Raw genomic sequence first — 118,823 nt, 5'->3', positions numbered from 1 at the left:
TTGAAACAGTTTCAAACTTGAGTGCTTCAACACTTTATGACCGCTCTAAACAATGCGCAATGTGTGGGTTGTTGTCGTAGTTTGCATTGTTGCTGTTGAGTTGTTGTTGTTATTATTGCATTTTATATCATTATAGAGCAAGCCAGGAAGTAAGATAGGTCGTTCTGGCTCGGGAAACACTTTGAAATGTGGAGAAGTTGTGAACAAAAAGACAATTATCAGTAATATAAAAACAGTTAAATATTTCAAGGAATAGATAGCCCAGTGGGTAGAGCCGGCGGCCCGAATGCAGCGATTGTCCTCCGCGCAGCTGGTTCAAAGCCCGGAATGGATGTATTTTAATCATTGCTTTTCAACTTTAATAACTGATAAAAGGCCCTCACCGCCCAAAAACATGTCTAGCACTCTCTAGTCTCTTCTCAATAACCCAATACACACAATTATCAATCTTTAATTGCAAATAGAACATGATATTCAGTCTTAGTGTGTGTGTGCATCGAATATTTTTCAAGGCAAAGATACGTTAAACCCACTGCAGCCTTGCACTTCGCCAGGAGAGGTCGCTGTAACTGAAGCTTCGAGAAATGAACCTATTTCCGACACAATTGTCCAAGTGGTTCGACGCTTCATTCAAAGCTTCATTTTGCCATCACTACAGGACGGTCCTGTATATAGCCATTTCAGAGACCTTATATACAGGACCGTCCTGTATATAGCCATTTCAGAGACCTTATATACAGGACCGTCCTGTATATAGCCATTTCAGAGGGTTGTGTACAGGACGGTCCTGTATATAGTCATTTGGCGTTGTGTACAGGACGGTCCTGTATATAGCCATTTGGCGTTGTGGACAGGACGGTCCTGTATATAGCCACTCCCAGAGCCATATAATAGAAGAGTTATGACATCTCCGTTCACTCCAATGGACCACTTTTTTACAGCAATGGCGGATCGTGGAGCCTCTCAATCGTTCCCCGGAAGTTAGCGCCAAGGCTAGCAGAGCTGTGGAGTTGCAGCATAATAGACCGTTCGTGACGGACTTTTAAAGGTAAGAAGAAGTTTAAAGATTTATATTGCGGATATTATCAGTACATCTGATTCAATTGAACATGTGTATTAAAGGATGTCAGTGGATTATCCCTAAATTAGTAGATTTAGGGAACGTTTACAGATAACAGATCAAGCTAGGATACCGAAGCAAGTTAGCAACACACGTTGAACAGCCTTTTAATTGTAAATTCCGTTCTCTTAATGTCATTTCGTCCAACGTTGTTGAATTAGAGAAGAGGGGCTTCTAAACGGGATTGTATGCGGGGGTGGAGGGAGTTACATATTAGATAAATATAACTTTGGTGCGTGTAAGAGTGAGTGTTTTTAGCAGAGCCATATTGTGTCCTTGTGATTATGTTGATTATTACCTGTGTGTATAATGTTGCAGCTCAGCTGATTTTGGATTGATGGCAAAGGGAGAGGAACTTAAGTGAGAGTGAAAACACAAGGTAAGTTTAATACTACTGTTTTATATAAGTAAGCATACTAAACATGTATTATATCACTGTATTATATAAGTAATCTTGTTAGTAACCTACTGTATGGCAGGTGGAGGGGCAGTGATGTTACAGGTGGAGGAGCAAGACTGCAAACTCACAAGACAGAGAAATCAAAGTTTGTTCTCCAGAGAAGAGGTTGATTTCACTTCAATTTTTTCATATTTTCTAAAGATGTGGAAATGGCACAAAAAAAAACTTGAGAGCTGTAACCAAGACAACTGTAACAACATGAGTAGACAGCCACCAAGGTTTTTCAAGTCCCTCTCTTACTCCATTTTGCCAACCCAAACTTCCAGGTACATGACGGGGACACCTTGCTTGTTTTTGTTGTTTGCGCTCCTCTGGCAGGTGGAGGGCAGTGATCCCTTCCCTTCTTCCCTCAATCTTTGAGACTAATGTAAGTAGAAGACATGGCACTGTAAATGTTCGAACATTTAAAATATTATACCACTTAAAAATAAGAAATATTACTTTTGTTATACTTATTATACCTGTGTCACCTTTCACACTATCGCTGTGATCATGAGCTATGGGCTTTGTAGATACAGGTCCCGGGGTGAATCGTGGTGCAGGGGCCCTTCTCTTTTTGACCACAGGGCGATGCACGAAGATGGTGGGTATAGCCTCTGCTCTCAGCCTAGTCTTGCCCTTGTTAGTCTTGACAAACTGGTCTGCATCAAAATGTGCCTGCGGAGTGACTTGAGGTTACTTCACACACAGAACAACTCAGTTTTGTCTGCCCACATACATATTCCATAGTGGTTGAATACACAGTATTAGGAAACACTTTATACTTACTGGACATGTTATACTCATTATATACTGTATATACAATATGACCAAGAATGTGAGACAACTTTATAGAAATTCATATCACATATGTTACTGATGCCATTTCTCATACTTTGTTAAACTCACAAATAATAAAGTTCCATAACTTCAGTTGGGAACAAAGACCACACCTTATCTCCCCAAGGCAATTTCCCATCCAATAGGTGTGCTATATAGGTGTGTATAACCCTTTCTCCTGTCTGTTACTCCCTCTTTCAGCACAAGAACCAGAGGGGGATTCAATGGAGCCTGAATACCTGCACTGAGACCCTCACCCTGCACCCTGAGTCTCAACTCTGTGTTTTTCAAGCCTTTCCCTGTTTTTTGTATTAAACAAAACATTAAGCTTTCCCAATGGTGTGGTTTTCGTTTTGTGAAAAAGTGCAAATGCAGTGTTTGTATATAAATCACATATTTTTTTGCTGTTGGTCGTGAAATTGCTCCTACTTCCTCCGCTCTGTGTCAGTGGGGAAGCTGTACATTCGTACTCCTTTCTCTGAGCGATTGGAGCATCCCCAGGCAGCACAGCAAACCATGGTGGCGACTAGGAGGCAGCACAGCAAACCAGGACAACACGGAGGAAAAGGCACAGACAAACTGCATGATATGCTATTCAATGTTTATTGAATTCCATGTATTTGCAATGGATGTTCCTAAAACAACACATTTAACATCATTATCATGCTGCTGCTGCTAGTCCTTTGATAGTCACCTGTCGGTCTCCTGTCCTTTCTGAAAGCCATAAAGATGACATTAGTCATTTAGATAATTTGTGTCCTCAATTACCATGGTTACTGAAACTACCATGAATTTAAGAAAATGGTAGACATTAATCTAATCTGAATTTTAAAGCATTACTTTAGATCCCCTCCCTCTAAATATATCAATAAACATTAGAAAGTGATGCTCCTGACTACCATACAAGTTTAAGAAGATAATGTTGGTTTTAAAGAATTCAAAGCTATAAATAAACAGCAACAGGCTCTTTAACCACGGCACTGTTAGCCTAACATGTAAACTCCTTGTTCACACTAATCCTAATATTATCACTTAATATTAGCAAATTATATTTTATTTTTTAAAACATATTGATGTAAATACATACACATATCGATTTGTTGTATAAATATTGCAAATCAAAACCTTTATTCACTAATAATTACCAAAAATCGTAGTTCTATCTCCTGTTATCAATGCATTCACATTGCCCGCCATGAACTTCCGGGGAACGATCCTCTTCTACATGAACCACGTGACGATAACCGTTTTTGGACTTCCGTTGTCGTAACTCTTCTATTATATGGCTCTGGCCACTCTCTTCTAAAATAATATCCAGGGGATGCATGCATAGCTATCATTGGCTGAGATAAGTCCGGCCGTGCGTCACGCCTCCACCGTTCCCGGAAATGCATCCGCGGAGGAGCCGTGGAGGAACCATCAGTGTATCCTCGGTTAGAGCTCCTCCAAAGAGCCTCCTCGACGCTCGATGCTCGTATCGGTCCTCGGTGTGCATTTAGAGAAATGAGACGTCCTTCAAAATGGCGCGCTGAAATTCATTTCCGGGTCACTACCGGAGGACCGAGGAGTCGAGGAGGGGACATTTGAGTATTGAGAAGCCTCTATAGATGGGAAGATTTTTTTGTTATGAAGGGTTGTCCATTTTGTAGCATAATTATGACATGATTTATATTTATAATTTTTTCTTAAGTGCAATGTAAAGTGAGTGACAACAGCTCCTCAGTCTCAGGTATCCTACAGGGGGCGCACTGGCTCACCAATCTGCTCTGTGTGCTGAGGCTGCCTCATTTTCCTTGTACACATGTATCAACATTTACTGCCCTCCTGCTCATTGCTTTCACATTCATCACATCACATTCACATTCATCTCACATGCAGAACACACCCTTAGCACTTAAAGTGAAAAAGCCAGATTAGGAAGACGTGTTTCACTGTAGATGAGATTCACACATAATAACATTTTTAAAAAGTAATTTAGAAACCTTTTGGAAATGTAGGAAAATGTGCATAGACCTTTTTTTTCCTGATGAACACTACTCTCTTTATGTTAAATATGAAGCTACAGTCAGAAGTGAGCTCAGTTTAGGCATCTTTTATGCACAATAAAAAACACAATCTCCCCTAAAACCACAACCTGTCTATATCTTGAATATATGAACTTTCAGACAGCAGGCTAGCTTTATGTTTGGTTTACAACATTGTTTAAAGAACCAGAGGACGGTTAGCTTAGGTTAGACCAGAGCCCTATCATTTATACGGCGCTGGGTTAGACTAAGCTAACTTGTCTTTTTCTCTGCACTGTTTTACACTCATATTTTTAGGAGGATAAAAGATAATTATGTACATTTTAGGATGCTAATTTGTCATTTTCATGGACTAAGCTAGGCTATCTGTTTCCCCCTGCTTCTAACTAAGCTCTGTTGATTATGGCTTAGCATCTATTGTGTGGACATGGTTAAAAAGTAGCTCACTTATTCATAATTCTGTCCATGGTTACATTACGTGAATTCATGAGAAACAAATAAACGTTTTGTTTAAAACATCATGTTCTGATGACGTTAACACATGCAGCACTATTGTTTCTATGACTCCATTGGTTCCTGACTCAACAGGGAGGAAATTACTTCCTTAATGCTACAGGACATTGAATATTGAGAGCCATATTTAAAGCTTTTCTGAATGAGTTAACTGTCCGCTTGTGTTTTGTAACTTGTTCCTGTTTTTCTTTCAGATAAAAAACTCCAACATAGTTTTTAATTTGATTTCCGTGTATTGTCTAAAGGTAATAAGGGGAAATCATTTATTCTATAGATTTACCATTTTCCATATGGCCTACTGATGGTGAAAGGAGAGAAATACCCTTCCTGTTTCACATAACCAACTGTCTATTTCATAAATCCTATCACTACTGTTATAAGTAGGCCTACAGGATAACAACCTATGATAAAAACCCACTGGGTGTTTAGTATATTCTTGTTTTTCACTTTTAAACAGATTTTGGGACTCATTGGCTCAAGTCTGCTAAACAGAGACAGACCCATAACTTCACAGTAATTACTTGTTGTTTATTTGTACTTTTTTAAATGAACAAAGGATTCTGGCAGGTGGTTGGTGTTTAACCTAAATGCTTTCAGATTTGAAGAAGTGTTTTTCTAATCTTCTCCAACAGTAGATTCTCTGTTTTTAGATGGCAATAATCCATTACGTTAACCAAATGTATTTATTTCCTCTTCCAATCCATTGAAAAAAGATTCCAACAAATACACTATTTATTATTGTTTGAGTAAAGGTTGCCAATATAGTGTCCAGCTGATATGGATATGGTTTGGCTTTATTTTTTTATTTTTTTACCACCGACAAAGTAGGACAGTTGGAAACCAGAAACATGTTTAGGCCTGATTGATTGTGTGTCTTTTAAACGATTTGCTAATAATAAGAAAGACTATTTTGCCAGCTTTATTCTTTTAAGGTTCCCTGGGGAGTTCTTGACCTCTAGGAGTGCTATAGAGCTGATGTGATCCATACACAGTCCTCCTAAAGTACAAATGATTAGGATCGATAGGTGGCGCTAACACACGAATATATGCTGCAAGAAGAAGAAGAAGAAGACAGCAAGCTACGTAAATAATGTTTAAAGTGTTTTTTACAGTGAAGACAATTAATCCAACACGTGTGTAGACCTCAAGGATACACATGTAACGTGTTTAGTGAGTAACACTGAAAGTAAATTAACATTTTGGTTTGTTTACAAGCACATCAGAATACACTCTGACTCGGGTGTTTCAGGTTGCTGGCAGGTGCGTTTGGTGGCTCATGAATATGTTTACACTTCTGCCTAGTAACAGTGAACAGCCAGGTTAATGTACAGTGAGTCTACATTTTGGATTAACTGTTGACTTTAGGAACACAGATTTATGATAATATATTTTTAGGAAAATGTAAGTTCACTTAATTAAAAAAACATGTAGGATATGATTGAAAGATCCAGTAAGAAGAGAACCTTGAGTCTCAAATAAGCTGCATGATCTGTATTAAAATGTTCCTATCACAACATTTAAGTGAAATATTATATGTTCCTTTGTTTTACTCACACACATTTCTGAAAAACACAAGACCCTGATGAAAATAGTATTCATTTTTTTTGCATTTTATATTTAGCAGACTGGAGGTTCCCTATTATTCTGAGGTAATTGTTCTGCCTTTTGAGTAGACGTGTGCTAACTTCAGTTTGAGGACAAAACAGTTCAATACATTCACATTTCCTGAATACTGAAGGCTCAGTGCCACAAAGCTGCAGCCACACTCAGGCCCCCCTGAGAATCAGCTGTTTGTTTCAAGGTGTGGCACCCAGAGCATGTCCATTTACTCTTTTATTCTTATAGTGTAAAACAAACATACAGCAACATTAAACTAAACTTAATTTAAAAAACAGGGCCAGTTCTTCCTCTAATCTCTTAAGTAATTAATCACACTGACAAAATGATATCTTTGCTCCTCTTTGTCCTCTGAATTTTACACATGAGGTTGTGATGTTTTGATGGAAAATACCACTAAATGCCTGGAGTTTTCCGAGTTTAGGATTCAGTGACTGTACTCCTCTGCAGCAGAGAGAAACCAGCAATTCAAGATGAGGCGGCTTTGTTGACACTGTCACTAAACACCTGTTGTTCCATCAACAAGTTGTGCTGCAGCGGTTGCTTTTCACTTCAAATACGGATGAAAAAACACCAGCAGTTGAACAATTTTCTGAGGATTTGCTGATGTGGTTTGTGTCCTCAGTGGGTGGAGGGATATGTTGCTATCGTTCCGTGAATGCAGCCACTGAGAGTTGCCCAAGTTTCATCTTACAGCAACTCACCTGGGAGAAAAGAGCAGAAGTTGGTTATAAAGAAATACGTTCTTAATGGGGAGCATGATTTAAGAGCGTATTTAAGGGAGGGTTAGTGATAAACAAAGAGAGACTGAAGTTATCTGATATTAAAGTGGTACATTTAAAAAAGAAAAACGTTCAAATATACGAGAAAAAACTCTGTTTACTATTTTAAGTATAATCTCAGAGAACAAGTTGATTCTCATAAATGCACCACTTTGAATTCAGTAATCGTATTTTCTTCATAATGTTACCTCCCAATGGATCTTATGTGCTTTCATATAAAACCATCTGGAACACTTTTTTACATTTTTGCCCTGAGTTGGATAGAACAACCAACCCTACAACTCATACCCGACCTTCTATATAACCCCAACCTAAAGCCACACATTCACCTTAAACACAAGAACAGAGATTGTACAATTATTTCATCTGTGTTGTCATGATTGCCTTGCACAATGATTTTCAGAGAATAGGCCTTCTTCCCAACAGACATATTGACTCGTCAAAGTAGAATTGCACAACACCTTGTCAATTCATAAATGCAATAAGAAATCTGAGTCTGTTGTAGACAAAAGGTGCAGTCATGTCTAAAAATGGGTCGATTCTGCCAAAAGGTCCTCCACCTGTTTACTTCCTCACTCTGCTGACTTTGAGTTAATCTTAAATCTTTTAGAGTCACTGCTTTGTCGGACACAGTACATCTGTGTCCCTGGAGGTGAATGATTAATGATGACATTAAGGTTCAGGGTGTTTTATTCAACCTTGTGGAATCCCAAAGAGAGAACTGCTACTGAATCAGAACTTCATGTAAGAAAGTTATGGAAAATTATCAGGAGTTTGAACGAACAGTAAGCATCTTGTTGTTCTCCATTTCCCTGTTCCCTCCCAGGCGCCTCGTTGCTATGCTGGGATTCCCACTGATGCAATATCATCTCCGCTTGGCTCAACTCTCTGGGTACGTGTGCATTGTCTCATTTTTACCTGAGGTGTTTTTTTATCAAAATAAAACTGTCATGAAGTAACTACTTTTTACGTATTCCAGCTAACACAAATCATTTTTATGTGATTCCACAATTTACATTCTTTAACTTGCTCTAATATGTCTGAAAAAGCCATGTTTGAAGCCTAGCTTTATTTCAACTCCCAGCAGACTTACCCCACCTTTTGTGTTTCTGCTTAACACTTCAATGGCACGCCCATGCCCCGACTTGTAAACCCCCCACCCCTCCTCTATATCCTACCCTCATTGTAGTCAACCTGCTGTCGCTTTGGCCCAGAGTGCCTCTATTTTTGTGGATTTGTTAAGAAGGTGGTCATTAGACTTCGTATAGGAGAATATAGCCCCTATGTAGAGGGACTTACCACAGCAGATGGGTAAATTAGATGGGAAGCAGGTTAATTTAGACTTGATGACACCCGTCACATGTGTTCTTCTGAGATTACCGCTTTTAAACAGAAATATTCTGTAGGGATTTACACCATCTGTTGATATGTTTGTAAACCAAAATAAAATCAGATAATGTAATCAAGATTTCTTTCTTTATGGGACTTTTTTTTTTTTTTTTTTTTAAATACAACCAATTTTAAGGTATAGTAACACTTTAAAAAAGATTCCCCTGTCCTTTAATGGCCTTTCAGCTCAGAGTTGTTGCTCCTCCTCTGTGTCAGTTTCCCTGTACAAACTGTAGTAGTCAAAAGGTGTTGTCTTAGTTATATGTGCCAGTTTTGCATCTTGGTTTGATTTGAACAAAAGTCAGGAAGCGACCTGAGCTCGACACAGCAGCCTTGTCCTTGCAGCAGTTTCTGCATCCGCTCATTGAATACAAAGTTATTTGCATAGGGAAATAAAAGCACAGGAGTGCCATCCAACGTTGGGAGGATTCAGTTTCTAAGCTCTATTATTTGTGGATAAAATTGGTACGTTTAAGAGATTGATAAATAAAGGCCAAACTATTCAAGTGAATGGCAGTTAGTGTTTGTAGAATAACACCACGCTAATGCTAATACAAGCTAACACCTCATATGTTAAGCGGAGCAGCTAGAGCTCAGCTGGTGCACACATCTCTCCCGCCCATAGAGGCTAGCTGATTTGCCTCTGATGCAAATATCAACTGAAGACGAGCTGCAGGGATGACGCAGCTCAAACAGCAAAGAAAAAGAGAGAGCGATTTGACTTTCACTATCTGACAGGGATTTTCTGTACACCTGCTCAAACTTTACACCCATTGTGAAAGCCTGGTCTCATTATTACATGGTCATTTTTAACCATTATTAATTAAATGATCATGCCTTGATATATTCAAGGGATCTGTACACTTATTGAGTTTTTGTCAGTAAAAAGGTAATGTTTGGATCATTTACGCATTATTTTAAGGCAGTGTAACTACTTTTGTAACGATAAAATTGTTGGACTGGTTTATCTATTATCTGACAATTGTTCTACGCATTTTCTTCTTCTACTTCCTTGAGATTATGTCAGCCAAACAGTTTATCTGGTTCACCTGCTTGTCTGTGGTGAAATGTTTTTTACTTAAAGTTTATCTAAAAAGGCATGGACTCTTAAAAGGAACTAAATACTTTAAAGGTCCCATGTCATGCTTTTCCGGTTATTATCCGTCCCCTTGTGTGTTATGTAGCTTTTTCTGCATGTAAACGGTCTGCAGAGTCACAAACCCTCAAAGTACACCCTGCAGCGAGTAAAACTCTAACACAGAAAATACCTGTCTATGCTGCCCCAGAACGCCTCGTTGGAGAATTTTAGATTCTTCCGGGAACCAAGTGACGTAACGACGATCCAAATGGACCTATTGGTTCAAATGGACCAATCCGTGGAGCTCCTCACACAGCAGGATCCCTCGGCGTCACTATCAAACGCAGTGGGGGGACCTTTAGCATCGAGCATAGAGCTCCCTGAACGTTGGTAATAGACAGTTGGGATCGCGGAGAAACACTCACTCAGCCGTATCTTTTCTCAGCCGCGATATACCACGGAGTTTCGCCGCCACACTCAGCTTTATCTTTTCTCAGCCGCAGCTGCCGTGGATCTCCACTCACAGTTCGCCACACACTCACGTGTGTGCCCAGGCTGAGTTTCGCCGTGTCTCGCTGTCTTGCAGACCCCACGCAGCAACCAGGAAACTACACCAATAATACAGCTCACACTGTTGCAGGGGCGGTTCTAGGGGGGGGGGGCAGTGCCCCCCTAACACTGACCTCTGACCCCCCTAACAATGAAACATTTTTATTTATTTATTTTTTAAATGTATCTTTTCTGGTACTCGGTTTTCAAAAAACCGCAGGATTTTGTTGCTGTAATGTGAGATTGTGCAGACACCCTTATGTAAAGTAGAGATGTAACTCAGGAGCTCCAACAAGGCGTTTAGGACAGAGAGTGAATACACATACTTTACAGAGATGCTGTATGAGAAACTAATGTGAGTTTGGAACATTCCACAATGTAAATCTATTCTAGTATACCTCAACAATGGAATTATGATCAGTAGAAATGGCCATGTCATGGGACCTTTAAAAGAACACACGTTTTCTGCTGACAAAATAGATAAATAATACATCTTGTAACAGCTACAAAGATGAAGGGTTTACAGGTTTTATACTGTTTAACACATTAAGGAAATAATTTTAGACCCCTTGCTGTAAAAAACCCACTTGCAGAGCAACACCATGAATGCCTTTGCAGAAAGACATACCTGTCTATTTTATCCACATTTAACATGTCATCTTTTTTAGACAGCAGTCTCAGAGAAGGTTGGCAGGTGGTCAATGTTGTTAAACTGGTGCGACTAGGGTTAGGCAGCAGAGCTACTGTACTTGTTAAAGTTTTAAAAAAGATCATGGTTTGGTTTAATAGTATGTTTTTTTACATTACAAGGGTGGAGTCATAACATCACATTATCAGAAAAAAGTGCCTCAACTATTGGCTTTGGCCCCAGTGAAAAAGTTTGTTAAAAATCTAGGGCAACTTATATAGATACTTAAGGATACCTCGCGTCAATTATCAAGACTATAGTAACTGCCAAAGCGATGGTAGGCCTTGGAAATCAGACCAAGCTGTCACATTAGTTTGAATCATTGTGTGTCATAAATCTTTGTCATTCTGAACAGGAATAAAAACGTTGGCCAGTATACGTGGACTGATGTCACTTCGTACAAACTGTTTGGTTTCATCGGGGTTGCCAACAGGTTCTGTACGAGTAAATGGCTGTTTGTCAATTAATACTGTTTGGTAGTTGTGCTGTGTAACAGCTTTTAAAACCTGTCATTTTACCACCTTTATCTAGAGCAGTGCTTCTCAAACTTATTTCAGTAATGTACCCCCTTTGAAACATTTTCTCAGCCAAGTACCCCCTGACCGACCCCGAACATTTTTGAAAACTGTGTTTTTTCTATTTAACTTATTGTACTATAATTATTTTTGTAATCATGCATGGTGTTTCTTTTATTAACCTTTTTTTATCTCACGTACCCCCTGCAGTACCCCAACGTACCCCTAGGGGTCCGCGTACCCCCATTTGAGAATCACTGATCTAGAGCATGTAATTAAGACAGTTGCTTCTGCTCTTTTTGCGTAATTAGTCTTTTCAGTGTCTTTACTGGATACACAGACATAAAAGTGATATCTTCTTCCGCATGAGCAAAACAACAAACAAGGGTATTTCCCCAAAAGTGGAACTGTTCCTTTAAAGTTTGGGGCCTGTCCTAAGATCGGAAGTAAGCTTCTCACCCAGCAATACCGGAAACATTGTTAAGTACTAAGGGTGCTACACGCCTTTCATTTAAATAATATATTGTAGACATTATGTGATATATAGGCAAGTCTGTTTACTTGAATAAAGTAATACTCTAAGATGATAATAACAGTTTGAACCTTGTTCAGAGAAGTTACACACATGCACATGTGTACACACACCTTTCTTTGAAGTGTGTGTGTGTGTATGTTGGCGTGGTCTTTGTCTGCGGTCCCCCGACATGAATGGAGCCGGGCCTTGTGCTGTCGACAGCTGTCTCCTTTGAACGCCCAAAGACAAAAGGCCTTAAATCCAGAGACCTCCCTCTTTCATGTGTTCATCTGATACCGCTCTTCCTCACTTTACTGTCATCCATTCAGCTCCAGGCCCCAGGCCGCAGCTTGTTACTGCGTTCAACCTCTGCAGTCTATGGATTCATTCGCTGCCTCGTCTGAGAGAGAGAGAACAGCTTTCATTACCAACAAAGTGCAGCCTTGGAATAAGCAGTGCTTTAGTACCATCAGAATCTGTCTCAACTGCTGATTTAGGAGTTTATTTGGTACTGTTTTGGATAACAACATTTATTATTTAAGAAACAATTATAGTTATATCCACTATACATCCAAAATATCTCCTTTAGTTCTGATATGTCGGAGTTAGAGGTTGCATGTGAGCTTAAAACAGCTCTGCAGTGATAATAGATGGAAAATATGTCACATGCAGCCATTTTGGAGCATTTATTTACTGTTGTAGGGTATGTCAGTAAGTTATTGTAAGATTACATTTTGTAACTTAAGTTGTGCACTGTTTATTCAGCGATACAGCTTTATTGTTTTATTTGAAGCTGCACTTACCTAATAAATGCACATGTTTGCCCCCTGATCGATTTAAAATACAAATTTGAATATAATAAGAAATGGTAAATATATGTAGAATATAATGAACCGGTTAAGGCTTGTAGCCACGCATACAATAAAAAGCTCACTAAAACTGAGAAGTTTGCTGTACAGCATCCAACCAATAGATTATGGGGACCCAGAAAATGTTGTAAATCTCTGCCTCGGGTGGTGCTGAACTGTTCCAAAAGATACAATTACTTTGTTTTAAATTATTATAAGCCTAAATACAATTATACACTTGCAAAAGGACATCCTGATTTTTAGCATCCACTTATTCCTGATGGAGAGAAGAATCAGGCTGTAAATGCTTGGGTAATGTTTACCCAAGCATTTACAGCCTGTTGTCAGTTACAAAGTTGTACTTAAACTAATGTCCTCACGTTACTACTTCAAACCTCATACCCTCTAAGAAAGGAAAGCCATAGATGAAAGCTAAAAATAGTGTGTATTTCAAAGAAGACCGGGGAGTCTTGGTCCACGGTGCGTCAGACTGCCTCCCATTCACTGAGGGTAATTAGAAAGGGCAGGATCTGTGTGTGTCCTTGTGTGCATGTGTGTGTATGTGTGTGTGAGTGTGTGTTTAGCCTGCATGAGGAGGCTGAGGCCCAACACTGTACCAGGCAAAGGTTTCCACCGGCCCGTTCTTGCATAACTCACTGAGTGATAACAACGTTGAATTCCTCTTAACACACATCACAGCTGCCAACATCTTTGCTTTTGGTTTTTCCCTGCTTCAGATTGTAATACCCACTGCCCAGGGTGAGCTGGAGAGTGTAAGTTGAAGATCTCCCCTGCAGCCTGCTTTGTCTTGAAGAGATGGAAGAATTGTGTGATCTACTGGGGCAGAGGTCACGTTCATCAGGTAGGTCGGCCGGGGTCAACACTGAAGGTGTTCCCGCATCTATTGTCTGTTTATACAACAGGAAACAGACTGGGAATAGAGATGGGGGGTTTTACTTCAGAGTGATGCACAGGGCAGGGACTTCAATGGCTGGTATGAGCTATAGTTAAGGGTAGAGGTACATTATGTGAGTTATTTTTGATGCATTTAAGCAGTTTTTCTCCCTATGCAGTATTGGAATGCGTTTTGTGCTCTTTTCACTGCAGTCCACCTACATTGCATAGCAGCTGGATTTAATCATACGATCCCGTATTCACACAAAAAAACAATCTTAACATGCTTCAAGTATCAGTGTGTCACCAATCAGCGTTATTTTGTGTTTGTGAGGAGATACTGGCAGCTACGGTTGTTGGTGCATGCTACAACAAGGAGAGGACTGCTCACTAAAAACAACAATGGCGGCTGCTAAAGAGGTTACATGCTACAATAATATCAGTTTTTTAGAGACTCGCAAGTATTTTATTTTAAAATTTGTATTGAAAGGAAGCAAAGAAAGGCATTGAAGGCTTTTCTAAAGATATCATAGACAGTAAAATATATTGCATTAAAGTTTTGACACAGTTCGACTAACGTTAACGGGCAGTGTTGTCAGATCTCACGTGAGTGTCTTGCTGAGATGGACAATTCAAAGTGGTCTCGAACAAAGTTTTTTGTGCTTTGTCTTTTTGTGGTCTGTCAGAATGTTGGAAGATATGTGGCTTATGAATAATCGATCCAGTACTTGTTTGTTGACTATTGGGCTAATGAATCGACCACATTCTCAGTTCACGGTCTGTTTCCCATTAGAGTTTATGGACCTGCCTCTAGATTCTAAAGCGGCGCTGTGAAAATACAGAAACAGGAAATAGACTCTCGTCTTTGTTCTGGAGTTTTGCTACTTTTCTCAACGTGTTTGCTATTTTTCCCACTGGTTTTGGCAAGAGTTTGATTGACAGATGGTTTATCAAATCACCTGCCAAGTATTTTTTTAAAGTGCCTCCCTTTCTCAAACGTTTTCCAATGTTGGCTTCTCCGATGGTTCTGTGTAACAAACATCTGGGGCGTCAGGTTAGCAGTCTACCATGTTGACTCAAAACTTCTTTAACACCAACATCTTCCTGAAGGATCAGATTAGACATAAACACTGCTGTGTACAGAGCACTGGCAATAAAACATCAGCGTTATACTATCCAACAGCTCACCTTTACCTCACCCATCTCTGTTCAACAAGCAGCTGGTCTCCATGGCTCCTGCTCCCCCATAGGCTCTCGGGGGACCGTGTTGCACCTCGCTGCCTCTTTTTGATTGGCCAGAAGTACTAGATGAACCCACTGGCCGAGCGTCTGGAGACGGCATTGTTGACAGAGCGGCGCCCAAATCAAAAGGGTGTGTTTGGAGGGTTGTAAACCCCGGCTGAGGTCTGAGAGCTGAGCGTGTTAATGTGTAGCTCTCTGACGGCTCTGAGGGGCAGAGAGATCCAGCTAATGTTTAGGCCCGTGGACTTTGATTCTCATTTCTTCCTAATTCATACAACAGAATGAAAAGCGCCAATCATTGACCTGCATACAGATTCACATGAGTTCAGAGAGTCAGTCTGGGTCAATGCTTTTTTTCCAGACTGTGATGCATTTAGCAGCATGCACTTCCAACCTTACTTCCACTTACCCCTATGTTTAAGTTGAGTATTTTATTTGGCAAACTCTCACCATTTGAAGTATTTCTGCAAATTCTTCTTGCTCATTGAGCCTAATGTTCCTCAGCTTTATGGCGGCAAATTGCACAAAAGAGTCAAACCACTTCACTGGAAAATGAGTTTATTTCACTATAATATCTACTCAAAAACCTCATCATTTCCTGTTTGATCCTTAGCTTTATCCGCATGAGGAACAAAAGCTACAGATGTGACCGAAGTCATTAACTTTATCTGAATAGATAAGATACGCAGCACGTTCACAGAAAGCCAGACATGAGGCAGGAAACACTTTCCCTTTTAGAATGACTTGTCTTGGAAATCATTGTTTTTCATTACAGATGAGTTTCTGTTTTACCATAATAAGCTTTAATAATGAACTAACTCAATAAGAATCTTCCTGCTTGTTAAGATATTTTCTCAGCAGGTTGGAGATCTTCATTTCTCCCTGCACAGCTCGCTGCTGAGGTCAGATGTGTATGTTGGCCATGACCATTACCGTTACAGAAAACAATAAATCTCCCTGAGGTATAACTCCAATTTAATTGCAATCTTTTTGCATTGCTCAGCAGTAATTTACTGGCATCAGACATGAGTGATGAGAAACAATGCTTTCATGACGGTTATATGCTGGGATACATAAAACACTTACGACAGCAAGAAGGAGCTTGTTAAAAATGTGATGCATCTATAGTTTGTGTAGAGGCAGTTTATTCTTCTCTGAAAAGGATTACATGAAGGTAATTATTATTGCAGCAGTTATAACTCAATAATATACTTAAGGGGATCCAGTAGATTAAATATTGGTCAAGTCTACTCTGTTCAGCAAATAGAAACGTTGTGTTTAATGGTGAGTATTGAGCCTGTTGCAGCAGCTGCATCAGGGAGAGGAGACTTATGGCGCATTTCCACTACAGCGCAGAGCGCGGTTTAACCGTTTTTGGTTGCGTTTCTACTGGGCGTAGTTCAGTAGGGCCTGGCTCATTTCGTGGCATCTGCAGGCAGTGGCAAGTACTTCCGGCATCTGCCACAGAGGCCACTGCTCCGTGGCCTCTGTGGCAAGTACTTCCGGCATATGCCACAGATGCCACAACTTGCCGAGGCATCTGCCGCTGCTCAACGGGAGTTGCCACAAGATGCCAGAGTAAGAGAAGGTTTACTGTAGCTGCCACTCGCCTTCCGTGGCAAATGCTGCTATGTAAAATGTCGCTGTTAGGCATGACTTTATCGAACTGATCTGTACACAGGACTGATGTGCGATGACTATTTTTCAAAAAGATTATTCATTATCATTTCTATTTAATTTTACTTGGAGCATGGTTTGCTAAAATAAACAAACGTGCTATATTTATGATGAAATATTGGCGAGTGAGGGTTGCAACGCCCTTGGCAATTGTCACTTCTTGTTTCCACTGCTTGCTACGATAAACCAGGTGTATGACTAGTAAAGACAAATAATTAACAAATACATCTGTATTGACACAGCAACGTGTACACTGGTGTTATTAGACTTGGCTACAGACTTAGGACAGCTGTAACTGATTGCAGTTGCCACTGCTAGTGAGATGCTAAGGTTTACTTTATAAATTAGGCAAAGGACAGTTATATTTGCCCCATGCCTTCAACAGCAGCAGCAGCAGGCCATTCACTTTGATTTTATCCCGTTATGAAATGTCATCATTTCGACAATAAAGAAATGCTACATAAACGTTATCTTGCACGTTTTATCGAACCATCTCCGTTTCTAACTTTCAATATATTTAAAAAGAGATCTCTCTCTCATCTGCTTGCGGGGGCGGGGCCTCACAGAATTGCTGCTGCGCTGTGCACACAGTTCCTTCGGTAATGAATATTAGGATACATTTTGTGAGGAAACTTTTCCACCAATAATTACAATAAGTATTCCACTTTAGGTTTACGAAAGTAACTGTAATCAGATTAGTTGTTTTTCAAATGTAACGCGAGCTGAATACAGTTAGGCTACTTGATTTTTGTAATCCGATTACGTTACGCCGTTACATGTATTCAGTTACAACCCAACCCTGTGTACAGATCATCAGTCCTGTGTAGTGTGTACAAATCAGTTCGATAAAGTCATGCCTAAACAGCAACATTTTACACGATACATACGGGTTTAAATAGCAGCATTTGCCACGGAAGGCAAGTGGCAGCTACCTTCTCTAACGGCCCGTCCACACTACAGCTTCAAAAAAAGAGCTTGGAGCTGGGCTTGTCTGAAGCTCGACCAACAACCAATCACATGAATCTCCCGCCCCTGACACACAAGCAGCGGTTTGATTGGCTAGAGCTTGTACTGGCATATGATTGGATTGGCTGACTCTTCCACCGAAAGCTTCAGAAGCTTCAAAAGTTGAACATTGCTCAACTTTTGCAGCCTGAAACGCCAGGAAAGCTTTGCTCTGCTTCCCACAATGCAGTTCGGCGAAAAGTGACGTCACCCCATTCAAAGTGAATGGGCAGACGCGTTGGAAACCGTTTTTGAAGCTGTCGAAGCTGTAGTGTGGACGGGCCGTTACTCTGGCATCTTGTGGCAACTCCCGTTGAGCAGCGGCAGATGCCTCGGCAAGTTGTGGCATATGCCGGAAGTACTTGCCACTGCCTGCAGATGCCACGAAATGCGCTTGCTGTCTCTCGCGTAGTTCCGGCTAGCGGATACTTTTTCACAGTTTTTCTGGCTCTCCAAAATCAAGGTTCTTTCCGGGCCAACAACCGGGCTGAGCATGCTAAACTAGTGAGAGAATCGCAACTACAACAAAATGAACATATTTTACCGTGATTTAATTGTAATACACGTTTCAAAATGATGCGACAAACCTTTTAAAATGCGTGTTTTCTGAATGGAGATCGGCTAAGCTAACGCAGTATATGCTCCGACCGTCCACACTCACAACAACGGCCTATACAGACATAAATAAACCAGCGACTGTATTCGCCATTGACACAGACAGTCTGTGGTTTGTACTTGTTTTACTTTTGTCTAGTTTCTGAACAGATGGGAGCTGTGAGCTCTGAGGGCTAACGGCGGTTCGCATTGAAGATGACATCACGGCTCCGCCTACACTGCGTTACTATAGTTACTACCCCAGTTCCTAAACTGTAATGGAAACGCAGCATAAAGTGAGCCTGGCCTAGCAAGGCTTAAACTATACGGTACTAAGCTGAGCGAGGCCCTGCAGTCGAAAAGTGCCAATAGAGTTGTGTGCTGGTTTTGTGAGGAGGTTGTTTTGGATAATGCATGTTCTACTATGAAGGACAAACTTTTTCTTCCAATGGGTTTTTTGGGAGATGCTCCTTTGGAAAATTCACAAATGTGCCTCCTAAGGGGAGACACAACAACTAAAAAGGCGTGTCACGGCAGACGGTGCGGGTCACACCAACCTGACTACGGCGCCGCGAATGCCCGACGGCCTCTGACTCCCAAAATCGGGTTGGTGTGTCAGGGCCTTAAAACACTGTCTAGCACTGTTCAATTTCAACAGTTTGGACTCTTTGACTTCTATTACATGTCTTAGAATTGGAGGATGAAACCCTCTTTAATAAATAACATCATTTTGAACTTGTTCTATACAATGGTCACATTTCTGATCCGGGAGAATAGACACATGTTTATTTTTGATAAACAATTCTGAAAAAAAGGTATGCAAAATATAATAGATTTGATTTAAGTAAGCAGCAACTGGGGAAGTTTATCTGGATATTTATTAGTTTAGTAATTTGTTCCCTAGTTACCTGATGTGTCTCTCCTCAATGTTTTTCCTTGTTTGTGAAAGGGAAAGGGATGTTTGTTTTTATAGACAAAAGCTCAGTTGTATATTAGTTCTGACATGATGTTTTTTTCAGTTAAGCGAATTTAGCAGGAATAGTAAGGAGAGTTGTGGGAAATGTTTCATAGTAATCACACTGAGGTGTTGCTCTATATTTGACAATGGTGTAAAGATTTAAGCTACTCAAGCATGTTTTTTAATGTTCACCTGACTTCCGGCTTTCTTCAGCCACCATAAGATATCTGATGTACTCTTTGATTTAGTCTTTGTCATGGCCTCAAACACAGGAGGTGGGGGGGTGGAGGAGGGCTGCGTTTCCTCCTTGGTAACTGCTCCCAGTGGGCCGTTTCCTCGCCTACCTTCACCTGAACCCCCCCTCCCAGAGACCCTCCTCATCACAAACAGGTCTTGCATCATTAGCAGGAGCTGCTGTTCCCCTGCAGCCGGACCCCCATGATACACTCTGTGGGAGGGATCATCCTTACCCAGCTCACAGGCTGTACACGTGAAGACAGCTTTACAGAAATAATTATATTTTTATGAAATGAGCTTAAACTTTCCCTCATGTTCAGTATTTAACTTTAAATAACTGTAATGCTGATAATGACTTCCTTTTCTGGGGGAAATCCGTGCAGCAGTTGTCTTCCTAGAGATCACCTTAAATAAAAAATATTTCCAAACTGTTGTACGACCCTTTCAGAAAGCCAATATAAATCATGTGATGCACTATTGCATGTTCTGTTATGGTATTTGCTCTTAAAGTTTGTCAAGCCCACCTTGTTCACTTCTCATGACTTTAAGTGATGTTTTTAGCCATTTATTTTGTGTATGCACTATGCAGTGTATAAAAGACATACATATACTGATGTTAAATGGAGACAATACAGGTTAACCATATCACTGTGAATCGTTCCCTGTTGATTACTAAAGGCAAATATGTATTGGAAAAGCTTTCTCAAAGCGTTTGAATATGCATATGAGGGATTATCTTGTAGAATATGTGCTTCTTTACATATATTTCCCAAACAGAAAACTAAAAAGGGAGGATGAGGCCAGGTGCAATATTCTTTCCCATTCTGTCCACTAGTCTAAAGGAGGACGTAAGCAAAATAGGCCAACTCTGAAATGTGACCAGTGGATCTTAAAACTGATGTTCTTGCCAGTGATGGTAACCGTAGGGCACAGTTAAAAAGTAGTGAAATAAAGCTATGTCAACGTAAAAGATTTGTCACTGGGAACACGTCTGCTGGTTTGACCAGTTTACCCAAAAAATACCTTGCTTTATTAGACTACTTTTAGAGGTCAAGATTAAAATAATCACATATAGAAAAAAGACATTCAAGAAGTCTGAAAAGGGGGAGCGATGTCTTTAAAGGTAGCACATGTTCATGGCCTAGGAACTGTTCAAACCAACACTTAAAGCTACAACTTCTTTCATACAGTCAGACCGCTCTACTTGCCAGCAGTATCAATATTGAGACTAGGGGAGGACACTACTTTGAGACTTTATTGACATTTTTGAATTCCTAGTTATCTTCCTGTCAGTTGTGCAACAGTCCTCTACAAGAACAATATGATGTCTGCTCTCTAGTTTCCTCCTAAGGAAAATCCATTTTTCAGTCTTTTACCTATTTGTCTAGTTGTCAGAGTTGTTGAAATGAAATGAAATTGATGTCAGTGCAGACAAGATCTCCAAAGAAAGACTTTCTCGGGACTCGTGAGTTGCTACTTGCAAAGAGCTTCTGTAACTGTCAGCCAAGCTACTTGTAGTGCATACAAACATATTTCAACGTTTACAATTGCAATTTTTTATAAGAAAAAAGTCTGCAAAAAGCAGTATCAAAAAGGATGCAAACAACAAAAATAAGTGTCTTCAGCGTTTTTTAATTGTGTATTTGCAGGGTCTGGTTTAAGCAGCACTTTTAGTGAACCCTGCACATGTTTCCTCAAGTGGGTGAAGGTTTTGTTAAATGCTGCACATGTGTTGTAAAGTTGGTGAATGTGTTCCTTCATCTGCACATTTGTGTTTTTGTATTTGCATCATCTTGGAAACTGCAGTGCGTTTCTCCTAATGGAAATGTGTTGGGCCGTTGAAGAGCGTTTGCACCTGGCTGTTGGCCACCAACGTTTTGGCGTAAAAACAGTATACTGGATGGACCTGGACAAGAAATGAACTCTTCCCAATGGAAATGTATGTGAACCCTATTACTAATAATGTAATACTGTAAATTAATTGACAACTCACTATTGACCCAAACAATTATCTGCTTTCTGTGCGACAGAGGATGACGCTTCCCTCCGTGCCTAATCTCAATAGGCCTGTGTAATGGGCCTATTGAGGACCTTCTGTTAATGCCATTCAAAATGTTTTACGCTTGGATGAATTCAGCATACGCATATACCTCATCCTCTGAAAATCATTGTCACTCCCTGCATGCTAATGCCTCAGCAAACACATTACACAGTGAGCTAATTACATGAGACCAAACAGAAAGTCTTTTTGGAAGAACCGCGCAGGTGTGTTTGGAGATGCTACGCTATCATGGCACCTCATAATGCCCTCAAACTGAACACACACAAACCCTTTAAAGCTTCTGACAATGCCACATTTTGTCCTTAGGCAGGCAGGGATGACATGCTATTTAAAGTAGGGCACAATGAGAGGTGACCTTGAGGTCAGTATTTACACTCATTTCCTAAACAAACTGCAACGTCTCCTCTGTGAATGACTGAAACTTGACCTGACAGCAACTCTGCAGCTGTGTTTGACAGGCAACAAGTCAAACTCTGGAGTGTGTGTGTGTGTGTGTGTGTGTGTGTGTGTGTGTGTGTGTGTGTGTGTGTGTGTGTGTGTGTGTGTGTGTGTGTGTGTGTGTGTGTGTGTGTGTGTGTGTGTGTGTGTGTGTGTGTGTGTGTGTGTGTGTGTGTGTGTGTGTGTGTTGTGTGTGTGTGTGTGTGTGTGTGTGTGTGTGTGTGTGTGTGTGTGTGTGTGTGTGTGTGTGTTTAAATTCAGACAGTCAGGAGTATATTCAGAGAAATTGAACGGAACAACACAAATCTGTTTTTCCTCATTTATGCTACATATCAGTGACAAATGAAACAAAAAGGGTTTGAGGTGTTACTCCTTGTTTTCATGGCCGTCATTTGTATAGTTTGAATATAGTTTAATGTGTTCATGTCTAAAAATGCTTTTCTGGGTTTTACTGTTGCATTTTCATTATATGTATTGTTTTATTAGTCTAACATTATTGTATTGTTTACATTTGTTCTGTTGTATTATCAGCTTATCAGTTCTGTAAAGCACTTTATAAGGCTCTAAGCTATATTAAAGGTGCAATTTGATTGATTGATTCATTGTCATAGATTCTTAATAGTGTGTTAATCTATACTGGAGAGGGATGAACAGCATTACCTGATAAGAGGTTCTCCATCCCGTTGTCTTCCATAATGTTGGTGCTGTCTGACACGTTGCTCATATTCTCCCAGAGGTGTTCAGCTGGATTGAGATCTAGTGACTGTGAAGGCCACTCATTAAAGCTTTTTAGTTATTAGTACATTTCTAAAATGTCTGGCAAAATACAATAACTTGGTGTCTTCTGATCCGATCAATAGGCTGAGATGATGACAGACTGTGACATGTAATAAGAGTCCTGTGTTTGGATATTACACACTCCTGGCACCTTTCTGTCATTTATCTTTTAATATAAACAACTGAGAAAGCAACAAATCTGTTTAGATAAGCCTATGCTGAATCAGCTCTTGTTCATGATCTAAATCCACCCTCTCGATGCGAAGAAACCATTAGTTGGCAAAAAACATTCTTGAATTCACATATTTATAAGTTCTTTTTAATTTAAATGTTATATTATCTTAGCAAAATATGAAAAAAACAAGCTAATTGACATCAAGAAGTTATAATAAAGCAAAAACAACAGCAATATAAGAGTAGAAGCTCAGTTAAACAGTGAAGTAAACTGGATAGTGAACCGTCCAAGTTTAAGCACCTTGCTAGATGTAGCTCCAAATTAAGAATGTAAACCAACATAACCAACATACATACAACATACACAAGTTGGACGGTACTGTACCAAATCTGAACAGATATGGACTGTACTTTCAGAAAATGAAGCTTAAATGGATGTTTTTCCTTTTAAAGAGATACATTGAAATGCATCATCAAAGTGATGCAACAATCGGATAGGACAGTGTGTGGAGGTCTTGGTCGTATTTTGCAAAGGCTAAATAGATGCTTATGTATTTCAAACAATATGATAAATACATTTAACATGTCATCATTAAAAAACATGTAGGTTTTGTTCATGTATGGATTCTGTGTATAAGCCGTTTGTTTCTAAAGCAGCAGAGAAGCCAAACAGGTGTGTTGTGGAATAAGATGCAGTAATAATTGGTGTGCCTCAATCTGTCTCTCTATGGCAACTGCCCCATTGGAGATTATGGGATACGACCGCGCCATCCTCACCCACCATCCCGCCCTAAATCCTCCGGGGCCAATTACCCTCCGCTGGTGTCAGGCCGCAAGTCAGAGCACGGCTGAGGCTGCTAGACCGCCTGATACCCCCTCAGGGATCCTCCGGCTTTGTGAGAAATAAATCAGGATTGTTTCTCCTTACAACCATGATGAAAGTCCAAAATACAACTTGAAATATTAAAATGTAGAAAAACTCACCTTAAAGAATAATGTATGCTATATTTATTTTTAATTTAAGGTGGCAGTAGGGCTTTTTAGCTAAGGCAGACATGCAGCTAATTGGCGAGAGACTTGGTTGAAATGATGGTTGAGTGCTGATCAGTGTAATGAGGGGCCTTTAAACATCACACCTGGGCTAAATCCTCCAATTTCCTGTAAGACAATGTGAATCTCTGTAATTATCCTATAGTCACCTGAGCCAGGGAGACAGGTGGATAAAACAACAGAAAAGACTGAACGGACAGATGCTGCATATAGAGTGATCAGGGTCTGGAGGGTTCATTTAAAAATGTGTTACGTTAGAATGACTCGATACCTGTAAATCTGAGTTTCAAAATATAAAAGTAATGCAACCTGATTAACTTCCGTTACTTTTGAATGACCTCAATGTCAAACAATGCAAATAAATACAAGAGAAAATAAACAGTTTTATTTAAGACAACAGAACAATATGACCTTAGAAAAAAAAGCGTGTCCTCTGCTTTTATTTACAGGAAAACCTGCCTTTCATTAAGCATATTCACCACCAGTAAAACACACGACTAGAAAACACTGTTTAAAAAGCAGAAATACAATCTGAGCTGACAGAAAATGCTCCATTTTAGTTTAATACATACAGTTAAGCTCAAACACAGTATTTTAAGAACTCATAGTTTCACCTATACTGACTTAAGAAAATGAACACATGAACCAAAGAAAGTGAAAACCATAAAGCAGATTCAGGCAGTAGGTACTGTAGGTGTAGAGATCCACACTTATTGTATCAGCCTTTCAGAACAGTAAAGCGTACACAAAATGAAGAAAGTCGTTTCCTTTACCAACAGACAGTTGTCGTTGTTTAGTAACCTTGTAATAATCACACGTTTTTCGAAATGTGACAATAATCTGATTATGTCTTTTTTTTTATGTAACTGTAAGGAAAGTTACCTTTTATTTGTATGCTGCTTACGTTATCTTGTTACCTGTATCCGTAACTACCCAAGCCTGTGTAAAACACACAGGATAACTTATAGCAATATTGGACTTGTGTACAGCACAAGGTGACAGGACATGCACATAGTACCATGATTAAAAATGTGCCTGTTTTTCTCCTCATCCTCGCTGTCGTCTGCTCACAGATCTGCCGGCTTCGACTCCACATCGCTGTATTAATAAAATAGTAAACTCCTGTGGAGTCCTTATAGTCTTTCTTACAGTAGGACAGTGTGCTGCGTGTGATGTCTTTATTACTTTATTTTTGCATAAGGGTCAGTTCTGGACCGGTTCACACTGGAATCTGATATTATTATGATATTCGCCACTTTTAGGAGAAATATGTAAACAGCCGTCACAAACATGCAGTTTAAACGTAGCCCATCAGCCCAGCTACACCTTGCAAGCCTTGCAATATTTAAATATTCAAATATATAAGCAGGTTGAATTTCATATAAGCTCATTATGGAGTATGCAGTGCTTTAGCCTATTTCACACAAACAAACTACTACATTACTTCTAACAACACATTACACCAGGGTTGCCAACTTTGGGCACCTGGCTATAGTGAGATTTTGATATCATGGGTTTAATTACACATATGCGCACTAAATGACTGCTATCGTGTCAGTAGCGGGACCTTTGCATATATAGGATATATTATACAATATATACAAATACACGCCGGTTCATCTTGTTTTTGACGTGAGAATAGTTTGGGCAGCGTGAGATTGAGAGTGAATCACACGTGACACACACGCCAGATGTGTGAGAGTTGGCAACCCTGCATTACACACTGTTTTACATATTTAAACGTGTCCTACTTTTCCTGTGGCACCTGGTCTAGTTTTTAAACGGGCAACAACCGGGCTGAATATGCTAAACTAGTGACGTAAACACTCTCGACTGCTGCATGGTCAGAGAGAATCGCTGGCAAGGAGGCTACTACAACAGAATGAACATATTTTACCGTGATTTAATTGTAATACACGTTTCAAAATGATGCCGAAGTAACAACATACTGATACCGGTCTGCAGACAGACGGCAGGCGAAAGACCTTTTAAAATGCGTGTTTTCTGAATGGAGATCGGATGGATCAGGCTAAGCTAACGTTGTATATGCTCCGACCGTCCACACTCACAACAACGGCCTACAAACATAAATAAACCAGCGACTGTAATCGCCATGACACAGGCAGTCTGTGGTTTGTACTTGTTTAACTTTTGTCTAGTTTCTGAACAGATATGAGGAGCTCTGAGTGCTAAAAGCTAACGGCTGATGTTTTGGTTTTGTGGTTCGCATTGAAGATGACGTCACGGCAGTTTTACGCAGCGTCGCTCCGTCCGCCGATCGACACTGTGTTACTATAGTTACTACGCCAGTTCCTAAACTGTAATGGAAACACATCTTAAAGTCAGCCTGGCCTACCAATGCCTAACCATACCGTACTAAGCAGTGCTAGGTCCTGCAGTGGAAAAGCGCCATTAGTTTCCTCTAAAAGGAAACACGTCTAGGTCTATTTAATGAAGAATCTCTCCACCACTCCTCCAACTATAAAAGCAGCTTTACAATACCACTGCTCATTTGTAAATACACTAATGTAAAATTAATGCTTTATCACGTTACAATTTATTTATAGTTGGTTAACTTTACCAGCGGTTTCAACACTATTTGATATTTCCTTAATTTTCTTTTCACCATGGTGTACTTTTGGTTAATAGCTGTTAATTAACGTGTGCTTACCTTTTTATTAACTATATATAAGTATACCCGTTCTTCTTTTGCCTTTCATCTGCACTGAACTGTTGCTGCTGTAACGCCGTACATTCCCCGCTGCGGGACCAATTAAGACATTCTGATTCTGAATCTGAATCTGTGAGGTGTAATGTAGAGAGGAAAACAAAAATCGTTAAAATAATACGCTATGTTTTTGAGTTGATAGGAGAACATTTTTTAGGGTGTAACTCAGTCAAAAGTTTAAAGAAGAATACATTCATGAAGCAGTAAACTGGGTGACATTCACAGTATCCTGTCAAATGTGTTTGTTTCGATTTCAAGCACAACTTTAAATAGAAAATGAAATCCAAGCAAACTATATTCACCATGTTTTTACCTTCATGTTCCAACATGAAGGTAAAAATTGTGCTAAACTAAGAGTAGGAATTATCAAATTAGGAACACAAATGAAAAGAAACATGCACACAAATGATCTTTTTTATACCTCCATAACACTTCCCCGGGCTCTGTTATTTTTACAGTGCCATAAAAGTGCCCCTAGAGCAGCGCCCTGTTAGCAGGTGGGACTGTGAGCATGTGTTTGCAGATGTATTTGCCTCTGTGTTTCTGTGTGTTGTCTGGGCTGCTGGGTCAGTGCTGCTGATGGATGTCACATCCTGAGTTGCGTGACCAGTGAGCCAGATAGCCATCAGTACCCAAATAAGCTCAGGCAGGCCCCTGCCTTCTCTCCAAACCTCATTTGGTATGCAAATGAGAGGCCTAAACAAAGCAAACCTTTCAGAGCAATTGACCAACTGCTGCCTTTGAAGGGACTGAGTTAGTGAAAGAAAAAACATTTAATGTTTAAAGGAATGCTTCACCATTAAAATGATCATTTATATGTCAATTACTAACCCTGTGTTACTTAATTTGTGAAGAAAAACATTGTTTATTTTGTTTCCACGCAGAAAAAAGAAAAATAGAATAGATTCTGGACAACAGCAAAACTATATGTTTCCAAACTCTTGTACATCTTGGACAGTATAATCTGAGTCTCATTTATCGAGATATATGGTACTTCACATGTTTTATGCCAAAAGCCTACAGTTTAAGACACTTCCACAATCCTGCTACTTGTCCATGGATGAGTACTGTTTACTCCCTGTCAGTTCATCATGACTTTTCTCTGTTTTTGAAAACATATATATCCTCACAAATTAAAATGAACATGTGGAGGGTTACAGATGAAGTTTTTGAGTCTTTTTTCAGTCTATCCCCACACAGCCTGAATCAGCTTATTATCTGAAGTACATCACTGAAGTTTAGCTTTATTGTAATACCTATCTTAGATTTTAAAGGTGTTTGATGAGTAGATAATGAGTGATTTTATTGTAGTTGGGATTAGAATTTCACAGTTTGTTTAAGTTAAGCTCCAAATAATCGCCACCTTCCATCTTTGCCCACGTAGCTGTGCAGCCCTGTGGCACGCCCCTGCTGAAACAGGATCCAGCTCTGGCATTGTGCTCATTGTTGAGAGACTAATCCCGACAATTACACCTCAAGACCGAAAGTGGGCTGCCTTGCCCCGAGATCCAGCCAAGCCCCATCCAGGCTATGGATTAGGCCCCTGTTTGCCCCTGGGGGCCTTGAGCCCCACCAGCTCCCCCATCTCCCACCACTCAAACTGCTGGTGTGTCTTTCTCAAGTTTTACTCACCTGCACTTTGTTCACCTGTCGTTCCCGCGCAAACACAGCCGGGTTATTGTTGGGACATAAAAAGGTGTGTGGACACAAAGAGAGGCATGAGAGCAAAGGGCAGGTATTTCAGGTTATGGCGTGCTTATACAGCAGCCCAGAAGTAAGCAAAGGTTTATTCCTCACAGATTCATGTTTCTGAACACTTCACAGTGTATCGGCCTGATGATATATTTTCCCTCCTTGTACAGGATGGGTGTGTTTCGACCGTTGAGGATGATGGTGCTTTAGTTGTTGTCTGTGTTGTAATAGGAACAGAGGAGGCTGTTCCCACAGAAGCCTGAGCTGACATCATAAAAAAGCACACACACAACAAGGTACCTGGGGGCCGATGGGGAGGGCGGAGGTAAGCGTCGGGGGGAATCGGCGGGTAGGAGGGTCGAGGGGGGGTTTGAACTCAACCACCATTGGCTAGAGGCAGCGCGGGGGACACACCTGTGAGCGCCAGAGGCTAAGGAGATTGGCTGCAACGTGAAAATTACACCTGTGGGGGAGAAGGGGAGGGGGGGGGGGGTCAGACTACATGTAAACCAAGCCCTTTACACATTCAGTCACTGTCTTCTGAGGAGCTTAACCGTCGAACACCGAAGACCAGAGCTCCTGGAAAAAAACAAGTTCTACTCGGGCAGCAGGAAGAGCACTGACGCATTTCAAACTGGTTGGTTTTGTTCCGGGGTTTGGCCCTTCCTCCGATTCCACGGCTGCATCTACCTGAAAGGGACGACTCTTTTTTCTTCCTAACCGCCACTCCAGAGGTCGACTGTCCTTCAGCGGGAGCAGGAAAGAGGAAGACTAGCCAACGGGGCGTCAAGAGCCCTCATACAATGATGCCTCTTGTCTTGGCTTTCTGGCTCGGTGACCACACCTGGGACAGGCTGGGTAAACTCACAAACGTGATCCCTTCTTTGTCTCCGGTCTCCATCTTTAAGACTTGAGCACGACCTGTTGCTCAGCCAAGGTAGGGTTAAAAACTTTTACGGACATTTGTTCAAGATCAGGAAATGTGCGGCAAACAAATTAGGTCATCGTACGAAGCCCTCTCCGATTGTTTGCTGAAACAGGAGGGTCTAGGTAGTTTCGATGGGAAGCATAACATAACGTGTATCGAGTTCCAGCTCCTTTTAACGTGAGAGAAAGAAGAGGAAACAATAGAAGCAGACGCTCATTCCTAAACTGGATAGACCAGTCGGGGCAGGTAAAGGCAAACTGCCAGACTTGTCAAAGGATATGAAGACAGTGGCTGGCTCCTGCTTTTAGAGCGTTTGAATGTGCTTTACAAGGAGACAACAACGGTATGAAACCACTTTACCAATTATTAGTCTAATAGTAACACCATACTACTTTAACAATCAGTATTGTTAAGTGTTGAGAACTAATTTGGCAACTTTTCTCTACAACCTGTTGAACTGTGAAGCCTCGGGTTAATCTTATAAGATGTTCTCTAGAGCTTTCCAGCTGCGGTAATATGTTACTGCTTTCTTTTTTTGACTTTTTGAGGTAGATATTTGATAGAATAATGCGTGTTTCATAAGCTTTTTTAAAAAAATGGGGAAGTCTGTTATGTGATGTGCGTCGGACGTAAAATGTCTGCTCATCCGTTTTCACTGCCCCTGATGTTCGGTTAGGTTCGGACAGGCAGCAGCGTTTTTCAGAGCAGATAATGTAGATAGTAGGAATACATTATTAGGTAATCTGAGCACCTTTCGTGATTCTTTAAACAACGAGGACTGTTGCAGTCTGGGAAAAAGAAGGGAAAATGGAGGGAAAATGTCGACCATGTATAGTGTACTGTACAGCGGTGACTACAGAGCGAGGTGGAGGGTTGTGATTGGTGGAAAGCGGCACATTTGTTCATTTCTTTCATAGCCCTGAATAGCAGCTAGTCACGTGAGTTGCACTGCTAGTGTTTGGCGGCAGGGCGGGAAGTACAGAGTAGAATTTCAACAGAAAGTGAGATTTAAAGATTTGGGGGCCATACAAAAAGGTGGATGGATTTTGTGCGGTTTGCTCTTCTTTGAGTCAAGAGCTTCAAGTAAAAAGAGGCCGCAGGCATTATCACCTCGTGGGGTGAGAGGTTAGGTTAAAGCTGCTGTTTGATTGAGCTGATAGGGTGAATGACACTGCATTATGGGACAGGGCCATTTTAAAAAGGTAATGCTATACTAACTTCTTAAAGATGCTGCTTACCTTTTACATTAAAGAACTCAGATTAGAGTAATATATTTCAAGATATAACTTTTTAAAGGTTAATCATATTTATTAAATATAACCATTTCTTCATTTGTTTTTACTTTACAGATATAAGGTTACATTAGTTGCCTTCAGGGAAATGACTCAGGGAATAAGGATTTGAACTGCATTTTTTACAGATTTAACTTTTCTATTTCTTTTTAGATTTATATTGAATGTGAAGTCACCTTCCAGTATAGGGACAATTCTTAGGTAGCTTAAATTCAAACATGTTAACAAAAGAAAAATGTAAAGTCCAAACCACTTTTCCTAATTTGAATATTTTTGTTCCTTATTTGAAATATGCAAAACAGAAAGGTGAAAGGACACTGAGCAAAGGGGAGGAGCCACTGGCTTTTAAATGTAAATCACTAAGTATAGATTTGGAAACAGAAGCAAGTAGTCTGGCACATGGATGATAAGCAGTGTGATTGCCTAAATATTACCCTTACAGGCCGCCCCTCCGTAGTATGAAGGCCCAATCGTGTGGCGCGGAGATAAGGTCAGCAGTTAAATAAGGTTTTGGGTTTCCCTGCCATTGTTTCCTCACAAAGACGGCAACTATTGATTAAGGGCCAGGCCAGTTTACCTATCAGGTTGTTGACTTCACAGTGGAGTCACATTCCAGCGCAGAGGGCAGAGTTACCTGATCACGCCTCACTTCCACAGGCAAAAAGTGTTGGCAGCCGTTAAACCTCCCACTGCACGAGCACCGTGTACAACAATGGGAACTTTTTTAACCATGAGGAACAGAAGAAGAGGTTACATTTAGACGAGTTTGTTGGACGGTTAGATATTTAGTGAGGAACATGCTTCGATCAGGTATTGTTACTTCCTGGGCTAATCTTTTTTCACTCTTTCTTTCTCTCTCTGTCCCTCTTTTCTTCCTCAGAGGGCCTGCAGCACTGGTTTATAATGCTGATCATTAACTAAATAGAGTCTGGGAGAGCATGTCTGCTTGGCTTTCTCATTTCATGGGGGCCTGACTGACCAGGAGGAAGACGGAGCGTTCTCAGGCAGCGGGGTGGAAATTCAAGATCTTTTTTTTTTTCTCTTTCTTTTTCAGGCCCCCCACCTCCCTCCAAAACGTGCCCACTTTCCTTTGGTTTTGTTACATTCTTTCCTTGGGGTACCTTTCATGACGGTAAGGTTACAGGTGCATTCTCCGTTTTCCTTCTCCAACTTCTATCCCTGAACTTTTCCCTCCCTTATACTCACTTTTATTTCTCTCTCCCTCGCCCTCCCCCTCTCTCTCCCTCTCTCATGTGCTCTACTTTTGCATTGCTTGCAGGATGACTGGTAACCTGTTCTTTCTTAATGACCACAATAATGTTGTAATAATAATGTCTGTTGTAAAAGATTTGAAAAATCTAATCTTTGATGGAAAGAAAAGGAGGAACTCTATTGTTAACCAACCTGCCTTTGATGAAGTAAATGGTATTTTGACAAAATATAAAGTGCTCAAAGCTTAATTTAGAGAATATTATTGCGCTTCAAGATGGCAGTTTTGGGTGTGAGTATTTCACGCGGTGTACCTGTGAATGATCCACGTTATTCAGTTAGTGAGGGCTGTTGAAGTGACCTTCTGCACACACAGCGCCGGCTCAGGTCGAGCTGAGCAGCATTCCATCAGCCTTTCATCATTCAGCAAACACAAAGACAAGAGGTCGACCAAAGGAAAACAGGAAAAAGAAAAATGGGCTCTTCCATAAAACATCTGTTGAAACAGAATTGACAACACCACTTTCTTATAGACAGAAGAGAATGTTGCAACACAATTACTCATCTGCGGGGTTACGATACAGAAATAACTCCCAGAGGCTGACGTGTTTTTTACTCAGTCATTTTTAAGTGAATGCAGTGTTTGAAATTAGTACCTGCCATGTATTGTGTGAAAAGCAGGCCTCCCAACCTTGCCATGCCATAGATTTAGACTAGTCGGAACAGGTTTGGGCAATCATTAGCAACCACTGTGGTCCAGTCTTCTGTGACAGTGAGTTTAAGCTGAAAACCTCAACCACAACAAGGGCTCAGTGATTATACTATTGAGAGGTTATCTCCAAATATGGTCTTCCTAAGACCTATTTACAATGCTAATTTTGGGCTACAAAAGGAACCCTAACACTAACTTAGCTAGCTATTTTAAGCTATATTTTATGTCAAATACTTATTTCATTAAAGGTAGAGTTCCCCTTTTTTCGATTGGACAAAAGCATGGGAGTCATCATTCACTTATTAACCTGGCAGTGATAACTCATTCCTTTGTATGAGTGTAGATGTTTGGGTGATTATCTCCATCTTACGAGGCAGCATTGGATACTCATCACTCTCTCTAATACTGCCTGGTAATGATGATGATAGTCATCTGCAGACTTCAACCAGTCAAACCGCTGAAGCAGCGTTGGCAGCAATGTGCTCCAGGTCCGGGCCCTGGATGGGCTTCTATACTCAAGCAGCAGCAGAAATGGCTCTCAGGATCCATCTTACCTTACAGTGCTGGATTGTACTTATGTGGTTCTAACACTGTCTGGTAACGATGTTTCCTGGGTGACTCTTTGGTCTCCGGTGAAAGTTGCTTATCGAAAACCAAAAATGTACATGACTCATGTGTAGGACTCCTTAGATGTTGCCATTGAAAGGTAAACTTGATAAGAAAGGTTGGCTCTGTGTTCTGCGCTGGCATGACTAAAAAGTATTTCCCTTGCTCTGAAGTCAAATCCAAAAGGAGGTTAGCTTTCTTTTGTTGTCTTGATGATGCCCATTGTTGACAGAAAGGGCATGAGTTTGTGCTAAAGTACACTAACTTTTATATCTAGGTCTTTTATTCTGAAAAAAACTGTTTGGTATTGTTCTAGAAGAAATGACAAAGAGATCTTTTATGCAGTAATGGTCCCAAAGGTCAGCTTTTATGTTTTTTCTTTTTTTTTTCGCTTCTTACTTCCCTATCCAAAAAAAAAACTTTTATGGCAGCCTCACCCCACCCACGTTAAAGAATAGCAGTTGGTTGATGGTTCCACCGGTCCTGCAGGGCCCTGTTTCCTTGTTCCCTCCCCTGAACAGCGTAGGCCTTTGTGTTGTATGGCAGTGATTGGTCCGACTAGCATTACCTGCGTGGCACTTCCTGAAATCGACACATGAACTCACCTGAGAGTACTTAACTGGTAAAAGCTACAGGTGGCCTCCTCCCTGCTTTTATCCACAAAAGACAATTAAATGAAACCTTGGTGTTTTAAGTAAAACAAAAACAGACAGTAGGTAGTGTTTAAAACTTAAAGTGATTCCTGGGAATCCTTTTGATTTCAAACTAATTAGAAAAATGTTCTCCAATGTCTTGACTACAATGTGAATTTAATGGGTAAAGCCCTCAAACAGACTTGAGAAAAAGGCAAATAATAGGCATGGAGCGAGCAGAGACCTAGTGTTTGTTTAAGGAGGGAGAATTACCCCGCAAATATTGAGCCGCACCTTTATTTGCCCACCTAGCTCCATTATCCAAGCCACAGAAACATTAAATAGGTTTTATTTCCTCTCCTCCAGTTATCCCTTTATGCTATGTTGGCGTCACATGTCTACACAAATCTACCATGCTTACTTTGCTTGGTGTGTTCACTCAGCTTTATTCTTTCTCTGCATGCTTTTAAATGCTGGAATGAATGAGCGTGAACGGAAGCTGTGGTTGCAACAAAAGAGGAACTGCTCATTTCAGTCTGTCTCTGCTAAACTGCTCTGTTCCCTCCGGCTCTCTTCTTCCTCTTTGCACAGGTGAAAGCTCAGAGGTCATCCTTCCAGCCTGTTGATAGGCGTCTTACCAGACATGGTTAGATGTAATTATTGGTGTCTAATACTGTCTGGTAATGCCGTCCATTAAATGGCATTACCTTCTGCTCTCTTACTTCCCCCTCTCTCTTGCGCTTCTGACATTCTTTGTATTGACAAAGGGCAGTCAAGGGAGGCACATCAACATATTTATAGCCATGGCAGATGGGGCTGAATGATGATGACTATGGAACTATGATCCTTGCACTGGAAGATTGATTAATTTGACGGGGTTTCTTCCACGTGACATGAGTCAAAGTTTCTCCACTGAGCAGCGATCTGCGATTTCCTCACAATAGGCTTTCTCGATGAACGCTGCGCCGTGAATGAGTTTCTGTCAGGAATGTTAATGTGAATGCCTTGTAAAAAAAGGAAAGTATTATAGAAAATGCTGTGACTTTTATCTTTTGAAAGATCTGCTTTCTTCCTCTTACCCCAATAACCAAATTCCTTCTGGGAACTTGGCTTTTCTCCAGGTACAGTAGAACAATGCCCACAGTTTTTTGGGACTTCATTAAACATGACAAACTCTGTACATAATGTGTTTAATATGATGTGAGTTTATGAAATGTAAAAGATTCAATAAAATGGTGTGCAATTTGAAATACTTCTCTTGTCCATTTTTGTTCTCTTTATAAACACATTTTCAGAATCGGTTTTGAAGAGAAATACATTTTGTTCCTGTTTCCCATGTGCTTTTTCTTCGTAGCAGTTTCTCTAGTGATTGTGAACTCTTCCCTCGGACAGACCGGAATGCCGAGCCTCAGTCAGGTGTGGATCAGGTTACTGCTGAACAGAGCTTCTTTTTAAATGCCTCAATTTACCCATGAGGTCCCCCCATCAGCTAAGCCCTCATTGTGTCTCCGTCTATGGCAGCACACAGTAGGCTAGCTTGATAAACCGAGAAGCACAAGGCGTGTTTTCTCTGCCAGGTCAATGGGCGACCAACAGTACAGTAGGCTGCTTTTGGCCACTGAAATCCATACGCTTCTTCTACATGGTCGTTGCCTACATTAGCAGACTGACAGGGGAAGGTTTTTATCCTTTTTTTAGCCAACAAAGACAATAGAATAGCTATGGTGTTTAATTAGGCCTGTTAGCTCAGTGCTTCAGTTGACTGGTTAAACGTAGCTCTGATTTTATCAGTTGGAACACAAACAGAAAAACCATTTAGCTGTTTTAGCATAACGGGCCCCAGGCCTCATTGATCTCCCATGCAGGGGTAGTTCACATGCTGTTCCACAAAGAAAGAGTTTGTCAGAGGCAGAAATGTTATATCCCAGTTTTTTTCTTTTGTATGTTAGTTGCCCTTTATAGGGAATATGTTCAGTAAAACCTGTTCTTTAGACTTATCAAAGTTAGCATTCTTTCATGCTAGCAAGCTATCAATAAGTCAACAAAACAAATGCGCACATTTTAAACTATGTTAAGAAAGATGATTCTAAGAAAATGTTTGTTTGAAAAACGTGTAATTGGAACTGACATAATGATTTATCATGTTTAATGAATGATTAAAAGGGTTTCCTGTAACAGCTTATCCAAATAAAGAAATCCTAAGAGGAAGACAAATGCCAACTTAATCATTAATTTGTAGCTTTCAAACAAGAGCCCCCTTTTACAGGACTGTGATCTATAGACAAAAATGGAATCTATCTAAGAACATTTGGTCAAGTATGTTTGTGTTGGCTTTCATAATGCACTATGTAATGTATATGGTTGTTTTAATGACATCATACCAAGTTTGTCGTCTTTTACATATTGCCCTTGGGTCAGTATATTGCTGGTGTTCAAAAGTGTGTTCAGTCTCCCAACGAATAAAAAAAGTATAAAAAAAAGCTTTACAACATATATAGTTTGACACTTTGAAAACACATTTGATTATTTCTTTTTAGCTGAATGTAGTTTTAGAGTCTTGTTATTTAAAAATCTGGCTCACTGTCACAGCGGCATGTCTCCCTCGGACACCTGAATAGCAACACCTGTGCATTTCCTTCAATGACAAGTTGAAAAGTCAGCTTTGAAAAGGCCTATAACTAAACCTTGGACTATCATTGACCTCCTTTTTTGTCAGGCAAGAAAACTGTGCAGACCTGTTTTCAGTTTGACAGTTTCTCTCTTTGACCCGTATCAGCAACAGATATGTGTTATTGTCAACAAACAAAAGGTGAACAGCCATCTTGAATGTTTGCAACAACAGCATGTGGGAGGGACTACAGTTCTTAATTTTGTACCAAAAGAGATGTGAATTGCTGCCATACAAATATTCATAGGTGAGTAAAAAACACACTTAATCACAATAAAATAATCTGAATGTGTCTAAAATACATGAATTCATATAATCTATGATTTAAAAAAGCTTTTAAGAAATCCACATTGTTTAGTAGCGTTACACAGACTAGTCGTTTTAGTTGACTGGAGTATTTAGCTAGCATTAGATAAGGCATAGTGCAGCCATTGCGGTTAAGATCCAATGTAACTTTCGCTTAATAAAACAAAAAACTGAACTAACATATGTCCTGAAATTGTCGTATTTCATAAATATTGTCACCAAATAGTAATTTCTCCAGCCCCAGTCTGTCTTGGTTGGTTCTCAGGGTTACTTTTAGATGCATGTGGTTTCTTGTAGCAAAGAAACAAACGTTTATACATGACAGTAATATAAAAACACTCTACTGTACAGTTAGAAGAGGCATGAGCCTTGGTGACGTCACTTCTAAATCACTTACCTGACTTGTAGAGAGCATAGAGGATTCCTGCGCTGGTCTGTGCATGCTTGTTGCAGTCAGACCAGATTCCTTTACTGCAGCCGGCTCTGGGTGACGAGGCTAGCTTCACCTAGCTGTGCTTGCTACTGTAGAGGAACAGGAGCACAACAGAGGCAAACAGCTGTGACTTACCTGCAAGTGTGCTGATGCACTGTACAGTCAATCTGAGTAGTTGTCACATTAATGCAGGGCACAGTCTGTAGAGTGGAACTGATTATAAGTTAGGGCAAAGGATCGCCACATTGAATTTTTATTTTTACTGCATTTTCTTCATTCCCCCTATTTATGACCAGATGGGGGCCACAGTGCAGACCCCAGGGACAAACTTGAGTTCTGAGGCCAATGCCTTTGTCAAGGACAAAGGTAGGAGAATTTTGAAGCACTGCTGTATTGTTTGCCCTGCATTAGACGTACAGTAAATGCTCTTTACACACTAATAGCACCATTTTATGTATTGCATATAAATGAGAAACACCAATACTTCCAAAACACTTGATCACTGTAATGCTTAGATTCACATAAGAGCCTCAATCTCAACCAAAATGTTCATACACACTCAACCCACTTGCCCTATTCTTATAAAAAGTGATGTGGCATTGTGTAAGAGGAACATTTCTATTTAAAATTGAAATTAGAGTTCCAGTGTAGGATTGTACATTTCAATCAACTGAATGGGACTCTTTCCTCCCTTTCCAAGCGTGTAGAGAACCTATAGTGGTCTCCAGGTAATGTCAAAGAGCCAGAGTTGATCTGGGCTATACTGTATATACTGTAGAAACATGGCATTGTAATATAGTGGACTTTGTAAAAGATGGACAACTTCCTATGTAGATATGAAAGAATTACTCTAAGCTAACAAAAACAGGATTCTTAGTTTAAGGAGATTATTTCATAATAAAAACCAAGTTATAGTATATTCTATTTCTAGTAATAGTTATGTTGTCATTCCTACACACAAGAAATAAGCAGGCTAGTTCATAAGTTGTCATAATGTGGTTCATTTGTGTTGTTTATGTTCGCACAGAAGAAACAGAGATATTATGACCTTACTGTACTCTGTACACACCTGCGTGGAGTTGGAAAGCCAGGCTATACTAGAGGGTGTTACCAGCACACTAGATGACGTTCTATGAGAGGTTTGGCATCAGGTACATGTTTCTCTGCATTTGGAGGGACCACAGAGGCTCAGCTGGGTGGGACGCAGGCAGCATTCACCTTCATCACCTTTAAATGATGGTGTAAAATAACACATTTGCATAGAGAACATGCATTATCTTTTTAGAGCTATATAAGTGATACATTTACATTATTTATATCTGATAAACTGCATCTTTTAAAATCAATAACACACATATTTTCCTGCTATTTATTGATCTAGAGACCTTATTATAGAGTTATAGTCATAATGTATGCCTAAATAAGGCAACATTTATTGAATTTATTTTATTCACATATTTAGCTCAAAACTACTATCTTAGTACAAAAATCTGCATAACATGTTTCCATATTAAATGTTCCTAGTGAAATGTGATGTCTTTGTGTCTCAATCTTGCAGTTGTCACCAGTGGGAATGAATGAATACAGACCCTGGGAACAAAATGTTTCCTCCCCCCTCTTCCACCGCCCCCTCTGCTTTCCCGGTGTAATTCTGTAAGGAAATCATGAAAAGCGGGAGACAGAGAGACCCTATTGAGACGCGCCTTTCTTTACATCGAAACTTAACTCCATTCCCTGCACTATAACACCTTTACAAGGAGATTCTCTCAAAATAATGGGTTGTGTAGGGACACCATTGCTGCAGGCTGCATCCCTGTAATTGCTGAGCACTTCCTGGTGCAGGAGTCAGTTGAGATGACATGGGAATGGGCGAGTCTCCAAAGACAAACGCTTTATGGTGTAACTGCCCTGAGACAGAGCACACCTACTTCTGGTCTAATGATATATATTCATTTCATTAGTTTCATTTTTTATAAAACACATTACTATTTGTGAAAATGCTCAAAAAGGGTCTTGTCATTGTCTCTGGTAATGTGGTCTATTTTATGTTTGTGGTTTGGTTGGCCTGGCCTGTCAGCATGATGAGTAGTAGATGCTGTGGATGAATAGATAATGGGAAGAGCACCAACAGCAGAAACTCAAAGAAAACTAAAGTAAAGTTACCCATCAAGCATCCCAATGTGGCCCACACTGTCAAAAAGACAATCCAAGATCAAATGAAAATAGTTATTAGTTAACATTTAGATCCTGAAAATGTTATTCACACACTACACACACATGTATGCAGCCTCTTGGCAGATGGTGAACCATGAGGTTGCCAGGGCTGTAAAACAAGCCTGTTCTCTTTGTCCACCTACGCAGCACTGTACACAGTGTGTCTATCAGATGGCGGCTCTTTATCAAGGTGTGGCTGACACTGGCTCCACACAAAGCTCTGTTAAACAGGAACATTGGAGGCCCGCTTCTAATAACTGGGGTGATGCGGCTGGGCTCGCATCACTGCCAAGCAGCTCTCTGTAATGGCTGCCATTTAAAAAAACTAAACTGACATGACTTTCTGTAATGCTTTGTAAATGTAGTCATGCATGAAATATGTTTCAACACATTATTCTGGTATGTGTGACAACTACTTTGTACTCAGTTGTTGTTGTTTTTAGTTTGTTAAAGTTAGAATGCGTCATTTATCGACTTGTTCAGCTGCCAACAACTCTTTTATATATCCATGAACCATTTTACCGTATCACATAAAGCGTGATTCAGTTCAGATCTCGACTGTTTTAACTCTGCAAAGTTTGACTAACCTGCTCTAAATAAGATCTAGGCATGAATTGCTGCTTAAACTACAGGTGTTACTGTATGTGTATGCGTCACCCTTGGTTTCCCTGCTGTATGTGTGATTATATGGTTGCATGGATGCTGGGTCTAAGAGGCACCCGCCCCTGTCAATTATCAGATTGTTGAGAGGAAGAGAGGAGATTATGCATAATTCCCAACCGTGGTTTGGTCTGGGTGTTTCCTCTAGAATGTGAGGAGACATACTATGTTGCTCAACTGCATACCTGTCACTGGATTTGGCTCTAGACAACATGATTTATGTTAATACCTACCATATAAAAATAATGATTTAAACAATGATTTTGCTGGATGTGGTTAAGTTTACAATAAAGTATTTTATTTTATAATAGGATCCCCATTAGCTGTGTCCTAAAGCAAAGGTAGTCTTTCTGACTTACACCAGTGCCTTTTTCAACACAATACAAATCTCCATTTGCATAGCATCTTATGTTCCGTTATTTAATTAAGAGCTTGATTCCTAAGTTAATATAGTCAGAAAGAATGGTAAATAATTCCATATTTTGCGCTGTATGATACTGTGTGTTCTTAGCGAATAAGTGTTTGCCATGGGGCGTCAAAGCCTTGTCTGTCTGACGTCATTGTGTTGATGACGCTAAATTGTGTTTTAATCGACTGAAATTATGGCATTTGGGCTTGTAAAACGTTCCATGTTGAAAGAAATACGCAGTATTCATCCCATCTTCAACTTTTGAGCTTGACATTTTGCACTTATTATATTTTAAATTAGCGTTTCCCCTACTACATTACTAAATCCGTAGTAGGACAGAATATTGCTTGTTTCTATGAGAAGAATAACTGCTTATACTGTTGGGAACACAACTATCTAAATTAAAAGCTACATTTTTCTGCCCTAGAAATGTATGTCACTTTGCAAAACACATGTCCCTGAGCCTTTAGAAAATATTATTTTACCTTTAGTGTCAGGATATAATACCCTGGAAATCCATTTTGATTGACAGTCTGTTCTCATGTTACCTTAGGATTCAAAAAACAAAGGCTAACAGGCAGTTAATATTGAATGAAGCTTAACTAAGAGGTGGGGTAGGTGTGGGATACATAATCTTGAGAAGTTTGTCTTGAGCTGCTGTTGTTGGATCTACAAGTGGCAACTGTTGCTAAGGGTCCCATTACCAGAGTAACCGGTGATTGTTTACTTTAGTCTAGCCAGAATTCCCTACTTGCAGTGCGGCAGACTGCGACTCATTTCTGTGGGCTAAACTGCTGACAGACTATGTGATTTCACCTCTGTCGTGTCTGTGCTTCAGTCTGTGGGTTTCTGTTTGTCTCAGCCTTGCCTTTGGAGTACAAGCTTGAGCGCACATGGCAGGAGAGGAACAGGCTGAGTGGGTTTTCATGGAGTCTGGCTGTCCCTGTGTGTGAGACACTGGAGCTACAGGTAAAACCCCCTCTAATTCTAAATGTTATATGTCATGGTTCAGCTCCTGTCCTCTAACACAAAACACCACATTTAATGAAATACTTATTCTATTTCTTCACACTCGTTTGTTTGTATTTATCACGTTTCAGGCTTGCCAAACATGATAATACATTTGAACTATAAGGCCTAAAGTCTAAACCTGCTTACAGGTGTGAGCAACCCCATGGAGATTAAATGTTAATTAAACCAAAGAAAATGTATACATTTTTGTGGTGAGCCCTTAAATGTACAGTTTGTTGTGAAGGAAAGGTATAACAAGACGGTGCAAATTTCTTAGCAATGTGCCTCTTAGATTGTGAGATTTTTTATTTTTGTCTGATATTCAAATATCAAAGGGCTAAAGTAGCGTTTGAAGTCCTGGTGGAGGACATAAAGTCAATGGGTCAACAAAAATAATTAGGAATAATCCTCTGAATATCATAAATACCATACGCATCACATCATACATACTGTACATCATCATATCTGCTATCTGGCAGTCTGGCCAGTAGCCAAAGTATGTTTCTTATGAGCCCAACAGTTGTATGGGCTGACAGCTTTACTGCTATGCTATGCTATGCTATACTTGTTTATTAAATGTAATGAGTAAAAGCTGCTCACAATTCATAATAATTACGTGTCTACAGAAAAGCTATTCAGTCTGAACCAAAATGGTGGACAGACCAACCAACAGACAAATATCACTATCCAAAGGGAAACGATATAAGCATGAAAATAATATCATGTGACCGTACCAGACATGTACAGCACTTGCTGTTGATTAAGCAAACGTTATCTATTCATCTTGACCCTTACACTAAATCGTTAGTGTATTGAAAAAAAACTAAGCAATAATAACAAACATCTCATTTGGGGTCTCATACAGTATCACTTCACCCCAAAGAAAGGGTCTCTAATGTTGCAAAATGTTCAGCCATCACCAGAGATCTGCACGAGCAGAGGTCATGTCTGAGTGCTGGGTGAAGTCCTGCAGTGAAGGCCCGGCAGAGGGGAGAGAACGGCAGAAGCCACAAGGGGAAAACGGAGAGAAGGAGGAAGTGAAGGCTCCCTGTGGGGACAAGGTGCCTGCAGGAAGCCTGAGGCAGGAGGAGCCAAGGGGAGAACCGGCCTCGTCACCTGACCATAGGGACATGCAGGAAGTAGCATCAGGAAGTGGACTGGAACATGTCCAAAGGGAGGAGACGCAGACTCAAGAAAAGAGAAAGAAGTTTTCCCACATGACTTTCAACAAGGAAAATCCATATAGTGGGCCAGGTGTGTGGTGGGAAAGTGCGGCTTCACTGAGGGATGTCCTTTGCTATTCTTTCCATAGTTTAATTCAGCATGAAGAAGATAGTTCATCAACACATTTTCCAGTTTTTAAAAAGCCTGTGTGTTTGTGTTAGACTGTCTCCATGCCTGATTTCTTTGTGTTTGTGTGTGCAAAAGCATCAGGTGTGGACCTGGTGCGGCACCGCCGGAGGTCCCTCCCCAGGGAGATGTCGACCTGCTCCTACCCAGACAGGGACAGACAGCGGCAGGTAGAGGAGCCCCGGGGGCCTGGGCCCTTCTACTTCATTGGAGGAGCCAACGGAGCTGAAATGTAAGTAGAGGAATATAAAATAAAGGGGTACCAAGAAGAATCTGGATGGATTTGCTTTAAACATATTTCACTTGTTATTTATTTAGTTTTTGGGCTCTTATTAGTCTAACCCTAGATTTACGTATGACCCCTGACCTCTGTACTGTTGTGTGATTGATGTGCTTTGGGACTTCTCTTTTAGAGTGAGCCGTTACTGTGAGAGCAGAGGATGGAAGAGGATTTACAACAAGCAGAGGGAGGATTTCAAACTCAAGTGGTGTGAGACTAATCACAAGGCCAACTACAGTAACTTCAGAGAAGGTGCCCAACTATATATATCTCAGAACATTTTCTGAATGCTGTATTTTACTAGAGACTCTAAGATTTCCCAAAGTAAATCCTACGAAAATGCCATAAAATAGGAAAGGAAAAATGCTAAATCTGTCTTTTTGTTGTTTCATCTTTCTCAATTCTATGGAAGCACCTAGAAGCAAAGGACAAACAACTGTTTTATCCTTTTTTTAAATGTAGGATTCATTTTTTCTCCCCTTTTGTTCACGATTTAGGAACTGGACAATTTTTTAAATATTTTATCAGAGTCAAGCTAAGTAAGAAAAAAGGATTTTGCAAAGAAATGTTTTTATGATCTAATCCAATTTAATTTAAATGTGTTGTAACACTAATTTCTGCCACTCAAGCCTGCAGTGCACCACTACCCCATGTTTTAAATAAAAACATTTTAGATATTATAATAGTAACAAAATGAGTTATTGGTGCGTGCCCAGTTAAGTTTTTAGTCCTGTTTAGTGGTGCTCTTACAGCTAAAATGTGTATTACAACCACGCACAACTATTATACTGAAATAATTTACCTTTGAAACTGTTCCACTATTCCAAAATAATAAAAACAGCAGAGAAAACACGTTAGATCACACCTAGAAAATTAATCACCATATTTGTTCCCCCCTTTTTTTCAGTTCAGGGCTTCCATACATTTGCTTTAAGTAGAAAATACATGCATTGTTGTCCATTCACAGAAATACAAACATGAATTCCTCATGTGTGGTTCCCAGGTGAACAGTTGGTGTACCAGATCCCCAACAACAAGGTGCTCACCACTAAGATCGGCCTCCTCAGCAGCCTGCGGGGAGTACGAGCGGGTCAGCAGCAAAGTCAAACACGGAGCAGGACTCAGGTTGTGTGTTTATAAAAGCAGACATATATAACAGCATTTATGGTTGTGTCACAAATCTCTTAGCAACAATCTGGTGCCATCAGAGAGGTTCAATAGAGGCCCGGCTCGGCAAATACGGATTGAAAGACATATCAGCCTCAGACAATATTTAATAAATACCAGAAACCAGGCCTCTGAATCACACAAGCTTGGTATTTAGCATTGTTTTTGTCAGTTATATAAACTATTTCAGTGGCTAATTATTGACTATCGAAAACTGTTAAAATGTTTTGCAACCTTTTTTAATAGAAATAAGTATTTCTTATAATATCTCCTAGCATTGTTGGAAGATGTACTCGGATCCTTTACTTAAAAAAAGTGCTAATACTATGGTCTTAAAATACTCCACTACAAATAAAAGTCCTGATTTTAAAATTACAAAAGTAATTGTATCAAAATGAACTTAAAGTACAAAAAGTAAAAGTATTCATTCTGCACACTTGAACATGAACATCATGTCGGGATTTTAAAGTCTGCATCAACAGTACAGATGTCACACGTGTACAGATTTATGTTTACTGACATAGAGTGACATGTGTGCTTATCTTAAGTAACTTTCTCCGGCAGTTTTCATTTTCATCATATGACACAATCAGTTTCGAACAGCTAAAGGCACACATCCGTTCATTGATCTTCTTCTTCTTCTTGTGTCGTACTTCACAGGAGGCTTAAAATGGAAGAGTTTATTCCCACTACCTTCCGCATGGATGTGAGGGAGGAGAGGGAGGCTTTCTTTGCCCAGCAGGAGGGTAAAAGACATCTACACTCACCTCTAGTACAGCTCTACACCCGGATGCAGCGACAACACAACACCGGTTCCACTGGATTTGTGTTTATTCAGCTTATAAATATGATCAATCAAAGTGTGCCCATCATGCATCCCATAACAAAAAGAAAGAGAATAGTTTGTGCTTGGCAGTGTTAAGACAACAGTTGCCTTGGTGATTGTTTAATCAAGAGGTCGGGGATGTCGGAAAATAATGCACTTCACCTCCCATAAGGCCCTGATTAAATCACCAGGGGAACATGCTGTTGCCATAGAGATGAGTCAGCAGAGGGCAGGGCTGAGACACAAACAGGAACAAACGCTCGACAGGAGGACAATGTAAAGCTGCTGAGATCAAAAAGATGCATTTAGTATTACAACTATAAAACATTTCCCCTTCATTTCTAGTTCTAGATATGAAACCATCTGATGGTTCCTCTATTGTCTGCAGTAACACAGACACACAGCATTATGATAAGGGGTGTGCAGGTTATGACAAACATGGTTATCACTGAGTACACAGGAGAAGGACACAGACAGCTGGTTTAGATCTCTGGGTGACGGATGAAACTGTGGAAATGAAGACAAGAGCAGTTATGAGAATAAAAAAACGCTATGAAAGGAAACTCCATCATAGAAAAGTGTTGCACATGGTAGTGTATGTAGAAATCCTCATTATACAGTAGAATAGCCCCTGACATAAATTATGTTTGATTAGCGTTATCACTGACACATCCACATGGTGAGGTTCAACTCATTTCATTTGACTCATTAATATGCTATGGAATAGTTTGATTGATAACAATACAGCATAATTATCTTATAGGCTGATCACATGATTTGCCATTAGTCAAAGTAACATAAAGACCGGTGAAGGCATAACAAAACGTAATGTAATATCTGATGACTGGACAAGGTGATCCACCTTTTTACACTTTTAATTATGTCATTATGTTATCGCATCGTATTTTATAATAAACATCTTGAACGCAATTATTTTATAAATGTTCATTCATTATGTAATACATTTTCATTTATTTTGTCGTACATTTTAACATATTGCAGTAGTTATTACTAAATGTGGGAGTTACAATAAAAAAAAGGAAAATGTAATAATACGTATGTTATAATAATAATAGTAGTAATAGTATGCAATATCAACTCAAATGGGTTGTCTTCATCTGCACACAGGTTTAAGAATACAGTGACGCTTGAGTTTGTGTCAAGTTTTAGGTTTGTGTCAATACAAAACAATATACTTATCTACCAAAGTCATTTTTCTTTTAAAATGTATTTGCGTCAATGTTTTCTAAGGCATGAAATATTTGTTTTGCTATAGCTATTTTTTTCATCATTAAAGACACCCAGTTTAATATTTCATGAATATTATGTTTCATGAAAGAAAGGGATAATATATGGCTTTTTGCAAAAACAACTGCAGTATGTTTTCATTTATTACAAAATGTGGGAAATGTATTTAGATTACGGCTGTTTATAATATAATGCAGCAGATCATTACAAAATACAGTCTCATAATGTGTTTTTGGACCTACATGATGTGATTTTCTGACTGCTACCAGGTGTGAGCAATAACAAGGGTCCCATGTGGATCTGTAAGCCCTCGGGCCTGAACCAGGGGAAAGGCATCTTCCTGCTGAAGAGCCAGGAGGACGTGGCGTCCTTCAGACTGAAGCTGCAGCACACGGAGGACAGCCAGGCCGACAGGAAGCTGCTCCAGCGCCCGCCTCAGGCTCGCATTGTCCAACAGTGGGTGGACATACTGCCGCTAAAATAAATATGATGACACATTCAATGTCTCCAATAAGACATAACATCTCTTCTAATTGACAAAACTAATTTCCCTTTCATATAGAATCACTGATGGTGCTGTTTCTTTAAGCTCAACTGTATTTTGCCCTCAGTTACATCCAGAGGCCGCTGCTCCTGAAAGGGAAAAAGTTTGATGTGCGCTCTTATCTTCTGATCGCCTGCACCGCACCCTACATGGTCTTCTTTCGTCATGGATACGTGCGACTGACCTGTGACCTTTACGACCCGAGTTCCAACAACCTCTCTGCCCATCTGACCAATCAGGTACACCTCAATACTGAGACAAAGTGCCAAACATATACAAGGTTAACTGGCAGGTCAAAGGTTAAAGTGTGCCTTCAAACAGTCATGTACCCATAGTATAGGGTTTGCTTGATGTAATCACATCCCCTGTTTATACTTGCTCTATGTGACTTCCATATAGACTTCAACATGTATCTGATTCAGCAGTCTGATTTAGGACCCTGCTCTTCAGAACATGGTCAACAATGATCTTTCTCGCACACTGACTAACTGTTAACATAAAGTTGCCTCAAGTTGTATTGATTATATACCACTATGCCAATATTGGATAAAGACAATAACTGGGCTTAAATAACTTATTTTTAGCACCCATGTGCTGTTAAAGCTTTTTAAGGACTAATGTTGCCTTGAGGATATTTACATTAAAAGGACATAACCGTTTAAGATAACACTTGAGAGACATTTGCATCCAGTCTTTGCTGTTCATGCCACACATACTTTTAGAGAGGTTGGGTAGCATTAGCATTAGCTGTGGCTCACTGCTGCTTGGTGTGTCTCTGGTCCCCCTGCTGTCTGTCTCCAGTACATGCAGAAGAAGAACCCTTTGTACAGCCAGCTGAAGGAGGACACTGTTTGGACCATGGAGCGCTTCAACACCTACGTCAATGGCAGGTTTCGGGTTGCCAAGGGTCTGCCCAGGGACTGGGTGATGGGCGCCTTTGCAGTGAGTGAGTGTGTGTGGTGTGTGTGTGTGTGTGTGTGTGTGTGTGTGTGTGTGTGTGGTGTTGTGTGTGTGTGTGTGTGTGTGTGTGTGTGTGTGTGGTGTGTGTGTGTGTGTGTGTGTGTGTGTGTGTGTGCTGTGTGTGTGTGTGTGTGTGTGTGTGTGTGTGTGTGTGTGTGTGTGTTGTAGCTCTAAGGGACCAATTACTATTTTAATGGTGGTTGTTGGTGCTTGCAACTAATTGGGATTGCATTTGGGCTTGTATGATCTCACTCCTGTCCGAGGATACATCATGTATACAATGGAACTAAATGTTTGTCCACAGTATAACAAATTGTACAATATGTATCCCCAAACTGCACCCACAAGTGAAATAGTATATAGGCTACATACACATAGTTTATATGTAGATATATATATATATATATACTCTGACTTTTTTTTTGGCATACTGTACACTATGCACTGTGACGTCTTTTTGACTTAGAAAGCAATGGCATTTTTAATATATTTAATGATATTTTAGACATAGACCTAACATGACTATACCCTTTTTTCATATTTTAGAAATACTATACTTAGTATTTTTTTCTGAACATTTCTATATACTATAATACGTTGTTTCTTTTGCACATTTTACACCAACTGTGCTATTTACTTTGGGAATCTTTTCTACATAATAGGCCGTTTTTTTTGCATATTTTCTACATACTATACTATGTTGTTTTGTTTATGATATATGCAATAGCACATCATAAATGTTTGATAAGTGCTGGAAAAAGGGCTACAGGTATGTCGCTTTGAAGTGTGATATGACCGACAGTTTTCCCTTCAATGCATCAGGAGCGCATGCAGCAGATCATGATGCAGTGTTTCCTAGCAGTCAAATCCAAACTAGACTGCAGACTGGGCTTCTTTGACTTAATTGGATGCGACTTTATGGTTGATGAGGACTTCAAGGTGGGTGAGACTTTGCTGAATATCTGAGAAGTGTTAATCTGCATGTTTTTGGACATGTTGTGTCTCTGTGTGATTATGATAGGTGTGGCTGTTGGAGATGAACTGTAACCCGGCTCTCCACACCAACTGTGAAGTGCTGAAGGAGGTGATACCGAGCACCGTGGAGGAGACACTGGGTGAGCCCACATGATTACCAAAAAACTAAATTGAACACTACACCCAAATGTCAAAAACCTTTCATTATCTCACTGCATGTACGGCAAAGTCTTAGTTCCCTTTATCACACATGTAACTCTACTCATGTGAGACATCACCCAACATTTGTATTGACCTGCTGTCACTTCTTCCCGCTCTAGATTTAACTCTGGAGATCTTCAACAAGTGTCGCCTCAAGCAGAGAATTCTCCCTCTGGCCAGTCAGAGGGACTTTGTGCTGCTTTACAACAAAGTGGCTCCTCCTGATTCGCTGCTGGGCTGCAGCAAGAGCAACACACATACTGAGATCCTCCAGAAGAGCTCCAAAAAGACTGAACCCAGAAGATGTAAGTCAGGGACAGAAGACAAAATGGTCCCCTCTCCATCCCCTGATGATGTCTCTGGCAGTGTTCAAGGACAGGGGGGGACCAAGTCTGGCCAGCGCTCCTCCACCTCGGTTCAGGGACCTCCACATGTACACAGCAGGCAGACTGTTAAGTATGAGAACCCCAGGCCTCGGGTCGAATTAAAGCCGAGTAAATGTACTTTGGATGACGGGGAGCATCAGCAGCAGAAGAGGATCATCATGACGCTGTCGTCACCAGGAACCTCCGTCCGTGGACCACCATTCCCTCCTGATGCTGGATCTCCTGTGAGTGGGAACAAACAGGAAAAGCAGCCCAGAGAGGATATTTAAGTTTATGCGAGTAAAGAGGAACTGTGATGCATCATGTGCAAACAGCTGGGATCTAAAAGGCCACATCTAAAAAAAGGCTTGACACTTCTGGTGCTGTTTGTCTGTGAGAAATAAACGCTTAAATGTGACAACAAATAATGTATTAATGCTAAGTGGGTTTATGTTATTGTTGCTTTGTGTATTATTTCATGATAAACACCTACAATTCCAATTTAAGAACAGGTTTGTCTTCTAATTAAGGTAGAAGAAAAAGGTGTTTTTATGCTGCTGCAACGCAAACATTTCCCAAATTGGGATCAATAAAGCACTTTGTATCTTCTTATCTTATTGTTTACGGTCATCAAAGCACAACATATATCCAGTGGTTGCGTTACTTCACAGAAACAGCTCCTGTGGAAGACATTCAGACCTGATTGTGTACAAACCCTCCCACTGTCTCACTGTAACTCTAACCAGTGAGATCAACACAGACTCCACCGTTTTTGTTTTGACTGCAGCGCTTCACCTCTCTGTTTCATCATAACTCATAATTATATTTAGCACTGCATGTAAACACAGGCAGGACCGGTCCCATCTTTCCCAACAGGCTTGCTACATCCACATGCTGAGGCTGGAAGCTTTAGATGACATTACAACTCGTTTTTATTTGTAATGAAAGAGTCAGCAGGTTGAAAAAAGGGAGGAAGCTGCTCAGTCCTCAGACAGACAGGAAGGAAGGAACAGCTACTACGCTGCAACGCAACAAAACACACTTGAATTCCTCTTCAAAAGCTCAGACACCTTTTGGTTCTCTATGGACACATGAACCACATGCTGGCAAAAAGGGGGAACTAGAGCTTAGCAGCACCCCCCCCCCCCTCATCACCAGCACTCAATATCCTCTTCGGAGTTCTGCTGTTATCTCTTTTGGTTTGAGCGTGGCACACTCCCAGTGGGGCAGATGGTGCTCAGTGTTCGGACTAGAAGCTGAGACAGGCCGTTATGGGATGCTGCGGTGTGACCCAGAGGAACACTGGGGTGGACGAGGTGGGCCCGGATGAGATCGAGCTCCTGGAACTCTCTGGGGACAACCTGGGGTAAGACACAAGTTCAAGTTTATATTATAAAGCTAAGATAGAGAAGATGGTGAATCTACACATATGACAGAAGTTGGATCCTAGAACAAAGTGCAGTCATGATTTACAGATTTATAGAAAGTACTTTTTAGGAGGTTAGTTTAAATGTGGTTTTGTGTATCAAAGAGGAGGAAGCAGTGTCATTCTGTGAACAAGAAAGCACTTCAGCTGCTTCTGTGTCAGTGGTTTTCTTTGGTATGTCATGCATCACATTTTGGAGCTGAACCCAAGGAGAGGTAACGTCCTTTTTAAAGCTGCAGTGTTTACAGGGTGCACACTGCAGGCTACATGTCTGATACATAATATAGTGAAGAAAATGTTCATTTATAAAGCTTTAGCTAGATTGAGCACACGTACAGTACAACACGTTACGTCCATATGATTTGCCCTCATCAGAACCCTGAAAACAGCCAGGCAGGAGAACTGATTGGCTCTTATTTACTAACCATGAGCTGGAGCTCGGCGATGCTGCACTGATGTGATTAGCAGATTACTGTAAGACAATGGCTGGAGCATGGGGGGTTTATTGAATGCAGAGGGGGACAATCCCAGCTCATTCTGAGGCGGGGGTATTAGCAGAGGCTAATCACAACAGTAGCTATAGTCCTTATGTGTGGCTGTTTAATTATTACTACTGATGGTCACAGCCCACTCCTGCTTTTATTCAACAACACACACAAAGTGTTTGTTACAGTGGGGGCAGAACGTACCAAGAGAACTGATTCAAGTAATATAAAAGTGCAGAAATACTCAAATAAAAGTCCTGTATTTACACTTTTGTCCAAAAGTACTAGTATCAAAATATACTTACAGTACCAAAGTGAAACTACACATTATGCAGAATGTCAGAATAATTAATATCAAATGCATAATTGTAATCATATTTGCTTTTTAATTATATTTACTGCTTGGTAACTAATGGAGCAATTAAGTTGTATCTTTACCCATAATATTACAGCATGATGTATTTGGAGATTGTATTTTTAATAATCCAAATATATTATATTAAATAGAATCTGTAAAGTAACTGGTATTTACTGTGAGTTACCAAAAAAAGGAAATACGCACCATCATGTCACTGGTAATTTAGGCCTTTATGAACCGCTTTAACAAACACTCATATCAATGTAAACAAAAACATAACCTTGTTTCTTAAGAATGTAACATCTTATCTACTTCCTGTTAATATATCTTTTTTTAAGATTGTAGCTCCGGGTGTATCATCTATTGTGTGTAGATCCTCTGCCTCCTTTTATGAATTGCATTGTGGGAAAATTGTTTACATCATATTCAGAAATCAACAATTTTTGTATTAATTGTGCATGCTTACTGATCTTTCTCTTTTTGTGTATGTTCATAAACCTGCTCAGAATGATTTTTTGCAACACAGGCAACAAAACATGGGGGAGCAGGGTCAGCAGGTGTGTCTGTCTGTGTAATCTGATTATGTCTGTCTGCTGGGGGGGGGGGGGGGGGGTCAATACAAGCATTTCAATTCTAAAATGCTGCTCTTCAAATTCTATTCATTTACTTTAGGGCTCTCTGTAGGCTGTATAGTATGTCGTAACCGGTCGTAACACATGATGGGGACCATTTCTATGAAGACGACATCTACAGTGTGGTGCATCATGGAGGCATTCATAGTGATTCATAAATACAAATAATGCTTGAAATATTTTTAGTGGCATATATGCTCTTGGCTAATTATAAACCTGACTAAATAAATCTTCCTTTTTAATTCATTTTAACTACTGTACATGCAATCGCCAAAACACACCTCGACAATTAACTGTATTAAGGACATCTAGTGTGCTATATTGTTATTGAAGTGTCATAAGTTTCATGCATTTAAATGAATACATGCTTCAATATAACTGATTATTATGTTTTATATATACATATGTATTTACTATGAATGCCTATCACTCAAATGTGATCTTAAAGAGTGTAAAAGTGTTATTATGATGCATTTTTTCTAAAAAGGTCATAGTATGTGTTTCATTGAAAGGTCATAGTATATCATTCAAAAGTTATAGTATAGTATGTCATAAGGGAAAGAGTAATTGTGTATCCAGTCCATTAGAAAACATAAACATAGGCCTACAAACATAATGTTATGATAGCTTCTCTCCAGTAGGCCGTGTCTTTGCGCTGCAGAACCAAACAGAATATGAACGTAAACATGCGTGAAGCGGCACGTCCAGCACCACGAGCTGAGCCCACATCCGTGCTGCAGGGAGGTCACGAAGCTAACCATGCAAAACATGTCTGATGAAATGTGGTGACATGAATGTTTGATGAAACGTGTTTTCAGGTTGTGGAGTCTGGGAGAGACCAGGCTGAAGCTGTCAGTGAGGAACAGCAGAGAGGAGCAGCAGCCCCCCCCCGCTAAAACTACCTCCACCCCCCCCACCACCGCGCTACCCCTCAACACGACACCTGGAGAAAGAGGTCATTGCTTGTGTGGTGTGTATGTGTGTGTGTGTGTGTGTGTGTGTGTGTGTGTGTGTGTGTGTGTGTGTGTGTGTGTGTGTGTGTGTGTGTGTGTGTGTGTGTGTGTGTGTGTTTCACAGTAAGAACTCAGGGTGTTTCTTATGGCTAAACACTGTAACTCTTCTCCATGTGACTAGATGTGCCTCACATGAATATCAACAGTTTCCACTCTGCTGGTATTTGTGTTGAGGCCAGACTGTTTACACACTGTAGGAATTTCCATGACAAAGGGGAGAGATTCTGCATTCCCTGTTTGGTGTGAGTCAATCTCTTCAGGAAATAATAGGAGAGGGGAAAGACTGCTACACAAACTGTAGTTTTTGCACTTCTTAAGTGCACACTTAAATAAGAATTAGTTTCGGAAACATTCACACCCCTACAGAGAAACCAGTCCTCACTGACGCAGAGATTTAACTTTGGATAAGAATCCTTCTCGTTGTGCAACATGTTGATCAGACAACATGACTACAGGCTTGCAACAGTTCAAGAAGCTCGATTTGCTGAGTAATGATGAGTCATCGCTCTGTGAAACGTGGCAATGGAATTATTTTTAATTGATTAGTTTAAAAGAAAATGTTTAATATCTATTATATCTAGTGATTATTTTTAATTTTATATTATTATTATTTATTTATTTTCCTTCACACAAAAAAAGTTTTGATTCAAGGCATAGCCTACCAATTAAAATGAAATAATAATAAATAATACAAATGTTTTATTATCACATAGGCTATGTACATAGTTTAACCTCTTAAGCACTGGGGGGGTTTATATATATCTATATAAACATCTATATTGATTTATGACTCTTCTACGATCCAACTCACAGGTTTATAATTTCTTTGAGAACAAAGATGATTAATGTAACCCTTTTAGAAGGGAAGATATGGTTATTTGTTGAGGGAATGTCATTTTCGAGCCTGAGACCTGAAAAACAGGCTCAGGGTTGAACAGGTTAAACTAAGGACATGTAAGGGCATATCCATAAATACATACAAAACAACATTAGGTCATTTCCAATATGCATAATCCACAAAAAAACAGCAACACACAAGGTTTATCAAAATTAGGAAACCAAAAGAAAAGCCACATAATATTCAAATCTACAAACGATAAGGAATGATGTGGCCTGATGGAGTTGTGTGCCTGCAGGTGGTGCTGTGGGGCCGGAGCAGAGAGGAGCTGACCCACAGGATCCACTCCTCCCAGCCAATCAAGGAGTGGGAGGGCCAGCCTGCACACATGTATGGAGAGATCATCCACTCCTCCCTGGTGTCTCTCTACAACAGCTACACCCAGGTATGTGGCCTTATGTCTATGGCTCCATCAATATATTATCCTAAAGGAACTATTCTACACTGAACAAAAATATAAACTTAACACTTTTGTTTTTGCTCCCATTTTTCATGAAATGAACTCAAAGATCTAAAACATTTTCTATATACACAAAATAACAATTTCTCTCAAATATTGTTCACAAATCTGAAAACATCTGTGATAGTGAGCACTTCTCCTTTGCCGAGATAATCCATCCCACCTCACAGGTGTGGCATATCAAGATGCTGATTAGACAGCATGATTATTGCACAGGTGTGCCTTAGGCTGGCCACAATAAAAGGCCACTCTGAAACGTGCATTTTTGCTTTATTGGGGGGGTCTGGGGGGTTCGTCGTCCATAACATACGCCTGCCCATACCATAACCCCACCACAACCATGGGCCACTCGATTCACAACATTACCCTAACCCTACCCCTACCCCCCACACCAGATACTGACTGGTTTTCGGACCCCCCCAGACCCCCCCCAATAAAGCAAAACTGCACGTTTCAGAGTGGCCTTTTATTGTGGCCAGCCTAAGGCACACCTGTGCAATAATCATGCTGTCTAATCAGCATCTTGATATGCCACACCTGTGAGGTGGGATGGATTATCTCGGCAAAGGAGAAGTGCTCACTATCACAGAGTTTTTCAGATTTGTGAACAATATTTGAGAGAAATGGTTATTTTGTGTATATAGAAAATGTTTTAGATCTTTGAGCTCATCTCATGAAAAATGGCAGCAAAAACAAAAGTGTTGCGTTTATATTTTTGTTCAGTGTATAAATAATAGTCAGGCATTATTTAATGCTAGCTTTTGGTAAATTAAGGACACAAACGATAGTAGACATAAACAAAATAAACACCTTAATGCGCATTCTGGATGTTTTTTTTCCACTAGTCAGAAAGAAGACATGTTATGGAAGCAAAAGCCCCGAAACAAATATTTGACTGCAGTGACTCACCTTAAATCTTTTGTCACTTATCTTCATTTCCCCCCCCACAGGAAACCAGTGAACACTTCCTGGTGCTGTTCTCTTTCCACCTGCTGATCCTCTCCCTGGATCACTCTCGAGAAGACTTCATCTATGAGGTACTCTTTGTGCATTTCCCTTTAAAATGAAACTAAAAATGAAATGTCAGGTAGTGGCTAATATTCAACCATACATTAAAGCCACACTAAACATATTTTTAATCAACAACAGACCTTATTTCTCTGTGCAATGTAAAATATCGTCGTTGATTATATGTATATCGACAGATCTATCATCAGCAGCAACAGTAAAAAAACGTTTGATAAACCATGTGTCTATCTGCCCAGCACCAATTGCAGACAGAAAAATGATAGCAACAAGCTAATGACCATAGATGAGCATTTAGTAGGGCTGCTCGATTATGGCAAAAATCATAATCTCGATTATTTGGGTCAATAATTGATATCACCATTATTAAAAACGATTATCCATTTACTTTGAAAACATCCATTTATTGAAAAAAAAAAATGTAACAGTATGTTTTTAACAGTTGATTAACCTTAACTTTAAGTATAATTCCACTGAAGAATAAATACAAAATAATAATAATAATACAAAATAAATAATCGTTTTATTTCGATTACGTTGTTTTCGTAATCGTTGCAAGCCAAAATCGTAATTGCGATTAAAATACGATTAATTGAGCAGCCCTAGCATTTAGCAAATAAAGAGATAAATATTGATCTCAGGAGTTGTGAAAAACATTACAGACTGGGCTTGTGGATATGAAATCAGATAGAGTAGTCCTAAGAAGCAAGAGTGATTAAACATCTATCTATTTCCTAAGTCTGATCTAAATCGATTTTTCGTCTGTGTTTATGACTTGAGAAGAGGTGAACATTTATTAGGATCTGTGAAAAATGTGATTTCTTTTAGTCAGGGACTTTAATATAATTTGTATAAAGGTGTTAGTAATACCTATTTCGAACACAAGAACACATTTCTTTGAACAAAAATCACAATTTTTCACCTTTCTTCCCAGATGTAGTTAAAGTAACTTGAAAAGATTAGCCTGGAAAAACAATTTTGTACCCATAATCAACAGAGAGGAAAAACAAGTTTTCTCACTTGCGTCTCATAATAATCCCTCCGGAGGAAGCTGTAGCACAATGACAGACATGATCTGTTCTTACGTGTTCTCTTATCTTGCAGGGCATCCTTCCCCTTTCTGGACTCTCCTTGGAGGCCGTCTCTCTGGACCATGATGCGTCACATTCACCTCACATGTTTGAGATCAGTGGTGAGTCAGCAGAAATTACCAACTTCACCCAAGAGACTCGAACACCATGTAAAGTACTGAGTGTGTGGTTCTCTCTCTCATACAGGTCCAATGGTGGACTCCAAGGTGTTCATATGTGCCAGTGCTGCAGAGCAACAGAAGTGGATGCAACACATAGAAGACAGGAGACACAAGTCAATGGCACAACCCATGAGTCCCTCCCACTGCGCTCTCTCCTATCTGGTAATGACTATACTGTACATCTGGTAACCACTCCACATGAATAAGCTGCTTTGCTCATTTGAAATCAATACATTGATCATATGTCTAATTCTTCCCCAGCTACCCTGTGATGAGCACTGGAAAAGAGAAGAACTGAAAAAGTACTTACTGCAAGCCCCCATATGGCAGTGGGAGGGCTCGTCCATACAGCACATGGGTCAGCCGGGATACATATCTATCGTTCACATCATCAACTCACAGAGACAGGTGAGAACAACTCTTTAAACAGTGTATAGAATCTGTAAATGAGCACAGGTTGAACAATGAGAGAGACAGAATTAAACAGAATCCACTTGAAGTGTTATTGGCCTATTAAATTGCCATTATCAGGTTTCATCTGGAGCGTAGATTTAAGGTGGTATGGCTCTTTTCTACTTCTTAGTTGGCTCAGGTGCTTGTTTTCATCGATTGGTAAGCTTGATCATGCAGAGAGGTTCAAAATGCATTACCAGCAGCCTCTAGTGGCAGTAGTTATTATGACTAGACAAAAACAGATCATTAAGTATAAAGAGCAACAAAGTCAGTACAGGGAGGAAGTTGGGTAGATAAATGGGTCAACCAAACACACTGCTGTTTGTGTCCAATTGAAATTAAAACCTAATGTTGACTTATTTTTACTCAGATAACGCACGTGAAAGACTTAATTGATATGACCTTACTAAAGTTACCTAACAAACCCACTCATTTGACCTGAAACCATCAACTATTCCAAAATCTAAACAAGTATTTTGTTTAATTCACGACATTAACCACGTGTCTACAATTGCGACTGTTTCACATGCCCTGTCTGAAAATGTTAAATGTTAAGGATAACAATTGATAACGACTACTCAATGAGCTGATAACATTCAAAAAGAGAGTATACACACAAGTGTTTAGATTGGGTTTACTCACGTATTCTCTGGCCTTCAATACTTACCACCAATAACCAGAGGAACCACTATTACAAGAATACTTCTTAGTATCTGAAACTCAATACCACATTTCTTTCAAGCCTAGAAGGAAAATCTCTGTTGCACAGAGATTTTATCTTAATATGTTTTCTAAAGTGGTTAAAAAGGTGTCACTTTTAACCAAGTGGTGGTTTTATTGTACACTGAACAAAAATATACAACATCAGGAAGATACGTCCCCAGATGACACAGAAAGCGACTCAGGTTCTGGTCCAGGCTCTCGTCATCTCACGCCTAGACTACTGCAACTCCCTCCTGGCTGGTCTACCTGCATGTGCCATCCGACCTCTGCAGCTCATCCAGAATGCAGCGGCTCGTCTGGTCTTCAACCTTCCTAAATTCTCCCACACCACGCCGCTCCTCCGCTCCCTTCACTGGCTTCCGGTAACTGCTAGAATCCACTTCAAGACACTGGTACTTGCTTACCATGCTGCGAATGGATCTGGCCCTTCGTACATCCAGGACATGGTTAAACCGTACACCCCAGCGCGTGCACTATGCTCTGCATCAGCCAAACGACTCGCTGCACCCTCGCTGCGAGGGGGACCCAAGTTCCCATCGGCGAAAACACGTGGGTTTGCTATCCTGGCTCCAGGATGGTGGAATGAGCTCCCCATTGACATCAAGACGGCAGATAGCTTGCACATCTTCCGGCGCAAACTGAAAACTCATCTCTTTCGACTCCACTTCGAGCGTTAGAACTATTAACGAAGCACTTTTATACAAATAAAGGACTGGCTTACCTAAAGCCAGTTGAGTAGCACTTGAAATGTTTGGCTCTATGAAACCTGATGTACTTATATGATTCTGTTTTCTTCAAGGTTGTGTCTTCCTGGTCGAATGTACTTATTGTAAGTCGCTTTGGATAAAAGCGTCAGCTAAATGCAATGTAATGTAATGTAACGTAATATAAATGCAACACTTTTGTTTTTGCTCCCATTTTTCATGAGATGAACTCAAAGATCTAAAACATTTTCTATATACACAAAATAACCATTTCTCTCAAATATTGTTCACAAATCTGAAAAAATCTGTGATAGTGAGCACTTCTCCTTTGCCGAGATAATCCATCCCACCTCACAGGTGTGGCATATCAAGATGCTGATTAGACAGCATGATTATTGCACAGGTGTGCCTTAGGCTGGCCACAATAAAAGGCCACTCTAAAATGTTCAGTTTTATCACACAGCACAATGCCACAGATGTCGCAAGTTTTGAGGGAGCGTGCAATTGGCATGCTGACAGCAGGAATGTCCACCAGAGCTGTTGCCCGTGAATTGAATGTTCATTTCTCTACCATAGGCCGTCTCCAAAGGCGTTTCAGAGAATTTGGCAGTACATCCAACCGGCCTCACAACCGCAGACCATGTTTAACCACACCAGCCCAGGACCTCCACATCCAGCATGTTCACCTCCAAGAACGTCTGAGACCAGCCACTCGGACAGCTGCTGCAACAATCGGTTTGCATAACCAAAGAATTTCTGCACAAACTGTCAGAAACCGTCTCAGGGAAGCTCATCTGCATGCTCGTCGTCCTCATCGGGGTCTCGACCTGACTCCGGTTCGTCGTCGTTACCGACTTGAGTGGGCAAATGCTCACATTCGATGGCGTCTGGCACGTTGGAGAGGTGTTCTCTTCACGGATGAATCCCGGTTTTCACTGTTCAGGGCAGATGGCTGACAGCGTGTGTGGCGTCGTGTGGGTGAGCGGTTTTCTGATGTCAATGTTGTGAATCGAGTGGCCCATGGTGGTGGTGGGGTTATGGTATGGGCAGGCGTATGTTATGGACGACGAACACAGGTGCATTTTATTGATGGCATTGTGAATGCACAGAGATACCGTCACGAGATCCTGAGGCCCATTGTTGTGCCATTCATCCACGACCATCACCTCATGTTGCAGCATGATAATGCACGGCCCCATGTTGCAAGGATCTGTACACAATTCCTGGAGGCTGAAAACATCCCAGTTCTTGCATGGCCAGCATACTCACCGGACATGTCACCCATTGAGCATGTTTGGGATGCTCTGGATCGGCGTATACGACAGCGTGTTCCAGTTCCTGCCAATATCCAGCAACTTGGCACAGCCATTGAAGAGGAGTGGACCAACATTCCACAAGCCACAATCAACAACCTGATCAACTCAATGCGAAGGAGATGTGTTGCACTGCGTGAGGCAAATGGTGGTCACACCAGATACTGACTGGTTTTCGGACCCCCCCAATAAAGCAAAACTGCACGTTTCAGAGTGGCCTTTTATTGTGGCCAGCCTAAGGCACACCTGTGCAATAATCATGCTGTCTAATCAGCATCTTGATATGCCACACCTGTGAGGTGGGATGGATTATCTCGGCAAAGGAGAAGTGCTCACTATCACAGATTTTTTCAGATTTGTGAACAATATTTGAGAGAAATGGTTATTTTGTGTTTATAGAAAATGTTTTAGATCTTTGAGTTCATCTCATGAAAAATGGGAGCAAAAACAAAAGTGTTGCATTTATATTTTTGTTCAGTGTAAATATGACTAGCACAAAAGGTGGCATATACAGTAGAAGCTGCTCTCAATGATGGTATCATGGTATCTTCAATAAACATGAACATTATTTATGTTAAAGGCTAACTCAGGTTTAATAAACTGTATTTTTATTCGCCTTCTTTTCTATAAATAATGTAAAACTATAATGCTAAATTCGCTAAACTGGAATATCAAAGCCCAATGAGGCCAAATATTAGCCTTCTTCTTACCCCCTTTGACTTAGTAACATTTGTATATACTATACTACTGTAAATTAAAGAGAACATTATTTAAAGTATCACAATATAGTATCTCTTGAGACATTGACAGTGACATGTTTTTTTTCTTCCAGGGTCTCCAAGAAAGATTGATGGTTCTCTTCCCTCAAGACGTGCTGCTACTGTCAGTCGACAACAAGCGTCTGAATATAAGATATGAGGTAGTGTAAAATGACTCTATAGGAAAAATCCATAATAATACCCCCTCAACCGCTGTGGCATAACTACCTGTCCCAGTCATCTTTAACTTGGTCTGTAGACACATGACATTAGGCATGTCCTACAGCACTTGATGCATTTCAGTCAGTAGCAAATATGAGGTTCTTCTGGTAAAAGCATGATACATTTTTCAAAAATATCAAGTATTTCCTTTTCTTCTGTCATCTCCAACAGGGCCGGTTGCCCCGACAGAGCATCAGAGCGGTGGAGAGGTCAGCTCTGCCTGGGCGGCTTGAGTTTGAGCTGATAGGTATACAGAGAGCGTAAATACATTTTCTGTAAATCAGATGAGTAATACAGGTATTTAATGTAATACATATTTCGTTTTAGGAGAGCTGGTGGAGCCCCTGCAGGTCTCTTGTACCTGTTACGAGGATTATCGGAACTGGATGTTTCAATTACAACAGGTTAGAACCGCTGTCTATATAACATTGTTTAGAATAATCCATTGGCTGTGAAACATTAGCTATAAGAGGCTAAAAAGCTAAGTAGAGCTGAGGGAAACTTCAGAACTGGTGTATTATTTAAGGCATTACAAAAACTTTTTTACTGATATATTAGTTGAACGCTTAACAGCTAATGGTAAATATATTTTTCTCAGTGGTTGGTGGAGCCCAAAACAAAGTTATCATTTTTGCGTCCTATCAACAGGATGTGCCAATTCTGATAAACGATTCAAGCTTCTTGCTTTGCATTGCTTTACCTCCCCATTCAGCCATACTGTATGTGTATTATAAATGCAGTCCATTAAACCTTTAGTATATAAATAGTGTGTATAGTTTGTTGCTATTGCCCCCAAGTGGCCACAAAATCATTATGTTTAAGTTTCGGAAGCCAATTTGTTTGAAAACACACTGTATGTCCACATACCCTTTCACACTGTACAAATGGGAACTTGTGCACACAAAACTTGCACAAATACGTACATATACACTTTTAACAACTGCACATGCTTTGAAAATGCACACATGCCAACCGAAAACTTGCACATCTGTATTAAAAAATGTGCACATAAGCACCAAAACATCCACAGCTGGATATACAATGGTTTCAATGTCTACATACAAATTGGCCTTCCGAATTTAAGATTTGAGACCTCCCATTTTAACCCAGTTACTACGCACCATTTACTATTGCATCCTGCAGATTTACATTTCATTCCTAATGTTGGGCAGCCACTGGTTTGGATTAGTTTAGTATGAAAATGAACTTGTAGGAACTTGTTTGGGATCAAAATCATTCTGGTTTAATCCAATGACTGTAAAGAGTGTAATGTCAATCGGGTCATTCCAACGTGAGGCATCACTTCTCAATTTGACACCGTATGAAACAGTAATGGATTTATTGAGGTTGGGTTTGCATGAAATATTCATGTGTGCCAAAGGGATGTTGAATACCTTAAATCCCAAAAAAGCTCAACAAGATTTTCTGTTTGACCTGCAGCCAGACAGAAACAGCCACGTTGCAGTGAGTCACGCTCCTCCTCCCATCATGCCCAAGCTGCAGAGGAGCAGGAAGGAGTCCCAGGAACCGATGATAACAGCGGACCAACATGACATCAACGGACGCAGCTGAGTTACCTGAAGGTGGAAAATCTGAAATAATGTGTAGATAATGTGTACATATCACTTGTTTGAGTAATGTTGATACGAAATGGAGACAATAGAGGAGGAGGCTCTGAAATATGATCACCGTTTGACAGTGTTCGCTTTGATGTGGGGACAAACAGGAAGGTCATGACCCAGTTCAACAGCGGTAGACATGTTAGTGTGGAGATTGTAAAAGTTTCTGAAGAAAATAGTGTTGAGGAAATTGTACATACAGTATTAAGCTTGGATGTAATTAAAATCAAATGCACAAGGTTTGAATTTTTGACAATAAATTCTTTGATTTAAGTTTTGAAAGTCATTTATTCAACACATAAAATGAAAGAATCTGTATTTATTTCCATGGTTAAACATTTACAGTAGTGTGCAGAGATCCAGTAAACATCCAGTGTATTACAGTATTTATAATGTGGTATTAGAAATGAAAATTATAAAAAAAAGTTTATAGTAGTGGAATGTAATTATAAAATGTATTACATTTTTGTTCATATAAATTACAGTCAAAATAGTAACTGAACCATTTTCTACTCTTTACACATGAAGCCATCTACAGTAAAGTACATTTACATCAGAATCTCCTTAGAGAACAACCAGCTAGAGGAGTATAAATACACATGCTGCAACAGCAACCACTTAAATTACAACTAACAACGCATATAGAGAAATATAAAGGGGTTATAAACATTTAATGTGCCACTGGAAGAGTTGATTATAGTGGTTCATTAACAGCAGGTCACAGCTCAGTTACACTGCGCTTTTGGTCATTTGTACACGTATAAGGGGACCGATTTAGACCGAAATGTCATTCAGTGCTTCGTGTATGACAGTATTACTTGGCCCTGTATGATTAGCATAACACGACATAGTCTAGCTTTTATTCAACTGGGGCTAAAGCTTAAAAGTAGTAAACAGGAAGCACAATGTTTTACTTTCACCACAACAATGGTGTCGTCAAGAGGTGATATCAGTAGGTGTCAATTTCCAGACATTTAGTTGTATTTTTTGACTGTCAACAAATACCATGAAATAAAACAAAACACCAAGCCTCTGTTAACTGTCTGTGGCCTTCAGCTCCGAGCCAAACCAGTTCCTACTGGTGACCGAATTCTTTAAAATGAGACAGAAACACAAGTGGGCTTCTCAGGGGCTTTCTCGACTACCTTTTTTTCCTTCTTTTAAAAAAAAAAATATTGTAGCGTAAATGCAATCTTCAGAAGTAAATAGCTAAAGTTATGCTATAAACGAGCTAAATCACGGATGCATGACTTGATGTTCCCACGGCTAAGCTAAAGGCAGCTAATGGTTAGCATGATGAGATTTAGTCTCACTTAGCCACTTGTTAGCAGCCGCGGCTTTTACGACACCACATCAGACATCCATGGTTTGGGTTTTTACTGATATATTTTATGTCGTACAACAACAGGAGTTTTGTTAAATTAAATTATTAAAGTTTTATTGAAAATAAAATAGAGAGATGAGGAAACCCCCAAGTGCTAAAATGCTAACTCGTTTTCTTGCACCACTCTATATATAATTTCAATATTACAAAGGCTTAATTATTCACTTAAACAGCTGGTCACTCTAGTTTTCAGCACATTTTACTGAAACTAAAGTAAGTAGTGCATTAGTTATGGACTATTTCTAGCGGTGGAGGAATACAGTGACATTTGGGGTACATTCCAGTGTGTGTGTTCATGGTAATGATGTCACATACTGTATTAGTGTGATCAAGTTTGTGTTTCTAATAGTTTTTGGAAAACTATGGAGCTTTATGGCACACAGGAAGATATCAGGAAGTAGCCACACTAATAATACTTGTCAGAAAGATAAGTACATTGTTGTTCTTTCGATCTGTTCGTGGGATTTCTTGATAATAATACAAATACAGAATATAGACAGTGTAATCCTTTAGTCAGATTAGGAACAACAGAAGTTGTGTGGTGCAGGCTTGTTTAGAGGAAAGTCTGTCCTTCATTTGTGTTTCAAAGAATTGTGAAATCATTAGAAAATTTAAAATAAACCATCATTCTGCAGCTGCCTTATTAGACAACCATCAGAGTTCATGCAGTCATGCAAAACAGTTACTACAGACAGACATTGACAGTGCCTAAGGGGAGAGAGTCGCTCTCTTAATAAGGGGAAAACATGTTTTAACAGTCCAACATTTAACACGTGGAATTAATAAACTGTTGCACCAGGCTTTTATTTATTTCAGTAACTAGGGCACATGTTTGTTGAATACGTGGACTGCTTAAAGGGAATCTGTCCATATGAGACATGACAGGATAAAAACTAACTCTGACATCAACCAAGGAATGATAACATGTATTTCCTGTGCTGTAAATGTGCATGTTTCTCAGGCTTTTGAAATGGTGATGGGTGCATTCATAGAAAACAGTCATAAAGTGATTGAGTGGCAAAAATGTTAGAACTGTCCAGGTGGAAACGTTTGTCTACAAAGTCATTGTATAAAAACCTTTTCATCTAAAAATGGACAAGGGCATCAAAAGCTTTTTAATTTCCACTTTCATCCAGCATGCGAAAATGTTCTCACAAGGTAAAAAGTGTTGGAGGGTTAAGCACCTGCGTACTCAACATATTTTCGGTCCCACATCCATCCACTACTTCCTCCCACATTTGTTGTTTACAGTTCTTTGTATTCCTCCATAAGTGTAATGTTTTACTTCTCTGACTAATTTGGATCTCTCGTCTTCTTTTTTTCTTGAGCAACAGTAAAAAACACAATCAAGAGGCCAAATTGGTGAGAAGATGCAGATATCACTAATTATAAGTCTTTCATTATGGTAAAATCTCTTTTCATGCAAAAAATGCCTTAAGAAAACCTTTAAGATTCTGTGCACCACTCTTAAGCAAGTCCCTTAGCTAAGGATAAATTAAGCCCAAAGTGTAGGACTTGAGGAGAAAGCATTTGGAGTTTTGTGTAACTTTAAGTGCAACTCAGCAGGTGAAATGCACCTTCGGCAAGCTGCAGTCAGTCGCCCCCCTTCAGTTTCTGCGTGACACATTTAATGCGGATATTTTCCCGGAGGTTGCGGAGGCGAGCGCTGCGACTCGTGATTTCCTCCACGTAGGTTTTGGGGAACCAGCCCCGCTCCCCGTCAGACAGTCTGATGCCCTCCACCCAGCCTGGAGAAAGATTAGATAACTCAACACATTGGAGAAACCCTGACACACACACACACAAAAGTGGAGTTGTTCCCAATCCTTACCATCACTTGTAATGGTCTTAGCGTGAAGAATGTCGGCCTTCTCCAGGGTTAGCTCGTCGTGCTCCTGGGCCTGATAGCTTTTGATGCACTGAACCTGGGCTATATCTGAGAGGGAAACACACGGAAATGATGAACGGCAGGATAAAAAGGTTTAAGATGATTACTTTTTTGGCGGCATCCGGAAGACCTTTGACATCCTCGTGAATAATCATTTTTTAATATAATCATTTTTTGTCATTTGGAGGGCCAGGTTGTAACTGTATTATCTTTTTATATCTCTACACAACATATTTTGCACAACATCCTCCTTCGTTGATCTTCCAGAGGTTTTTTTCCATTTTTGAGATCACCCCTGAGGAAGCTAATCCATTTAGCTCAGCTGTAGCATTTCCGTTGGAGCTGCCATTTTGTTGTTGATGTGCCATGTGTAAGTGTAATATGCGCCCGTCTCCATCATAAGATTACTCAAGTAAGACTTGTAGTTGAGTCTTGATGAGTCAAATAATACCAGAGAAAGACTTTGTGTTATACAGCAGAAGGGTCCCAGAGGGTTATTCCATTTGTTTCCTATTTTGGGGATTTCTTTGGGAGTTTTTCCTTTACACTGTAAAGCCCCTAAACAAATGTTGATATGTGTCATATTGGGCTATATACTGTAAATACAATTTGATTGATTGAAATAGCTTTTACTGACCGTCATTCTCAGTGGCGTGCCCGATGTCTTCCAGCGGATCAAATGGAAACATGGCTGTGATCCATCTCTGCTTCCCGCTCCTTGGCAGACACAAATAAGGAAAGTTAGGGCATCCTGTGCTAAAGCAAACTGTCGGTACTGAAGCTAAATGCTTTCGTTGTGACTCACTCCGTGTTGGACTTGAGCAGGATCTGGTGTTTGAGCTGCTGGCGTTCACACAGCTGCAGGTGGAAGATGAAGCCTGAGATGCCCTGCAGCTTCTGACTGAGATCCTTCACTTTCAGCTCTCCTATCTTAGCGTAGACAAACACCATGAACTTCCACGTGCTGCAAGAAATACACAGTTTTATTATCAAAATCACTAAGAATGTGCTTTAAAAAATATATATTATTAACTGAATCTTTGAAGCCACCATGTGTAGAATTGTTTAGCTGTTTAAGCATTTTCTTAAGTCATATTGATGGTGTATGGAAGTATTCTATAATATTTTGTTACATGTAAAAGTCCCGCATTAAAAAATGTAACGAAAGTCAAGTTAGTAAGTTTAACTAGGAAATCGTACATAAAGTAATAAAAACAGTCTAATAGTAATCTTGTAAACAAATCATCACCAAAATGTGTTTTTTAATTAACTAGATAATGAATCAAAATAATTGGTTGAGTAGTTTATTTGAGAACGAAACATATATTTATAAAATATTGATCTGTTTGCATGCAAAACATTTTTTTCCAAAGTAACTACTAATAGTATTAACTGAAAATGTAGATGAATCCAGTAAAGTAAAAATTACTATATTTCTTTTTGCTGAACACTAATGCAGTCTTAATGTGGGGTGTGCAGTCTTTATAGAGGGCAGCAATGGTTGGGACCCCCATTTCTCTTTAAATGTGCATATATGGACTTACACTTTAACTTTCATTCAACCCATATTCTAAAATGCTGCTTTTGACCTATTATGACTCATTAAACTGCAATATTAACGTTTACGTCTCTTATAAGGACTGCAATCACTCACTCCTTCCTCCTGGACAGCAGCAGACAGTCATTGAACAGGTGGAGGTACACCGGCTTGGTGGGCAACTTCAGCTTTGATCCAGAAATACTCATCATCTGCGTGTCCACCTCCAGCAGCTCTCCGTGTTTCACCAGCCAGCGGGACTGAGAGATCAGAGGGAAGATCTACCAAGGAAAGAAAATAGTTCCGGAATATAAAATATGTTAAATGTTAAAAACGCAGGTTAAAAAAAGGAAAGACAATTCATAAAAGTCACCTTTCCCTCAAAGTTGATTTTCTTATTGAGGTGAATCAGTTCCTCCATCCTCTTCATCGACTGCACGCTGGAGTTACATTCTTTGATGATCTAAGAAGACGCACACCAACATGGTTATTACTGTAATGCCTCACCACCGTGGATAATACTGGTGCTCATCCAACTGGCTATTACAGATGATAATCACCACCTTTTTTAGCTCATTGAAAGCTTTCGTGGCAGTGTCCTCATCTCGGGAGCCCGGTGTCGTCCTCTTTAAGATGTTCTGAAAAATAAAGACGTTTTTGAACCAAAAGAGAAAGACAATACTCTGTTGTTGGATAAAACCTGCTCAAATATCATCCGTAATTGGGTTTCAAGTGCGGACATGAATCCTGCATAAATGTCTAAGCGTGTACCTCCACCAGCATTTTCAGCCGTGTGATCCTCTGAAACGGGAGGATCAGAAAAGAGGTGAGAGGAAGTCTCTGACAGACGGGGTCCTCCTCCAGACGAGCCAGGATCCCGGGGAAGCGAGGGTTCTCGTGCCTGAGAGGACAAGACGAGACACTTTAATGATTTCTTCTCGAGAGGTGAAGGTACATTCCAGCATGCTTTTCACCCTGAGAAAAAAATGTGCAGCCTCCTAGAGAAGAAACATCTGCAAGTTAAGTCAGGCAGGTGTGAAATAATATCCGAACACCCTGAGAGGAAATGATGGACATCCAGACAATTGGATTTTATGCACAGCCCTGGATACATTATATATATGTTAAGGTCTCAAACAGCTGATATGGTACACATAAGCAAAGCGGTAACTCACAGCAGACGCTGGTACGTCTGCTCCTGGTACGCCTGGTTGGTCACATAAGGTAAATAAACCCTCCGCAGGGCCGGGCAGTGATCCAGGACGATGTCGCACACATCGAAACGCAGAATGTCTTCCTCCAGCCTGTGCTCCAGGTCCTGAAGAAACCTGTGCAATAGCAGAAAACCCCTTTAGAAAAAGGACATGCTCTGAGGTGTTTCATGTAGAATTTGAAGGGGCGTTTTTCTTCACCTCTCACTGACGCCTTTGACTTCAGGCAGCTTCGAGAAGAGCCACTGCTTGTTCTGAGTCCCGATACACTCTGCGAGCTCCTGCGACAACATGAAGTGGTCCACTGCAATGGTCAAACTGCGAATATACGACGCCTCTGATGTCACCAGCTCAAACTTGGCCTGAGTGTAGTGATACAGGGTTTGTTAACCAGTTGTTTAAAGCACATAAAACAAGCAGGAGGTCTCCTAAGTCAAACTTACTTCCTGTAATTTCCGCTCCTCGTTGCTGAAGTTGTCGAGCTGGCCGCTGGAGCGAACATCGGGGATGTCCTGCCAAAGTGCAAAGGCAGAGCCTTGTGAGGAGCGGAAGGAGCTGGACGGGGACAGATTGGACGGAGAGGGGGTCCCGTCTGACCCCTCGTCCCTGAGACCCTCCTCCTCTGGGCCAGGCTCCTTCCCCTGCTGCCTCTGGATCTCTCTGTTGATGGCCACGTCGCTGTATTCCTGGTACAGGATCGCTGCGGGAAAGTAAAAAAAGGATGTGATAGTTTAATTACACTGAACAAAAATAGAAATGCAACACTTTTGTTTTTGCTCCCATTTTTCATGAGATGAACTCAAAGATCTGAAACATTTTCTATAAACACAAAATAACCATTTCTCTCAAATATTGTTCACAAATCTGAAAAAATCTGTGATAGTGAGCACTTCTCCTTTGCCGAGATAATCCATCCCACCTCACAGGTGTGGCATATCAAGATGCTGATTAGACAGCATGATTATTGCACAGGTGTGCCTTAGGCTGGCCACAATAAAAGGCCACTCTAAAATGTTCAGTTTTATCACACAGCACAATGCCACAGATGTCGCAAGTTTTGAGGGAGCGTGCAATTGGCATGCTGACAGCAGGAATGTCCACCAGAGCTGTTGCCCGTGAATTGAATGTTCATTTCTCTACCATAAGCCGTCTCCAAAGGCGTTTCAGAGAATTTGGCAGTACATCCAACCGGCCTCACAACCGCAGACCACGTGTAACCACACCAGCCCAGGACCTCCACATCCAGCATGTTCACCTCCAAGAACGTCTGAGACGAGCCACTCGGACAGCTGCTGCAACAATCGGTTTGCATAACCAAAGCATTTCTGCACAAACTGTTAGAAACCGTCTCAGGGAAGCTCATCTGCATGCTCGTCGTCCTCATCGGGGTCTCGACCTGACTCCGGTTCGTCGTCGTTACCGACTTGAGTGGGCAAATGCTCACATTCGATGGCGTCTGGCACGTTGAAGAGGTGTTCTCTTCACGGATGAATCCCGGTTTTCACTGTTCAGGGCAGATGGCAGACAGCGTGTGTGGCGTTGTGTGGGTGAGCGGTTTCTGATGTCAATGTTGTGAATCGAGTGGCCCATGGTGGTGGTGGGGTTATGGTATGGGCAGGCGTATGGGCAGGCGTATGTTATGGACGACGGACACAGGTGCATTTTATTGAGGGCATTGTGAATGCACAGAGATACCGTGACGAGATCCTGAGGCCCATTGTTGTGCCATTCATCCACGACCATCACCTCATGTTGCAGCATGATAATGCACGGCCCCATGTTGCAAGGATCTGTACACAATTCCTGGAGGCTGAAAACATCCCAGTTCTTGCATGGCCAGCATACTCACCGGACATGTCACCCATTGAGCATGTTTGGGATGCTCTGGATCGGCGTATACGACAGCGTGTTCCAGTTCCTGCCAATATCCAGCAACTTGGCACAGCCATTGAAGAGGAGTGGACCAACATTCCACAGGCCACAATCAACAACCTGATCAACTCTATGCGAAGGAGATGTGTTGCACTGCGTGAGGCAAATGGTGGTCACACCAGATACTGACTGGTTTTCGGACCCCCCCAGACCCCCCCAATAAAGCAAAAATGCACGTTTCAGAGTGGCCTTTTATTGTGGCCAGCCTAAGGCACACCTGTGCAATAATCATGCTGTCTAATCAGCATCTTGATATGCCACACCTGTGAGGTGGGATGGATTATCTCGGCAAAGGACAAGTGCTCACTATCACAGATCTTTTCAGATTTGTGAACAATATTTGAGAGAAATGGTTATTTTGTGTTTATAGAAAATGTTTTAGATCTTTGAGTTCAGCTCATGAAAAATGGGAGCAAAAACAAAAGTGTTGCATTTATATTTTTGTTCAGTGTAATTAAAATATATATATTCCTAGAGGGGAAATGTGTTTGTTACATCAACACAAAGACAACAAACGTACAGAAATTCAACTCATAACAAATGAGAAACAAAAATAAGAATAAAACATGAAAGTAAATCAAATTCCATTATTATGATGATTATGCGCCGCTTTCCACCTTCTTCTCCAGTAGGATTCAGATGAGGGTGTTGCACTTTGCCTTGTACATGTGATGTTTGGGGTTGTTGTTTTTTTGTTTTGTTTCTTTCCGTTAACTGTCAAGTGGGAAATAAGTATTGTTTTTGTTTCTCTTATTATCCTACGATACTGTTATGTTTGGCTGTGAAAAATAAATATCAATTATTTAGTTTTTTTTAGAAAGGGGCAGGTAATATAAGATTATTTTCTTCTCCCTGCTCCTTTTCGGGTATGGTGTGTTTACAGAGACATGTTTTGTAAACAATTATTATACATTAAGTTTTGCATACCATGAACGGAACAAATAAAAATGAAATGAAATACATTAGTATAATAGTACAAGATGATACAGTAAGATGATCTTGGATATGAGATATAGTACAAAGGTAAAGTTTGTTTTATAACATAACAATATATGTAGTAAGAAATATTACATTGGATATCATTGAAACCAAGAGCAAGCGAATATAGAAAATAATTGAGTATAATACAAAAGGTTTGATGGCAAAATAGTTCTGAAAAACAAATATAGTTCAGTGAAACTTACAGCTAGGCAAAAACCGTGATAAGCGATTAACACTGGTGACGATTGGAAGTGTGCAGTCTTCCTCCAGGGATTTCTTTCGCATTCTGTCAAAAATAAAAAGAGTGACCTGACATTATTATAGGTCCTTCAATTGTTGCTGTGTATGTCTGAAAATATACAAAGTATGTTTTTACCCGAGTTTGGTGCTCCACCTATGCATGCCATTGTCGCTGCCTGACAGAGCGGGTGGGGGTCCTACAGGACTGTGGGGGGCGCTGTCACTGGAGCCTCCGGAGCTGCGGTGCCTCGAGCTGGACTTATCTAGAGAGGATAAAAAGCACAAGGTGTGAAGCAAGCCCCGATCCACTTTCATGGATGTTTAGTGACTTTAAGATTCTTAAGAAGTGAAAATACAGCTTCTTGACATAATAAGCTTTTTCAAGCTAGTTGATTACTGTTAATCTATCAATCTTATAACTATATTATTTTCCCTATTATGTTTCAAATATTTGTATACTATATATACAGTAAAGAGGGAGAGAGTATTTCCATTTCCATCAAATCTGATAATAATGTTCTAGATCCTTGATGATTCTGCACATTTTTTATTTTTAAATCTGTATATAATGCCATTTTTCTTTCAAGAGTTGTTCCTCTGAGTTAGATTTAATTTAATTTTATAGGCATGGATATTAAATCTGTAATGTTTTGCTTTGCTTTTTTTAAAGTGAGCTCAATAAGACAATTTCCAATCAATCATGATGTTATGGACATAACATATCGAATCATAGTGCATGCATAGTCCTTTTTAATTGTCAGGATATAATGACAAAAAATTACCAGTGCAAATACCCAGATCCATAAGTAATGGCATCCAATTGTTTTTTTTATCAACAGTCCAAAACCAAAATATATAGCATTTTCTGCCATTACAAATTAATTGACTAAATATTTCAGCAATAAAGTTAAGAATTATGCAAGACTAGGCACAATGCGTTAATGGCTATTTTTTTTTCATACTACAGTTGGGTATTTATTTGAAAAAGGTTTTTATACAACAACTACTTGCTAAGCTGTGTTGATGGAACCACCTCTGATTGAAATGGACCGTGATGTTGGACCTGTTCTGGACTCACAGTCAGCGTTGGGCCCGAGGCTGATGGTGCTCTGTCGGTCTCTGGAGGCCACTCGAGCTGACAGAGATTTCCCCAGCTTCAGTGTGAAGGAGCTCTTCCTCTGAGACAGCTGCAGTCTAGAGATCAGCTCTGAGGCCGAGAAGCGCCGTCGCTCCTGATCCCCCTGACGGCTGCGGGACAAAAAGCTCCCCCCTGTGGCACTGGACGTCTCTACACCCCCGCTGTCGTCCCCCAGCCCCGGCAGTGAGTCCTCTATTATGTGTAGGGGTTCTTCAGGTAGATTAAAAATATCCTCCTCACTGAGGTTTGGGAGATCTGAGAAGCCGTCTACAGAGGAGGGGCTTGAAATGGCCTCCAGGGAAGATAATCCACTGAGGTCCTCCTCAAGGAAAGAAGCAAAGGGTCCTGGGAAGAGGTAGTCTGCGTCCAGGATCGGGCTGCTGAGGGATTCATCGCTCGGGCTGTCTGGGGAATAAATCTGCATCTTTCTCCCTGGAAACAAGAAAAATAACTCCATGAGATTAAGAACAATCATGTTAAGAGTTAGGTACCACTTTACAATAAGACTACCCTTATAAAGGATTCATAAAGGGTTTATAATTAGGTTGTAAACACTTTATTAATCATTAAGAACCATTTATAAACCAGTTCTAATATAGATTTCATACATCAACACAGGCTCACTATTTGACTAAGCCTTATATTGGCTACCTAGCTTACTTCGTCTTCTTCATCAGCCAGCATCCTTGGTATCTGTTGTTCACTGAGTTGATTCTCCCCCCATCCATCTTGATGTTTCTTGGCATCTCTTTATGACCATTTATTTACGAGTTACTAACATTTATAACTGCCAAAAGGGAGCCTTGTAAAGTGTTAAACAAATCACCATTTATTAATGAGTTACTACCATTTATAATTTGTTATATTAAGCCTGAAAGTTATGCATACATTAGGGCACATTGATTGACAGGTCATTCTCATTCCAGTGACTGCTGCTGTTAGCTTCCTGTCTCTCTGCTAGCTGCTCCGTGATGCTACAGGGGCTCAGCTCATCCGGGGAACATAACTTGAACTCGGCCGTGTTTGTTGTGCTGGTGCCTTGTGGACTATTCTTCATGCTTATATCGGACTATTGTGACTCGCTCCGCGTTTAAAACAGATGGTGCATGAATGCGGTTTTGCGGTAAATGAAATTAGTACTGAGTACTTTATTTATGTGTTTATGTTTTTAGTCAGCTAACGTTAATGAATGTTAAGGCTTGGGTTAACATGTAGGCCTAGTAAGCGAGTGGTAGCTACATCTGTGCTAACGATGCTAATCGTAGCCTCCAAGTTAAAACCTAATAGAGAAATGTTAAGCATTAAGTTGAATAATACTGTAAAACAAACGGCTTCTGTTTGAGGTTGGTAAAATAAGGTCATCCTTGTAACTTAGAGAGATATTTTATTAGGTAGGTAACTTTATGCATTGATACAACCCAGTCTCATGGCATTTCGTGTTCTAGTCACGAAAATAATCTATTGATTCGTGTTCAACAACACGATTTACCCATTTTTTTCGTGTCACGCGATTTTAAAAGCAATGTAAATAATAACAAATTAGAAGGAAAAAAAGATTTTAAAAAATACAGATTTCAGTATTCTAACACAGAACGATTTTAGAAGCAATGTATTTCTATTGGTAGTATGTTTCGTACCTGCACCAAATAATAACAAATTAGAAGGAAAAAAATATTAAATATATACAGATTTCAGTATTCTGAGGCTCTGAGCCCCATTTATTTTCCTCGCGGACGGCAAAAAAAGTCTGACATTATACAATTTAAAATAAAAACAATAATCGTGGCTTGATATTGAGTAAGAACATGTTTTTATGAACCCCACAGCTTCCGGTCTTCCAAGACCCGACCGGACAAAAAGACGTGGTGCAGGCACGAAACATACTACCAATAGAAATGCATTGCTTCTAAAATCGTTCTGTGTCAGAATACTGAAATCTGTATTTTTTTTAATCCTTTTTTCCTTCTAATTTGTTATTATTTACATTGCTTTTAAAATCGTTCTGTGTGACACGAAAAAAAGGGAAAATCGTGTTGGTGAACACGAATCAATAGATTACATTTATTTCGTGACTATTACACGGAATGCCGTGAGACTGGGTTGATTGATAAGGTTAATTTAAATTTGCTATGATCAATTATGTAGACAAGCTAACGTCAACGTAGTGTTGAAGAGCGGCCTAGTGTATGTGAAATTAACCTCACTATAAGATGTGTGTATATTACAAATAATAATGTCATATTTCAAGATGATTACTTAGATATTACAATATGGTTGGTTGAGCTGGAGTTCAATATTGAGCTTACATGTTAATGTCACAGTCATCTGAAGAACGAACCCAAACCTTGTTCTTTTTATTAATTGTATTACCAAATTGGTATCAAATAAATAGTAAGCATTGGTAATACCAATCCTGATAAAGTAAACTATTTTATTTTAGTATTTGTGTCTAGGAGAAGGTACTGTACCCTGTTCCTATGTTCGGCCGTTAGAGACTGGGCTTTCTTGTACTAGAGAATACACTTTCCTTTTTTTTAAAAATCAATACGGACCATTGCTGTATAATTATCCTTAAATGATGTTATATAAACCTAATAAACAAGTATGGCATTTTGAAACATGATGTGCAACAATTTCTACTGTAATTTGTGTGCATTTTGTTGTTAACTAAGATGATGTTATGATTTTTGTTTTGTTAGTATGCACATGGACGCTTTGGAAATACCTGGAGAAGGAAGAAATGGGTCTTTGGAATGATGGTTAAAGACAAAAGGCGGAGACTAGTGTTGAAACTAGTGGAGAAACGATCAAGATGCCACCTTGTCCCTCTGATTAGACGGCATGTTAAGTCAGGAAGTAGCATGATGAGTGATGAGTGGAGGGCATACAGGAGAGTGCTGAGTAACATGGGGTACAACCACTGCACCATAAACCACAGCAGGTGGTTTGTGAACCTCCAGACTGGCAGTCATACCCAACATAATGAAAGAGCTTGGTCGACCGTCAAAGGACATGTCCGTAGACTGAGAGGAAACCGTACAGAGAGTTTTGTTGGAGGAACACCTCAAGGTTCATGAATGGTCATCTTGGCTTGGCTCTGCTCACCCTGATGGACTGCTTGGACACTTGTTCAAGGATTTACACACAGCCTTTCCAGTCTGAATATCACCTTATAAGACTTTCATTTATGTCTGAGAAAAGCTTTTATGTTTAAATATGTGTATCAGTCATACTAAACAGTCATTACTTTGAGTCCTAATTTTCTTCATGTGTGAATACAATGTTTTGCTTGGCTCTTTTGCATCTTACTTTGCATTTCATGTGAAAAATGTGTATTAGGTTAGCGTGAATGTTATAACTCATTCATAAATGGACATGTGTATTAAACTTAAAAACAACGCACCCTTTCAGTAGTTATACATGTTAGTGACTCATCAATAGATGGTGATATGTTTCACACTTTACAATAAGGCTCCCTTTTACCAGTTATAAATGTTAGTAACTCGTAAATAAATGGTCATAAAGAAATGCCAAGAAACATCAAGATGGAAGGGGGAGAATCAACTCAGTGAGCAACAGATACCAAGGATGCTGGCTGATGAAGAAGAGCACTTAGCAGTACAGATAAATGTGGGCTCACTATTTAGCAAGCAACCGGTCATGTTTGACCTGTTTATCTCATGTCTTACAAAAGCTTATTAATGATTTATAAAGTGTTCACAACCTAATTAATAAATGAATTACAAACTATTCGTAAACCCTTTATAAGGTTAGTCTTATTGTAAAGTGGTACCAAGAGTTATTATAGTGTCTTTACCTTGAATTATTATAGAAAACTTAGTTTTTCTTGCACACCTAACGGTACAATACTGCCAAACATATGCATTTTCACTAAAATCATACTATTTTAAACACTTTGGGTTCTTAAAAACTCACAGTGCACCTGTGAAAGCGAGGCTATTTACGCGAAAGGCTTTAGCAAAAATCCATGTGCAGGTAAAGTCCTTAGAATAAACCTTGATAAATGATTATATTATTTTTGAAGACGTGTGAGAGTTGGTGAACGGATGATTTGATACGATTTTTCTGTAAGACGCGGACCACTTTTAGTTCAATTCATCAAGACTTTTCTGGTTTTGGAATCTTCCTCCACACTGGAGGTATTTGAGAAAAACATGGTTTTCTTAAAGAATTCAAGGTTAAATTGGGGGGTGAATAATGTATATTGAAATAATGGTTTTGTGTATGAAGTATTCTTCAAGCCTGATTTTTTTTTTTAAAGTGTCTCCATAGTGAAAAAACGTTGCCCACTCACGCATAGACTTCTCCTTCAGTGAACCCTGGGACGTCCTCCTCTGAGGCTGGCAGGAGCCTGGGCTTCGACACTCCGGACCCTCAGGTAAGGATGAAGAGCAAGGAGATTCCCAGGGGTCTGTGTTAGTGTAAAGAGAGGACAAAGGGAAAGGCAGATCGAGGCTAAGAGCTGCGTGGAGAGGACGACATACTGTTGTGACAGAATGAGGCTTTTCTGTCTGCTCCTGCAAAGAAGTCCTGATGCCATTCAGACATTCAAACTCACAGTCACCTGCAGATGTGTGACAGTTCAAATTCAGCATTGTTTCCTGCTCATTGTCTGTCCTGTGGCAGCGGTTTTGCATGTCATTCAGTTCATTCAGTGTGTGTCTGAAACCATTCAGTGGCCGGGTGTGTGTAGTGCATTGTGCCTCTGGAATAGCAGGGGGCCTCGGAGAACCAAGACAGTTTAGTTTAGGAGTCACTGGTGGTTGTAGCTCAATAAAGGCCAATGTCTCCTGCTGGCACACTGCTACATGCTTGTGGCGGCACGGGTGGAGCAAAGTCCTGTCCTCCTGGGCCTCGCTCAGAGCCTGGGATTCCCCCGAGCCAGGGATCCACATGCTGGGACTCTCTCCTCGGCAGCGAAAAGCGTGAAGGTGAGGTTGGAAGTCAGGAAAAGGTGAGAATCCATACCCAGGAAGCATGGCTGAACGAACACATGGGAGCTGCAAAAGAAGAGAGGGAAAATAAGTGTTCAGTGTTTTACTAAAAACACTTGCCTGTTCCAACAGGCAAATCAATCGGATCGTAGGATCAAAGGATCGTTATTATGGTTTTGTTTGATTTATTAATACTTCATTTAAATGCACATTTAGGAAATCAATGACATTTCTTTAAATGTATCAGTGTATTCCTTGATGGCAATAAACTCAACCCTTTGAAGAATATAAAAAAACAATGATGTAACAATAACCTTAACATTTTACATTAATACTGTAGGTGTAAAAAATTGTGATTTAATTATTTTTATATATAAAATAAACACTTATACATACAGCCTTACTTAAACACTAAAGCTATTCTAGGAGTACACTCATTTCCTAGTAAACAGATTATAAGAAAAAATTAATCAAATCCTGGAATAAATGAAATAAGTGACCTAGTTTTAGTGACCTGGTTTTAGTGACCAGGTCACTAAAACTAGGTCACTAAAACCAGCTGTGTAGGTGAGGAGACTGGGTTTTAATGACCTCTATGTATTTTGTAAATGCCTCTAAATCGAAGACACCTTTCTGAGATTACTATTTTAATATTGTTTTTAATTGCCATCTTTCATCAGTTTTGAAGATTCAAAGTTCATATAGACAACATGGGTAAGAAGGGTTGAACATCAAAACTCTCTTACACTAACCACATTTGGTGGACTGGACACATTTTACTGTTGGCAACTTGGCTCAGTGATGCTGTTACACATTAAGTTCAGTTATGATTAACAGTTAGTAGTGTTGTGTTCGTTAAATAAACCACTCCGCTGGTTGATTTTTAACTGAAGGAGTTGGTGGAGGAATAACTTCCTCTATTGGCTTCAGTTCGTTTTGTGATTAATACATCCTCATTTAAGATGTTTCAACACACAAACTGAGCAGACACTCCTGGAAATAGAAAGGTGGACCATCAAACTACAGGAACGTACAGGAAGTTGCCCAGTCACACGCATAGTCACACGCATGCACGCACGCACGCACGCACACACACACACACTTAAGTCTAGTGTCTCCTGGTCTGTTTCTTCCTGCTCTAATTAAAGACCTCTCTACATATAGCATTCAGCCCCTGTACTTAACACCTAGATACACACACACACACACACACACACACACACACCACACAACACACACAACCACACACACACACAACCACACACACACACACACACACACACACACACACACACACACACACACACACAACACACACACACACACACACACACCCACACACACACACACACACACACAGAGGAAGAGAGCACATCCTCAGCACTCTCACCTTTCACCTGTGATCCAAACTCATCCATCACTCTGGCTGTTGGTGTAGCTTCCTGTCAGCTAACGTTAGCTAGCAAAGCTCTTAGAGAAACCTAGCAGTGGGTCATAAAGTTAGCTCTCATGACTGTTCAAACACACACACACCACACACACACACCACAACCCACACACAACACACACACACACACACACCACACACCACACACACACACACACACACACACACACACACACACAACACACACACAACACACACACACCACACTACACACACTACACACACAACACACACACACACACACAACACACAACACACTAACACACACACACACACACCACACTACACACACACACACACACACACTCCTGCTTCCTGAAAAGATAATCCTTAACTTCTGACAAAAACACCAGGTAACAGGAAGTGTACAAATAACACAGATCTTATCATTTGAAATACTTCAAGTGCAGTAAAAAGCGACACTTCACAAAAAAGGTTTTTAGTTTGTATAATATTGTTTAATGTATATGTCAAACAACTTCTATGTTTTGCAGGCCCGAGTCTTCCTCAACCATTGTGTTTTCCAGGAGCAGTAAGCTATCAATTGTAGCATTTAGCCTATGAATTAGCCTCAATAGCTTTTTTTTAAGTTGATATCCGGTCTGAATGTCAGGTTTTTTAACTGTGTATCTGTTTTTTTACATTTGTTAAGAGGGTACAGACAAACACTCAAACACAAAGGCACACAGCTGTCATTTAGCTACTCCCCCTTTTATGTAGAAGAGGTCATTTGTAGTCCCTCCAGAAAGTTGTTTGAAAAACAAAAAGTATAAAGCTTAAAGCTAAAGCTAGCTTAAGGTCTCTTAGGTCATATATCGTAAATCTGTTGCTTTGTAATATTGAACAAAGTAGACTGGATTCACTGCACAATAGGTAAGCTTAGCCACATTAGCTTAGAAAAGGTAGCTATGTTTGCCCCCATGCCATACAGCACAGCAGTTCATTCTTGACCTTGTGAACATCATTCGATAAAAACACATTACACTCAGCAGCTGTTAGGGAGTTTTTGTCATATCACAAGTTGTTGATCTGACTTGCAGTAGATGTTCACATTCCCACATTTCTGAGCACTTTAAACATCTAGTCCGTGTTCAAATTTGAATCTTCACAAATAGTAAACAAAAATTATTTCTTTATTTGAAAGCTGTTGCTAAAAGCAGTAGTAACACTCTGTTTTTCTTCTCTGTGAGCAACTCTACCATTATTTTTGTGTGTTGCATTTTGGGACAATACGACCAATTTGTACTGTAACTGTAAAGTGCAATGTGGGGCAAGAGAATGTCACACTGGGTGAATGTTAATTTTTAACCCTTTATCTATTTGTACTACAACAAGAGACTGCAGGCTCTTTGTCACGGATAATTCTAAAATAAATATACCCTCCAGAGTTTTTTTTGTAACTAGTGTTTAACTCTACTCATCCTGACACATTGTAAATCTTTATGATATCCGTATGTTTCACAGTAAGTAGTATCAAATTAAAGTGTACACCTGTACTTTACATGAACATAGAAGCATCTCTTATGACGGCATACTTCAAGGTTTTTCTTGGCAGTATAACTTTGTTTATCAAGATTGGAGATTCACAGACCTGAAATAATAGTTTACCTTTCTTTTCTTTATCGAGCGCATTTGGGCTGTATGCTGTGAATATGAGGCTGTTGAAAAGCCACACCTGCTCCTGTGGCAACGGCAGTCAATCCTATCTCTCTCCCACACATACGTTTGCATCCATGTACACACACGTACACACGTACACACACACACACAGAGTGCAGGCACAAATGGTTACCTGTTCCCTGATGCAGACAAAGGCAGCCTTTCTGTGTGTACCTGCAGGCCAGGCTGTCCCGAGCACAGGACACCTGAGAGGGTGTGGGAACTGCTTATACTGATCCACTCATATAGTGCAGCTACTGAGCCATATAAACACATGCAGACCCCTGCTGCATACTGACACAAGTTTATTAATGGTGTCTGGATGTGATTACTGGCTGTTTATACTGTAATCCAACTGGAGATGTAAAATGTTAACCAAACTTTACATCTGCAGTCTCTCCTATCAGATTAAATACCATTTATATCCTTGTCTGCAGTGTCGTGTTTTGCAAAATACATATATTAGTTTCCATGATTACCTTGTCTTTCAATGCTATCCTAATGAACCAATGTTCACATAATCCTCCATCAACAGCCAAGTCATCATAAATCAATTGTAGAAAATTAGCAATCTGCTCATTTCATCAAGAAATTTCAAAGATCCCAAAAACTGACAATAAACCTCACCACCACATTTATCAAAACATGAAAGCATCCGATTACTTGCACTGCACATTCCTCACGCTGATACAATTATACCGCGCGATTAACATTTCAATTCCAAAGACGTGTAATTTCCCTTGTCACAGCAGGGTGTTATTTGTGACTGTTATGGACTTTGCTGCCAGTTTTCCCCCTGTAATTTCACTAGGCTGCTCTAAGACGCCATGTCTGCATACAGCACTTAATGAATGGCACCGTGGTATGCCTTTAATGCCAGCAGCCGTACTAGGAGCATTTTTAATTGTGATATATTTCATCCTGAGGGTCTCAGAATAATCCTTCAAAGGAGTGTATCAGACACATTTGAGCATATATGGGGTGCTGATTCAGCTTCATGAAGGAGCCACATGTTGTGTAATCGCATCATTAGATTAAGTTTGCTGTTTGCCAGGGGCGAGAGGAGAGTGTTAAACATGGATTCACTGTTTGTGGTTCATTGAGGTGAAGAAAAACATTTCTACACTGTTTACTTTGTAGGTAACACTGCTTTATTAAAGAAGTAGTTTGAAAGGTTTCTGAAGGCTAAATGATCCTAATATATCTGTGCCGGGTTTATTAGAGGTGTGTGTCATTGTGGGTTTTACCGTTAATAAATAACTCAACAAATATCTGATGAGATGTTTTAGCCTGAAAACAGCAATCTACTTTGTTAGGTATTTTCTTTGGTTAGACATCAATATATTGTTGAACCATCAACAGGAACCTTTCCAAGACAAGTTTGAACTACAATATGCACACTTTGCAAATTATTAGGTTGTGGTTATCTGAAGCCGTTTGGGCTCATTTTGAAACGAAGAATCTGCACACTGTATCAAGGCATGATTAGGCACGATGTGAGTTTCGTTTTTGTTATCTTTGCCAATGGGTTCAAGATTCAACTTCTTTGTAGAAGGGAAGAGACAGAAACTTGGCGAAGATCTCCACACTAAGGTTTCACCTTTATAGATCACAGTGCCTAACTTTTTGACGAAATCATTAAATTCAGAAAGTTTTTTTAAGATGTAGAAATTCATTACAACATGAACGGAATATCAATAGCCTTATGGTTTAATTCTGCCAAACCGAGTTTACATGTGTATGTCTCCTCCCTCAAGAAGTCAAAGATTGGCACTAACTGTTCATGAAGTAAGATTTAGATCTGAACATAGTGGATGTTTAACAGAACAAAACTAAGCTTGTGAGATTAAATCTTGGTTTGCCACGACAGAAACGCTGTTAAAAGTCCAGTATTCTGTTATATGGCACCCAAAAATTCAAACCTGTTTTCGTCTTGACAACCTTTTTAACCTCCCTACTTACCTTTCCGGCGGCGCAAACATGGAAGTGGGGCAACACATATTTGTGCACTCTGATGCCAAAGCTTTGTTTCTCAGTAGTTTGAACAGTGACGTAAAGAATGAGTAACCAAGCAAATCAGAGCTTTTTATTCAAGATTAAAAGCGGGGCCATTATATTTTGGTTCAAGAAAAAAGCTCCATTGTCATAAGTCAAATCAAACAAATAGCAACTATAGCAAATGGTTGTAGTGTCTACTGGCCACAGATATGAGGTCAAAAACATGATGTGTAGTTGTTTGCTGTGTCGAGGTTTGTGTGACTAAAATCTGGATATCCAAGCAAAAAGGAAAGTCTTGTAAATCATAGCTTGCGTCCCCTTCCCCCGCTCAGAGTTTCCCTCCATGGGCGCAGGTCCAGTGTGTTTGGTCAGACAGACTGGAGTGTCCTGACAGTGTGGTGTGAGCAGCTCATGTGTGTTTGTGAGATCGCAGTTTAACTCGGTCACATCGGGCCACTAATTGCCAGGCAGCAGACTAAAGAGCCTGGCATTGTCTGCGGAGACAAGACATGACAGCATTCAGCATCACTTGTGGGAAAACCACCCCACAGCTCTCCGTGTTTTTGTGACATTTTCTATTCGAGCATTGCCAACTAAAAGAACTTTTTTTAAACAAATGTTTGTGTTTGACATTTTTGTGACATAATTATCTTGTCTTTACTGAATGATGCAGAAGGCTGTGAAGCAGTCGTGGAAGATGTATTCAGGTATTTGAATAAAAGTAGCAATAGCACAGGGTAAACTACTGTTACAAAGAAAAACCCTGCTTCCAAAATGTTAGAAATATTTAGAAGTCGACGTACTAAAGTTATAGCACTCATTATAGAATGGCCCATTTAAAAAATGATATATTGTGTTATTGGATTATAATTGTTGATGCATTAATGTGTGGCTGCTGATTAGTTTAATCTGTATAACACATAATGATGTGTAAGGAATTTTGTATTGTATTTTGTATTAAGAATTAACTCAAGCAGTTTGAAAAATGTAGTAGTGTAAAATGCAACATTGTTCCATGTTCCTGCTTAGATATAGTGGAATAGAAGTATAAAGTAGCATACATTAGATTATTTTACTAAATTACACAATTACTTTCCACCACTGATGTGTAGCCTCTAAAAATGCTCTTTAAAAAGTATTTTTGCATTCTTGTGCTGGTTCCAATCCAGGTGTTCTGATGCAAATTATGATGTGTAGACATAAAAACAATCAAGGGGCAACTAGGAACTTCAGACACTATGCTAAATATGTGTTGCCAGGCATCTTGTTAATGAATGATGTGGTTTTGTATTAGACAGCTACACATACAGTATCTCCCATAAGTCTCCCATTATGATCAGCAGTTGCAAAGTGATTTTTACTCCAACCAGCTGATCCACACAACTTGATAACCTATTTTCTTTATGCAGCATTTCAAATGAACACCTGAAACAACTGGATGGGAAGCCAAAAAGTGTCTTCTTGGTATTTGAATGGGCTTCATCTAAATCTCTCAATCAAAATAAGCTCAGCAGCGAGACTCGGATTCCAATCAGCGAAAGCGCTCCAGATGTCAAAGTGAAGCATTAAGCTACATTTTGGGGAAATCAGACGGCTGAATGGTGTAAGAACGATTGAGTAAATTCAGGTCAGGGAGTTTGCTGGTATCCGTTCCTCCTCCATTCACTGAGACAGGTGAGCACCCCAGAGGCTATTCGGGAGGCGGGTGGAGGTTACCCAAATGTTTACACGCGGTGCGGGCCCTCCTAATCCTCCTCTGCAGCCTCAGGGCAACCTAATCCGCGACCTTCGGAGACACAACGAAGACGAACACTGACAACCTGCCCTGCAATCACACACAACTCTGACACTCACAAGGCCCAGATGACTGTGTGTCTGCAATCTGTTTTTGATTGAAAGCGACAAGACGTGGAGAGGCCTTCCCTGACCTCCTCACCCGCTGGGATTCCCTCTTACTTAAAATGGACAAACAGCAAACTCTCGTTTAAAAGCCTGAGAAAATGGCGACCATGTCACACGTAAACGTCAAGACTTTTGGACCTTTAACCTCCCCTCCCCCGTTTCCCTCTGCCACCATAACAACTGCAGATAGGACTCACAGCCAGGATAGTAAAGACACAAAGGAACTATTGACAAACTTATGGAAATAACCTTGTGTAATTATGGTGCTTTGTCATAAGTCGCAAAAGCTACCGAGTGGATGGAGGGCCAAGGATCCAACGCGCTGTAAATCCAGAAAATCTCATAATCAGTACCCTGTGAGAGGTGATATTTATCTGTGTGCCATGAAACTCTAAGAAAAGGAGTGCTGATCTAGGATGTTTTTTCAGGTTACCAGGACATATGAAAGTCAATCCATCATCAAAAATATATTGTTACAAATAACTCAACTACCATTTTATATTTCATACAGATGTAATCAACAATTTCGCAAATAATGTATATCTCATGGAATTGTATGTGAACAGCTAGTATAAAGTGTATCAAAGGACGGCATACTTACACTTTAAGTCCCGCAAGTAAGGGTTATGTTTGCTGTAATTTAGTCGGTGAATTTTTTAATTTTTTTATTACAGAGCCCAGGGTGATGTCTTTTTTAAGAAGCTATTCCTGAGCAAATAGCAACTTTTTTGGCAATTTAGGTTGAAAAACCACATCAAGATTTATAGGGTGAGAATGGTGATTTTCTATATTTCTTTTGTGCTAAACCCTTCCCATGAAATGACCAAAAACCCAATCGTCTGTGGCATAGAGCTCCATTGTTGTCCAAAAAAGCTTCACATCAATGCACACACTGGTGCAGTGGAGACATTTTCCTTCATTACCATGAAAACACACTGTACATTATTTTCAGTCAATCCTCCATACAACATCCTGCTGCTGTACATACTCCAAAGAGCACATCATGTGTATTACTCCGCAGCCAAAAGTAGTACTAGAAAAATTAAATATGTATAAAAAACAACAGCAGTGAATCTTAGCTTGTGATGCTTTTATGTTGTTAGTAGGAACCAATGGACTTGGAGCTGAGAGCCGAAGACAGAGTAGGGATGAAGCAAGTATTAAGGGACGGTCTTATGCATTGTTGATTTTGTGGGACTTAAGGAAACATATAATATCCCCAACCTCCTCCTTTAACAGCTTGAGTCGGTCATAAATCAAAAGTGTCAAGCCTCATCCTTTAATCCATTCTCAAACTTACCGGCAATTATTTTTCTGCTGATGAAGCAATTCGTTTCCTTCCAGGTTTTTAAATTTCTGGTTGAAATTCATTAAAAAAGAAGACGTGTTGGTTGGCTGTACTCAAACTGTCAATCAAGCACTTTGATTCCAATGTGATCCTTCACCACTGGGCTCTCGAGCGGCTGACCCACTTTACAACAAATTGCTGATACATTCAGCTGCTCCTGTGTTTACTCGCGCTCCCTTCCTCTCCGTGTTTATAGCCCTCTGCTCCACTTTTCCCCCAGCTGTGCACCAGCAGTTTCTCCTCACCCCTCACCCTCCTTCTCCTGCACCCTACTTCTTGCTTTTATTATGTGGACAGGTACAGACAAGCCGTCCACTGACTGGGCTGCTCGTTGTTTTGAAACGTGATCTTCTAAAAGTGGAACACAGCTGAACAACTGACCATCCAGAAATGATTCCACTTTAGTTCAGAGCCAAAGCTAAACAACTGTTCAAAACAAACTCAGAACAGCAGCAGCGTTATCAAGATGAACTCCATGAATTAAAAGAAAGCTAAACGACTGAAAACAAAGTTGCTTTTGTTTCCAGAACAGCAAGAGGCAAAGAAAACCCACATTTTTAAAAGCAAAAAAGCGCCTTCTGGTCCAGAAAATTATAATCTCGCATGAGTACTAATGTGAAACACACACAGCGTCTTATTGGCCAAGTCACAATAACCTGCGGCTGCAGTGATAGACAGGTGTGCAGATACTCAGCCGGGGCCGTGCTCGGCACACATCGCCTCTGGGCTCCAGTTTCGGCTGTTTCAACCTTCATGCATGGGCCAAGTATTCTCTGACACGCAGATTAACCAATAAGTGACAGAGCCTGTGCACTGCTGCCTTAAAAGTGGGGTAGAGCTCTTTGTTTGTCTTAGAAAATCAACTTATCTTAAACAAATCAAAGCAGCCACATTACGGTATTATTAGTAGGTGAATGCACAGGGTTTTACTCAGTAGGTGGTCTCTTTTATAGCCAAGACAAGTTCACATCCAACTTTAGAGATACAATTCCACATTCCCCGGATGACTCGCACGCTCATTCCTCTGAAATTGACCACTAAATCGAGGCAGGCGACAAACAAAGCAGCTCCACTATGCACGTGAAGTAGCAAGGGCTGCTATTATGGGCTATTAAGGACGCTGCAATTTTGCACGCAAGTTTTGGAAAGTGACAGGCCCTCCTCGAACAATTGGTATCACTGATGCTTAAAGTGCAGGTTTCTTTATTCAATGGTGCCTAATGATTTTAGCCAAGTGATGGAAAGAAAAAAGTTAAGTGCAAACACTGTAAGACGCAAAGGTACCATTTGCATTATAGGTTGTGGGAAAAGAGCCTGGATGTACAAAGAGAAATGGATACAGCATTGGAGGTGGGGCCTCCCCATAGGTTCATTCCTATGAACATTGCTCAGTGACACAGGAAGCCAAAAATGGCCTGACTTGAGGACAAGAATGTCAGTATGATCTGGGATCTGGACTCAGAGAGCATGCGCATCTGCGTGGCCTATTATGCTTTTTGGGGTGTTCCCTTTTTGGGTGTGTAATATAGGTATTTGTGCATGTAGATGGTCTACAGAGGATGAAATCCAACAGTTCTCTCCAGATGGAGTTTCTCTCCAACACTCCTGAAATGCCCACATTAGACTCCTTTGTTTACTTCTGTGACATAGTAACAACACTATGTAGCACTCGTGCTTCTATTGGTTAGCGCTTTGCATGTGATTGGCTAAGGGGCGGGACATCTCTATGTGGTTGACCAATCACAACAGAGCCGGCCAGCTAACCAATCAGAGCAGACTGACATTACAATACATTATAGAGCATAATGTATCCTCTTTAAGCCCCGCCTCCACTGGATTCGGCTTGAAGCACTTTTTATGACTTTAAGGACACAATGGTTTATATTATGGCTATTCAAGAGTTAGTATTGGGTAGCTAGCTAAGTCAATGGTAAAAAGTAATTCAATGACTGGCATGGAAGTTGTAATATCACAGTTTGGCCAACTAAAGTTTCGGCTCACTTCCTGGGGGCTTTGAGAAAAGGGTAAGGTGTGGCATCCTGGGACGCTTCCCCACACCATATGCATACGCAGACAGTGGCTGTCTGGGAGGCAGGTGATGGGGCAGGTGCTCTCCAGACATATGGGGGGAGGGAGGAAGTAGGATGAGGGATGGGCCATGTGGTGAGTTATAAACCTGTGTGTGATATGAGCAGACAAGCAGGGAGGCGTGTGGCGCAATGGAATAGTGTGTTGGTGTTCAGATCAGGGGGTCACAGGTTCAAACCCCACTGCAGTCAGCATGTCGTTGTGTCCCTGGGCAAGACACTTCACCCCAAATTGCTCCTGTGGGGATTGTCCACAGTATGTTAGACGCTTTGGATAAAAGCGTCTAACAAGCAACATGTAATGTAATGTAACATGCAGAGAGAAATTAAATGTACAGGAATATGCTCGCAGGACATTAACTCAGCTAAATCACAATCATAAATCTTCTTTTTTCCCTCAGTGTTAAGATTTATCAGAAAAACTGTTATCAGAAGTCAGCCATCGCACAGGGGATCTCCAGCCTATAATAAAGGTTCAAGGTCCTGATTTATGCTGCTACACGTCCGCCCGGTGGTGCGTTCCAGTCCAGACATACCATAGTAAATCAGATAATCCAAGAAAACACCCACAGCTGTCTATTTGCAGCCAAAATATTTACCTACAGACTCTCAGTACAAACAGCAGCAGTCAACTGGCATGACAATACACTGAGTCATCGGGACGGCAGACAGAAAGGGCAGCCGTCACCTCAGCCCTGATGGAGTTTGGAAGATGTCCAGAAAAAAGTCTGGAAGCTGGAAAGGCTGCAACCACACATTACTTTTATTATTTATTAACTGTTGACTATTTATTAAATCGTCATTTGTTTTGTTAATAAAGCGTCAACGGAATATAGTCACAAATCAACTTCACAGAGCCGCACAGTCCCCAGGTGTTGTCAAGAGTCCAATTACGCAAACATATTTTGTTTAAAATGATATGCAAGACTGTAGGTGCCAAGATAAGAGAATATTAGAATTGTTTCACTTTTTCTGCTTGAAAAATGTATGTATGAAAAGATGAGTTGATCATCAAAATATTTTCTTCTCTCTTCTCAGTTAATCAAATAACCATTTTAGGTCTAGGTGGTAATGGGTTACAGAAATGTGTCACAACTGGCATGCTGAGAAGAAGTACCCGCCTGCTGTAAGTCATAAATGCAATGTTGCTTAACCCTCGTGAAGTTGTGTAAACGCTCAGTTGTAGGCTCCACATGAGTTAACCATAAAAGAAAAAGAAAACCACTGGCTATTGCCTCCAGGAAACGCACATATGTTCATGTTCATGTGCACACACACACACACACACACACACACACACACACACAACACACACACACACACACACACACACACACACACACACACACACACCACACACACACACACACACAACACACACACACACACACACACACACACACACACACACACACACACACACACACACACACACAACACACACACACACACACACACACACACACACACACACACACACACACACACACACACACACACCTCTTTTAACTACCTGAGGCTCTGTCAGGTGTTCTTAGGCTAAAGCGTCCCTTGAAAAGGAGAACAGCCAGTACAGTTTTTAACAACCCCTCATCCGACATACTGCAGACATGCACTTACCTGCCCCGCTCTGCAACAGCTCACTGCTGCACTGTAACCATCACAATCCGGGCTCAGCTCAGTGTGCACTCGCCTAGGGAGCTGCAGGAAACATTCATCGATGCAAGCAGCAAAGACTTCCAACTGAATATATGAATAGTGAGGAAAATCATCCCACTGGCAGGACATGTGCATACACTTATGTTTGGTTTTGTGTTTCATGAAAGGGAGAACAATGGTAAAACTGTCAGATTTAATCCTGTAGTCCACTGCATTGCACATGCATGTGTTGAAGTGATGTGTTTAAAAAGATTGATTTGTTAGTTAGATAAAACAATTTGCAGGCAAACAGCAGTCCTGATAAATGTTTCATGCTCTCATAGCTTTGTTTTCAGATGCTGTCAGATAAATGCAGTGCACCTGACAACCTGCAGAACACTACTTTGACCCAAGTGCACCACACGAAGCACTCTCAGGCGTACACAGCTCAACTTTCACTCAGCAGCAGAAATCCTCAGATTTGTGAGTACTGTACCTCATTGGTGTTAGCAGCCTAGTGTGTGTGCTGGCCGGCAGCCAGCAGCTGTGTGTGAATCCAAGCTATCCCAGGGTCAGGCTGAGCCACTCTGCTATCCATTGCTGCCTTGTGTTCCTCCCGGTTTCCCTCGCCACCTTCTCCCTCTCCTCCTCTCCTTCAGTGTCTTTGTTTTCTAACTCAGCTGAGACTCTTCAAAATCTTCTGGCCGGTTCTTCTCCTTGTTCTTGTTCACCGTGCCGCCTCCCTCTGGGAAAACAAAAACAGGCTGAGAACAGCCACCACTTGCTGCTGCTCTCACAGCTACTTACAATGCAGATCTCTTCTCTAAGCTCCTCTGCTCTCCCTTCCCTCTCGCTCCCTCCCTCCCTCCCTCCCTCTGCTACTGTTGGGGAAGTGCTCTCTCATTTTCTCTCATTCTCCTCCCCCTCTCTCGCCCTTCCTCTAACTCCTAATAGTTATTTAGTGTCTCATTTCAGCACCTGCTTCAAGACAGAAAGAGACACAGAGAGGAGGGAGCAGACAGACTCGGAGAGAAAAATGTTGCTCCTTGGTGGGAGTGTGCGCTTTATCAGCGAAAGCATTGTGTGTGTTCATGGATTGGTGTTGTATGAATGTGAGGTGTGCATGTACAACAAGCACTATATGCAAAAGTGCACATGTGCATTTTAGTCTTTGTACTTGTATATGTATTTGCATAAATGTGTGTGCAGATTCACTGTTTGAAATGCCTTTGTTTTAGTGCAACTTACACTAACGGCAGTCAGTGAGTTGTTGACAGAAAAAAGCTGCTATGGCATGCTCTCTCATCGCTTGTGGTGATCTCTGATTGCTGCTGTATCAACTATGTTCACTAATCAAACATGAAAATAATGGGGGGGGTGGGGTTACCTCGGGACACTATGTTACACAGCTGTGTTGTCTAATGGTGCCCATTTTTATAAAAAGGACACTAGAAGACTAAAGGGTTCAGAGCAATACTGATCCCAGTAGAGAATTTATAATATATATATATATATATATATTTGTTGTTGTTATAATATATAGTGTAAAATAAAATTGTATTTTCGGAAACTAATTAACATGGGACAGGTTATGCTATACAAAGAAATACAATTTTCTGTTTAATATTTGTATGTTGTGTCTCTACTGTGGCATGTCTCCATGCTTTAATGTTTTATTTTCCTCATACTGCCTGTGTTGAAGCACCTCTTTTCACCCTCTGTCCGAAACCAGAGCCCAGTCTGCTCTGATTGGTTAGCTGACTGGCTCTGTTGTGTTTGGTCAACTGCTTAGAGATGTCCCGTCCCTTAGCCTATCAAGTACAATGTGTTGGAGCGATAGCCAATAGAAGCGCAGGTATTACGTAGTGATGTCACTAGGCGTTTCAGGAGGTGGAATGTGGGGGACAGAAATTCCTTTAGGATTTGTGGTCTTTGCAGACCATTTACACGCACACAAACCTATAGAACACACTACAGGAGAGTGTTGAGTAGCTGGCCGAACAGCTTTTCCCCATTTGAGTCGCCAGTAAGCCTTAAAGCAACACATATTTTTATTTCAACAATGTCAACAGTATCAAATGATTGTGTTCAATGATATCCGTCACTTTGATTGTAGTAACAATCCCGGCTATGTGCTATTTAAGCCATTTCTCTTGGTTGTAAAAGAAAAGCTCAAAATTGGCAAATGTTTTCATAGACTTCCGCATACTTTATTTAGTGACATTATGTCGGTGTCGTGTGTTATGTTTCTGCATGGGTTTTTTGGTTGTTGTGTTTTTTCCTGTTGTTTGCTCTTTTTACCCCTCACTACTCTGTCTCTCCGTCTCTGCAGGGCTGGTGTGTGACAGGGGGGCGTGGCTGGTATTCTCCTGGCTGCAGATGAGGCACACCTGTTCCCACTCACCTAATCAACCCTCTCTTTAAGAGCCTGGCCCTCACCTCACTACTCTGCCAGTGAATTAAATGCTGTTCGACGATCCAGAGTGACTCTCTGCAGCCCAAGCCTAGTTTTGTTCACATTGCAGTTTTTGAGCAACTTTTTGAGTTTTTGCCTGGGATGTTTTCCCTCTGCTTTGTTTTGGACTTTTCTGCAACCAGCCAGCTCCCTATCTGCCTTAGCCTAGCTTTCTTTTTTAAAACACCTTGAAACTTAACTTGTGTCAGTCTCTGCTTTGGGGTCCTAAGTATGTAAACGCCACAGTCGTGTAACCTTTTTTTGTTCAAAAGTCATTGTTTATTTTATTGATTTTTTTTAATGCGTAAGTATTAATATATATATTTTTTTTTTTTTTGTTCCCGAGTTTTGATGTATTGTGTGATTGCAGCTTGCGTAGCACTGTTGCCCAAGCTGAAAATGCCCCTTGCTGACAATAAAGTATTTTCATCCTGGTATCATATACTGTTTTGTTGGCTGTTGTTTTGTTGCTAATGTTTATTTCCTTAAATCTGCAGATGGATTGTTATCTTTAAACATTATTGATTATCAGCATTTAGTGGAATTTAATCCAGATACAATTCTGATAAAATCCTTCCATTGCCTATGTTTGAGTCTTCTATGTGACTGCATATATTCTACACATTGTGATGTGCATGATTTTGTAACATATCAGTTAGTTCTACAGAATGTCTCAAAAAATGATACATTTTTCATCAGAAATATAGACTAAATGATTTTAAGAACTAGTTTTTGTGCATTTTTCTGGCCGTATTGAAGTGTCGTTTGCTGCATCATTACCTTGTGGCTGATCTGGAGCCTTGCTCTGCAGCCCCCCCTGCACACAAGCGTCTTCCTCCTCGCCCCAGCAGCCGGTGTCCACAGTGCATACCTGCGCTCGCTGACAAGTACTAACTCACTCTTCCTGCAGGCCCTGGCAGAGGAACGCACAGCAATCATAACAATCACAAGGTGAGAGAGACGAAAAGGGAGGGAAAGAGAGAGTGTGTATTAAAGAAAATAAGGGTAAAAAAATGGATAGAAAGAGAGCGTGCAGGATAGGGTGAAGAAAGGGTGAGGAGGAAGAGGAGGGAAGCTACAATTCAAAGTCAGGAGTTGCCAGAGGCTACAGCTATTGGTGTAGTTAGTGAGGGGAGGAGAGAGAGGAAGAGAGAAATCATCAGCGAACACCTGTCTGTGTCTGACTCCTAATAAATCAGCGTCCTCTTTACCTGTCTGCAGGTCTCTTTGGATTGCTGTTTGGGAGAAAAAAGAGTCGAGATGGTTCAGCTTTGACATTTAGTTCCTCCCTACAGCAAAGTGAGAGCAGCTGACACATCAGCATTTTTTTCAGAATCCCACACTGAGGAGGCATATGCATTCATCAAACTACATTTATTTTGGTCTAAAAGGTCCTAAATGCAAAACAGCTCACACACAAAATATGTCCTACATCGAGGCACTATTCCACTCCTTTTTACAGTGTGTTACAGTAGCAAATTGTCCCTATGCAACTCTGCAGAACGTTCAAGTAGAAAACACAAACATGCTCATCTTCCGAAGACAGCAAACATGTACAGTATACGTGTATTTACATTGCATTGCATCATGAAGGTCTAGATAGTTGCATGAGTTCTTCATCACATCGAAGACAACAGATGTTTGTTAATAACAGTTTACAATCAGAGTCTAAAAAAAAAAAAAAAAAGTTTGTTTTTTGCCCTCTTACAGTATTATCTTAAGTGATAAAAGGTAGTGTGCACATAACGAAACAACCAAAATGAACTTAAAGGGGCACCCCTGAATTTCAACATTTAATAAGACTTTGTGAAGTCTGAGGAAATAACGTTGATGATTTCATTGGGTTTGAGATCTGTGACGACCCCTCCCCCCTTCTGCCTGGCTGTGCTCCCTGCCTTGCTGTCCTCTGGCAGGTGCTGGGAGTGTCGTCCTGTTTGTGCCCGCCCATCTAGAGGCGGAGCCTCAAGAAGGTATAAAGGTTGCCCAGCTGCAAGGTTCAGTCTCTGATTCTGATCCTGGCATGCTGTAGCAACCTCAGCCTGTGTTAGGTTTGATGCACCCTCCAACATGCTATAACACCCTTCCACACACCCACACACACTGCTCACACTACTGACAGTCTGATTCTTACGTACTCTATTTATCAGAGGTGTTTTTCTTTAACCTGTTAAATAAACAGATATTTGGCATTTAACTCTGTGTGGCCTCCCCATTTGTTCCAGCCTTAAGGCAGGTTGTAACAGATCTTATTTTTAAGCAGCGAGGGGCTAATCAATCTGTAAATATTTGTTTTTTTATAATATCCTCAATGAGTATTTTTGATACTACAGGTTAATATAATGCCAAAAAGGTCAGTTATGCAGTATTATTGCTTAAAAGATCATGATAATTTTATGAGAGCTTCTATGCAACCAGCGTTTTTTGAAGTTTGGTCCCCACCAGGACTCTGTCAGCCTTTGCTTCATTGCACCAACTTCACTTAAGTCACAGGAGTGCCCCTTTAAAAATAAACTTAACAGCAGGCTGAGCAGCAGTGTTTAACTGGTCTCTATTGTTGACCTTTGACTATGCTTGAATTTTATAAAAAAAACATAGAACATCCATGTATTATTATTGGCTCTACACCTGTGACACACATTGCTGCATGTTGGTGTTAGTGATTTTTTTTTAACTGGACCCAAGACAACTTCATATAGCATCAACAATTCATGCTGCAACTTTGGTTAGCCATTAAAAACAACTAATCACAGCACTGGCTGCTTTTCATTTCATTTCATTAGACAGTATTTTTTAATTTCTGTCATGACAAAAAACAGAGATGGGTGAAGGATTCAGCAAATAGGGGGCAGGGAATCATCGAACTAAATGAATAACACTGTTCCATTCTCATAGGGTCTGCTCAGGCTAGGGCCCAGTCACTGTAGGGTCATAACCTAGTATGTATAGGTATGTCATGTTTTGTATACACCTAGTATGAATACAAGTCTTACAATTGTAGTGGGTTGACCTGAAAACGTACTTTAGGGTTAGTTTAGCCTCCATTACACACCAGCTAATCATAATTTCTGTGCAATGGTAAACACATTGGTGAAGAAAAAAGAAAAAGAAAGATTCCAGTGCAGAGACCGTATTCCACTCAGAGAAAAAGTTCACTCTTGTTATCCCAGATGGGAACAAGTGTCTTCAATTACTCCAATATCCCCTCCAACCACTGGTTTCTCACATGGTAGACCTAACTCATGTTTCCAAAGGACGCGTCGCTTCCTTCAGGAGTGCAGTGCAGTACAGTTTGTTTTGGACAGGGAAGAAACGGGGATGGAGCAGAGAGACGGAAGAGAGAAATTAGTTCTGTCTGTAGACTTATACAACAAAAGCAGAAACCTAATCGTTGCAACATGCTACTAAATCACAGCGGGCTGCTACTTATTTAATATTGAGGGACTGGGCAATAAGTCATATCGTTTAAATTAGTTTAGTTTTAAAGTAATTGGTAAATATGGTGATTTATTTTCTGTCTGAGAATGACACAATAATATTTATTTCAATCTCATGTCTGTGTTAAGTATGGAGTTCGAGTCTGGAGGCGATTAGCTTAGCATAGCATAACTGCTAGCTTAGCTCAGTGCAATGTTAAAAATGCACCTGTAAAGCAAACTAATTAAGATATGGTATCTTAAATAATATATTCTCAAAAGTAAACAAGACTATTTGTGGTTTTAGTGGACTTGTGTTAGAGTTGCTAGGTTTGCTAGCATTGTACCTTTACATTTATGTAGCTAGAGATGAAAGGAAAACAGATACTGGACAGATGGAGCCAGGCTAGCTTCCTCCAGTCTTTTTGGTAAGCTAGCTATCTTATGTCCAGCGTTACCTTCACACACAGACATGACAAACCTTACCGTTACTGTATATTAAGCGTAAGGCTGGGTGAATGAGTGGTATTAGCTGTACCAAATAGATTGAAGCAAAAATAAACAATGTTTTATCTGACAAAATGTAATGATTTAATCTACATTTTTAGCATTTAGACTTTCAATAATGTTCAATCTGGTCACTCTGTTTATTTTTTAGGGTTACAAATAATCAAATAATGACACATTCTCAGTTTCAGTCAGTACATCGATACAAGCCAAGTTCAAGTGTAGGATAAGAAGACGGTCAAGCCATAATGATAACAAAATAATACTTATAATATTATAAATAAATTGCAACGTTTTTGAGGTTTTGTGTGATTAAATAGTTGAACATTACACTAAATGTACTTTTTACGTATTACATTTATTTTTCAATATTTAAAAATACAGTATACATTAATATTGTGTTATTGATTTCAACTTTGTCATTCAGGAGGGGCTACGTTCTGTAATTATCTGATCTGGAGGAGGGGGTATTTAGAAGGTAGAGATTAAACTTGTACATTCGCATAAACACTTGAACATTCTCTGACATTACAAAGTCATACATTCGTGAAGAAACTCAGAAATGATCTGATTTGATACATTCCACTGTAATTATTTAAATAATGTCATTGTTCTTCAGAATTCCATTTACTTACGTGTATAATAATACTCACCTTCTCATCCAGCGACATTCACTACATGAGGCACATGACAACAGCATGGGTCAGAGCACAGGGACACACACACACACACACAGACGAGGATGACAATACAATCTGTGTATGTGACTGTATTCTTAACGGACAAAAAGTCAATGTAAAGGCTGTGTTCCTCGTGTGGAAAATGTGGAAACGTATTACTGTTTACTTCCTGCTTGAATGAATCCCTTTTTGTGTTATTGCTGTTTTGAGGTTAAACATTAACAGAAGTGTTAAAAGAGGATATTGTAAACAATGCCAACAGCCCTTGAGAGGTCTTTGGAAGTAATTAAATTCATCTGACATTATTTGGCTCTGGTCCCGCAGAAATTACCATTGATTATCATGTTGCGTGTAGTGTTGCAAGTTTATGACAGTAAGTCAAGCCGTGTGTGCTTCGTAAATGCTCCTTTGAGTTGTGTGTGTGTGTGCGAGTGGGTGAGCTTTTAAAAAGTCTTTAAAATCTGGAATTTATTTATGAGAACATAAGAAAAAAGGGCCAGGTTTTACACTCTATGTAACCTGTGAACTCTTGTTTCATTGATCACCTGGGTGAGACTGAATGAGACAACAACGAACTGCGTGACATCAAACATGTATATTGTGATTGTGAACAAGCTAATACGGAACTAAGGGAGTGTTACTATAAATAGAAACAGCACAAGGAAGTGTGTATTATTAACAACAAGGACATTATTTGTGTTTATTCAGAATAAATTATAAAAGTTAGGAAAACCTTGATATGTGTTTGATATATTACTTTTACTACTATTATCTCTGCATATAATTGAACTTGAACACTCAAATTCTCTTATATGAAGTACACCCTCATCAAAAACATTTGAGGATTAGCTTTCTCTTGGCTGAAATATTCAAATACAGAGCAAGAGACTCTTGCTGTATGAGTATGTGCTGCATTGTGTGTGTGTGTTTGTGTGTCCCATGTTCTACTGACCTGGGCTGGAGCTGCCTGGAGAGGCAGGGGCGGCCCCTCGGCCTCGACTCACCAGCAGAGCCTCCTGATTTTCGGCCAGAGCCTGCTTGGCCAGGTAGCGCTCCCTCTTGATCTTCAGCTCAAGGGATCCCGGGACATCAGGAACGATCCAGTCGATGGCGCGCAGCACGAAGAATACCACGTGCTGGAGCAGGGAGGACGTGCAGACAGTGAAATGTTAAAGGATCATTATCAGAGTAAAATGAAAACAGCCTGTCCTGTTCGAAAATCTGAAGATAGAACTTACTTATAAATAAAATGAAAACAGTATGTTCTCCTCTCTCCTCACAACTGCTTCCTTCGTCCTGGCCTGACATGACATCCAATGACTTTTTTTTAACAAATTGTCATCATTCCATGGTATTTTTAAACTTTACCCTCGGTTTTTCATTTGCTTTTAGTTCAATCAGAGGCTCGCCCATAGCTTGTGTAAAGTCCTCTTTTTAAAGGGCCTTATTATGTTATTTAGGGTTCTCCCTTTCCTGAACTGTGTGATACAGGTTTTTGCGCATGTAAATTGTCTGCAAAAGCTAAAATTCGCGCCAGAGGGAGTTTCTCTCCCACACACTCCCCCTGCCTGAAAGGCCTCCATAGGACTCCTGTTTACTTCCGTAACACAGTGACTAACTACGTAACACTCGTGCTTTCTATTCGCTGGCGCTCCAAGCCAACACATTGTAAACGTGAAGAGGCTAGGGGAGGGACAGTTCTAAGAGGTTGGCCAATCACAACAGAGCTTGCTAGCTAACCAATCAGAGCAGACTGGTGGTTCTGGTTTCGACAGAGGGTTCAGAAAAGAGGGTGAAAAGAGGCAGATGAGAAAAATAAAAACAACTTACATGAACATTTGGAAAAAAAGCCACAGTGGTATCAGCTAGTGTGGAAGTATGGGTATGTAGGTTTTGTGTGCTGTAGTAGTCTGCCATGTCGTATGGGGTGGGTGTCTGTGTGTATTGTCGTATTGTTCGGATGAGTGGGGGGAGGGTGAGTGAGAGAGATGAGAGAGAGAGACAGAGAGAGAGTAGAGAGATAGAGAAGAAGAGAGATAGGAGAGAGAGATAGAGAGAGAGGAGCAGAGAGAGAGAGGAGCAGAGAGAGAGAGATGAGCAGAGAGAGAGAGAGGAGCAGAGAGAGAGATGAGAGAGAGAGATTAGAGAGAGAGAGAGGAGAACAGGAGAAGAAGAGAGAAGCGAATCGACTAGCGATCTCGAGAGAGAGAAAACTCTCTCTCTCTCTCTCTTCTCTATATTCGTCTGTATCTTCTCTATTCTAGTCTCTCTATATCTCTCTCTCTCTCTCTCTCTCTCTCTCTCTCTCTCTCTCTCTCTCTCTGTTGTATTGCATTATTAAGTCTCTGTCAATTAGAGACTACTACAAAATAAGTTACCATAGCTATGCGGATGACACACACATTTACATGCACTGTAACTTTTATTATCTTTGCTTTTCTTTGAAATTAGTGTTTTTAAATGTATAATATGTTTTTTAATGCCCCTTAATGTCTTTCATTTTTGTAAAGCACTTTGAATTGTGTTGAAAGGTGCTGTATAAATAAACTTGCCTTGCCTATAGTCCAAACCTGCTCAATGTGAAAAGTGATAGCCCTAAAACTGTATTGAGGCAGGTTCTAACCTCACAGCCTCAACTGTGGAGCGCTTTGGTTCAACTCCCGTTCCTTTTAAATGTGCTACATACATAAATTGACTTGACTTTACCTGTCAAGAATGCACCTCTGGAATTCCAGTTTTTTTGCAAAACCCCATGACAGCCAAAAATGAAATATTACTCCTATTTCCCTCCTTAGTAATTACTTTGTCTTCCAGTACTTTTATCTGGCCACAGACGGAAGAGCAAAGTCATAAAACATATCCTTTAAAAGAGTCACTTTAGCAAATATTTATTTAAGAAAATGATTATGTTGGCGTGACAGATTATAGTTCTTGAATACTATTACCATACTATTGATGGTGGACTATGCTAAGGTTATTTTTCTTTTTATGCAAAAGTGCTCCACTGTCTTCCAAAAACGATTACAAACACATGAGCCACACTGTAGTACAGGGTGACGTTTTCCCTCATTACTTTAAGCTCCGCCATTATGGTCAATTACACATTCACCGTCCTGCTGCCGCAAACAGTCACTATGCACCAAATGTGAATAGATCTGACTCCTGAGTAATTCTGCATAAAACTACAGTGCCCAGTAGTTTTAGAGAATTGCTGACTCTTTTAAGGAATGCCAGGAACGCATATGTTAATAACAACAATGAGGAACAGAAGGAGGAATTGCTAAACAATCAGTTTGTTTGGAATAGTGGCCAAAATGAATGCAACTGAGTAATATTAAAGAGGCCCTATTAAGCTTTTTGTTCTCTAGTGTGTTATATAGGTTTATGGTCTGCAAAGGCAAACATCCCTGTGTTCCCTCCAGAGGGAGTTTCTCTCCCACACGCTCTCCCCCCTCCCTGCCTGAAATGATTGGACTCCTTTGTTTACTTCTGTAACATATCACAATGTAACACCCTACTTCTATTAGCTAATGCTACAACACATTGTACATGATAGGGGCGGGACATCTCTGAATGGTTGACCACTCACAACAGAGCTGGCCAGCTAACCAATCAGAGAAGACTGGGCTTTTTGAACATTCAAACCTGTAAACATTTCACAGTAGAGGCTCAAAATACAAATATGAACCTGAACATTTGCATTATAGGGCGTCTTAACGTATTTGAGAAAAGTTATTGAAGGAGACAGTAACGACAGAAAAAGTGTGGAACTAGTAAAACAAGGACAAGTCATCTGCAAAATAACATATGGAATACTGATATGGGTAAACAGTACATACAACAGAAACACTAAAACAAACACTGAAAGAGGGCTAAGTTGCCAGTATGCACCTGGGAACAGAGGCACAAGTTTGTATAGAGATGTGGGTGAAAGATAAAAATGAACAAAAGGTGGACCGTAAATCACTGGAACAGCCAGAAGGAAAACAAATAGAGAGAAAGGCAACTCCTTTCATACCTCAAAAGCAATGATAAAGCCAAGTCTGACAGCAAGGAGCTCCCAGTAGAACAGTGAGTAGTTTCCATCGTTGTCTCTGTACGCTTTATATCTAAAGTTGGGAGAAAAAATACATTAAAAAAGAATAATAATGTTTAATCAGGGTGTGCGTGTATGCAGCAGCACATGACAACAAAGTAAACAATGTGTGAAACATCAGTAATGCTACCCTCTGTTGGTCAAGTCTGTGATCAGACATTTTGACAAGTTTGACATTTTGAAACCTTTCAAGGATTTTAGCAAAAAGGACAGAACAAAACATACTTGAGTAGCAAGATATGTAATTTCCAACCAAACAGATTTTTGCCACACTTGAAGAATAGGTCCACACGTTGTATTTGTCATGTGAACAATAGCTATAGCAAGTCGTGGCAACACAAATCATTAATGCCCCAGGATCCTCCAAAAATCAATAAACTTAAGAAGAACATAAAAAAACATAAATAAAATAGTCATAGACATAAGTCATTTGTGATCAAAATAAAAATATAAACATATAATATAAAAAAAGATAAAAAATAACGTAAAATGTATTTCTGTACGAAAGAAAAATTACAGTCTATCAGTAAGTTGTGGCACATTCAGATAAGCATACAGTGTACCTGCACATTGGATACTCTGTGTAGTTAAGTGGGGCGTAAGCCAAGGTGAAGTTGACATATCCGTTGAGATCATTATCAAACTTGAACTGGTACAGCAGCCGAGGTAAAAAATCTGATGTGAAGGCTATCAGGAAGGCCTGCAGACAACAGAGAAGAATAACAAAGAAAATGTCTGAGAGGAGTGATCAGCCTGCAGTCTGGTGCTAAGGTCATTTTTAATGGACTCACGTTGGCGATGACGGACAGGTGTGACAGGGCTTCAAGGATGTTGAACCACACTCCGATGTTCTGGGCGCGCTCAGCCACCGGTCGGCGGTACTCGCACGCAAACTTGTGTGCGTCCAGACGGATCTCCACCCAGTTGTTGAGGAGGGCGAAGAGCGGGGCGAGGGGGAACGCTGCCACGAAGATGGTGATGAACCCAAACTGGAGCACTGCAGGGAGAACAATGAGGCACTTTATTATTTCTGCAATAAAATACAGCAGAACAAATATCCTATTTTCTATATTCATATTAGACAGTTGAATGGCAGTGACATCCTGTATATAAGAACAGAACAGGGCCCATGTCCTTAGTCTCAATACAAACGGTATACGAGCTATAACTTTGCTCCCAGATTGTTTTGGGCTTTGCTTTTCGAGAAAGTATTTGATGAAAAATGTGCCTCGCTGGCAAAAATGCTTTGTTTTTAGTAAAGTTAGAGTATCCTTTTCCTATAGATCTTTATAATTAAATATGTCCTGCAATAACAAATATTTAACAATCATTTGTTTTATAACTGTTTGTATACCAGAATATTTTGGGTGGATTTTCCACGTTATTAAAGAAGGAAAACTGGACAAACATTCATATTTCAGGATAAAGATATTTGAATATGTTTTAAAAGTAAAACTGAATGAATATGAACTGAACTGAATCAATATGGCACCGCAAAAAGAAACCTTAAGAAATAGAAGGCTTATTATTACTTTTCCAGATATTTTAGATTTCTTTTTAATCCTTGTTTTAACTTTGTTTATTTACCCCTTGTATGGACAGTTTTAATGGAAAATAATGTGAATGTAGACATGTTTTCTCCAGAAAAAAAATGAAAGAGATAGAATACTTGCCCATCTCCAGGTACTCTTCGAACAGGCCTTCACACTCCACCAGCTGGTAGTCTTCCTCCCAGCGCTGAGGCTCATGGGATGCCTTGTCCCCCATCACCTTGGCCAAAGATCTCTTCTGGTTCCAGGCCTTCACCTTACTGTCAGAGCAGAGACACAGAGCTTTACAATATGACACTTACACTGCATTTCCTATAGTTCCCTTTTTTTTGTCCCTAGTTTTGTCATTGTATTCACCCTGAATACAAACTATAATTCATATTACACGGAGAACAGTTCTCAGTCAGGATGATTTGCTTGGAGCATTGGTTTTCATTTCTTTAAAGTCGGATTCACTTGGAGCTGTAGTCATGGTTACATGTCCCTGAGGCTCAAACCTTTAAAAGCAGGTGGTTTGAGTTTGACTTTGAAATGGCATCTTCTTAGTAATGTATTCTTCCTCTGTTGCAACACAAATCGCCTCAAAACTCTGTGTACGTGTCAAAGAAATCAAAGAGGTTTAACACAAGTCATGTGCTGGACTCTTAAAGAGGCCCTATTCTATATAGGTTTTTGTGCATGTAAAATCCCAAAGTTCCCTCCAGAGGGAGTTTCTCTGCATCTCCAAGTGGTTGACAACAGAGCCAGCCAACTAACCAATCAGAGCAGACTGGGCTCTGGTTTCAGACAGAGGGTGAAAAGAGGTGCTGCAGCACAGGCAGTATGAGAAAAATGAAGACCTTTTCAAACATTAAAGCATGTCACACTAGAGGCACACAATACAAATATAATAAAAAATATATAAAACCTAAACATTTTGCAAAATAGTGCCCCGTTAAGAAAATCCAACTCAGTAGAACAGAAATGAAGGACATCAAAGTGCTACTGGAACAGCTTGTGTGCTATCAATAGGATAAACCTTGTGGGGCACATCCTTCGAAGGATGCAGGCTCTGAACTTGGACGCAGCTACAGTATCGATCACAGAAACCACAAACCACCCTAACAAGCAGAACAAGCCCTGGCTGCCAGCGCGCACACTCTCAGCTCCAATCGACCACTTCATCAATCTTACAGCAGCCGCACTGTAACAGGGGTATCAGCGTAGATAGATTCATGATAGAAATGTGTGGCCTTTATTTCACCCTGCCAGCTTGAACAAGTGGCGTACAAAATTATTTGCCAGAAAATGATGGACTATGGCACCTTGCAAGAAAGAACGTCAAGAAAAAAGTGGATGGAAAGAAAAAGCAACACGAGAAGAAGGAACTCTCCATTTGTAAATGTATGGGTTTTCCTCCCAATTGATAGCCAATAATATTTTTTTCTAAGCATTATAGTTCTCTTGTTGGAAGGCCTCTACAAACTGAATGTATTTCTGACATAAGGGGAACACTTAATGATTTATTCCTTTTGTTTACCAAAATACCTCTGAGGCGTCCCCTGGTGTCTACACACACACACACACACACACACACACACACACACACACACACACACACACACACACACACAACACACACACACACACACACACACACACACACACACACACACACACACACACACACACACACACACACACACACACACACAACACACACACCACACACACACACACACACACACACACACACACACACACACACACACACACACACACACACACACACACACACACACACACACACCAACACTAACACACCACACACACACACACACACACACACACACCACACACACACACACACACACACACACACACACACACAACACACACACACAACACACACACACACACACACACACACACACACACACACACACACACACACACAGTGCCAATGCTACAGAATTGAAATGAGCTTTACTGCACCAAACAACAGGGAGCTGAGCAGTCTGTTGCAACAGCAAAACAATGGCGATGTCTTATATCACATTTCTGTATAAAGCTCATTATTTTTTTTTCTGTTATATGAGCTGGATTTCCTCTTTTTTTTTTTAATCCCCTCACTTATGATTAAGCTGAAGTGCCTGCTGGTCTGCTCTACACGGCTGGGAGCAATCTCCAACCACACCTGCAACCTGCTCATCAGCCACACTATAAAAGCCTGCAGCCTGCACTCAATCCCTGCCGGATTGTTGCGTGCAGCTTTTTACCAGCATATTCTTTGACAACTTTGCCTGCTTTTGCCTCACACTGATTTGAATGTCTCTCCCAGGAGGAATCCAAGGCCTTCCACACTCGCAAGACCCGCCAGGCCTCTCTACCCACCCTGGAACAACTGTTTCCCACTGCCGCCATAACCAACCTCCACTCCCAGCTCCCCTTTTCTAATAAACAAATGTTACTTTCACCAGCTGATTCCGAGTCTGACTCTGGGTCCCCTCCAGTACATGTGACACCGACAGGGACTTGTGCTAGCTGCTGCAAGACTTCTGATAAATCGGACCGATAAAGCACGTTATCCTACTCTAAAATAATAACATTCTGGCAACATAAAAAAATCGAACCTGCAGCTGAAAACGTTTTAAGAATAGTAGGGCATAATGTTCTAACAATGTTATCAAAAACATCTTAAGAAAGTTATCACCAAACATTTTAAGAATGTTTTTAGAGAGCGTTATCCTACCTTTCAGAAGAACATTCTGGGAACCAAAGAAAAACTTCCCGCTGAAAACATTCCTAGAACAATGAATGGTAACATTCTCAGAATGTTTTAAAAACCAAACATTTCTAGCTGGGATATTGTAAGCATACATGCCAGACTTTGTTTTTACGAACATTAACCGGCTCATTGCGCCTTCAAACTTTGAAATGCCTATAATTGTTTGTTTAATCGACAATTTCATTTCACCAAATTGTTCTTCTGTTTGGGTTTTGCAAAGTGAAGCCATTTTGTGAAAAAACATGTGATATCTTGAGATCTGTTGAGTAAAATCAGAAAATGAATGAATGATGTTAGATGCTGGTTTACATACGGGATAATGAACTCCTGAATGTTGTTGATGAGCTGCTTTCCCACCATGATGATGAAGAGTTGCTCAGCCAGCTCAATGAGGCAGCCCCCGGGTCCACACTGCAATAGGAAATACACAGAGTTATTGAACTTGATACTTTTACATGCTTAGATGGAAATACAATAGAGAACCGCAGTGACGCAGTGTCCTAAAACCCGGAAGTAAGTTAGCATTTTTACCACTCCCGGTTCCTTCGAAAAAAAACAATGCAATTTCTCCATAGGATTTTGGAAAATAGCACGAAATAAGGTCTGTAGTTGACACAAATTGAAGAGACAGATCACGTTTTGTTCTACAACATTAAAGATCACTGCTATTTTCCAAAATCCTATGGAGAAATTGCATTGGTTTTTGACGAAGGAACCGGAAGGAGTTTACTTCCAGGTTTTAGCACGCGTCACTGTGGTTCTCTATAGCAGGGATCTAAAACACTCGCTCCTTCTGAGAATTATAAAGACTCACATCTTCATTTCTCATCCCAAACAAGGTCCCGTAGTTGGTAGGGTACCCCACAAACCTGCAAACACAGAGAAGGAGGAAAGGTTCAATCTTATTTGGCACAAAATGCTCTTTACGTCTTACTTTCTTTGTGTGTTGAGACTAACTCGTGTCTCACCTTCCTTTAAAGAAAGCTACATAGAAAGGGGACGAGTAGAAGTTGACAAACTGGAAGATGAACACCTTGAAGATAAAAGCATTGTCGTACTGGGTTTGTGTTCTGTGCATCTCTGGAAAAGAGAAAGCGAGGAAACAAAGTGTTAATGTCAGTCAAATGTAATGTTATACTTGTACTTAACTATGGCATTAACTGTATGGTCATCAACATGCATTTGCTTACAAGTTTAGGAATCTTAGCAACAACTTGGTGAAGGTAATGATACAGTATCTGATGGAAACAATAGAACTACTGTCGCAAATGAAGTGGTATAATAATATTTGTAGTTAATTCCATGTACCTATTTTTCTTTTAAAGGGGACCTATCATGCAAAATGCACGTTTTGATGTCTTTTATACATAAATATGTGTCCCCGGTGTGTCGGGGAACTCACAAAGTGTCAGAAAATAAAACCCTCTCTCTTTTCTTCCATGCACAAATCTCTAAAAACGGGGCTACAACGGAGTTGATCCAGATTTGCGATCCTATATGACGTAAATTACGTCATATCGGATGGTGGACCCACGGCACTATCAGAAACGTCGCTGTATCAGAAACAATTCCCGACGTGTTTTGGACGTAATAGTCTTTGTTTACATTAGCAAGCATCGCTAACACTCAGAGCTAAGCTGTACTGGAGAGAGCATGTTTGTGAAGAAGCAGGAAATAAAAAGGAACTCACCTTGTGGTAAACCCGCAAGAGAGAAAGTCTTTGAGCTCCATACTGTTTCAGAAATAATCCTTGATCTAATAATCCTTGCGTTTCATCACCGCAGCATTTTAGACAGTATCTGCCAGGTCCCGCATGAGCCGGCATAAGCTCCGCCCCCTCTTATTTTTATTTGTCCTATGATAAGTCAACATTTCAATTTGTAATGTTCTTTGGTTTGGTTTAAATGAAGTACCCACTTTCATTCATTCCTGAGTTTGATAGTGCTATTTTGCATATCATACAGGGTTTGCATGCTAACAAGCTTAACAACGGTTCTGACAGTGGTGAACTATTTACTTGGTTGTGCTTAGCTGTTAGCCAACTAGCTAAAGTAAAAGTAGCAGCTAAGACATGAAAAATCATCACCATCTATTGAAGATACATAGGAGGTAATGTTAGATACTCTATATATTGAGGCTTTCGTGTCGAAAGCCATAACTTTAACGGGTTGTAAAGAATAATTTAGCAGCTGTTCATAAGTCTTTATGAGTAAGAGGATACAAATAGTTTGCTGTTTCTAGAGAAATGTTATTACTGGTTTCTTCTTAAACCTACTAGCATAGTTCTTATAACTTTATTTGTCCATCTATGGTTCAGCGCTCCATCATATGCAACCATATGATGCCGTAACTAAACAAGACACCTAATAATGTCAGAAAAAGAGACACTGTGTTTTACAGTTGCTGAGTGCTCTGTGTTACAGTTGCACACTCCCACTCAGCAAAGTCATCGCCCACAATAAAAGATTATTCTTACCCTGGAAGCTGGGATCAAATTAAAGACATCATCTCGTCTTTAAGGAGTCTCATCGTTTAGTTAGTGGAGATCCAGTGAGAGGCTGATATCAATATATAGCATTAAGGCAGTATTGATTCTTACCCCATTTAGTGAGCTGCTCTGCTAATGCAGTGTAGACCTGGCCCATCAGCAGGATGAGGCCCAGGCTCACTATACTGCTGCAGATGTTCGCTATGGTTCCTGCCTGAGGAGGAGAGCACACACTTGTATGTTAAGTATGAACACACACATACAAGTTCAGACGGTACAGAGAGTAGAAGGAGCTGATGTACACCTGTAGTGTAATCATGTAGTCGTCATTATACTGTCGATTATTAAAGACAGTTATTTCAACAAATCCCACTCAATTGTCCCTTAAGGCTCCCTTACGGTCGATATTGTTGCAAAAATAAACAAATAGGGATTTGTATTATCTTGTCTCAGGTGTAATTTTAGTGGATCAAAAATGTCTTATGGAATTAATTTGCAGATCATCTGGTTCACTTGTTCAACAAAGGTGGTGAGGGTTGTTTGGAGCCTAGTTGAAGGATGCTATAAAACGTTCAATAAAACAGATTTTGTTCAGATTGTGAATGACTAGAGACACAAAATGTCGTAGTATGCGATATTAGCTTTGAACAGACAGGCAGAGATTATAATGTCCATATACACACTGTATTTGCTCTCTGCTGCTTTGATGTACCTCTGTACGCAGGACGGGGCTCCCGGTGCGGAACATCATCAAGCTGATGATCCCGCGGCACATGACCACCGTCACCAGGAAGATCATCACCACGCACAGCTGAGAGGGGAGACACAGGAAGACAGGGTGTAAAACATTACAGTTTGTGGAGAATAAATACTCTTAACATCTCAGAGTAGTAGTAGAAGTAGTTTTTCTTGAGGTTTAGGAGGTGGACTAAATGTATGCAGTTTACCCCACCTTATTTGCTAAATAATAATAATGATAACCAGCAAAATCCATAGTACTTTCTATAATTGGTTGAATTTATTTTTCAACTGAATAAAAAAAGTCACTTGATTGGAACAACTTTTTTCTCAGTCACTGCTCTTTGTTTGCTTCCCAGGTACCGGTAAGTGATCGTAGATACTGTTCTATTCAGTCTGCCTTGTGCCATTTTCAATTGTCCAGCTCCGTCATCTTTGTCAGGAGAAACTGATCATAACGTATTGTCCCAGGAACAAGTAAATCCTGAGACTGAGCATAAAGTGTACAGGTGAGATTATCAGATCAGACCCAGCCCTGTGGGCCAATGACCTGGTTTCATTATTAGAGAGAGGTTCAGTTTCCACTGTTAACTGTCAGGATTCACTGCAATAATACACTGAACCCCACCTCTCTTTCTCATCAGGATCAAAACATTAAAAGCTCACATAGAGCAGAGCTCTACTGACCTCTTTACTGAAACTAAGAATAATTACAATGTTTGCAAGATTAGGAAAATGAAAATATGTTGATATCATATGTGATTATATTCATAGAAAACAAGCGATGTAATTAAAAAAGGAAATATTATGTCCATGTTCATATTTGTATTTTGTTCCTCTACTGTGACGTGTACATGCTTTAATGTTCAAAAAAGCGTCTTTTATTTTCCTCATACTGCCTGCAGCACCTTTTTTCACCCCCTGTCTGAAACCAGAGCCCAGTCTGCTCTGATTGGTAAGCTGGCGGCTCTGTTGTGATTGGTAAACCGCTTAGAGAAGTGCCGCCACTTAGCCTGTCACGTACAATGTGTTGGAGCGCTCCCCAATAGAAGCGCAAGTGTTACATGGTGATGTCACTATGTTAGAGAGAGGGGAACTTTGGGATTTTAGCTTTTGATCACTTAAATGCACAAAAACCTATATAACACACTATCGGAAAGAACAAATAAAATAAGCATAATAGGGACCCGTTAATCAAAGAAACTTCACTGTATTCTTCAGTGGTTACATTGAGCAGCCAATCTGAGATGTACAGTATGCATTTTCAACTGATACAAGGAAACAAATACAATAAATATATATATAATATAATGTTACTGCAAATGCTGCTAAAATAGACGGAACGAACAGGTTTGAACAGTGTCTCACCATCATGATGATCACCATGGAGCCGGTGAACACACGGGCGAGCCTGGTCTTCTCTGGGAAGTACGGCTCCTTCACTCCGGTCACTGGGTTTGGCTCCATCGTCGGGGCCATGGCTGCAAACTCTGGACGAGGACGCTCCTGAGGGACACAGTGATGACATCAGCATCAATGGACACACTCTTTGCTGGCCAATTCAGAAACTATATGTTTAATCAAGAGACAATAAGTGTATGAGAACAGTTTGGTCAAGAAAGAAAGGAAGGATTGGGAGACCTCTTCTTCATGGAAGTCCATGCAGTCCCAGTGATGGGCCAGGGTGGCCATCTTTCTCTTCCAGTACTCCAGGAAGGTTACAGCCCAGAAGGACATGAAGACACTGAAGAGGACGGTTCCTGGGTGGTCAAACAGGTAGCCCAACTGCAATACAGAATAACGTCATCAATTTTGCATTGTGGTTAAAAAATAAATAAAACTGGTTTAGTGAAAATGTTTTTTATTACCTTGGCCATGGTGCAGATATCAGACATGTTCCAGGCCTTGCATGTGTTACACAGAGGACACATGAGATAACTCGCTCCGCTGGTACAGATGTCCTTACTGTTGACAGACACATACATATGGATTAGTTACTAATGAGCAAACACATTTTAAAGCTTTCAAACTAGCCTTTCATATTTGGATGTATCAGGTGCCCAAGCACATTTGGCAGAAACTATAGTTATTATTGTCACAGATAAGGTGAATGAACTGTAGTGTATTTTGCATTCACATAAAGCCAGGGAATATGTATTGAGTGAGAAAATAGAACAGATGGAAGGTGATGGAATCATTCACAAGCTACCGCACCTTCACTGCAGTTAATCAGTGACTCACTGCAACTATGATGCTGCAGGAATACATCTTGGACCCACTGAGAGACGTCTATCTTCCACATTTATGTAATGGGAGGATTATTCTGCACTAATTGTCCATTATCAAATGAGATAGCGGCAGTTTGTTGCAGCTGCCTAGAGCTCTCCATCCGTTCTCCATGAATCAATGGCTTTAATCTAAAGTGTGAACTAATGAACATCATGAATCTGAGACGTTGGGTCGTTTCCTTTCCTGAGATATTGACTTTCCGTTTACTCTAACCTCACTTGTTTCTTTATAGCAGGATGGATTTTCTGTCACTAAAACCAACAGAGAGGGAATGGTAAACACAACACAATTGTTTAGGCAATATTAGGGTACAACACTCGAAGAAAAGGAATGACTATAATTCTTTGTAGCGAGAGTAGAGCTTTCTGTGCTGTTAAATACAAATGATAAATTGGGCCAAACAAACCTCATGTGGTTTGAACAACTATGGAGTTTGTTTTCATGCAGAACAGACTATGCGTTGATGCTTAGGTTTATTTGTATCTCAAACTGTGCTTGCTTTACATAATGTGGAGATAGGAAAATATAATAGCGTAGGTACAATTTTACAGTTCTGGTGGATTTTGAGAATGTTAATGCTGTGTTTTCGACATAAGTATGTCATAATAAGATACCCCACTTGTAAATGTCTGAAGCTTCAATTCAACATAAAATGGTGGTATAAAAGTGACAATATAAGAGTCGGACTTCAGATGATCAGTGATGCTCAGCCATGCGAGTGTGATTTAGTTTGTTTAAAGCCATCGTAGCTTTTTACTTCTGGCGATTGCATTTACTCTGTAACTAGTATAGAAGGAATGTTAATATGTGGAAATTATACTGCTGGACAAAATGTGTTTGCCATATTTTCTGCAACGTCCAAAATCTAATCCAGTCGAAGGAGCCCTAGCTAACTTTCAATGCTAACCTGTCCAGGCAAGATGGTAACAAATCTGGCAACCTCACTTCACCCAGTAGTTATACGATATGTCACAAAATGGACTACATCAGGTTAATTCCTCGAAAATCACCCAAATTTTTTTTAATATCAAATAACTGACAATTAAATGTTTGCACAAGAATGACACATTGAATTTCGCTAATTTCCAAGACTCTCTTAAGCCAGTTCTTTCAAAGAGACAGTCAATCTGACCGAGAGTGAGCGGAATGAGACCTCAAACATACGGCCACTGATGTAAAATCTGTTGAGTCAACACTTTTATGATGCAACAATTGACATTTTTATTATGTTTATCTGTGTCATTGTAAAACATAACACAAGCTACATATCAATATACATCTTATGCAGAATTAAAACCCCTGACTTTACTGAAGTGAGCCATGGTTTGTTTCATAGCTTAGGAAGTCAAATGTTAACATGTAGAGGCAATATTGTGTAAGATCTTTCACAAAAATAGCAATACTCTTTAATGAAGCGTCAGAATGCTCAGTTGATCCAGCAGAAACATAATTTCTGATACTAATTCAATACTATCACAATCTCATACTAATTGAGTGTACATCAATGACTGTAAAACTGGTGAAATTCCCCTCTAAGATTTGACCGACTTAATACATCAACTAAATCAACATAATGCTACACTCAACAGTCCAGCTTCACATGTATGTAATGCAATGAAACATGTATTTCCTGTGGGGTGTGTGGACTCACGCTGGTGTGTTGGTACCCATGGACATGACTCCAGACACAAAGACCAGGGTCCCGACCACTGCGGCCGGCAGCAGCCAGGCTGTGTAGAAACCTGCAGAGACATGAAGATCCATTAGGGTGCGGCTCCCAGCTGATGCAGGGATGTGCTGCTTGATGCTGGAATGTCTTTTGATGAAGAGGTCGGAATGGCTTCGCAGAAGAAAACGTCTAATGATGAGGATGATAGTTGCACTATTCCCGCTAATTCGGTCATGTTTTTCGGTTTGTTTTGCTTGTTTGTCAACAAAACTACAGGCCATATTTTTTGGGAAACTTTGTGGAAGGGTGAACTATAAGCCATGGACGAATCCTTAACATTTTGGAGCAGATCCGAATCTCGGGGTAGAAACACAAATGTATCTAATGATGTCCATGCTACACCCTTTTCATTATTCAGATATTTAATTTCTTATGCCCAATGCCTACATTTTACATGTGATTTATCCAACATGTATCTACCAGGCAGGTGCGTGAAACACAAACATATTCCCTGGCTGTAGCATGGACTACTGTCTTAAACAGTATATTACAATGTTTTGGATTATTATTTATTACAGATTTAAAAGGCCGTATCAAATAAGCTCCCAGTCTTTAAGAGTGAGGTTTTGCTACAAAATAAAATATTATCCTCAGATTAAAAAGGTTAGGATTTTGAGGGAATCACCTGAAACTAATAATCATTATGTTGTTGTCAGCTTAGAATGAGTAAATCCTGTCTACAAATTGTCTAATTAAGGCCACTGTAGTTCTCTAGTAGGAAAGGTAGGGGTATTATTCAGTTGGTTGCAATCTACAACCTTGTTGCTAGACGCTATTACATCCTACACACTGTTGTAGGATTGCTGAACCCTCTTTGAACAAGTTAGAAAACTCCATCTCCGGATGAAGACCATGAGATCCAACTGAAAGCTCTTGAAAATGCTTATACTGTACATGTTTTCCACAACAAACATCAAATCTCAAGGCAAAGTAATCCATGTTATATTTACCCAGCCAGGCAAAGTAAAGTGCAATCTTCTCTCCAAAGTACTCTCTGATGTGGTCCAGTGGCTGGTACTTGTACCATTTGCACCAGCGGCTCCAGTAGTGATGAAGAATCTGCCTCTGGTTCAGCTCGTCAGGACGAATCTCATACTTTGGAAGCTTGAAGGAGCCCTGTGGGAAAAGAAAAATGCGTATTGTAGAGGACAGGCAGCAGAAGTGTTCCATCCGATTAAAGAGCAGATCAATCATTTCTGACCTCGTGCAGGGGGAAAGCCGCTGTGTACACGCCTTCATTCACAAGTCTGTCCACTCCAACCTCAGCCCTCTTCCTTTTGCCGTACACCGTTCTGGCAAGAATCTCATACACCTAAAAATAATACATATATTCTCCTTTCATGAGAGAACAATTTCACTGATTTCGTGCACTGAAGAGGAATTCCTGATACTCACCACACGGTGTCTCTGCGTGTTCGTGAAGTAGGTGTCATGGTTGTCACAGCCAAGAAACCTGAAGAAGAGAGACAGTCATTTAGCCAAAATAAACTTTGACATACCGATCCTGTTATCAACCATGGATGGTTAGAACTCACCTGTTCATCTTTGACTTGCGAAAGGCACATGTGTAATAGTCCAGCGGCCTGTTTGGCACTGACTCCATCATCATGTTAGGTATGCATAGTCTCTTCATTACCCGAGCAGATGTGTTGAGGTCCAGGTTTTGCTGAGCCTAAAAGGCAAACACATTCTGTATGAAAAACATTTCATCTTACTTTTTCTTTTGCTGCATTCATTTCAGTTATTTGGTGACACATGTGGTTAAAAGTAAGTTCATTTTACTGATAAAGATCCCAGAGTTTTAAAAGAAATGTAGATACCAATTTGAATCCTGCTCAGGAAAGGCAGACTCCTCCAGATACCATAGAAACTGGTGTTTGATGTAAAAGCAACACGAAGAGTTCATGATCCATGCAAGCAGCTACTGTATGTAGCTTTGAGCTAAATTCAGCAAACTAACATGCTCGCTGAATGAAAGTTTGACTCAATGCTGCCATGTTGATGTTTACGTTAAATATGTATACCATGATTGTATATATGTGTGTTTGCGATTGTAGGCTGTGTGTCTTTGAGTTTTTCCTTAACTACACTTGCCACTTGTGCTTGAATACGAAACACCCGGATGGTGAGTCTAATAATAAACTCATAATAGGCAAAAGGTTAAGTGTGAATTTTCTCCATCTCATTTGTTGCCCTCTTCACAACAAAGCGGAAGGGGTGGGAACAGCGGCGGATTAGGATACACTGTTTTTACTTAGTAATAACAGCCTAATGTTGTCGATTAGAAGCCAACAGTATGTTTTTAGGGTTAATTTTACAACAAAAGGGTTAGATTTTTGACTTCTCATCAATCAAAGTACATAGCGTACATAGTGAGCTTCATCGAAGAGTACTTGTGTACCAGCCTAGCTTGTTAGCTTTCTAATGTCCAGTACTAAGTACTAAACATGCACATGTTTTGCGGAGGCTGATGGCATTGTGACAATATTCCTTTCACAAGCCATCCAACAGTCCAAACCACAGCATGCCGCAAAGTTTAGAAATCAATTTCAAGTCAGTAGTCTGAGAACCAATCATTTCTGTACAAATTCCATGGTTATTTATCTTGTACATGTTTACACATTTTACATTGATCAGTATAAGTGGAACGGTAACGCATCTTGATGGTCTGAACACATTTGAAAGCACTCTATCTAATCATTGTTGTGAACTGACAAACAAGATACAAATCTTAAGTTTTATATCTTCAAATTAGACCTAATTGATTAACCAGCAGCACTAACCTGCAGTGGAGCTCTGAGACAGAGTTCCTCAGCGAAATACACCAACACATCCCAAGGAGCGCTAAGTTTAAGGAAATGTATTGTTTTCTTTTCATTCGATGTTTCCTCCTAAACAGAACAGAGAACATTTGAATGAGAATCATCTAATTCAGAACAAAAATATGTGTAAAAATGAATAAAGATTAAAAGCAATAATCAGATTTACAGCACCTTTTCCATGACTAATCCAGCACTCTCCAGATTCTGAACAAACTTCTCCCTCCACTGAGCCAGCTGAGCCTTCCTGCGTTCAGACCGGCTGCTCTCCTCGGGGGGCGCTGCGTCCCCCTCCTCACCCGTCACCTCGCTCTTCCCTCGCCGTTTCTTCCGCGAGCGAATCTCCCACACGAGTACGAAGTCTGAACCCAGATAAAAAGGATAAGCGCAGGTCTGACTTGGTCATCCATCATTGAGCCTGTGACAACTAATACAATGTGAGACCCTGATTCACCTACCAATTTTGGTTTTGCCATCTCTGAAGTAATTCCCCAGCTGTGGAACCGACTGGTCACTTGTTGTATTACAGTGCATATAAATGGGATCATCATCGTCGTCAGCAGCTGAAAGCTAAACGCATCCAAACAGTTATTCAAATAAAAAGTGCTTGCAAATAATTAAATAAAAAAATCTACTCACTGTTCTGCTTGCAAAACCTTTCTTCTGTATATGGACAGTTAATTAGCTCTTTATTAGATTTGACCTATAAGACCCGTGCCATTACTCAGCTGCCTTCACTTTGCAATAATGCAGCAAGATAACCCTGAGCTTTTAACAGTATACTTGGATAGTTTAAAGCAAATGTTGAGTTTCACAAGACCTTTTTTCCCTAGTGATCTACAGTTTGTAATCCTGTGTATTTCAGATACACTGCAACATGTCAGAGAAGTCAGTGAGGTGTGAAGGGATGAGCGAGATAGCAGGGTCCATAGCCTCTTTTCAATCTGTGTGATGCCTAGATCAAAGGAAAACAGACCGCAGTGTTATGGGGGAAAAAAGTACAATTTTGCTTACACATCTAGGTGGGATATAGCTCCCGTTGTGCACACTCCCATATCCATCTGTGGTTTGGGCTTCACTCTCAGAGTGCAGATCCAGGAGGACCTCTCTGTCTCCCTTCCTCAGCATGATGAGGAGGATGGCAAAAGGTCCTGTGGGCGGTCACATATGCTGAGCATTGACATGAAATCGCACTGTTGAAGAGCTGAAGTCAATCCCAGATACACACATGCTTTAAAGAAAGATACTCAAGCGAGAAAATACACTGTACCTTTGCTGTAGTGAAAATCAGCTGCTAAAGTGTGGATTTGCAGAAATCTGTTCTTCCCTTCTCCTCTCCCTTATATCTCTGCGTCCGTCAAGCTCCTCTGCCAGATAGCTGTAAAATACCGTAATATACGTAGCGTGCAGGCAGCAGCTGCATTTCAGCAGAGGGAATCAGGAGATGCAGCACATCCCCACTTCATAAATAATGTAATAGTCAGTCAGAGGCGGAGAATGGGAGAATACAATTCTAGCTTTCTCTTTAACGCTCATTATGCAGGATATAAAACGTGTGGGGGGGAATATTCTCATTGATGTTTTTGTTTCTCATCTAATCAAGCTGTTTGGCACATGTCATTTAATTGGTTTCTAGATGAACAGCACACACAATTAACATTCATTATTAACAGGGTTAGAGGAGAAGCTCCACCCCTCTTAGCTGTATTTCCTGCATCACTAGACAGAGGTTGTTCACGCCTTAAAATCCTCTTATTTGACAACGTCCTCCTTTTAAAGTGGACCGCTTTGCTGCAGTCAAAACACAGCTAGATGTAATTAGAGTGGGGAGAAATAAGAGCAGCTGACAGGGAGACAGGGAGATGAGTCATAGGAGGGAGGTATTCAAATGGCATTACAAACTGAAAAACTGGAGAGCAGAGAAAAAGAGGGAAAGCACGGCATGTATCATGGTATTACTGGGTAGAAATAGTTTGCTGTCTGGATAATTCTAAGTATTATGCATCAAATACAGCATAATGGGACAGTTTTCTCCTGACAACTGCACACACGCTACAAATTAGGGGTGTAGCGATGATTAGGGATGTTTATCAAGGTTGATTATATAGAAACAAAAGTTAAAGATGAATTTGATTGACTCGACTGATTTTTTGAATGGGCAAGTAATCTTAATATTTTCTTAAAGGGGCCCTATTATGCTAATTGTCAGGTTCGTATTAGTATTTTGTGCCTCTACGGTGACATGTTTACATGCTTACATGTTCAAAAAAGTGCTTTATTTTTCTTATACTGCTGCAGCACCTCTTTTCACCCTCTGTCTGAAACCAGTGCCCAGTCTGCTCTGATTGGCTGGCTGGCTCTGTTGTGATTGGTCAACCACTTAAAGATGGCCCGCCCCTTAACCTATCACCTACAATGTGTTGGAGCACTAGCCAATAGAAGGACAAGTATGACATAGTGATGTCACTATATTACGGGAGTAAACAAAGGACCACAATGGTGGCGTTCCAGGCAGTGGGGGGAGGGAGTGTGTGGGAGAGAAACTCCCTCTGGAGGGAACTGTGGGATTTCAGAGGGGAACTGTTTCTATTTCTATAAATTAGGAGACTCGCTATGCAGTGCCTGGTGTTTTTTTCTTTGTCATTTAATATTCTCCCAATCCGTTTCTTTGAACTTCTCAAAGAGACACAACTTAACTTAAATCCTTCCTCTCTATCTGACAGTGTTTATTTGGATGTATCTACCCTTGCTGAGTCATTATTTGAGGACACTTTCCACTGACCATGAGTCTAGTATATGTTGTTAATACTAATAGTAGGCCATGCACCATTTGCAGTACTGCGTCAGTGATCAATCTGAAACATCACTCTCTTCTAGTCAGTACACAGCATTTTTCCACAGTCAGCTTTCCCTCTCCCTTCTCTCTAATGAAGATATGTAAGTGACACAGTTCTGTATTGTTGTGTGCAGAGAAAACAATACACACAAGGAGTTAATGGTTCTAAGAAACCATGGAAACGGCACTAGTACAGTACACCCAAGGTGACATTTAATGCTGCTTAAATAATAAAAATGTAATTGAAATAGACCAGCAGTAACTTGTTGCCCTAGCAACTACAAAAGGATAATCAATAACACCAGAGGCAGTGAACATGCTGCTGTATG

The 118,823-nt window shown here is 40.3% G+C and overlaps 4 protein-coding genes across 11 annotated transcripts; 2 read left to right on the top strand and 2 right to left on the bottom strand.

Moving 5' to 3' along the window:
• Nucleotides 1-41,499: 41,499 nt before the first annotated feature.
• Nucleotides 41,500-50,052, top strand: ttll10 (tubulin tyrosine ligase-like family, member 10). Its single transcript, XM_034196315.1, has 11 exons — nucleotides 41,500-42,778; nucleotides 42,953-43,106; nucleotides 43,288-43,406; nucleotides 44,158-44,284; nucleotides 44,982-45,059; nucleotides 46,672-46,851; nucleotides 47,007-47,178; nucleotides 47,741-47,881; nucleotides 48,722-48,838; nucleotides 48,921-49,014; nucleotides 49,195-50,052. Exons 1-11 carry the CDS (start codon nucleotides 42,430-42,432, stop codon nucleotides 49,728-49,730), a joined length of 2,067 nt encoding a protein of 688 aa, XP_034052206.1. The 5' UTR covers nucleotides 41,500-42,429; the 3' UTR covers nucleotides 49,731-50,052.
• Nucleotides 50,053-50,174: 122 nt separating this feature from the next.
• Nucleotides 50,175-63,055, top strand: LOC117532807 (rho guanine nucleotide exchange factor 7). 2 transcript variants are annotated; one of them, XM_034196313.1, is made up of 11 exons: nucleotides 50,175-50,806; nucleotides 53,160-53,296; nucleotides 54,491-54,637; nucleotides 55,663-55,749; nucleotides 56,843-56,930; nucleotides 57,016-57,152; nucleotides 57,252-57,398; nucleotides 61,016-61,102; nucleotides 61,335-61,410; nucleotides 61,491-61,567; nucleotides 62,604-63,055. In XM_034196313.1, exons 3-11 carry the CDS (start codon nucleotides 54,581-54,583, stop codon nucleotides 62,733-62,735), a joined length of 888 nt encoding a protein of 295 aa, XP_034052204.1. In that variant the 5' UTR covers nucleotides 50,175-50,806; nucleotides 53,160-53,296; nucleotides 54,491-54,580; the 3' UTR covers nucleotides 62,736-63,055. The 2 variants fall into 2 exon arrangements, with proteins under 2 accessions (XP_034052204.1, XP_034052205.1); XM_034196314.1 differs by lacking the exons at nucleotides 50,175-50,806; nucleotides 53,160-53,296 and adding an exon at nucleotides 53,488-53,596.
• Nucleotides 63,051-93,886, bottom strand: arhgef19 (Rho guanine nucleotide exchange factor (GEF) 19). 4 transcript variants are annotated; one of them, XM_034196304.1, is made up of 18 exons: nucleotides 93,794-93,886; nucleotides 93,363-93,495; nucleotides 90,624-90,872; nucleotides 77,409-78,114; nucleotides 72,989-73,525; nucleotides 72,092-72,218; nucleotides 71,919-72,001; nucleotides 69,246-69,502; nucleotides 69,004-69,164; nucleotides 68,767-68,919; nucleotides 68,363-68,492; nucleotides 68,155-68,229; nucleotides 67,965-68,054; nucleotides 67,709-67,872; nucleotides 66,860-67,018; nucleotides 66,692-66,771; nucleotides 65,998-66,102; nucleotides 63,051-65,914 (listed from the first exon to the last, which is right to left on the bottom strand). In XM_034196304.1, the coding sequence occupies exons 4-18, from the start codon at nucleotides 78,091-78,093 to the stop codon at nucleotides 65,760-65,762; spliced, it is 2,961 nt and encodes a 986-aa protein (XP_034052195.1). In that variant the 5' UTR covers nucleotides 78,094-78,114; nucleotides 90,624-90,872; nucleotides 93,363-93,495; nucleotides 93,794-93,886; the 3' UTR covers nucleotides 63,051-65,759. The 4 variants fall into 4 exon arrangements, with proteins under 4 accessions (XP_034052195.1, XP_034052198.1, XP_034052197.1 ...); XM_034196307.1 differs by having other exon boundaries at nucleotides 73,034-73,525; XM_034196306.1 differs by lacking the exon at nucleotides 93,794-93,886 and having other exon boundaries at nucleotides 93,363-93,602.
• Nucleotides 93,887-93,939: 53 nt separating this feature from the next.
• On the bottom strand, nucleotides 93,940-117,082 carry ano11 (anoctamin 11). Of its 4 annotated transcripts, none has more exons than XM_034196311.1 (24): nucleotides 116,929-117,080; nucleotides 116,673-116,851; nucleotides 116,117-116,228; nucleotides 115,833-116,020; nucleotides 115,623-115,730; nucleotides 114,375-114,511; nucleotides 114,235-114,292; nucleotides 114,041-114,151; nucleotides 113,790-113,955; nucleotides 112,762-112,852; nucleotides 110,690-110,786; nucleotides 110,463-110,606; nucleotides 110,190-110,327; nucleotides 108,796-108,894; nucleotides 108,195-108,297; nucleotides 106,564-106,675; nucleotides 106,410-106,464; nucleotides 105,909-106,006; nucleotides 102,952-103,088; nucleotides 102,070-102,275; nucleotides 101,842-101,978; nucleotides 101,201-101,291; nucleotides 98,135-98,318; nucleotides 93,940-95,814 (listed from the first exon to the last, which is right to left on the bottom strand). In XM_034196311.1, the coding sequence occupies exons 2-24, from the start codon at nucleotides 116,784-116,786 to the stop codon at nucleotides 95,741-95,743; spliced, it is 2,760 nt and encodes a 919-aa protein (XP_034052202.1). In that variant the 5' UTR covers nucleotides 116,787-116,851; nucleotides 116,929-117,080; the 3' UTR covers nucleotides 93,940-95,740. The 4 variants fall into 4 exon arrangements, with proteins under 4 accessions (XP_034052202.1, XP_034052200.1, XP_034052203.1 ...); XM_034196309.1 differs by having other exon boundaries at nucleotides 116,673-116,809; XM_034196312.1 differs by having other exon boundaries at nucleotides 93,940-95,846; nucleotides 116,673-116,809; nucleotides 116,929-117,079.
• Between the last annotated feature and the right edge of the window lie 1,741 nt (nucleotides 117,083-118,823).

Source organism: Gymnodraco acuticeps, unplaced genomic scaffold (genome assembly GCF_902827175.1).
Source record: "Gymnodraco acuticeps unplaced genomic scaffold, fGymAcu1.1, whole genome shotgun sequence".
In the NCBI taxonomy this organism is placed as follows: Eukaryota; Metazoa; Chordata; class Actinopteri; order Perciformes; family Bathydraconidae; genus Gymnodraco; species Gymnodraco acuticeps.
This window is presented reverse-complemented; position numbering and strand designations above follow the sequence as displayed.

Coding starts and splice junctions, on each gene's coding strand:
- ttll10 (XM_034196315.1), top strand. CDS start 42,430: ATGTTCAGCCATCACCAGAGATCTGCACGAGCAGAGGTCATGTCTGAG. Junction 42,779..42,952: donor AAATCCATATAGTGGGCCAG/GTGTGTGGTGGG, acceptor TGTGTGCAAAAG/CATCAGGTGTGGACCTGGTG. Junction 47,179..47,740: donor CTGCCCATCTGACCAATCAG/GTACACCTCAAT, acceptor GTCTGTCTCCAG/TACATGCAGAAGAAGAACCC.
- LOC117532807 (XM_034196313.1), top strand. CDS start 54,581: ATGTATGGAGAGATCATCCACTCCTCCCTGGTGTCTCTCTACAACAGC. Junction 61,103..61,334: donor GTCTGAATATAAGATATGAG/GTAGTGTAAAAT, acceptor CATCTCCAACAG/GGCCGGTTGCCCCGACAGAG. Junction 61,411..61,490: donor GCTTGAGTTTGAGCTGATAG/GTATACAGAGAG, acceptor ATTTCGTTTTAG/GAGAGCTGGTGGAGCCCCTG.
- arhgef19 (XM_034196304.1), bottom strand. CDS start 78,093: ATGCTTCCTGGGTATGGATTCTCACCTTTTCCTGACTTCCAACCTCAC. Junction 69,165..69,245: donor AGGAGCGGAAATTACAGGAA/GTAAGTTTGACT, acceptor CACTACACTCAG/GCCAAGTTTGAGCTGGTGAC. Junction 68,230..68,362: donor GGCTGAAAATGCTGGTGGAG/GTACACGCTTAG, acceptor TTTATTTTTCAG/AACATCTTAAAGAGGACGAC.
- ano11 (XM_034196310.1), bottom strand. CDS start 116,786: ATGCTGAGGAAGGGAGACAGAGAGGTCCTCCTGGATCTGCACTCTGAG. Junction 114,512..115,622: donor GTCTCAGAGCTCCACTGCAG/GTTAGTGCTGCT, acceptor TTTGCCTTTTAG/GCTCAGCAAAACCTGGACCT. Junction 110,787..112,761: donor ATGGGTACCAACACACCAGC/GTGAGTCCACAC, acceptor GTCTGTCAACAG/TAAGGACATCTGTACCAGCG.